This window comes from Cryptomeria japonica, chromosome 1, assembly GCF_030272615.1.
Source record: "Cryptomeria japonica chromosome 1, Sugi_1.0, whole genome shotgun sequence".
Taxonomy (NCBI): domain Eukaryota; kingdom Viridiplantae; phylum Streptophyta; class Pinopsida; order Cupressales; family Cupressaceae; genus Cryptomeria; species Cryptomeria japonica.
This window is the reverse complement of record NC_081405.1, coordinates 566976399-567120577: the sequence shown is the minus strand read 5'-3', so window position 1 is coordinate 567120577 and position 144179 is coordinate 566976399.

Genomic DNA, 144179 nt, shown 5'->3' with positions numbered 1-144179 from the left:
TCACATCAATCTCTCCCCCTTTGACATCAATGCCAGAAATCTAACAAAAATATCAAAACAATAATGTAAACCTCTAAATCACAAAGCCAACTACTCCCCGTGAGTAGTAGAACCACTCATCAGTGCTAGAATGAATAATATCTCTGATAATGCATGTCAGACTGATGTCAAACTGCATCAATCAAGTCTCTACTGGAGGGGTGGAAACCCCTAACGTGTCTCTCAAATACTCAAATGATTCCTTAGATAGCGGTTTAGTGAATATATCTGCAATCTGTTCTTTAGTGTTCACATAAACCAATTTGACTTCCTTTGCTTCTACATTTTCCTTAAGAAAGTTATACTTTATTGATATATGATTAGTCTTAGAGTGAAATACCAAATTTTTAGACATGTCAATAGCTGCAGAGTTATCAAAGTAGATAACTACCGGTTCATTACAATTTACCCTGATATCCTTCAACATTTGCTTCATCCATAAGACTTGAGTGCAATTAGTTGTTGCTACAACATACTCAGCTTCTGAAGTAGATAAAGAGATGCATGACTATTTATTGTTGATTCATGAAACCAATTTCTTTTCAAGAAAGAAAGCTCCACCAGAAGTGTTCTTCCTGTCATCAGTATCACCTGCCCAATTTGAGTCAGTATATGCACATAAAGTGAAGTCATCATTTTTAGAATACCATAAGCCATATTATGTTGTTCCTTGCAAATACTGGAATATCCACTTTACTACACACTCATGATTTTCTTTAGGATTACTTTGATATCTTGAAACAATACTTACTTCATTCATAATATTTGGTCTAGTCTGAGTTAGATATAACAGACCACCAATCATAGACTTATACCTTGTTGGGTTTACCAGTGAAGAAGTATCCTTGATAGATAATTTCTCACTTGTCACCATAGGAGTACTTACCAGTTTGGAATTATCCATACCAAACTTCTTCAACAATTCCCTCAGATACTTAGTTTGACAGATAAAAATGCCTTTGTCAGTTTGAGTAATCTGCAAACCTAAGAAAAATTTCATCTCACCAATCATAGACATTTCAAATTCATTCTTCATATTGTTAGCAAATTTCATTCACAATTTATCTTCTCCTCCAAAAATGATATCATCAACAAATACTTCAATAATCAGAATATCATCATTAGTAATTTTGTAATACAAATTACTGTCAGCACTGCCTTTAGTAAAACCAAGCTTCAAAAGATATTTATCCAACCTTGCATACCAAGCTCTAGGAGCTTGTTTCAAACCATATAAAGCTTTCTTCAATCTGCAAACCATATATTTATCATCTGTCAGTGAAAATCCATCAGGTTGCTCAATGTATACATCTTCCTCAAGTTCACCATTTAAAAATGCACATTTAACATCCATTTGATAAACCTTATAGTTTTTATAAGCTACATAGGCAAGAAATAGTCTAACAGCTTCAATTCTAGCTACAAGTGCAAAAGTCTCACCATAATCAATTCCTTCCATTTGAGAATATTCTTTACAAACCAATCTAGCCTTGTTTCTTATAACTTGACCATCCTCATTCAATTTATTTCTAAAAACCCATTTAGTTCCAATAACATTCTTATTTTTAGGTCGGGGAACTAAAGTCCAAGTTTCATTTTTCTCTATTTGATCTAATTCATCTTCCATAGCCTTTAACCAATGTTTATCCTTATAAGCTTCAATAACAGTTGTCGATTCAACTTGAGAAATAAGACATACCTCTTCATTTGTTAGTCTCCTTCTAGTCATAACTCCCTTGTTCTTATCTCCAATGATTTGATCTTCAGAATGATTTAATCTTACATACCTTGGTGTCTTCTGAACTTCAGGTTCACTGCTCTGATCATCAATCATAGTTAAATTTTCTGATTGTGTTGGTGTAACTGTCTCAACTTCCTATACCAATTGAGGCATTACCGGTTCAATTATGATCATTTCCATTGCCAGTTCTTTGTCATATGATATAGAACTATTTCTGTACTACTCATCCACTTTCACATTAGCACTCTCCACAATTTTCTGCAATCTTTTATATAACATCTATATTCTTTGCTTTGAATTGAGTAACCAAGAAATATCCCTTCGTCGCATCTAGGATCAAACTTTTCAATTGAATCATCTCTTTTGATATAGCATTTACTTCCAAAATTTTTGAAATACTTTACAATAGGTGTATGTCCAAACCATAGTTCATAAGGGGTCTTACCGGTTTCACCTTTGATGTGAACTTTGTTGAATGTGTAGACTGTTGTACTCATTGCTTCTCTCCAGTAGATATGAGGCAATTTGGCTTCCATCATAATAGATCTTGTTGCATCCAAAATGGTTTTGTTCTTCCTTTCCACTACTCCATTTTGTTGAGGAGTCCTAAGTGCAGATAATTGTCTCCTGATTCCATTTGTGTCACAATAACTGTTAAATTAATGAGAAGTGAACTCACCTCCTTCATCCGATCTTAGACATTTGATTTTCAATCCAGTTTTAGTTTCAACCTTTTCTTTAAAGATATTGAATTTCTCAAAAGCTTCAGGCTTCTCCCTTAGAAAAGTCACCCACATCATTCTAGAATAGTCATCAATAATCAGCATGAAATACCTATCACCTTGAAAGCTTCTAGTCCTTATTGGACCACATAAGTCAGTGTGAATCAAATCGAGTACATCATTAGATTTATCATGTATGCTCTTAAAATAACTTCTAACTTGCTTTCCCAAATGACATTCCTTACATACCAGATTATGAGGCTTCATAATCTTAGGTATATCTCTAAGTGCCTTAGTTGAACGGATCTTAACAATACAATCAAAATTGACATGACACAACCTCTTATGCCATAACCAACTCTCATAAATATGAGCAATCAAACATTTCTTATTACCAGTGTTCAAGTGAAAGATATTACCTCCAGTCTGAGTACCGGTTGCAATCTCCAAACCAGTCTTGTTAATGATTTTGCATTTTCTATCTTTAAACTGAAGTTGAAAACCCTTGTCTACTAGTTGACCAACACTCAAAATATTATGCTTTAAACCTTCTACATAATAGACATTATCAGTGTTATGCTTGCCATCCAAAGAAATAATACCTATACCTTTGATCATACATGCTTTGTCATCTCCAAATCTGACTTGACCGCCATTGTATTCTTGCAAGGATAGAAATTTCCCTTTATCTCCAATCATATGATGTGAGCATCCACTATCAATTACCCATTCATCCTTATCTTCAAATTTTGTTGCCAGGTCCTTTTGTTCATTCTTGATAGCCAGTTCTGGTTCATCTTCCTTCAAAGCATAGAACACCCAATCCTTTCCATTTCTGAATCCACTAGCAGAGTCATCAATTACTCCTTCCTCGTCTGCTATGTAGCATTGTTTACTTTTCTTGAATCTATATATGTTATGGTTAGGCTTAAAAGATTTCTTAACTCTTTCCTCAAACCTTGCATTCCTTTCAGGACTCTAGATGCAAAATGACCAATCTTATTACATGCAAAACATTTAAAAGGTGATTCTCCTTCATACTTACTTCTTGTAGGTCCTTTAGGTACTCTTCTAACAAATAAGGCTTCAAGTTGCTCAAGTTCTTCATCTTGTTTCCTCATGTCTTCCAACTCTTTTGCATATAGGACTTTCCAATCACTTTTGTCGATAGATGATGATCATGATGATGCATGAAAAGCAAGTTCATACTTTACAACTCCAAAAGATCCAAATTCTTCAAGCTCAAAAGCAGATAACTTTCCAATCAAAATGTCTCTGTTGACTGAAGTGTTTGCCAGTGTTCTCAACTCATTAATTGTAGTTGCCTTCATCTTGTAAGCCGGTGGAAGGGCTCTCAAGAATTTGGAAACTATTTCATCTTCACTTAGAAATCCTCCACAACATTTAATTACCTTAACAATCTCATTTACTCTTTCCATAAACACATCGATTATTTCATTATCTTCCATTTTCAAGTTTTCATATCTTACCTGGTAACCATCAAGTTTAGCAATTTTGACAGTAGGATCACCTTCATTCAAAGTTTGCAATTTGTCTCACATAACCTTTGCCAATGATTTATCAGTCAATCCCATGATCTGTTGATCAGTAAGTGCACACAAGAGGGTGTCTCTAGCTCTGCAATCATTTTCAATATTCTTATCCAAGTCTGCAGGAGCAGGATTGCTAGATGTCGGATCATAAGGTGTGTATCCTTTCTCAGTGATCTCCCAAATATCCTTGCCAAGACATCTAAGATAATTATCCATTCGAATCTTCCATATCCCATAATTTGTTCCATCAAGCTTAGGGATTTCTCTTCTAAAAATAGTTGTAGGTGGATTAGAAGTGTTAGTTGCCATAGGATATACGTCAAGCGGTTAAGCTTCTGCAAGAGAGGACCAAAGCTCTGATACCAATTATTAGGATAACCAGTGAACAACTGAGAGAGGGGGGGTGAGTCAGTTGTTAACAGATTATAACATTTAATCCACAATCTAATCTTAAACTGAAGCACATAAATATTCAAATACCAGTAAAGCAGAAACAGATGCCAGTAGACACAAATACCAGTAAATAATGCAACTCAACAATTAAACAGATAATCAATGCAAAGTAACCATACAACATAACACCAAGATTTGTACGTGGAAAAATCGGAAAGGGAAAAACTACGGTGGGAAGCCTACCCACAGTCAGATGATACTTCTGCAGAAAGTATGTGATACAATGAGGGGCCTCTGCATGCAAGAAGGCACACTGCCTAGAGCGTACAACTCATTACAAAAGAGTCTCACTAACTACAGAGGTTAAAACCACCTCAAGATATTTGGACAACAATCCAGAATAATGAACTGCCAGAGATAACATCTACCATGCCTGACTATAGTCTCAGTTAAGCTCAATACCGGAGGCCTTTGACCTCTTCCTTAATCCCAATTCCATCCTCAATGATCGACCTAATCCTCTGCATGAATTATATTACAATATTCACACATTAAATTCCTTGATCTAATCTATAATGAGATCTTACATCATTTTATACCAACCCCAAGACCTAATTCAATTAGGTTGGCCACCTAAAAGACATTACAATAAGATCATTACATAAATCCATATTACAATGATATGCCATGTTGGCTTAAGACCAAAACAATAATATCAAATCCATAAGTCATCTTGAAACATCCTGGTAACGTGTAGAGTACACTTTAACATGATACCGATCCATAACCTAGATAGGCACCAGACCTATTCTGGGTCCACCACACCAAAGTAATTTCTTCAAGCAGTTGAAGCATGATCAAAGAACATCTTCAACATCTTGAAATTCATCTAGAAGTCGTACCAACATCACTTATGCATCCTGTCATGATTCCTCAGTGAAAGCTCTGCCGATAAAACCTTAAACCAATGCCGATAAGGGTTTACAAGAATGTATGATAGCATCTGATTACCAAGTCAATACCAACTGACCAAAACATGCTCCAAAAGTGCATACCACATGTAACCAAACATACTCCATAGATCCAAACATACCGGAAGTGTTCAACAGATAGTCTCTTCTATCGGTAACACTAGATCTTGTACCGGTAACCAAAACCTGTCTATCGGTAACCATCCATAACAGCTAGTGTTGACATCAATGACAAAACATCAATGCAACACCTAATCAATTCATCCATAATGCCAATAGTTTGGATGCTTTACTGATACCCTTCTAGTCTCGGTAGGTTGAGTGGTTTCTGGTTAACTTGGATTCGGCATGATCCGGCAGACTCCGGTATAGTCTGGTGATGGAATTGGCTTGTTCATGATACTTATACTCATACTTGGTCAGTTGGTTTTGGTCTGGAGATCATATGCTATCCTTCTTTCTTAGAAGATTGGTTTCTGGTTCCGATGAGGGTTTCACCGGCAGAGATTTTGATGGAGATCTTTGATGAATTGCATAAGTGATGTTGGTACAACTTCTGATGGAGTTTCAGGATGTTGTTGGTGATCATGTTTGAGACTTGGTTTTTGGAGATCATTGCTAAAGTGTGTGGACCTAAACTTGGTCCTGGTTGATCTAGGTTATAGATCGACTTTAATATAACGTGTGGATAGGACCTATTGATGTGTTTCTGGGATGTCTTATGTGTTGATATTACTTGTTTGGTCTAAGGCTGACATTGTTTGTAATTATGTAATTATTTTATTGTCTGGTGGTCGACCTGATTGTTTATGGTCAAGGGTTTGTATATATAGATGTAAGATCTCATTGTAGATCATCATGGTTAATATAAGAGGTCATGGTCAAGGAATGTAATGTGCGAATAATGTAATATCATTCAGGAAGAGGGGTTGGTCAATCATTGGAGATCTAATTGGGTTTATGTAAGAGGATTTAGTCCTCTGGTATTGAGCTTAACCAGAACTGTACTCCGGCACAGGAGATGCTATCTTTTGCAGTTCAACACTTCTTCGAATTGTAGTCTCGATTTATATGTAGTTAGTGAGGCTCCTTTTGTGATGAGTAGTATGGTCTAGGTTGTTGTCCTTCCTACAAGTGCAGGCCCCTTCATTGTAATTCACATACTTACTGCAAAAGTATTATCTGACTGTGGGTAGGATTCCCACAGTGGTTTTTACCTTTACCGGGTTTTACATGAACAAATCTTGGTGTTGTGTGTATGGCTTTTATTCTATGACTATTATTTATGCTTAATTGGATTAACTGCTATTCCGGTATTAATGTTTTGGGCTCCGGTATTAAAGTTTAATTGTTGATTGCTTCTGGTAATCTGTGACAACTAATTCACCCCCCACCCCCTTGTCAGTTGTCTTCTGGTTATCTGAACTGTCTAACAATTGGTATCAGAGTTTTGGTACTCTCTGCAGAAAGCTTAACCGCTTGAGGAAGATCCTATGGTGACTAACAGTTCAATTTCATCTAGTTCTTTTAGAGCTATCTTTCGAAGGGATATTCTAAGGCTTGATGGAACAAATTACACAATATGGAAGATTTGGATGGAGACTCATCTGAGATGTCTTGGCAAGGAGATTTGCGAGATCACACAGAATGGTGTCACACCTTATAATTTGGGATCTGGCAATCCTCCTCCAGCTAAACTGGACAAGGAGGAGACCCTTAATGAAGGTGACCCTACAGTGAAGATTGCTAAACTTGATGGTTACCGGGTGAGATATGAAAACCTGAAGATGGAATAACATGAAAGGATTACAGCATTCATGGAAAGAGTAAATGAAACTGTTATACGAATTCAATATTGTGGTGGAACTCTGAGCAAAGATGAAATTGTTTCTAAAGTCCCGAGATCCCTACCACTAGCTAACAAAATGAAGGCTATTGCTATTAATGAATTGAGAACAATGGCTAATACATCTGTCAACAAAGATACTTTGGTTGGGAAACTATCTTCTTTAGAGCTTGAGGAATTTACAACTTCTGGAGCTGCGAAGACTAAACCTGCTTTTCATGCATTTACATCTGCAACCGGTAAGCAATACTGGAAAGCTTTATATGCAAAGGAATTAGAAGATATGAAGAGAGAATAGGATGAGTTTGAGCAACTTGAAGTACTATTTGCTAGAAGAGTACCGAAAGGACCGGTAGGAAGTAAGTATGAAGGAAAAGCACCTTTTGAATGTTTTGCATGTAATAAGATTGGTCATTTTGCATCTAGATGTCCTGAAAGGAATTCAAGATTTGAAGAAAGAGTTAAAATATCATTTAAGCCTAACCCTGGATATCAGAATAAACATAAATACACAAAAAACAGAGACAAATCATGCTACATAGTGGATGAGGAAGGCATTACTAATTCAGATGATGAACGAACAAAAGACTCTACTAGTGGATCCGGCAATGGGAAATAATGGGTTATTTTTGCTATCAAGGAAGATGATCCAGCACTGGAAGAGAATGTACCTGAAGAGAAGGCACTTGCTGCTAAAATTGAGGACAAGGATAAATTGGTAATTGATAGTGGTTGTTCACATCATATGACTGGAGATAAAGGGAAGTTTCTATCTTTGCAAGAATTTGATGGTGGACTAGTTAGATTTGGAGATGACAAGGCATGTATTATCAAAGGAAAAGGAACTATATCATCGGATGGTAAGTACAATACTGAGAATGTTTATTATGTTGAAGGTTTGAAGCATAATCTTTTGAGTGTAGGACAATTGGTAGATAAGGGATTTCAATTACAGTTCAAGGATGGAAAATGCAAAATCATTAATAGATCTAGCTTGGAGATTGCAACCGATACACAGACAAAAGGTAATATATTTCATTTAAATTCCGATGAGAAGACATGTTTGATTACACAGATTGATGAGAGTTGGCTATGGAATAAAAGGTTGTGTTATGTGAATTTTCATTGCATTGTGAAGATTAGTTCAACTAAGGCAGTTAGGGATATACCTAAGATTATGAAATCCTATAATCCAATATGTAAAGAATGTAAAATGGGTAAATAGATCATAACCTCTTTTAGGAGTATACAAGATAAATCAAATGATGTTCTTTATCTTATTCATACTTATTTGTGTGGCCTTGCTAGAGTTAAAAGTTTTCATGGTGATAGATATTTCATGCTAATCATTGATAATTATTCTAGAATGATGTGGGTTACTTTTTTGAGAAAAAAATCTGAAGCATTTGAAAAGTTTAAAATCTTTAAGGCTAAAGTGGAAAATGAGACAGGATTGAAGATTAAAGATTTGAGATTAGATCATGGTGGGGAATTCACATCCGGTGAGTTTAATAACTTTTGTGACAAGCATGGTATAAGAAGACAATTTTCTGATCTCCGGACACCTCAGCAAAATGGAGTTGTGGAAAGGAAGAATAGAACTATCTTGGATGCTACTAGAACAATGATTATGGAAGCTAATCTACCTCATATCTATCGGAGAGAAGCAGTGAGTATAGCGGTTTATACATTCAACATATTACATATCAAAGGAGAAATCGGTAAGACACCTTATGAGTTATGGTTTGGCAATACACCTACAGTTAAGTATTTTAGAATTTTTGGTAGTAAATGTTATATCAGGAGAGATGATACTATTGGGAAATTTGATCCTAGAAGTGATGAAGGCATATTTCTTGGTTATTCTAATGAAAGCAAAACATATAGATGTTATAACAATAGATTGCGGAGAATTATGGAGAGTGCTAATGTCAAAGTAGATGAGTTGAACAGAAGTCAAATCAGAGTTTATGAGAAGGAACCGACAGTGAAAATGATTATATCTGAACCGATAGCACCTTTACCGGAACAAAGAGTTGAACCAGTTACTCTGGCAACATCAGAGAATTCTATAGTGACTGAAGAACAGGGAAAAGGAACAGAGAGTCAGAAGACTCCTAGGTATGTGAGATTGAATCATTCTGAAGATCAAATCATTGGGGATAAGAGCAATGGAGTGATGAAAAGAAGAAGACTAGCAACTAATGAGGTACTCTTAATTTCACAAGTTGAACCGCTATCAGTAATTGAGGCATGTAAAGATGAACATTGGTTAAAAGCTATGGAAGAAGAATTAGATTAGATTGAGAAAAATAACACATGGACTTTAGTTCCTCGACCTAAAAACTGGTATTTTTGATGAAGTAATAAAATGAAAATCATTTTTCCGGTTGCCTTATACATTCTATCCACATGTTGTATGAATTCATGTATTAATGATAATTGAATTTGTCTTCCTCTTGTAGGAATGTGTAGTTTGAATCTGGGTCTCTTTCAAAGAGAGAGTTAAAATCTATTTTTTGAACTACTACAATATGTGTTTGATTAGAAGTATTAGTCATTCTATTATGGTTTTTTGAATATATTATACAAGTTATAATGTGTTCAAATGTGCATGAAGTGTGTTTCATAGCAAGAACTGATATTCTGTAGAATTGACTTTGTTTACCCTAGGCAAGCACTGATCAAGTTAAGATCTCAGAACCATTCCTATTTCACCTTTTATACTTGCTATCTTTTGCATTCTTATTTCACCTTTTATATTTCTATAATAGGAGTAGTTTTAGTTTAGATAGCAAATCTCAATGCAAGCACATAAGGTATAAACCAAGGTTGTAGCCAAAGCTGAAGGTTTACTTTCTTTTCCTTGGTATATTTTCATTGAGACATCTTCTTTATATAACAGAGTCAACCCTTGAGTAGGTCTGAGAATCATTAGGCACTATTAAGGTCTACCTGCCTCGGTCTTGCAAAGCCAAAAGTGCAAAAGATTGCAGTCTTAGTGACTAAATCTTATTCGTTGGCCAAATCCAACCTTGAACTTGTTGATATGAAAGTGGCTAAATCCCTAGGGTTTGGGGATATGTTGATTTGGGAACCAACATGCCTATCCAAGAGTTACAGAACCAGGGTGATCTACCATCACAACCCCGACATTCAACCCGAACTTTCGATATCAGGTTTTGATCTTAATTTTCTACTTAGATTTCTACATGTGGCTCAAACTGGTGTTTGTAGCTCTCTATTACTTCTTATTTGTTTCATTGATCCATTGTTTCACCCTAAACCTTACAATTCACCTCCAATTTCAACTCAAAAAGGGGAGACAACCTATAGATAAATTTAATTGACATCTCAACCCTTTTCCCTAATTGAATTGTGGCTAGACCTAGTGACTTTCCTCCCCCTTTTTAATATAATTGTCTATTAGGTACGATTAGTGATTTTATTATCTTAATCGATGAAACCTTAATTTTACCATTACAGTTTTGTAATATCCTTTGATAGTTTCATGTATTTTATCTCCTTTGTATGAGGTGTGTGAGGTGAAGGTTGTGTGTAAGTGTCTTATAGATATTGAGTTACCTCTAACTCTCTGGTTGGTGACACTCCTATGAAAAGCTTTCTTTGCAAGTATATTGTAATCTATTATTGATTTTTAAATAATATATTAGGTAGATTTTGGAGTGTGGGATTTTTTTCTCGAAAGGGTTTTCCGTATGTAAATCATTATGTTGTGGTATGCATGCTATTTATGTTTATGTTTTTCAAGCTTTTGTAACTATTGTAAGGATATGTAAAAGTTTTTGCATTACTCTCCTCTCAATATTAGTGTAGGAAGTTGTTTCATTATCGAACTTCCTTACATTACTAAGTAGATTAAGCATTGGTAAGTGTATCAACAAGAATTTATCTAGAAACATATTGGTTAAATATACATCATAATCATAATCATGTTGTCCTTTTTTATCTCCTAAATTATTCTCAACACACATCATAAAATATTTCATTTTCATTAGATTATGTAGCTATATTAATTTTAAAATAAACACTCCACAAAAAGGATTAAGATCTTGAGTGGCTTGTGATCTAAATAAAATATTATGTCTAGAAGTTGAAGCAATGAATTAAGAAAATTAAAAACTCGCGTTTATAAAGTGATTATAAATGAAGTGGTAAATGTGAACCATAAAGGCTAAAGTAACTCTTAGATTTATAAAATTAGAAAAGCTAAAGATAAATAAATGTAAGCCAAAAATAACTCTTAGATTTATAAAATTTATGAAGTTATTAGATCTCAAAAAAAAGTTGGAAATGTGAATCCTAAAGGCTAAAGCAAAGGTGATTAGAGTGACAAACGATAAGATAAATCAATCGTGTAAGCCAAGCCCTTAGAAGTAGAGTAATAAATAAAATACAAAAGAAAAATCAAACCTTAAGAAAATTTGCAAGGAAAGATAATTAATTAACCAAAAAAAATCTAAAATCTTAATGAATAAAATACATTATTTAAATTAAAAACTAGGATAATTAAATGTGTGCATACAAATAAGTAGGGACGCATCTATTCTGGCTCCAAAACAGTAGTACAGATTGACTAACACACATGTTAGTCGCACGTTTTATACCGTTGATTTTGCAATAAATGGCTGCGATTGACTAACACATCACTATTTTGTTGTACGATAGGTCCGTTTTGGAGCCAGAATAGCCGCGGCCAATAAGTAGACATCAAGCTAGATACCAAAGCTAGGTCTAATGATTGTCATAATGTATATAAATGAATTTGTAGAAATTATTATTTATATAAGCAACTGATTATGGGAAATGATGTGCTAGATGTCAATAACTAATTCACCTAAATGCTAAATTTTGAAGATGCTTATGGTCAAGATTTCTAATTTTAAGAACTAATTGATTGTTGGCATGTATATCTCCATGATTGCAAATCTAAACTTTGTGAGTGTAGACTTGATCTTTGATATTTGAGATTATGTAAAAATAGATGGTGTTCATAAACATATTTGGGGAATTTGTCAAATTGGAAGGTTCATGTTCTCCTAGATCAAACCACTAGACTAACTAACTTCAAGGTTCTAAGCAAAAGAATTGAGGACAATATAAAACCATTAAATGGGCATAAGATGAAGTGATTGATGATTTAAATGCAACTAATTTGATTTATTCTCTCAATAGAAGTGCTCAATATTGAATGACCTAGATTATCCCTACCTTATTTTCAAATGACTGAATGAATATTCTTAGATACAATAACTAAACACATAAATAAATATAATTGATTATGTTGACCCATAATGACTAATGAAATGGTGGAAATTTAATAGTTTAAGGATCAGATTTGTGATTGCATAAGTGAGTTGAGACAAGTCCATGCTTGCAAATCTTATCAAGGGAAGTTTAAAATGTGATTATGAATCAAGAATGTCAATATGAAGATTAATGATGATGGGATTAGAGTATGGAATGCCATGAACCAATTTCATGTAGTTATACTACTCTAATAAAAACAAAGTAAAATACATATATGCAATTTTTACTTTTACCTTTTGTTTCTCTTCAAATTTTTAATTAAACATTATATTTATATATTTTGAATTAAAAAAAAAAGGATACAAAAACACAATCTTGAAAGAAAAAAACATTATTTTACAATCCATGATATCAAGCTATCTGTATAGGTCTACAAATGACTTATAGCAACATAAGACTACCACATACTCCTTGTAGGAGGCACCTAACTGTGCTACAAACAAGGCATACATACCTTACCCACTATGGGATTTAAACTTGTGACCTCTCTTTACCCCCTACGAAATTTGAATTTGTGACCTCTCTTTCAAGAGCAAAAATTCTCCACCACTAGGGGTAGTCATTATAGCTAACTTCACACACCCACAAAGCCTAAACGATACATTAGATTTCGACGATTTTTTTTGTTGTTGTCTTTGTATGCGACTTAATTGCTTATAGCTATTGTAGTGGCTTCTGGGGAGTAACGACACACAATGTGGGATCTGTTATGAAGGTAAAGGTTAAAAAGTACACATTTCAAAGTGTCACCCAATACCTACTTAAAGATGCCCCAATAATAGTGCACTTAAAATTGTCAATATTTATGCACAAATGACCCAGTAGTTGTACATAAATGCTCCATAGTCATGCACAAATGGTAAACCAATTATAGAATAAAAATCTAAAAAATGATTGGCTATTGATACAATATGAAATTTATTAATGAAATTTTAGTTAGGTATATATTTTTTAATTTCTTTAAAATTGTTAATTGAAAGGTGAATACACCCCCCCTCACCCCCCCCAACAAAAAAAAAGAAAGGTTAGCTATTGTTCTGGTTTGTGGGGAGTAACGACTCACACTATAGGATCCGTTATGAAGGTAAGGGAAAAAAAAGTACACATTTCAAAGTGTTGCCCAATACCTACTTAAAGATGCCCCAATAACACTGCACTTAAATTGTCAATATTTATGCACCAATGACTCAGTAGTTGTACATAAATGCTCCATAGTCATGCACAAATGGTAGACCAATTATAGAATAAAAAACTAAAAAATGATTGGCTGTTGATACAATTAATGAAATTTTAGTTATGTTTTTTTAAAATTTCTTTAAAATTGTTAATTGAAAGGTTGAATAAAAAAAACGAAAAAAGAAAAAAGAAAGAAAGAAAGTGCACAGTTGTTATAATGTGCACAGCTCGGTAGGTGCTCTTCCCTAGGCCAACTGGGACTATGACTTCTGTGTGAAGAGAGGAAACTTTAAAGTAACGACCAACTCCATCTAAACTAAACTCATCCTTAAAGCCGATTCGGTGAATGGTCAGAAGAATGACGCTTTGGCTTCAACTTCCGACAAATTCGGCATAAAAATCGGCAAACAAAACGGAAAGAAACACAATACAGAAAACGACAAAACAAGTGGATTTGGCACATTCCAAGAAAGATCCATTCAAAACTTATTGCAGGGATATGAATACTGACGTGGATTTACTTCCTACTCTTTCACTATTGATGTAGACATACCTTAGGCACCTATAAAAACCCACAGGATTTCAGAATCCACAAAACCACCATTATTCTTACCCATCTTTCTGACTTTGTCATAATCAGTCTGCCCAAATCTTTCAACGTGCACAAGAAAAAATAAAAGAAAAGAGCCACATTTGACTTTAATGGAAAAGGCCATTCATTTGAATATATGGGCCTAAACAAATGTGTGGTAGTAAAATAATAATATGTCGGAAAAAGCAGGCAAGTGAAGTGAAGTGGTCTTTGCACTTATTATTTGATTAAAATGGATGACAACCCACCCAGCAGCCCCGAAAAGAAGCGACTTATAGCCCACGCACATGACACCACCAGACCAGCCCGACTTTCTACTTCAATTAAAAACAAACTAGTAGCTTGTGGGTCATGTTCTTTTAATATACACATTGTGTATACTCGAACGCTTTCGGGTCAGATTCTTTGTTGATTAATATACACATTGTGTATACTTCAGCACTGCACTCCGACTCTGTCGTCGTTTGAACTTTCTGACTTGTGGCAGTGCATTGAACGAGTAGTATTTGTTGTATCTGGTGGGGGGACGGTAGATAAATAAAGAAAATAATGTAATTAGTTAGCTATCAACATATCATATCACATGACTCTGGATTTGCTCTGGATTTTGACGTCCCATCTTGCGCCTTACGGTGGTAGTAGAAAAATAATCTGCCGTTGAATTTATTTCTGAATATACAATTCACCCACTGTACTGTAAGGGCCCATGAAATATCGTAAGTAGGGCGATTATTCATGTGAATCTGACAGAGTCAAATAAAGAGCACAACTCGTGGGAAATCATTACTTCACTTGCACACTTTTCTTGGCCTGTCCACTCGACAGGGCAAAACTCTGTTGAAAAGATGGGAGGTACATTATTGCAGGTTGTCAGACTGGTAGAAATTTGTTTTGGTCCCAAATGCCAATTTCATTTTAGTTTTTTAATTAATTAATTTTAGAGGATTATTTATTTTCTTGAGCTAAGAGCCAGAGTCTGAAAGGTGTCCATTGGGGTACAGGCCTCATCTCTCAATCAGAAGACTTTATCCTTGGTAAACTCATTAAAAACATTTCAACTTTATTAGTGATCAACTACTGACATTTTCAAGAATGCAAAAACATCCCTCAATAAAAACTAGAAGCATTTGATTTGACTCTTTGTTTGATACAATTGACAAAATGTGTCAAATGTTAAAAATGTCAATTTTAATAACCCAATAATATTGAAAAGTGGTATATATTATTGTGTTGTCCACCAAGTAGAAATGATGATATTGCCTCAAATTGGTGACTTGTTACTCTTCCAACAGCTTCTTAGTAAATCCCCATTAAGGTTATACCTCAAAATATAATTCTTGCGACTTAAGACATTGTTTGCAATGGATAAACTAGTTTTCTTGGATAAGTTTTCATTGTGGGTAACCTCATTCTTTGAAGGGAGATTTACAAATGAGCTCAGTAAACTACATATGATGCCCTCGTGTGAAACTTTGACTTTGAAAAGCTTATGATCACATTAGATGGAATTATCATTATATTTTAGTTTCAAGTTGAAAATAACTTGTGATCATATAGAGGATTTTTTTGCTATTGATGTAATCAATCAATGGATTTTTATGGTTGTAGTGTCGTTACCCGACTGCACATGGATCCTCTTTCACGTAAGTTCAATTAGATATTGTGATTATTGTATCTAAAAAAAGATAAAACTTCACATTTTAAATCCTTCATTCAATAGCCACCTCCTCACCCTAGTCACAACATTTTTTCTTTTCTTTTTTATAAGACATAAAAATGTGGGTAGAATTATATCACACTTTAAAGTTTAGTTAATGCAAAGTCTTAAATGAAACTATCAATAAAAATAAGTGATTAAAATTGTTAAACAACAAGAGTTATAAATATAACTAGTGGTGCTAAATCATTGTCATTTAGTTTTCCCTAGTCATTGGGAAGGTATTGGTTGTAAGAAATTTGTTTCCAAACCATAATGACTCCTTCATTATCTTTCTCTCCATATAGCGACTAAGTTTCATTTCTAATAGGAAAAATGACCAATGCCAAGCAAGGAACTTTGCCACCATCTAGGTAGTTATAGGCACTTGTATCACAAGGTTTTTAGATAACAAAAGGTAACCAAGCTTCTTGAGGTAAACTATAAGCATTATAATCCCAATATTTTGTGTTGAGGTGGTGGAGAGCCATGGGAACCATGAGAATTGTGTCTAGGGCATTGCAACTATGTTTACATCAACACTCAAGAAAGAGACTGGCCCTTATGAGAGGGAATGGTCTATGAGACTTTGGCAGCTATACAAGGTGCATTAAATGATTGGTTAAGAAGCATGAGAAAATTTATTAGCTCACACTTATACCTGAATGATAACATTAGAGAAAATCATAGATTTGTATATACGAAGATTAACTTTCCACCAAAGTTTATTCAACCTAACCCCAATTTCATGAAGCATGTATTTGTAGGAATATAATGAACAACAATATGAAAGGGTACAAAATCTTGATTGAAGAGTTTAAGTTTCATTTTGATCTTAAGCCAAGACAACAAATTTTTGGTGATCTTTGAAAAAAAATTGAGTCTTAATGCCCTTGTAAAAACTTTAGGGCACAAACCCAAGAACTTTAGAGAGAAGTATATCTTAATCTTGGCAAGTGACCATAAGAACCCACCAAATGGATTGATGACCGATAGATACTTTATTGCAAAAATCTCATCATTTTCTATGTAAGACATGACTTATAATATCTTTCCGAGTCTTCTATATGATATTTTTTTAAATTTGCCCCAAATTTGAGCATGCTTCTTCATAAGAAGAATAAATTGAAAACTAAGACTTTTTCAAGCTTTATGACCATAATGAACATTAGAAGAAATATAATGATTCAACTGTATAGTTTTTTAGTCAAACTCATTGACCCATATTTCATCATTATATTTCTTGAAAGAAATGGATTGATGGGGAATTACCATAAAGAAAGGAAATCTTATGGGCTTCTTTGATAAAAAATTAGCAAAGATGGACAAGGAGATAAATGGAACCATTGAGTTGTGTCTTAGAGATTTCATTCTCTTGGATTTCAAAGAGGGGGCTACTACAGATAGCTAATGAAATAATAGGTGATATTTATCGAATGAAGAATCTTGTTAATAATTTGTATTAAAAAAGAGATCATTACTCTTTGAAAATGAAAGAGGGGGACTCTATTGTTAAAAGCTAGGTTTCATTGATGTTAAGCTAAATGAGGAGGATGCATGTATTTTACAACTTAGTTCTTTTCTCAAATCATATTTCTCTAACTAGTTCTATTTTTTGGATCAAAGAATGAGGTTGTCCAAAATGAGACCTCCTTCAAGAAAACTAGTTTATCCATCACAAACAATGTCCCAAGTCACATATATGATCTTCTGGTCTATAACCTTAATGAGAATTTTGTAAGAAGTTTTTGGAAGAGTAATAGGTCTTGAAATTTGAGATAATATCATCATTTCTATTTGGGTGACAACATAATAATGAATCAGTTTTCAATATTATTGGGCTAACTAAAATTGATATTTTTAGAGTAACACATTTTCTCAATTTCACCAAATAAATAGTCACAAATTCAAAGCTGAAGTAAACTAAAGATCTATGGCTAATTTGTAAGATCATGTGGCTTATTGAACTTTTTGCATTTTTGCAGCTCTTGGTTCTCATTAGATTACTTAAATATTTGGACAAAGAATGAGATCAATGAAAATCATAATAACTTTGTTCTCAAAAGAATTAGTTTGGTTGGTTATTACCAATTCATCATATAATAAGGTATTTTCTGTGTTTGTGTGCATAGATATTTTGTAGGCTACATTCTCATTAGTGTAAAATCATTGAGCTATGTGCGTGATCACAATGTCATTAAATGGTAGGTTATGAAATGTTATAGTAAGGTGGATGATCCAAAGATCCTCACACCTCTTGCGGTATCCTTTGTTTTGCATTAGGTTATGGTTACATTAGTTATCTTATGGGAACCAAGTGGTTATGTGCACATTGTTTTATGGTGCACATCCATATTGTGGTATGCAAAAAGTGTAGGTGGCATGACATTAGGCAAGGTGAAATTAAAAAAATGTTTAGATTGTTATCTTCTATGATCAATATTCTAATGTCGACGTTAGAATTATTCTACTTTTGTGATAAGCAATATAAACTAAGATCTATTTATTTATTTTTAAATCTTATAGTAATGCATTTTGTCACTTTCATATCCATTTCTACTATAAATCAACTCAAATACTATATGATATGAACTAAAAATACTAAAATTATAAATATTTTTAAAAATTAGATTGTATTTGTTACTATGAGCTATCCATTCACCTCATGTTTAAAAGTGAAATAAGTTAGAAATTGATACAATATGCTAATAAACCAAAGTATTTCTTCAAAATCACTCTCCTTTCTATTGTAGAATATAGATTGCATCACTTGGTTTCCAAAATGCTCTGCAATCAATTTCTTTATTATAGCTCTCATGAAAAAGGCTTTCTAAAATGCCCTACCCTATTCTTTATCTATTGTACTTTTCTTCTATCATGGCATTTGAAAACACTTTAAAGACAAACTTATGTGGCAAGAATTGGGTGCTCTTTTGAAACAAGGATTATTTTTGCAGAGCACTTCATGTGAAGGAGAAGAGACTAAAAGTAGGAACGTGCATCCAAATATTTTCTAATAGCTTTAACATGCAACTTTGTTTATTAGGTGCTTACAAGTTATTTCCCCCCCTTATAGTGACATATCTTCCATGTTTGGCATTATAAAGGATAGGAATCCTACTATAATAATTATATGGATTTCTCTTCACCTTTCATATATTTTATTTATGTAAATTGAGTCTTCATTAATTCTTAGAGGCAGGTTTCACATGGCCACTCAATCACAATTTAGATATTAATTAAAAGTTAGTGGTTTTATAATTTTTTTATTTGTTTATTGAAAGTAATTGTTAGATGAATGATAGATATGTATATTTATTTGTGTTAATAAAGAAAATTTAGAAATACAATTTAGAAGGAATAGAAAAGAAGGGAAAAAATGTGTGTAATCATATAACATATTTTTATTTTATAATAGTTGCATAATTTCAATCTTTCATTTTTTTAAACTTATTTTCAGTTGTAAATTATATTAATTTTATTTTTATTAAATAATTCAGATCATTATTTATGCTTAATTTATTACATAAAATCGTCTATTCTATTAAAAAAATTTAAATTTTTATATTCCATACAACCAATACTCATTTTCTTTAACTCTTAAAATAAATTTGTTTTTTAACAAAAACTACTAAGTACACACATTTTGTTTTTGTTTCTCACTCAATTTAGATATGGGGGAAGACTTTATCATGTTGGCTGTGGCTATTCTGGTTCTAAAACGGACCTTTTGTACAACGTGATAGCGACATGTTAGTCAATCACAGCCGTTTATTGCAAAATCGATGGTATAAAACGCGTGTTAGTCAATCCGTACTGTCATTTTGAAGCCAGAATAGACACGTCCTCTCATGTTTAAGCCATTCACATATTCAGCATATTCCAAATCACTTCAGCATGAATTCTCCAAATGTATAAACTAATAGCATTCGCATTAAAATATGAACCACAAAAACAAAAAATGATTAGTAATAAAAACATATATATATGTACATTAAAATAATTCACATGATGTCCACGAACAAATATCTCGAATGATATAAATGCCATGTCCTAAGATGCCCATTAATCTTGTGCTCCAAACTTTCTCATATTATTTAATTACTATTCAATATTATATATAACTATTATTATTACGATTTAGAAAACGAATTGAATTTGAATATGTCTTTATACTATTCTATTTTACTCGTTTTTGCTACAAAATCTATTTTTGATTATTATTATAATAAACTATAATTGTAGGATGTTCGTAATTCGTATAATGAGTAGTAAAGGATAAGGATAAAACTTTTCAAAGCCGCCCGCCAAAATAAACCTGGCCCGTCCGTTACTTATTCCGATCAACATTGCGGGTCCCCGGTTGCCGGTAGTAGCTACCGGCCCACCAGGTAGTAGGTACAATTCATTAGTTACACGTTCCCCATCAATTTGTGTCGTAAAACACACCAACAAAAAAGTACGGCTAATAATAAGATAGCGACACCACTCATTTTGGGCCGTCCGATCATTGGAAAAATCAATGCGCAAACTTATCCGACCGCCGAACAAATAGCGGGCTTAGCGGGAAAGTTGTTCCACCCGTGACGCCAGTAAAATAAATAAATAAAAATAAATATTATTATTATTATTACTATGAAAGGCATTGGGAATTATTGGCAAGTTGGTTGAAGAATTGTTGGCATCTTTTCTGTTGTCATGTGAGATGTCACATCACAGTCCAGCACTTGAACCTTTTTCACGCATTAGCTAATCATCAGTCCGTCAACTCAAAATCAATACTCACGCAAAATTCAGAATATTTGTCTGTCATTTCGCTGAAAATTCGGACCACACAAACCGTCCGCCAAATCAAACGAAAGAAAGACGGAGATACTTGATAACCTATACACATTCTGTATATATCCTTGTTGACATATACACATTTTGTATACACAAGTGGGTGGATTGTGTGGCTGGTGGATCATTCAAGTATACCCTGATGAAAGTGCTGAGCTGGCATCCTTTCATTTCTTTTGAACGCCGCCACTCAAATAGCCTAACATTGTAAGGTGTAGATTCATTCCTGAGAGCTTGGAGTGCATGTACACCGTCCCACTTCCAGGCTACCGACATAAAGTGAATATTTGAGTTGGTGAGTATTTATATATATATTTTTATTTTTACCACCTATTAATGTTGTACCGTGGATTCCACGCCACTCACTGTTGTTTGGTTATCACATGCTTCTTCTAGTCTTTTATGGCTTATCACATGTTTATTAATCTTGTATTGGTAGCTCTCTGTTTGTTTTTTTCCATGGCGCACACCCACATTTATTTATTTTTAATGAGACTTGTTTAATTGGTTACCTCTACCATGAGTTTGATTCTTTTAACTTACCACTTGCTCATTTATTGATAGGGTGTTTCTAAAGGAATAAATCATTTTTAAATCCATTTAGTTAGTTAAATATGAAACATTGTTAATAGGTTCTTGATCTATTGGTGAAGTTGAATGGTTTCAAATGAGCCCACCAAGGATCAAGTCTTGCTGAGTGCAAGGCTCCGACATCATAAAGGATGAGGTCGGGACCGTGCCCTAGACTTCGGTGGAATGGATACCCCTTAATCTTTGGCTCTTAGCCAAGAGGTTTTAACCTATTGGCTTCGGTTTTAACCTATTGGCTTCGACATCATAAGAGATGAGGTTGGGATTCAACTATGAGATATGAGATATGGAATAAAAATTAAATAAAAATTGGTATGGGTATAAATTTCATCATTATACATTACTTCCATTTCATTTTAAGGTGTATTTAAGTTTTAAAAAGCATATGTATTTTAAAGTATATAAGCACTCACAATTATGCATTAAAAGTGAATATTCAAGCATCAATGGATATGAGACCCATGTAAAGTATTTGACCCAACTTGATCTCTTTATGTGTTCCTCTTACTTGACATGCATATGTCATGGGAACATAAAAAAAGAGAAAATATGTGCAATGAGGATCTTTATCACGCAAGTGAAATCGTCACAAATTATGTGAACTTGCTTTAACCATCTAGGAAAGAGAGTAAGGTTAGATAGTTTTTGCCTGTATCCAAAGTGGTGTGCCAATACTTTGCCTAGTCTGGTAACAATAGAAGAGTGTGGAAATTTGAGCGTGAACATGTAATGTGCTTACAATCTATTTAGCCATAATGGCAAGCCATTGTGTAGGTTGAGACACTAGTTGAGATCTTAACATAGGAATGCTAGAGATGATATATGCCCCCTTTAATAAGTTTCATCCATTAGATACAAAAAATTGGAGAGGGGAAAATTGTACATGAAAATTAAATGTAATAATAAGTAATGATGTAAAACAAAAGTGCTATAAATACATCGCGTGACAATAAAGTGAGGCATGTTGAATGAAAACTATAAAATTCATATAAATTTGAGATAATTGTCAAGGAACATAAACTTGACCTTAGTATGGGAAAATGAGAAAAATGAGGGTGTTATAAAGGTTGAGATAAATGATGCACGTAAATATAACACTAATAAGGCATATGCCTCCAATGCGGCTCTAGGCACATGATAAGGCATTCAAGAAAAAGATCATGGGAAAACTAAAAAAAATAGGTGTATATAAATATATAGTCAGTGGATATTCTCATGAATCATTGAATGTGTCTAAGAGAATTATCATAATCTTCCATAATATCATATTTGTCCCAATATATGTCACCATATTCTCTTAATTGTTTATGTTGGGTCTTGTAAAATCATAAATTGTACACCTTTAATTAGGGTGTCCAATTTCACACTCTCCTAGCACTCATTTCAATACTTCCCATTAATCTATCCATTATAGGACTTTTATTGTACTAAATTAATATTTAATTCAATGTTATGAGTCCTATTCCATTTTGATAGATCAACGCTTATTATTCGGACCCTTATTTTTAGTGTGGCCTTTATCATATGTCATGTCATGCTTATATGGGTCTTAGGTCATTTCAAAGTTCAATGCACCTTTTCCCATATCTAAATATTATAGCCTTTTATATAAATTATATTTCTAGTATTGGGGCCCTATTATCTTGTGATCCTAAAAATTTGGGCCTAATTTGTCAAGACAATAGTGCCAAAGCACCATTGTCCGACATTTTTTTGAGAAAAGAATAGGAGGATAAAATATTGGTCTTGTCATTTCCAGAACCATCCCCGATGCAAAATATGATAATTCCAAGTCATCCAAAAGGTGATTTTACTACGAAATCCCTCCATAAGGCATCACTTCTAATCTATTTCAACATGTGGCATTTAGATCCCATCATTATCATCTTACTATTATCATTCCAATTCAACAACAAATCTGAGTCTAAGGAGCAACAAGTAACATCAAGGAATCTTCAATTATGTTTTCAATTATGATTTCATGATATATTTTATGATGATTTATCATGTTATTGTATTAACACATGGAGGACTTATCCTAAGAGAATTGCATCATCAATTGAAGGTATAACCATTTTAATCAAACATTTCTAATGAAGCATTTCAATTTTAGATTTAGTCTTTGTCCTATCGAGGCATGCTTTCCATTTAATTTCAATTCGTCATAGGGTTAATTTCAAACTTGAGGTTTGACCAAGGAAAAACCTATCAACCCAACAACACCATTTTCTCCTCTTGTGTGTAGATTCAAGTTCAGCTACAAGCTTCCGACAAGACCGAAGATGGGAAACTTCTTAGGACCTTAAGCTAGAGGACCTTTCCAAATTTCATCAAGAATCCTCTAAATAAGAACGTTTGGACGTCATTATCCTAGACAAGGGCATTTGGGCATCCTTGCCCTCCCAGTTCAAGTTCAGGTTTGGTAGGAAGCCAACACAGGGTTTCAGGGTTTTAGATCCAACTTAGTGCTAAAAAATTCACCAGTTGGACAAGGAGACCTAACCATCATTGTCCACTCAATTTTAACTCTAATTTCTGTGATAGGTTCCTCTTTGCATCCCCTTTCCATATCTAGGTTCATTTTGTGATTGTCAATTCTGCATTACTTGTTTATGTTGTGTATTATCAATTTTAGCCCTAATAACCACATTCAATTCACATCCTTTCAATTGCTCATTTTCAACTCAATTGAAAGGAGTATTGAAATCACCTTATGCTCAACCCTTTCCTAATAAGTTTGAGGTTGATCCTATTGAGTACATTCTCCTTCTAAATCTTATTATTGTGAAATGGGTTTAATTCCTAGTTTGCATGCATAAACTAGTGAACCCTATTTCCATCCATTACATTTTGGTGAACCTGACTCCTCTTACACTTGCATACCTTCTGATTTAAATCTAATTTTGTACAATTTCATTGCATACATTGGTTGAACATTACTTTAATTAAATCATTGTTTATTTATATGACTGTAATATCAAAAATCTTACCCCTTGCGATTAATGTGACAAATGGCGCCTTCCTCCATGTCATCGGAGGTCAGGCTTTGCCACCTTTGTCCTTTTGTCCCCTTGGGTTATACTTGTCAACTTCAGATGAAAGCATATCCTACTCTACCAATTTGTCCCATGAATCTGACAATCCATAGGTGACCGTTTGGGCGTTACGCCTGCACCTAGAAGGAATCATAACGCCTCTACATGCACCCACCGATGTCCAGTTTCCTTCCAAGGCCTTTATTTTCCATTTCCAAAGGCATTTTGGGGGATTCTTTTTGGCAAGTTGATGATCTTTTGCAGGGGGAAGCTCTTGGAGATTTCTTGGGCAACATTTACAACTTCTCGTGCGAACATCACCATTGTTGCAGCTTTCTAAATAGCTCGTGCCATCATCTCAACAAACATTGTGAAAGGGGAGTTTCGCTTACTCGCTTCTTCCTTTCATTTACCAAATTATCATATACCATTTTACATTGTTTCCAATTTCCTCTTTATTATATTATTATTTTTGTGTCTTTCTTGGGTTGTTCGTGGAGGTGGAAACAACAAAACAAGGGTCTAACTTAGGTAGAATCCAAAACACAACCCCAAAATTTTCCCTTCTTGCTTGTGTGTAGGTTGACATTGGTGAGAGAATTATCATTTAGCCAGAGGCTACAACTGTGGACCACTTGTGAGTGCATTCATCCTTCTCTCTTTGGTTTGCTTTATTTTAGTTATTTCGCATTTTATATCTCTCATTTTGTATCTTTAGTTTAGTTCGTTTGTTTTTTTCACTTCATTGCATTATCCATGCATTCAGAGATTATTGTACGCGCTCTGTACTTCATTCGTACAGGACGACATCGCACTGCACTGGTATCCCAGCTCTGCGCACTCGTCCTCAGGACAGATTCTCGACAGAGCCATTTGTGAATTTTGAGTTGTAGGTAGTTTCTCTAGTTTATTATTTTTATCCCCTGGCTCATCTTAGTGCCAGTTCGAGGAGGTATCAGAGGGATAGTTTGTTCTCAAGGATCCATCATCCTTGAGGTAGCAAATTTCCTCTGTTACATTTTGGTGAACTTGATGTGAAAGCAACTTTCTTTTTATATTTCAGCATTTGTCATTTAGATCATTGCATTCATTTAGTTAAAAACCAAACCTAATTAAAAAAAAAAAAGCAATAAAAAATCTTTGTGTTTAGCATTTGCATATAGTCTAGCTCATTTGCATTTATCCTAGATTCATCTTTTGATAAACTTTTCCCGAAGTCACAACATCTCGTATCCCTGCAGTGTGGTCTTAGCGTCAGGAAGATGGTCTATGAGCTTTACGACCCAAACTACCACAAGATCCATAGTTAGGAGGTCGTCTAGGAAGAATTTCCCTCCAGATCATTATAGTCCTCCTCTACCCGACATGATGAACAAGGATCCTTCTTCTAACCCAAATGAGTTTCTCACTTCCCATGCTCTTAGGATCCCTTTCATGGGTGGTTCTTCTGCTGCTAGTTCTCAGAACAATTACCCAATGAACTCTTTGTCGCCTTCTCGTCCCACTGTTGACTACGATTTCGCTCTCACTATCAACTTTGACTGGATCCAATATTTAGAGGAGAACTTGAGAGACTTCGAAGGGTTCCTTAATCGGGAGAATGTAGTTGATACCTTGAGGGATATGCTCATCTCAGATAAGAGAGGTCTAGATATTGTAATAGCATTGCCCATGATTGTGAAGAGTCATGTACCCTTAGTAGATACTGTTAGGATAACCGGTGGACAACTGAGAGGGGGGGGAGGTGAATCAGTTGTCAATTGATTATAAAACTTTAAGCTCACAAAACCTTCTACTGGAATGCATAAACCAAATTGAAATAGCAGATGTAACAAATAAGCATAAACATAAATTATAGAACAGTTAACCAACCATCCATAACACATAACACCAAGATTTGTACGTGGAAAACCCGATAAAGGGAAAAACTACGGTGGGAAGCCTACCCACAATCAGATACTACTTCTGCAACAAGTATGTGATTACAATAAGAGGGGCCTACACATGCAGGAAGACACCCTGCTCATCACAAAAGGAGCCTCACTGACTACAAAGAAATCCAGACTACAATCCGAAAAGATGAGTCAACTCCAAGAATAGCATCTCCTATGCTTGAGTATAGTTCCGGTTAAGCTCAATACCAGAGGTCTTAAACCTCTTTAAAAAACCCAATCCGATCACCTATGATCGACCAAAACCTCTACATATGATTACAACATTATTCACACACAGATAATCCTATATCTCATAAACCCATGATCTATAAAGAGATCTTACATCATATTTATACCAACTCGGGACCTAAACAATTAGCTTGGCCACCTAAAAGATAATATAATAATTTCTTTACATAATATCGCAAACCAATGATGAACCAAGTCGGCCTAAGACCGAAACAATATAATCCAAACAATAAATCCAACCAGTGACGCATTGGGAGCATCAACCAACACGTTACACAGACCGGTCTATAACCTAAGAGAATAAGACTGGACCTAAAATAGGTCACCATAAGACAAATGAAATACCATGAACAACTGGAACATGAACATGATAACCATCAGCATCCTAATAACCTTCTAGAAGCCGCACCAACACCACTTATCAGATTCATCAAAAGATCTTCATCAAAGCACTGTCGGTAAAACCCTTACCAGTGACCAAAAGGCTTACTAGAACAAATGATAGCGTCCAAAACATCAAATCCTGAACTAACTGAATGTGATACGCATCAAGAACACATGAATAACCAATCCAAGCCAATGCCACTGCCAGACCAAATCAAAGAATACCAGAGATGGTCTTCAGATTAATATCATAGTCCAACCACTCTACCGAAAGTCGGTAGACAACAAAACAACTAGTGTTGACATCAATGACAAAACATCCATGCAACACATAATCAATTCCTCCAAGTTTCCAACAAATGCCTCTCCTCAAGATGGCCAATCCGATGTTTGTGGCTCTCAATTGAGTGTTGACATACCTGGTTTGATAGTGCATATGGTCGACCCTGGGCCCACTATTCATGGTATCAATGCCTCTGCTACTCCACTAGGTTATACGGGTATGTCTAGTGGCTCAACCTTTTCTTTTGCTATAGCTCATATATCTATGGTTAGTGCTAGCACTACATGTGTCGGTGGTATTGGTCCTTCTAGAGGTTCATGTGGAGGTGGTGGCAGATTTGGCCCACCTCCACCTCCTCTGCCTTTTAATCATGTCCTGAATACAATCTTGTAGAACATGGGGTAGTTGCAGTTGCAGTTGTAGTTGACGAACTTAGCCTCTTCTTCTGGTCAATCATTTGTGCATGCGTATTACAGGAAGAGTCCCCTTGATATTACCATCCTGAACACTATCCTTCCCACCGCAACTGAATCGCTAGTCCTCTCTACAGAAGCTTAACCACTGGAGGAAGATCCTATGGCATCTAATAGTTCAAGTTCATCTAGTTCATTTACAACTATCCTCTGGAGAGAAATTCCTAGGCTGGATAGAACAAATTACAGAGTATGGAAGATTCAGATGGAGACTCATATGAGATGTCTTGGTAAGGAAATCTGGGAGATCACTGAGAATGGTGTAACCCCTTTTAATTTGGCATCTGGAAATCCTCCTCTAACAAACTTGGATAAGGAGCTTGAGAATGATTATAGAGCTAGAGTATCCCTCTTGTGTGCACTTTATGATCAGCAAATAATGGGATTGACTGACAAATCAACAACAAAAGCTATATGGGACAAGTTGGAGACTCTGAATGAAGGTGACCCTACTATTAAGATTGCTAAACTTCATGGTTATCGGGTGAGATATGAAAATTTTAAGATGGAAGAAGATGAAAGGTTTACTGCATTTATGGAAAGGGTAAATGAAATTGTCATGGGAATTCAATGTTGTGGTGGATCTTTGAGTGAAGATGAAATAGCTTCTAAAGTTATGAGAGTTTTACCACTGACTTATAAGATGAAGGCTACTGCAATTAATGAATTGAGAACAAAGGCAAATACTTCTGTTAACAGGGATACCTTGGTTGGGAAATTATCTGCTTTTGATCTTGAAGAATTTGGACCTTTTAGAGCTGTGAAGTCTGAACCTTCTTTTCATGTATTTACATCATCAACTGACAAGCAAGATTGGAAAGCTTTGTATGCAAAGGAATTTGAAGATATGAAGAGGGAAGATGAAGAATTTGAGCAACTTGAAGCCCTTGCTAGAAGAGTACCTAAAGGACCAGTAGGAAGTAAGTATGAAGAAAAATCACCCTTTAAATGTTTTGCATGTAATAAGATAGGTCATTTTGCATCTATATGTCTTGAAAGGAATTCAAGATTTGAAGAAAGAGCTAGAAGATATTTTAATCCTAACCCTAAATATCAGAACAAGCATAAGTGCAGGAGAAACATAGACAAATCATGTTACTTTGCTAATGAGGAAGGTGTGATTGATTCTGATGATGAACCGGCACAAGACTCTGCTAGTGGTTCTGACAATGGAAAGGAATGGGTGTTCCTGGCTATCAAGGAAGATGATCCGGTACTGGAAGAGAATCTACCTAAAGAAAAGGCCCTTGCTGCTAAAATTAAAGATAAGAATGAATGGGTAATAGATAGTGGATGTTCACATCATATGACTAGTGGATGTTTGCAAGAATTTGATGGTGGTCTAGTTAGATTTGGAGATGACAAAGCATGCATGATCAAAAGGAGAGGAACCATATCATTAGATGGTAAGCACACCACTAATAATGTTTATTATGTTGAAGGTTTAAGGCATAATCTTTTGAGTGTAGGACATTTGGTGGATAAGGGATTTCAATTACAATTCAAGGATGAAAAATACAAGATCATTAATAGATCTGGATTGGAGATTTCTATTGGTAGTCAGACAAATGGTAATATATTTCATTTGAATTCTAGTGAGAAGGCATGTTTGATTGCATAAACTGATTAGAGTTGGCTTTGGCATAAAAGGCTGTGTCATGTGAATTTTGATTTCATGGTAAAGATAAGTTCAACTAAGGCGGCTAGAGATATACCTAAGATTGTGAAGCCCTATAATCTGGTATGTAAAGAATGTCAAATGGGAAAACAAGTCAAAACCTCTTTTAAGAGTACACAAGACAAATCTAATGATGTTCTTGATCTTATTCATATTGATTTGTGTGGTCCTACTAGAATTAAAAGTTTTCAAGGTGATAGATATTTTATGCTAATCATTGATGATTATTCTAGAATGATGTGGGTTACTTTTCTAAGGGAGAAATCTGAGGCTTTTGAAAATTTTAAAATCTTTAAAGCTAAGGTTGAAACTGAGATAGGATTGAAGATTAAGTGCTTAAGGTCAGATCATGGTGGAGAATTCACATCTGGTGAGTTTAATAACTTTTGTGAGATGCATGGCACAAGGAGACAATTTTCTTCTCCCCAGACACCTCAACAAAATGGAGTTGTGGAAAGAAAGAACATAACTATCTTGGATGCTTCTAGAACCATGATGATGGAAGCTAATCTAGCTCATATCCACTGGAGAGAAGTAGTGATCACAACAGTTTATACATTCAACATAGTTCATATCAAAGGAGAAACCAGTAAGACACCTTATGAGTTATGGTTTGGTAATACACCTACAATTAAGTACTTCATAATCTTTGGCAGTAAATGTTATATCAAGAGAGATGATTTCATTGGCAAGTTTGATCCTAGATGTGATGAAGGAATATTTCTTGGTTATTCTAATGAAAGCAAAGCATATAGATGATATAACAAAAGATTGTAGAGAATTGTGGAGAGCACTAATGTCAAGGTGGATGAGCAGAATAGAAATCAAATAAGAACTTATGAGAAAAAACCAAAAGTGGAAATGATCATAATTGAACCGATAACACGTTTATCGAAACAAAATGCTGAGCTAGTTACTCCGACAGTATCAAAAAATTCAACAATATTTCAAGATCAGGGAAGAGGAATAGAGAATCAGAAGACTCCTAGGTATGTAAGGTTCAATCATTCAGAAGATCAAATCATTGGGGATAAGAACAAAGAAGTGATGATAAGAAGAAGATTGGCAGTTGATGATGTATGCTTAATCTCTCAAGTTGAATCAATATTAGTAACTAAAGCATGTAAAGATGGATGTTGGATAAAATCTATGGAAGAAGAATTAGATCAGATAGAAAAAACAACACATGGATTTTAGTTCCTCGGCCTAAAAATAAGAATGTTATTGGAACTAAATGGGCTTTTAGGAATAAATTAAACAAAGTTGGACAAGTTGTGAGGAATAAAGCTAGATTGGTTTGTAAAGGATATTCTCAGAAGGAAGGAATTGATTATGATAAAACCTTTGCACCAGTAGCTAGGATTGAAGCTGTAAGATTATTTTTTGCCTTTGCTGCACATAAAAACTATAATGTTTATCATATGGATGTTAAGTGTGCTTTTCTGAATGGGGATCTTGATGAGGAAGTTTATATTGAGCAACCTGATGGCTTTTCACTTTTAGATGATAAAAACATGGTTTGCAGGTTAAAGAAAGCCTTATATGGATTGAAACAGGCACCTAGAGCTTGGTATGCAAGGTTGGACAAATATCTATTAAGACTTGGTTTCACTAAAGGTAATGCTGATAGTAATCTATATTATAAAGTCACTGATGATGATATACTGATTATTGAGGTCTTTGTTGATGACATCATTTTTGGAGGTGAGGATAAGTTGTGCATGGAATTTTCTAACAATATGAAGAATGAATTTGAGATGTCTATGATTAAATTTCTTAGGTTTGCAGATTACTCGGACTGATAAAGGTATTTTCATTTGTCAAACTAAGTATGCTAGGGAGTTGTTGAAGAAATTTGGTCTTGAAAATTCTAAACCGGTTGGTACTCCTATGGTTACAAGTGAGAAATTGACAAAGAAAGATGAATCAACACTGGTAAATCCTACAATATACAAGTCTATGATTGGAGGTCTGCTATATTTGACTCAAACTAGACCAGATATAATGAATGCAGTTTGCATTGCATCAAGATATCAAAGTGATCCTAGAGAAAATCATGAGAGTGCAGTGAAAAGGATTTTTAGGTACTTACAAGGAACATCTAAATATGGTTTGTGGTATCCTAAAGATGATGGCTTTACTTTATGTGCATAAACAAGTGCAGATTGGGTAGGTGATGTTGATGATCGGAAGAGAACTTCCAATGGAGCTTTCTTTCTTGGAAAGAAACTTATTTCATGGATCAACAAGAAACAATCATATACTTCCTTATCTATTGTTGAAGCTGAGTATGTTGCTACTTCTACTAACTGTACACAAGTTTTATGGATGAAGCAAATGTTAAAGGACATAAAAGTTCGTTGCAATGAAACAGGCTTTATTCACTGTGATAACTACTGCTATAGACATATCAAAGAATCCGATATTCCACTCTAAGACAAAGCGCATATCTATCAAATACAACTTCTTGAAAGAAAAGGTGAGATAAAATGAGGTTATATTGGTTTATGTGAACACTAAAGAGCAGATTGCAGACATCTTCACAAAACCTTTGTGTGTGGGGGAAAAAGTGACACTAAGCAAACATGCCCTAATCTCACTTTCAATCACACACTTGTGGAATACGAAAGAGCCTAGAGGTATCACACAATTGGCTACTTCTTTCTGTGGAAGGGAGAGCCACGGGCTGCCTATTAGGATTTCTATTCCTTTGTTGTAATTGAAAGATAAAATGATGCAAGTTCAATCCCAAACCCCAAAGTGCAAGTATGAACTAATAACAAGATTTTGCAGAATTGAACTTAAATAATGGAAAGCTGTAAACACAAGGATAAGACAAGAATGTAAATGCATACCTGGTGTTAAAATCTGAGTGAAAATGTTCGGGACGGGGGCGCGGGCGCCACTGTCCTGATTCTGCCCCTGAAACTGCTGTTTTGCAACCTGAAAAGCTGTCAAAAATGCTGAAAATTGCTGTCTGACAGAAGGACCAGGGCGCCCAGCGCCCCTGTCCTGGCAGGACCAGGGCGCCCCATGCCCCTGTCCTGGCAGGACCAGGGTGCCCCACGCCCCTGTCCTGGTCTTTTGCACTGAAATTTGGTGTGAAGTTCAGTCTCCATCTGCTTCCATCGGATTTGCAACTTGCGGCGTCGTCTGAATCCCAAAACCTGCACTTATATCTAAAAAGGTATGGTGGGCGGCTATATAGGGTTTTGCCTTAGTCAAACCCCCGCTTTGGTGATTTCCACCTCCACGAATAGCCAAGTTGTATTGTAAAAGTAATGTGTGTGCAGACCTTGTGTGTGTGCAAGATCCTAAAATGCAAGTAAGCAAACTAGAGCAACCTAGAGAGTAAACCCTAATTGCTTGTAAATGATAATGTAAATGCTCCAAATCAAGATGCAAAGAGATCTAAAGCATGAATACAAGTGATATAATGAGGCTTATGCAAAGACATGAAAACAACATGAAATCATACCCAACCCCAAGGGAGGGGTACAAGCCAATCTTCAGTCGGTAATCCCCTATTGCTCTTCAATGCCTTCAAAGCCCTAAATGAATGAATGAAATTGATGGATGCTTGATGGATAGATGTTGAATGTTGTTGAAGTCTTCAAAGATCTGCTCTTTCGCTGCCTAGAAGGTCCTTGAAACCAAAATTCGAATCCTTTCAAATGAAGAAAGAGAGCTCTTATATATGAAACCCTAGGTCTTAATTTCAACTTTTGGCTGACCTAGAGATTGAATCTCCCGCCAATTTCTTGGGGTTAAGCTTTATTTTATGATTGGATCATGCTCCTAAAATTTTGAGAAAAATGTCCGGGACCATGTGCACGCCGGGCGCCATGGTCTCGACAACTTTTCACCAAATTTTCAGGGCTGTTGGATATGATGATTTTAGAGAGAATCTCAAAGTTACAGCTGATTTCGAGATGTTTTGACCCCTGAAATCAAGCCCCCAAGTTCAAAATAGGACCTAATTAGGGTTTTTGATTAAATGATGTATTGGAGGAATAAATTGAAAGGGGCACACTTTAATGAAAGGGCCCAACTTTATGATATGGGAGATGATAAAATAGAACCTTAGACCTAATTAATTTAATTAATTAAGTGCTAAAGGGGAAATGCAATGCAAAATGCAAAATGCGCCAAGGCGGGTGCTAAACTAGGTGTGAAATTGTACCACCCTAGCAAGTGCGTACAATTTACGACGCTACACTTTGCCTAAAGAATCATTTGAGTACCTCAGAGACAGATTAGGGGTTTTTTCCCCTCCGGTAGAAACCTGATTGATGCTATTTGGCATCAATCTGGTATGCATTATCAGAGCTATTATTGATTCCGGATTGATGTGGCGATGCTACTACTTAGGGGGAGTAGTTAGTCTTGTGATTCAGTGGTTTATGATTTAGCTTTGATATTTATGTCAGATCTTTGCAATTGATGTCAAAGGGGGAGAGATATTCATGTGAAAAACTTAAGGAGTTATATATATTAGGGGGAGAAATTCGCAGAACTTAACTATGATATCATCTACAGGGAGAGTATGAATCATAACTTCATTTCTATATTCTTGTGTGGGAGATTTGTTTGGCATTTCTTGGCACTTGGATGTTTTTCACATCTAGTGTTGCCATCAATGCCAAAGGGGGAGATTGTTGGCAATTTGATGGAATTGATTATGATGTTTTGTCATTGATGTCAACACTAGCTGCTTTGGCTATTTACCAGTATCCGGTTGGTCCTGGTAGGATGATTGGTTTCTGGTTGGTAAGATCATGTTGATCCAGTATACTCTAGTATGCTTTGGCTTATGGAATTGGCTTAGATATGCTATTCATGCTATTTAGATATATGTTCAATCAGTTGGTATCGATTTGGTGATCAGATGCTATCTTATATGCTGGTAAGCCTGGTTTATTGATCCAGTGAGGGTTTCACCGGCAAAGCTTTGTTGAAGATATTTTGATATTATGCATAAGTGGTGTTGGTGTGGCTTTTGGAAGGGATTCAGGATGTTGTTGGTGATCATGTTCAAGCCTTGACTGATTGGGATCATTTATTTAGCGTGTGTTGACCTAAATTGGGTCCGATACTATCTAGGTTATGGACCGACTTAATGTAACATGTTGTTGGAACTTCTCGATGTGTTTCCGGGATGACTTATGGGTTGGATGATATTTGTTTGGCCTTAGGCCAACATGTTTTATAATTATGTAATAGGTTTTATTGTCTGGGTGGCCGACCTAATTGTTTAAGGTATAGGGTTTGTATATATATATATATATATATATATATATATATATATATGTGCATGATCTCATTCTAGATTATGGTATGAAAGTGAATAATATAATAATCATTCATGCAGAGGATTTCGTCGATCATAGGTGATCGAGTTGGGTTTATGCAAGAGGTTTAACACCCTTGGTATTGAGCTTAACCAGAACTGTATTCAAGCATAGGAGACGCTATTATTGTAGTTCATTCTTCCTTCCGGGTTGTAGTCTGGATTTCTTATTGTTGGAAATTGACACTCAATTGGTTGGTTTAAATATGTTGTCATTGATGGCAACATGGAAACTTGTTTTGTAGGTACTTGCTTGAATATTGCATTGATGAACTATTGTGTTGTCATTGATGTCAATTGTAACCGGTAATGATGTTGTTTTGCAACTAGTAGGTGAGCTATTGAAGGAAACTAGTATTACTTTAGAAGCAGTAAGATCAACCAATAACCCTACCTATTGATGTCCCAAACCCTAACCAATGGAGCTTGGTGAATCAGACGTATTGATTTATGATCAAATGGTGAACAAAAATGATTATGCCACGTATGCATGTTGTATGTGATAAGTTTCAAATGGTTTTTGGCATGTAGAGATAACGATTTTATCTTGGGAACGAGCGAGTACATTGCATGAAGTGAAAACCACTTGATGAGTAACAAGATTCGAAGAAGTGGTGATCAAGGAGCGGTCAAGGTTGTCTTGAACAGTGTGCAATGATTGCTATGTAATCCAATGGTCATACTTGAATCGATTTCTTTGTAATCTCTATGAGATCTCAGGTTTGTGATGTGTTATCGACCTATTGTTTTTCTTATAAGGTCGATGAGTTGTTTTGTTGTAGTGTTGGCAATTTTGGTTAAGTGTCAGTGTGATTGATTGTCAAACCAGAAGGAGTATCTATAGTATGTGTGAAGGTAGATAGGAGCATGAAAAGGATTTGATCAAGTAGACAAGTTCTATTTACCATATCGGAAAACCCCTGCTCTTCTCTAACAATTACAATAGTTAAATCCCTTAACCGGGTAAGCTTTAACAATCTTAGTGCTTTCTAAATCCTCTAACTAGGTGATCCATTAGCTTGGATTTCAAATCCTCTATTGAGGTTACTCATAATAGGGTATTACTTCTAATAAGGCATTATAGTCAATCCCTTGACCGGGTGGTCCCTAACAAGATTTGTTTCTAATAGGACTTTTTGTAAAGCTTTAACAGGCTTGGCTCCTAACAGGGAGAACTTCAAAAGAGTTCAAAATACTTGTGGGTATTCATCCCCATCGTGTTTTTTCCCATTTGGGTTTCCATGTCAAAAATCATTGTATCAAGTGGTAAATGATTTTTGTGGTTATGTTTTCTATGGTTAATTTGCTTAACTATTAAATCCACTTATTAGTTATGATAAGATGACCGACAGTTATTTGAAATGTGCCTTTACTATTGTTAGTAAAGTGTTTTGATGTTTTGGTTAAATGGTTTGAGAGTTTCAGATTTGTTATATTGTTATTTTGATATGCTAGTCAAATCGGTAAACTGTTAGTACTATTGCAGTTTGTAGTTTAGTGTTTGAACCAGTTAGTTCAATAATTGACTTGTGAGATTGTTTTGGAGTTTGGTGAAAGTTTAGTCAGTTTTCTATCCACTAATTCACCCCCTCCTCTCAGTAATTGTTTGGATCCTTATTGATTCATCATATCATCAATTGGTATAAGAGCATTTCAGGTCCTCTAGTGTCTAAGCCTAACAAATTGAGGTAAAGATCTAGAATAACATGATGAAGAAAGAAGGTCTAAAGTTTAATAGGGAAAACTACATAATATAGAGTGATAGGATGAAAATCTATATCAAGAGTCTAGGAAGTCAATACTGGGAACACGTTGTTACACAATATACTACACCTAGTGGGACTATGTTTGATGATCAAAAGAAAGAGCAACAAGAAAATAATCAAGCATTGGAGGCCATTATTATTTCTTTGATGACATGCAGGTGCCTGAAGGTGAGAATATTCAATAGTATAGTCAAAGGATCAAGGAGATAGTCAGTGAGATCAAGAGTGTTGGTGGTAAAGTGGAGGATGCCACAGTGGTTAGTAAGGTGTTGAGAACCCTTCTACCGGTCTACGCAATCCGAGTTGCAACCATTCAAGAGCTAAAATCTATTGATAAAACAAAGGTAACTCTTGACTCCATCATTGGTAAACTTACTGCATTTGAATTAAATGGTTATGATGTTAGTGCTCAAAAATTTGAATCTGCATTTAGAGCTTCAGTTTCTAACCCACCTGCAAGGAAAAGTAGAGATGTTGGTCACAATTATGAGTCTAGATCTAGTAGAGAAGTTGATGATGAAGACAGTCTGATCGAGCTTGAAGCATTATTGGCTAAGAAGTTACCCAGAGGTACCGATAAGTACAGAGGTAAATTACCTTTGAAGTGTTTTGCATGTAACAAGACTGAACATATTGTAGCTAATTGTCTTAATGGTGACAATAAGCATAAGTGTGAGAAGTACAAGAAGTACAAAGGAAAAGCCAAAAGAGATTGCCTCATTGCAATTGATGGGGGAATCACTGATGAGGAATCTGAGGGAGATGCTAATGAATGCATTGTCTTTCTTGCCATTAAAGAGGATACATATGATCAGAAGGCATTAGTTTCTCGCATGGATAGTTCTGACGATTGGATCAGAGATAGTGGTTGTTCACACTACATGACCGATGACCAGAGTAATTTTCTTACTTTGAAGGAATTTGATGGAGGAGTTGTGAGATTTGGAAATGACTCACCCTGCATGGTAAAAGGAAAGGGAACCATTTCTCTTAATGGAAAAAGCAGTGCAAATGATGTCTACTGGGTTGAAGGAATAAAACACAATTTTTTGAGTGTAGCTCAACTCAATGACAAAGGTTATCCATTGGAATTTAAGAATGGAATGTGCAAAATCCATGGGAGGAAAGGTGAACTGATTGCAACTGGAAAGAAGACAAAAGGTAACCCGTTTCACCTGAATCCTAAAGCCCACAACTATTTAATTGCTAAAGTAGATGATAGTTGGCTTTGGCATCAGAGATTTGTCATATAAATTTTGATAACATTGTCAAAGTCAGTAAGAGGTTCGCCTCAGTTGGACAAACCAAATAATGCTCTTTGTAAGGAATGTTAATTAGGGAAGATGACATCCTCAACTTTTAAGAGCAAATCTTTCTCAGCAGAACATTTGTTAGATTTGGTTCATATAGACCTCTGTGGACTAATAAGGACTAAAAGTACTCAAGGTGATAGATATATTATGATCTTCACTGATGATTGCTCAAGAATGATGTGGGTCACATTATTGAAGGACAAAACAAAACCCTTTAGTAAGTTTAAGGCATTCAAGGCCTTAGCTAAAAAGGAAAGTTGTAAGAAGATAAAGTGTCTGAGAACAAATCAAGGAGGTGAATTTACTTCAGAGGAATTCACTAGATATTGTGAAGACAATGGAATTAAGAGGCAACTTTCTACACCTAGGACACCATAGCAGAATGGTATTGCAGAGAGGAACAACCGGTTAGTTGTTGAAGCTGCTAGAATGATGCTAATATAAGGAGGTGTAGAAATTATTTTTTGGAGAGAAGCTATCAGCACAACTGTCTACACTATGAACCGGATATTGGTAAAGAGAGGTAAGGATAAAACTCCTTATGAATACTGGTATGGTAGATCACCTAATGTCAGTTATTTTAAAATCTTTGGCAGTAAATATTTTATCAAGAGAGGTGACTATGTTGGTAATTTTGATGCTAAAAGTGATGAAGGCATATTTCTTGGTTACTCCACCAAGAGTAAGGCCTACAAATGTTACAACAATCGGACAAAGAGAATCATTGAAAGTGTTGATGTCCAAGTGGATGAGTGTCCTGAAGTTTCAAGAGAAACCTGTGAGGAGAAGAAGGAAGATCAACCTTACATTCTGATTTTGGAACCAGAACTGATGAAGCCAAAAGTTGGTCAAGTGAATGTTGTACTACCAGTGCAACCAGAACAGAAAGATTCTGCAAAAGAAGATGATGATAGTGAGGAAGAAGAACCTGAAGATAATGATCATGCCATTCCAAGGTATGTGAGACTCAATCATAATCCTGACTAGATTATTGGAGATAAAGATGCTAGAGTATTAACCAGAAGAAGAATTAGAGAGAATTTTTGCATGATCTCCACTATTGAGCCTAGAACTACTAAGGAAGCCTTTGGAGATGATTATTGGATCAAAGCCATGGAAGAGGAGCTTGACCAGATTGAGAAGAACAATACATGGACCCTAGTACCTAGACCGGTGAATAAAAATGTGATAGGTACTAAATGGGTATTCAGGAATAAACTGAATGAAGATGGAGTAGTAGTCAGAAACAAAACTAGATTGGTATGGAAAGATTATGCATAAGAAAAAGGAGAAGACTATGGCGAGACATTTGCACCGGTTGCTAGATTGGAAGGTGTTAGGACTCTACTTGAGTTTGTAGCATATGGGGGATTGAAAGTATATAAGATGGATGTGATGTCAACATTTCTATAAATGGAATAGTGGAAGATAAAGTATACATTGAATAGCCAGATGGTTATGCTTTGACTGATGGAAATGATATGGTGTGTAAACTACACAAGGCATTATATGGTTTGAAGCAAGCACCGAGAGCATGGTATGAAAGACTACATTCACACCTGATGAAGATAGGTTTCTAGAGAACCAGTGAAGACAACAATATATACCTCAAGACTGAAGAAGATAAGATATTGGTTAGTGAAGTGTTTGTGGATGATATCATTTTTGGAGACAATGATGACATGAGTGATGAATTTGCAAATGATATGAAAAGTGAATTTGAGATGTCTCTGGTAGGAGAGATACAATTCTTCATAGGTTTGCAAATTTAATAGATGAAGAGTGGTATTTGTATCACACAATCCAAATATGTGAAAGAGGTATTGAAGATGTAGTCACACAAATTTGTCCATTTTAATTAAATGAATATTTCGTATTTATTTGATTAAAAATCCACTAGCCATCAGTTAATTAAATAAATATTTAATTAATTCATCCCCAAACATTCTTCTATTAATTAAATAAATTATTCAATTTATTTTAATTAATTCATTAAATCAAATTCACAATCAATTAAATAAATAAAATCTATTTATTTAATTAGAATCCCCTTTTCCTCTTTTAAATAAATTAAATAAAATATTTATTTAAATCATTATCCCCACCCCACTTGCATTTTCCTACAAATGCAACTTGCACACATTTATTGGAATAAATGAATTTTTATTTTAATAAAATCCTATTTTCCCTCACCCACCAAATCCACTTGCAAAATCTAATCCCCTTCTAGATTCTTCTAACCCCTTCCTAATTAGCCTAATCCATCCTCTAAACTTTGTCACATCCCTAAGCAAAGGGAAGTCACTTCTCAAAACCTCAAAGTCTTTGATAACCATTAAAGGCTTCAAGTCTTCAACCACTAAATGGCTCAAAGTCTTTGATAACCTTTAAAGGCTTTCAACCTTCAACCACTTAATCCCCAAAGTCTCCAATAACCATTAATGGTTAATTCAAACCTTCTCACATGGTTAAAACATTTGTTTTGACTCAACCTCTATCCAACCCAAAGGTCTCATCAGGCCATTAATGCTTTGACCATGATTATCTCTTAAACATTTGCACAAAGGTTTATCCTTGGATTAACTCTTAATCCAGTGGGTAAGCTTAATTTAGACTTGACCCTTAGCCTTTAGATAACCATGAGGTCTTCTCAGGCCTTTAATGCCTCCAACCTCTTCTCTCAACCCAATCTTATGTTGACATTTGTCACCATTTCATTGGTGTCAATTGTGCACATGGATCCCCAACTTTCAAACTCAACCCTTGATTGAACCCTTCAATCCTGGCCATCCATTGCTCCATTTTTCCTATAAATAGAGCCCATTCTTTCATAATCCAGATCCTGAAAACTTGTATGCATCTAAGCTATAGATATTTTAGAGAGCATTCTTAGCACAATCATCTAATATCCTGTTATTTTGGTTAAAATATACCAGTTTAGCATCAATAGCATAGCATTAGCTTTTCATTTCACATTTAGAGCTATACTACAATCTCAATCCTCCATAAGCATCCATAGTGCAAAAAGCTGCTGAGAGCTACACTATTTTGGAACTTGGAGAGGAGAGGAACAAGGGAGAAGGAGCTAAGGCCATGCTAAGAGGCAGTTGGAGATGCCTCATAATCTTTGTTTTGTTTATTAGATACATTAGCATGCTTTTAGTGTCTCTCTTGGTATGCCTTTTTAGATTAGTTTTTGATTGACTAACACTAACGGTTTTTGTGTCTTTGGTGTTGTTTATCATTTGCTAACCTTGTGCCATTTTGCAGGGCATCAGAAGACGTTTGGAATGAGTGACTATAAACCTGTTGGGACACCAATGGTTACAGGTTATAAACTATATAAGGAGGATGATGCCACATCTGTTGATGAAAAGGAGTACAGTTCAATGATAGGGAAACTACATTATGTTGTTCACAACAGACGGGATATTGCATATGTAGTTGGATTAGTTGCCAGATTTTAGAAGAACCCTAAGGAGACACACATGATTGCAACTAAAAGGATATTCAAATATTTGAAAGGTAATATTATGGATTATGGCATCCATATGTAGGTAACTTTGATTTGAAGGTTTATAAAGATACATACTGGGAAGTAAATGTTGATGTCAGGAAGAGCACAACCGATGGTGCATTCTTTCTTGGAGGAATACTTGTATTTTGGAGCAGCAAGAAGCAGAGTTGTATATCACAGTCCAATGTTGAAGCTGAATATGTTGCAGCGTATATGAGTTGTACCCAGACAATCTGGATGAAACACATTCTGGAAGGTTTGAAGTTGAAGATCATAGAATTGGTAAAGATTCTATGTGATAACACTGGTGCAATAAAATATCTCAAAGAACTCGGTGTTGCATGCTAGAACCAAGCATATTGAGCTGAAATATCATTTCTTGAGGGAGAAAGTGCAGAGTAAAGATGTGTTACTGGAGCATCTATCTACTAAGGAGAAGCTAGCAGATATCTTAACTAAACTTCTGCCTAAGACTAATTTTGAGTATCTTAGAGGTCAGCTAGGGGTTGTGCCCCTACATGAAGTCAATTGAGAAAATGTGGAAGACATCAGTCTCGGAGCTAATTGAAGAATCTTGAAGCAAGATTGGTGTAGAGTGGAGTTACTCCACAGGGGGAGCATCAAGTTGCAGATTGTTGATGCAAAACAGTGAAGTATGACACTGCATGTTTTATTTTCACTTTGGCATTGTTGTCAAAGGGGGAGAAGAACTATTTGATTATGGGGAGAAGAATTGTATGATTGATAGAGAGAAGAACTGTAGCCAGTTACCAGCTGAAGACATGGAGACTTAGTTGAAGGAAAGTACATGGTAAAATGTAAACCATGATTCCTATATCTCTCAATCATAACAACTTGTTCCCTTTTGATATTTGTATTGCCATCAATGCAAAAGGGGGAGATTGATGAACTATTGTGTTGTCGTTGATGTCAATTGTAACCGGTAATGATGTTGTTTTGCAACCGGTAGGTGAGCTAGTGAAGGATATAGGTATTACTCTAGAAGCAGTGAGATCAATCGATAACCCTACCTATTGATGTTCCAAACCCTAATCGATGGAGCTTGGTGAATTGATTGTATTAATTTATGATCAAATAGTGAATAGTAATGATTATGCAACATATGCATGTTATATGTGATAAGTTTCAAATGATTTTTGGTGTGCAGAGATAACGGTTTTATCTTGGGAATGAGCGAGTACATTGGATGAAGTGGAAATCGCATGATGAGTTACATGATTCAATGAAGCGGTGATCAGGGAGTGGTCGAGGTTGTCTTGAACAATGTGCAATGATTTCTATGTAATTCAACGGTCATACTTGAACCTATTTATTTGTAATCTATATGAGATCTTAGGTTTGTGATGTGTTACCGACCTATTGTTTTACTTATAAGGTCGATGAGTTGTTTTGTTGTAGTGTTGGAAATTTTGGTTAAGTGTCAATGTGATTGATTGCCGAACCAGAAGAAGTATTTGAAATATGTGTGAAGGCAGATAGGAGCATGGAATGGATCTGATCAAGCAGAGCAATTCTATTTACCAGATCAACAAACCCCTGTTGTTCTCTAATAATTACAACAGTTAAATCCCTTAACCGGGTAAGCTTTAACAGGCTTAGTGCTTTCTAAATACTCTAACCAGGTGATCTATTAGCTTGGATTTCAAATCCTCTATCGAGGTTACTCCTAACAAGATATTTCTTCTAACAAGGCATTATAGTCAATCCTTTAACCTGGTGGTCCCTAACAAGACTTTTTGTAAAGCTTTAACAGGCTTGGCTCCTAACAGAGCAAACTTCAGAAGAGTTTAGAATACTTTTGGGTATTCATCCCCACTGTGGTTTTTCCCATTTGGGTTTCCACGTCAAAAATCATTGTGTCAAGTGGTGAATGGTTTTTGTGGTTATGTTTTCTATGGTTAATTTGCTTAACTGTTAAATCCACTTAGTTATTATAAGATGACCGACAATTATCTGAAATGTGCTTTTACTATTGTTAGTAAAGTATTTTGATGTTTTGGTTAAATGGTTTGGGAGTTTCATATCTGTTATACTATTATTTTTATATGCTAGTCAAACCGGTAAACTGTCAGTACTATTGTAGTTTGTAGCTCAATGTTTGAACCAGTTAGTTCAGTGATTGACTTGTGAGATTGTTTTGGAGTTTGGTGAAAGTTTAGTCAGTTTTCTATCTATAGATTTGATAACTCAATGATGAACCACGAGTACCAAACCGGTACTGAGAGGGGGGGGGGTGAATCAGTACAAACACAAATACAGTCCAAAACTGGTTCGACAACAAATACCCCAAATGACTGACAAACAGGGATACCAGTAAAACAGAGTGCAATCGGTAACATCTAGTACAGCTCAATCAGTCATCAACCGGTCACTCAATAAGCTTTCCTCTTAGCTCAATACTACAGTATCATTATACTCTCATGCATAAACAGGTAAACTTAATCATCAGATCTTCACAACAGTGAGTTCAATATGTTTTATAGACAGGCATAAAACATAGAACCTTCATATGTTTAATAGGTAAAACAAAGCATCACAAGATAAAAGCATCACACATACCACACATATTTTTCACGTGGAAACCCAACTGGGAAAAACCACGGTGGGGATGAATACCCACAAGCTATTTTTTGAACTCTTTAGAAGTCTGCTCTATTAGGAGCCTTGTCCGGTTAAAGACATTACAATAGGTTCTATTAGGAACCAATCCTGTTAGGGATCACCCAGTTAAGGGATACCCAGTTAAGGGTTAAATCCAGTAGGGTCACCTTGTTAGAGGATTTCAAGAACTCAATAGCTTAAAGGATCTCCTAAGCTCTATAGCTTCTCAGAACTCATTAGCCTCAAGTTACCCGGTTAAGGGATTTGAATCAAGCTTGTTAGGACCACCTAGTTTAAGGGATTTTGAATCAAGCCAGTTAAGGCTACCCTGTTAGGGGATTTTACAACTGTTGAAGTGGTTAGAGATCAACAGGAATTACAATGATCTGTTAATAGCACTCAATGCTAATGCAGATCCATTTAGGCTCCTCTTTACCTTCTGTACATTCACTTTGCTGGTATCTCTTCTCTCCCTTGGTCTAGCAAGAATCATGTATCACTTCCCTTGGATACACACTCACAACTTTTTCCAACCACCTTAGAAAGAAGCACAACATCGACCTTATAGGAAACATATAGGTCGGTAGCAAAAACCCTAAACCCTAAACCTGTTAGGTTAAGCAATTCAAACGGTTCGATCCTGACCGTTGAATCATACTGCATTAAATGCAACAATCTTGAATCGATCTCAAGACATAATACATCATCCATTATCCACCGATTTCATGGCGGCTGATAACCCATCACGTGTTATCATCGTTTGATAGACTTCGCACATTCCTGAGGTAGACAGGAATAGTCTTCTTCATGCAAGATCCTTCACGCGCACAAAGCTTACATGGCAACACGATCTGTCCTCCATCATACTGCTAACTCATCACACAAAGATCACTGGTTGAGTCACACAGACTTGAGGTACTCCAATCGGAAATCCTTAAGTGGAAGCTACCTACCAACTGGTAGTCATACAATGCTTCCATGTGCCGGTTCCCATAACTACATGCCAGTTCACCTTGAACAAATATGCCGCTTCACTTTGGCATATAAACCGGTTCATACATATGCCTATTCCTCTCTCTCTTCTCCTCTCACATGTGTCGGTTCACACCATGTCTCATATTGACATCAATGACAATCATATAATATCATTATGTCTTCATGCCGGTTCACATAATGCCAACAATCTCCCCCTTTGGCATTGATGGCAATATAAAAAGATATCTTCTCCGCTTCACACCTTCTCCCCCTTTGACAATAATGCCAAAGTGGAGGTACAAGAATCTATGTTCCATCATGCTGCTCCCCCCGAGGAGTAGCATCCTTCAACACACCAATCAACCAAAAATTTGTCTTTCCAGTACCTGACTGATGTGGAACAATTACTTTTAGTTCACCTCTTGAAGGGGAAATACCCCTAATTCACCTCTCAAATGCACAAATGTTGTCTTTGGGAGAGGCTTGGTGAATATGTCTGCTAATTGCTCCTTACTGGACACATGCTCCAGTGCAATCTCTTTATTCTGAACCTTTTCCCTCAAGAAATGATACTTAAGCTCAAAATCCTTGGTTCTAGAATGTAAAACCGGATTGTTTGATATATTGATAGCACTTGTGTTATCACAGAATATACTTACCAGTTTAGATACAGGGATCTTGAAGCCTTCCAGTACATGCTTCATCCAAATTGTCTGAGTGCAGTTCATGAAAGCTGCAACATACTCCACTTCCGCTGTAGACTAAGAGATACAACTCTGCTTTTTACTCATCCATGAGACCAGTCTACCACCGAGAAAGAATGCACCACTGGTTGTGCTCTTTCAATCATCCACATTACCTACCTAATAAACATCTGTGAACACTTTCAGATTGAAATTATTGTTGTATGGGTACCACAATCCATAGTCAACTATTCCCTTCAGATACCTAAGAATCCGCTTGACTGCAATCAAGTGAGATTATCTTGGACTCTTTTGGAACCTTGCAGTAATGCCAGCTACATGTGCAATATCCGGTTTGCTATGCACTACATAATGCAACTTACCAATCGTTGATCGGTATTCCTTCTCATCTACCAGTGCGGAATCATCCTCTTTTGTCAATTTGCAACCGGTCACCATCGGTGTACCAACCGGTTTGCTATCTTCCATGCCAAAAGTCTTCAACACCTCTTTGACATATTTGGACTGAGTGATGAAGATTCCATGTTCCATCTGCTGGATTTGCAGTCCAATGAAGAACTTAATCTCCCCTATGAGTGACATATCAAACTCTTTCTTCATCTCATTAGCAAACTCATGACTCATCTTGTCATCTCCTCCAAAGATGATGTCATCAACAAAAACTTCACAGATCAGGATCTGATCTCCTTCAGACTTCAAGTAGATATTGCTATCTTCACTTCTTCTCTCAAATCCAATCTTCACAATATGGGAATGTCGGCGCTCATACCATGCCCTAGGTGCTTGCTTTAGACCATATAATACTTTATGTAGCCTACATACCATGTCACTGTCTTCAGATAGGGAAAACCCATCTGGTTGCTCAATATACACCTCCTCTTCAAGTACACCATTTAGGAATATAGATTTTACATCCATTTGATATACCTTGAACCTCTTAAAAGCTGCATATGCAAGAAGCATAAAAACTCCTTCCAATCTGGCTACAGGAGCAAAGGTTTCTCCATAGTCTTCTCCTTCTTCTTGAGCATATCCTTTACATACCAATCTAGCTTTATTCCTAATCATTGTGCCATCCTCATTCAACTTATTTCTGAACACCTATTTGGTGCCAATGACATTTTTATGCTTTGGTCTGGGTACCAACGACCATGTACCATTTTTTTCTATCTGATCAAGTTCTTCTTCCATTGCCTTGATCCAGTCTTCATCTTTCTGAGCCTCTTTGAATGATTTAGGCTCAAATTCAGAGATCATACATGAGTTCTCTCTGATCTTTCTTCTTGTAAGGACTCCTGCATCCTTATCACCTATGATCTGCTTAGGATCATGATTCAACTTGACATACCAAGGAATGGTCTTAACTGGTTCTTCTTGCTTTTCCTCTTCATCCTCATCTTCATCAGTATCAGCATTCACTGGTTCAGGAACACTGTTACTAGTACTCGGTTGACTGACAACCGGTTCCTAGAAGGTTGCAACCAGTTCATTTACAATTTGCTCACTGCCGGTTTCCTCAATCTTCTCAGAGGATTCATCAACTCTTACATTGATTCTTTCCATAATTCTCTGAGTCCTATTGTTGTAGCACTTGAAAGCTTTACTCTTGGTGGAATATCCTAGAAATATTTCCTCATCACATTTAGCTTCAAATTTGCCCTGATGTTCACTCCTCTTGATGTAACATTTGCTACCAAATACCTTAAAGTAGTTAACCATAGGTGTCTTACTGGTCCAATACTCATAAGGAGTTTTGTCCTTACCCTTTTTGATGAGTACCTGGTTCATAGTGTAGACTGTAGTGCTCACCGCTTCTCTCCAAAAGGTGTGAGCTACCTTTCCTTGAATCAACATGGTTCTAGCTGCTTCAACCAGAGTCCGGTTATTCCTCTCTGCTAGGCCATTTTGTTGTGGAGTCCAGGGGGCAGACAACTGTCTTTTGATGCCAAATTCTTCACAATACTTGTTGAATTCACTGGAAGTGAATTCCCCTCCTTTATCAGTTCTGAGACACTTGATCCTTTTACCGCTTTCCTTCTCCACTAATGCTCTGAAAGCTTTGAATTTCCCAAAAGCTTCAGACTTGTCTTTCAAGAATGTGACCCACATCATTCTTGAGTAGTCATCAGTGAGAATCATGAAGTACCTATCACCCTGCACACTTCTAGTTTTCATAGGACCACATAAATTAGTATGCACAAGATCAAGCAAGTTGTCAGTAGTGAAAGATTTACCTTTAAAAGTTGAGGAAGACATTTTCCCCAATTGACATTCTCTACATAAGGTATTATCCGGTTTGCTCAGCACCGGCAACCCTCTAACTGCCTTGATCTTACTAGCCTTCACAATGTTATCAAAGTTTACATGGCAGAGTCTCCTATGCCATATCCAGCTATCATTAAGCTTAGCCATAAGACATATACTTATATTTGCATTCAGATGAAATAGGTTACCTTTAGTCTGCATGCCGATGGCCACCAATTTACCATCTTTTCCTTTGATTCTGCAAACTCCATTCTTGAATTGCAGAGTGAGGCCACTATCATTTAGCTGGGCAACACTTAGAAGGTTGTGTCTGAGACTATCAACCCAGTACACATTGTCAGCACTACTCTTTCCATTCAAAGAGATGGACCCTCTGCCTTTGACCATGCATGGTGCATCATTGCCAAAGTGAACCACACCACCATCATACTCCTCTAAGGATAGAAACTTGCTCCGGTCACCAGTCATATGGTGAGAATAGCCACTGTCAATGATCCACTGATTGGAATCATCAAACCAGGAGACAAGAGCCTTCTTGTCTGCCACATCTTCCTTTATAGCAACAAACACAATGTCTTCATTCTCCTCATCTTCTGATTCCTCATCTTTGACACCTTCATCAACTGCCACAAAACAGTTTCTCTGGTTTCTTGCTTTGAATTTCTTGAACCTTTCCGGTTTATCCTTGTTGTGGCTATTAGGACAATTCATAGCAATATGTCCTATCCGGTTACAAGAGAAGCATTTCAAAGGTAGCTTACCTTTGTATTTACCAGTTCCTTTTGAGAATTTCTTGGCAAGAAGTGCTTCAAATTCCATCAGAAACTCTTCATCATTCATTTCTCTGCTCTGATTAGGTTCCCCACTAGTGCTAGCCTCTTTTCCTTTTCTGGAAGGTATAATAGAGGCTCTAAAAGATGATTCTATCTTTTGAACACTACCATCAAAATTATTCAGCTCATAGGCTGTCAACTTGGCTATGATGGAGTCCAAGGACACCTTAGACTTGTCTATTGATCTCAACTCCTGAATAGCAGCAACCCTTATTGCATAGACTGGCAACAGGGATCTTAGAACTTTGCTTACCACAGTGGAATCTTCTATTTTACCACCTGCACTCTTGATTTCTCGAACAACCATTTTGATTCTTATTCCATACTGCTGAATGGTCTCTCCTTCAACCATCCACATGTCTTCAAACTTCCCTCTCAGGCTTTCTTCCTTAGCCTATTTTACATGCTCATCACCACCATATATATTTTCAAGAGCATCCCATACCTCTTTGGGATTTTCCTTGTCTTGAACACCAATAAACTCAATGTTAGATAGACTACTGATGAGGGCTTCCATGACTTGCCCATTTTCTTGTATCTCTCTCTTTTGGTCATCGGTGAGAGTACTGGTAGGAACAACATATACATTTTCAACATAACTCCAGTGTTGAACTCCCATGCTTTTGATGAATATCTTCATCCTGTCTTTCCATATACCAAAATTTTAAACTTTGGACCTTCCCTCTTCATCATTTGACTAGGATCTTTTCCTCAAGCGGTTAAGCTTACAACACAGAGGACCTGGAGGTGCTCTGATACCAATTGATAAATCAATGATGAACCACGAGTACCAAACCAGTACTAAGAGGGGGGGGGGGGTGAATCAGTACAAACACAAATACAGTCCAAAACTGGTTCGACAACAAATACCCCAAATAACTGACAAACAGGGATACCGGTAAAACAGAGTGCAACTGGTAACATCCAGTACAACTCAATTAGTCATGAACCAGTCACTCAATAAGCTTCCCTCTTAGCTCAATACTACAGTATCATTGTACTCTCATGCATAAATAGGTATACTTAATCATTAGATCTTCACAACAGTGAGTTCAATATGTTTTATAGATAGACATAAAACATAGAACCTTCATATGCTTAACAGGTAAAACAAAGTATCACAAGATAAAAGCATCACACATAACACACATATTTTTCACGTGGAAACCCAACTAGGAAAAACCATGGTGGGGATGAATACCCACAAGCTTCTTTTTGAACTCTTTAGAAGTCCGCTCTATTAGGAGCCTTGTCCGGTTAAAGACATTACAATAGGTTCTGTTAGGAACCGATCCTGTTAGGGATCACCTGGTTAAGGGATACCCGGTTAAGGGTTAAACCTGGTAGGGTCACCTTTTTAGAGGATTTCAAGAACTCAATAGCTGAAAGGATCTCCTAAGCTCTATAGCTTCTCATAACTCATTAGCCTCGAGTTACCCGGTTAAAGGATTTGAATCAAGCTTGTTAGGACCACCCAGTTTAAGGGATTTTGAATCAAGCTAGTTAAGGCTACCCTGTTAGGGGATTTTACAACTGTTGAAGTGGTTAGAGATCAATAGGAATTACAATGATCTGTTAACAACACTCAATGCTAATGTAGATTTGTTTAGGCTCCTCTTTACCTTCTGCACATTCACTTTGTAGGTATCTCTTCTCTCCCTTGGCCTGACAAGAATCACGTATCACTTCCCTTGGATACACACTCACAACTTTTGCCAACCACCTTAGAAAGAAACACAACATTGACCTTATAGGAAACATATAGGTCGGTAGCAAAAACCCTAAACCCTAAACTTATTAGGTTAAGCAATTCAAACGGTTCGATCCTGACCGTTGAATCATACTGCATTAAATGCAACAATCTTGAATCAATCTCAAGACATTCTACATCGTCCATTATCCACCGATTTCATGGCGGCTGATAACCCATCACGTGTTATCACCATTTGACAAACTTCGCACATTCCCGAGGTAGACAGGAATAGTCTTCTTCATGCAAGATCCTTCACGCACACAGAGCTTACGTGGCAACATGATCTGTCCTCCATCATACTGCTAACTCATCACACAAAGATCACCAATTGAGTCACACAGACTTGAGGTACTCCAATCAGAAATCCTGAAGTGGAAGCTACCTACCAACCAGTAGTCATACAATGCTTCCATGTGCCAGTTCCCATAACTACATGTCGGTTCACCTTGAACAAATATGCCGCTTCACTTTGGCATATAAACTAGTTCATACATATGTCAGTTCCTCTCTCTCTTCTCCTCTCACATGTGCCGGTTCACACCATGTCTCATATTGACATCAATGACAATCATATAATATCATTATGTCTTCATGTTGGTTCACATAATGCCAACAAGATTCACCCCCCCTCTCAATAGTTGTTCGAATCCTAAATGATTCATCATATCATCAGTTTCAGCTTCATATTTTGGTTTAGTTTTGTACTGACATGCACTTTACAGACACTTTACCGACACCGGCACCGACAAGTTGGAAGGATTTCTTTGTTTACCAACAATGAAGGCCGACATGGTTTAGAATCAGGTTATCGGTATTGGAGGCCGACATCTTTTGGATCCATCAACAATTATTTTTTATATTCGTGTATTTATGTTATTGAGCTGACATGTATATTCATATTGTAATTATCTTTGTAAGCTGACATAAGGCATGTTGAATTGTGTAAGGTTATGGATCGACAGGAGAATATGATAATGTTATGTGATGCAAAACATATGAGAGAGATAATGTATGTGATGAAATTTATGTAAGGGATATTTCGATAAGGGTTTAGGGTTTCAGACCAGAAGAGACAGAGCTAAATTGGAACTGTATTCAGGCATAGAAGATGCTATCTTTGCAGTTCAATCATTTCTCTGGATTGTACTGTGGATTTGTATTAGTCGGTGAGGCTCCTTTTGTGATTGAGCACTGTGCTCTAGGCTGTAAGCCTTCCTGCAAGTGCAAACCCCTATATTTTGTAATATCTCATCATATGGCCAGTGGATTGATATTGTGGGTCACAAATCCCATCGTGGTTTTTCCTCTTTGAGGTTTTCCACGTATAATTTTGTGTGTTATGGTATTCATTTATGTGATTGGCTTATTGGTTGCTTTACTTATTTCAATTCTATATGTACCGGTATACCAGTTGGTTTATGCATATTTTAATAAGGTTAGAATTGATCATTTTGGTAGCACACTGATTCACCCCCCTCTCAGTGTTATTGGATTCTGACAATTGGTATCATAGCCTTGTGCCTCGGAGGAAGTTTAACAACTTGAGGAAGATCCTGAATCTTGAATCCATGGATATGAGTTTGGAAAAGCAACTTGAGGTGGCACTTGAAGATTATGATGCTGAAAGGATTGTTGGGACTCATAAAGTTTGAGGAATTTGAGAGGTCCATTTCAAAAATTTGCATTTGCACTTTCAAATGAATACTTAGTGAATCAACCTGAGAGGCCTATTTCAAAGAAGGGTAAAATGGAGCCAGTTGATTATCAAGGGGTAAGGCTTGGGAAATGTTTCCTACACCTTTCATTTAGCCTATGCAATGTTCTACAACTTTCAGATTTCAGTTTGGATTAGTTTATCAAGTACCCATTTCAAGGGGTGAGCTAAAAGTCGTTCATAAGTGCATATTCAGATTTTACCAAGTGGCATACTTTGAGGCTTTGCATTTTATGACCAGTTGATCGTCATGTTGAAATTCAAAGTGCATTGAATTGTGTGAATATAGGTGACTCCACATGCCAAGTTTAAAGTCTCTATGAATCCATTTGCTCAGTTTGGCAAGATCAATCCATTTGTAGTTTGTATTGTTTGCATAAGTCCCTGTTTCAATAGCTAGTCAGAGCACTACTTTGCACATGTGTAAAAGATGCCCTGGTGAATGTCATGTCAGAATTTTTATTCCAGGTTACTACTAGTATGAAAGACAATTTGTATTTCCAGTTTGAATCTCCTACCAATCCGTTTGATCAGTTTTCCAAGATGGTTTCTTGAGCCATTTTATTCAGTGTTCTGCACTTTCATTGTTGCCTCTGTTAAGTTGTCATTTTCATGAGCTCACCATTTGCACCCTATTAGCTTCCTGGTCAAACTGAGGATTCCATGGTCTTCCTTGTACTTCAAAGTACCTATGTCCCAGATTTGGGGATCCACGGAGACCATTTGATATTTTTAATGCGTGCACTTTGAGGTCCCTGCACATTGATTTTATCAGGTTCAAGTGCTGACAGAGCCATTTGGTCATCTTTGTGCATTAATATTTCTTCACCCGGGATTCGTCTTGAGAAATGGGTTGGCAGAGTGAATGCCAGTATATAAGACAATACGCCTATCAATTTGCGAAGTCCAGGAAGTTGTTTTGACCAATTTTTAAAATGCATCTTTGGGTTTAAATGCAAAAAATGTGACACAAGCGCCTGAAAGTTGCAAGTTGAGCTTTAATGATCAGAAAATTGTGCAAATCAACTCCAGAGGCATGTTCAAGGTGCTTGAGGCATTTCAAGGGTTAGTTGAATGAAAACGATTTTTTTTAGTTAGGCCCACTTTGGGGCCTGATTTGGCTCATGCCCTTGCAGTATTAATTTTATTGGCGACTTGGTTCACTGAGAGAATTTCAAAAATATTTAAATTTGGATTGTGATCACGAGACATGTGATAAGAGTGATGATGATGAAAGTCAATTTGAGCATGAAAGTACACATGGGCTACTTGGGAGGGACAAAGATTCACCACTTCTCCTATACACTTATCATATCATAGAAGCTAATTTGCAACAAGTAATACAGGTAATGGGGTTGGAGGATGCAATAAAAGTCACAAATGATATTGGAGCAGACATGAAATTTTCAACCAAATGCAATTTGCAGGCAGTAAACCTTCAAACAAATATTTTGGCAGCTCCATTTCCCTACGGTGGCATTTGGGGAGTGTATTGAAAACTCTCAAGCAAATGCAAGGGGTCACGTGGGCCATGAAACTATTAGCAAATCCAATCAATGGAAGAAACTCCAAGCAAAAGGCAATTGGTAGGTGTAGACCCAAAGTCCATGACCTCTGCCAACATCCTCCCTTGCCATGAGCTGTGGCTTTGGCGTGGTTTGAAAAAAGTTGAAACATTGAGCAAAATGCAATTGGTAGGTGTAGAGCCTGATGTCATGGAAATGGGGACAAGGCAACAACAAAGTTCAATGTTAATAAGTTAGTTTCAACCATAAAAACAAAACAAAGAACTAAAAACCATTCCAAACATATCAAAAGAGATTTCAAAAAGCACGAAAGAAGTTTAACAAAATAAAAGAAAGGAGAAGAGCTTCCCTAAGATGCTTCCATGATGCCTTTCGATGCTTCTCCCTTGTTTCTCCCCTCTCCAAGTCCCAAATGAGTGTAGCTTTCAGCTTTTAGCACTAGCCATGGATGTCATATGGAGATTCAAGATGGTTGAATATGATAAGCGAATGCTATGCAAGTGTAGACAGTGATGCTATGAAAAAGCTCTATGCTAATACCAGTATAACAACAATACTCTAATGCTTCCTTTTTGCTTGAGGAGAAGGGTTCTATTTATAGAAGAAATGGGGAAATGAAAGGTTAAGATTGAGTAATCTTAACAAGGGTTAGGATTGAAAGATATTCAATCCATGTGAGACTTTCAACCCAGTCCCATGTTGACAAGTGTCACCATGAGGAGGCTTGAGAGGAGAGATAAGGAGCATTAAATGCTTGAGGGGACATGATGGTTACCCTAGTCAAAGAAATAAATGCTTTTGAAGAGACACATGGGTTACATGAGGGTTAAGTTAGGGGTCAAAGTCCTTAACCATGAGTGCAAGTGGAATTAACCATTAATGGTCATGTAAGAGCCATAAGTGGTTTGGAAGACTGTAGAGGTTAATTTGTTGAACACACAAATCATTAATTGCTTTTCAAAGACTTTGGAGTCTTTGAGAAGTGACTCCAATTTGCTTAGGAATGTGACAATATTTAGGGGATGGATTAGGTTAATTAGAAAAGGTTTAGAAGAATCTAGAAGGGGTTTAGGAATGCAAGTGGATTTTGTAGGAAAATGCAAGTGGGAGGAATTTTGGTAATTTCAATTAAAATAAAATCATTTATTTCAATTAAATGGTGTAATTTGCATTTGGATAAATATTCAAATAAATATTAATTTATTTAAATGAGAAAAAGGAAGATAAAGCATTAAAATGCTTGAAGACTTTGAGGGAAACCATTAAAGGCTTGAAGACTTTAAGGGAAGCAATTAAAGTCTTAAGAAGACTTTAAGGGAAATCATTAAGTTTGAAGACTTTAAGGGAAACCATTAAAGGCTTAAGAAGACTATAGAAGGAAGCCATCAAGTTTGAAGACTTTAAAGCCATTAAGTTTTGAAGACTTTAAGGGAAACCATTAAAGGTTTGAGAAGACTCTAGAAGGAAGCCATTAAGTTTGAAGACTTTAAGGGAAACCATTAAAGGTTTCAAGTGGGTGAGGATAAATAGGATTTTAAATAAATAATTTATTTAAAATAGTTGTGCAACTTGCATTTGAAGGAAAATGCAAGTGGGTGGAGGATAAAGGTGATTTAAATAAATGATTTATTTAAAATAGTTGTGCAACTTGCATTTGTAGGAAAATGCAAGTGGGCAGAGGATAAAAGTGATTTAAATAAATGTTAATTTATTTAAATGTGAGAGGTGGGATTTTGGGGGAATTTAAATAAATATTAATTTATTTAAATGTGAGAGAAAATTTAATTAAATAAATATGATTTATTTATTTAATTAATGGTCTGAATTTGGTCAAGTGAATTAAATCAAATAAATTGAATAATTTATTTAATTAATAGGAGAAGAGGGTTAAGATGAATTAATTAAATATTAATTTAATTAATTATTAATTGATGGTTAAATAATCAAATAAATATTAAATATTCATTTAATTAAGTGGACATATTTATGTGATTACAAAGCCAATCTCCCCTCACATGGTATAATGGCGTTTGGAGCAGGAGTCATGAAATCTTCAGTGAATGCAATCTGCAGGTGTAAAAACCAGATTCCTAACCTTTGTCAGCTCCTCCTTGCATGTGTGTGGGTGTGGCGTGAAGGTTTGAGGAAATGTTTCAAACCAAATGCATTGGCAGGCGTTAAGCCTAAACCCTCCCCGTGTGGTGTTAAAACAAAAAACCTTTCACGCAAATGCTCAGAAGCTTCCAGGCGAATGCAGATGACAGGGATGTGTAAAACCATTTCCCACATTGGTAGTGGAGAGGATATTTTTTTTATTTAAAAGTAATGCCACACACATTCATAGTGTCAAAGCTTAAGGGATTTTGACAAGAGGCTACTTGGCAACCTAGTGGACCCCACGCACATGCACGCATCCCTTGGCACCCAAATTTAGCGACAGAAAGACAAGTTAATGAGCGAGAAAGTTGGAGATGATCGAATGACTGTCGCTATACCGCAATGCAAAGATGCTTGACAGTTAACCATCGTGACATGGCGACTGAATGGTGGGGCCCGCTAGAGAAGAGCAACTCAAGTATGTTAAAGGTCGAGCAGGTCTGAGGAAGATCAACGATGGTCGCTGATCTGCAAGATGAAGATGCACTCCATTTATCCATCGTGAATCAGCGACAAAGGAGAGTTCCAGTCCGGTGGTGGGTCCGATGATGGTGAGGTGGCGGTCCAATGGCAGGTGAGGCACTAATACATTTGGGGTTAAATTTCGACGGAGGTTTTCGACGGACAAGGAGCATTGTGTGAAAATTTGATTTTTTTTTTTTAAATGCCCATGGTCGTCGAAATTCCGACGACCTATGCCCGTGTTCGTTGGAATTCTGACGAACTCGGGAATTTTATTAAAAAAAAAAGCACAACTCATTTTCATTTTGAAAGCACAAGCGACGACCATCTTGCCTCCCTGCCACTCCCGCTGGAGCGATCTCTGCACAAGCAAGGTAAGGTTTTTTTTTAATTAATCCATTATGTGCATTCCTGCGATCTTGGTAATGTATTTTATCATAGGTTGAAAATGATAGGCTGGGGATTCTTTCAAAATCGTAATTCCCCTCCAATTTCTTGCTATATTTCGATTGGCCTGCAAAGGTGGAATTCAAATTGTTTGAGACCATGCCATTATTTACTTCTCCTCACCACAAATCGGCTGGGTAATACTTTTGGTATTCATTTGTTTGTTTTCATTTCATAGTTCCTGCAAATCGTGGCAGATATATATATACATATACATATATATATATACATATATATATATATATATATATACATATATATATATATATATACACATATATATATATATATACATATATATATATATGTAGCATCCTAAAATTGTGACACTTGCAATTTTGACTGCATTTGGGTCTTCACGATGGCGGCACAACGTTGAACCTGAATGGAGACCCCGAAACCTGTTTGCGACATCAAAAACTGCACCTTTTTGCACCTTGGCCTGATCCTCCTTGCACCCTGCTGTCCCAGGAGGTGGGACCATGGCGCCTAGCACTCTGGTCCCTCAGGACCATGGCGCCCAACGCCCTGGTCCCTGGCCCTATTTTGGGCCCGGTCTCTTGTTGGGCATCGGGTCTTCAAGTTTGCAATTTGGAAAATAATGTTCCTAGGTCGGCCTAAGGTCGAAAAAATCAGTCTCCTAACCCTAATTGACAAGTATATAAACTACATTTCCCCTCCCATTTGAGGGAGGGCAAAAAATATATGTGTGCAAGAGGCGGAAGCGATATTCAAACATTCAAACATTCAAGCATTCAAGCATTCCTTCAAGCAATTGAGCATTCTAAGTCTCCATTCAAGGCTAGGTGTTGCATTCAAGACAAGGATTCAACCATTGAAGAGGAGATCACATACAACATACAACATCATTACACCTTCGCAGGTAAGAATACAAACATTCTTACAACAAGGTGTCAATACTTGATTACATTACAAACACTTACATTTACAGCATTCTCATTTCTTGGTTAATTCCAAAACCGGGGTTTGACCTAAAGGCAAACCCCTAATCCCTAACCCCCCAATCATCCTCTCTTTTCTGTATGTAGGTTGCAGGTATGCAGCTGTAATTGAAGATCTGGAATCCTTGTGCAGAGACGAACATATCCCCCTTCGTTTCGCAGATTTTTCGGAGGACCGTGTGCACTCCGGGTGCCATCGTCCCGTCAACTTTCGCTCAAATTTGCAGGACAGCATCGTCTCAACATTTTACTGCTAATTTCAGGTCCGTAGCTTCATCCCATGTCCCTATCTCCATCTACAAGCGAATCTTTCTTACTTTACATGCACTCCTAGTTCAACCCTTCTATCTACATTCTTTACAAAAGAGGGTATCCTTGATGTCTCAACCCTTGAAACTCATTTAGAATTCAATCTTGCATTGTGTGGGATTGGATCTTGTGAGTTTCAACCCCTCTTTTGAATGTAAAGTCTTTCCTAAGTGAAAACCGTCAACCCTAGTGACCTCCTTTCTCTCTCCTTGGAGTGGGGGAACACCTAGGGTTCGATTTTCCGCTTTACATTTTGGTGAACCTGACGTGAACATCCTAATTCTGATTATTCATGATTAGATCTGAAAAATTTGCTTCCTTAATTACATTTCCATGTTTGATCTTTTGCAAATTTTAGAGGTTAATTGCATAAAAACCCTAAATTTTCTTTTTAGTAATTGAGCTTGTGAAATGTTTAATTGTTAATGCTTGTTTCAGATCTACCCTTCTATTGCAAATTGTCAATTCATATTTGTGCTCTAATTCTGAAAATTAAGTGGTTAAGTGTCAAAACCCTAATTTTTAAAACCCTCTTGATTCAACCTTTGACTGATGATTTCACTGATCAAAACACCTCCAAATCGGCTGTAACTTTGGATTCCGCAACAAAATCACAATATCTCTCATCCCTGAAAATTTTGAAAAAAGTTGCGAGGACCGTGTGCACCCCGAGTGCCATCGTCCCCGACATTTTTTTCGAAATTTCGGGAGCTAGATCTTATTGCATTTTTCTGCTAGAATCTAGAATCTTGGCTGATTTCATCAATTCTAACACTTTCAAAATTAAAGTCAAAATTGGTCTAGTGATTGCTTGGATTAAGGCTTATAATCATTCAAAAAATTGTTCAAATTGAAATTTTGTGTTAAAATTGTGTTTCTTACAGTCCTAAATCTGAAAAGTGTGTTGGCATTCATTCAAAATTTCAGTACTTTATTCAAATTCTTGCAGTTTGTGACTATTGAAATTAAGGGTTTAATTGCAACAACTTTGATTTCCGCTTTCAAATTTGAATTTTTGCATGAAATCGAGTCAACTTTTAAATTTCAAAGCTTGCATTGCTTTCAGTATTTCCTCTAAAATCATAAAATTCAAAATTTCAGTTTCCCTCTCTTTTTCAAAATTCAAATTTTGCATTTTTCAACAATCTTGGTAGGATTCAATTTTGAGATTGCAACTTTAATTTGGCCTATCTACAGATCGTAAAATCACTCAATTTTTTTAGATTAGCTTTAAAATCACCATAACTTGCATCCCTGAAAATTTCGAAAAAAGTTGCGAGGACCGTGTGCACTCCGTTCGCCACGGTCCCCGACATTTTTTTTGAAACTTCGAGAGATTGTCATGATTGCATTTAACAGCTTAAATCTAGGAGATTGGCTGATTTTATTAAAATTTGCTACCTCTAAATTCAAAAATAAATTCAAAATTCAAGATCTCAATTTTCAAGATAACAATTAAAATTAAGTGCTACCCCCTTGGCCCAAATTTTCAATTGTGCCTACCTTTCTTGGAAGTTGTGCATGAGTTTTACAACAATAATCCCTACTTACACTATTCTCATTAGACGAAGCCTTAGAATTAAGTTCTTCCAAGGTTTAATTACCCAGGAGATGGAACCTAATTTGAATGGCCTTTTTAACAAGGACACGGGTAATTCCTCTAATCCTCTTAATGATGAAGAAGCTCTCCATGAGGTTTCTGTAGAACAACTTTCGAAATTGGATAATCAATTTGATGATTTTCAGCAATGGATGTCTCAAGAATACCCCGATAGTGAATCTCTTTCATTAATTGAGGGTCTAAAACGTATGGTTCAAAGTGATAAGAATGGAATTGATATTTTGCGTAGTATTGCACACATTGTGGATTTGAATGTGATGCCTATGAAGAGTTGTGCCGAAACTTTAGGTTATACACAACCTCCTACTCAAGTCAATAATTCTACCCCTTTGACAACTTCTATTGCTAGTATACCTACTTTTACATCAAACATAATGACTACTTCAATACAAAACATTCCACCTATGATCACTAGTCATGGGGGAAATCCTACTTCTTCATTCATTCCTTCAATGAGTGTTCCTATTATATCCCCACAAATGAACATGACGCAAGGGGGCAATTAATTTAACCCTTCCATTCCTCCTTGTAGTGTTCCTTCTTTCCAGTCATCTCCTATGACTAACTATCATAGTGTCCCACCACCGTACTCTCAATCAATACATTCTTTCAATAACATAATACCTCCATCACAATCTAACATCTCTAATATGAACTCTTCGACTGAAGCGACCATTAACAATCTTGCACAAACTGTCTCTTCTTTAAAGCAACAAATTGCCTCTATGAATCAATCTAAGTTTAGTATGCCCACATTTGATGTTGCAAGCCCACTTTCTCTTGACATTGTTCGAGCTATCCCCCCTAAGCATGTTGAAATCCCGCAATTGGAGCTTTATAATGGTAAGGGTGATCCTCTAACACATGTTAAGACCTTTCAAACAATATGTACTGATTTTGCTCATGACCAAAGGTTGCTTGCAAAACTGTTTACTAGAACATTAAGAGATAAAGCTCTACAATGGTATTGCTCGTTGCCTTCCTATTCTATTACTTCTTTCCAACAACTTGCAAATTCTTTTATTCAACAATTTCAAAACAATATAAGTCCTAAAATTACTTTGATTGATTTAATGCATTGTAAACAAGGTGTTAAAGAAAAAGTGACTGATTTCATTGGTAGATATAAGAATTTGTATGCTCAAAGTTCTTTTCCAGTACCTGACAATGATATTCAAAGAATATTTATTTCTAATTTACAAAAAGATATTAAAGAAAAACTTCTATTTTCTGAGTTTACTTCTTTCCAACAGTTGTGCGCAACTCTTCACAATTATCAACTGACTATGAGTCAAATGGAACAAGCAAATCCTATAGCTCCGAGTGATAAGGGTGATAGTAGTCAACAACCATTTGGGAAGTTTAAACTGAATAGAGAGGTCATTAAGTTCAATGAAAACATCATCAACAACAATGTGAATGCAGCATCAGGTGTGCCTCCTATTTCTAAGTTTTTCAAGAAAGAAAGAAAGTTTACTCCTTTGAATGAATCATTGCATAGTATTATGAATAAGTTATTGGAACAAAATGTGCTTACTCTTCCTCCTATAAGGTAAATAGATCCTGCAAAGATTAATTCACCCTATTTTGATAACAAATCTTTTTCTCAATTTCATCGTCAACCTGGGCATGATACTGAAAAATGTTTTGCTTTAAAGGGTAAAATTCAAGATTTGATTGATAATAATACTATCTCTGTTTCAGGTGTGAATGATAAAGGCAACACATCTGTAGCTCCTCCTAACCAAAATCTTAAGATTTTTACTGATCCATTACCTTCTCATACCTCTAATGTGATTGAGACTAATGATTCCTCTTTCTCACCTGATAGTCTTGTGTCTATGACTCTGAATGTGATTAACTTTGTGGAGCAGCAGAAAATCCCTAAAGTGCCTTCCATCACATTTGATTCCAGTGAAACTATCAGGGCACCTGATGGTCCTTTATATATAGTGGCAAAAGTCAAGAATACACCTTGCCGTGGAGTGCTTATTGATCCTTCTTGTATGGTTAATGTCATTACTGAAGAATTTCTTTTTACTTTGCAATTGAATCAAGTAATCTATGACAAAACAAATGTGGTTGTGAAATTATTTGATGCATTTTCTTCTCCTGCAATTGGTTCTATTACATTACCTATTGAGGTCCATAACAAACCCATTGATGTGGACTTTGCTATTATTCCATCATCTGAACAATTTCGTGTGAAGCTAGGCTATCCTTGGTTATCTTCCATGAAAGCTATTGCTTCTCCTATTCACAAGTGTTTGAAATTTCCCCATAATGGTGAAATTGTTACTGTCAATCATAGTCTCTTTAAACCAGCTGAAAGAACTTCTAGCATTCCTATTGATTATTTTTGGCCTAAACAATTCCAATCTCTTCCACCGCGGAGTGATCATCTTTTCAAATCTTATCAAAAGTGGAAAAAAGATATGATCCTATCTCTAAGTGAACCTAGAACACCCAAACTTGATATTCCTATCATTCTTGAGAAGGCAGTCCTTCCTTTGAAAGATAAAACTAATGTCTTTCCTCAAGAAGATTCCCAACCCATCCCTAGGGATGTGACTGCGTCTATGTCTAATAAACTTTCTAAAGGTAGACCTATACCTCCTCGTCATGATGGACTTGGTCTCCTTCCTAAACCAAATATTCCTCCTTTATAAGGAGTAGTTCCTCCTCCTTCCTCTTATAGAGAGAAGAGACCTTCCTCTTCTCCTATTATTCAACCTAAGAGACCACAACCTAAACACCCAAGTGATAAGGATGAGAACATTCCTCCTCCTCAATCTTCTCAACTTCCTACTAAGACTAGATGAAATCATTCTGCACGTGAACGCCGATGAAAGCGTCGTCTTAGAGCTCAGGCAGCTGCTTCTCAAACTTTGCAATCCCCAAAAACACCTTCAGCTAGTATTATTCCATTTTCTCCTCAGCCGAAAATTGAGCCAAAATCTCCTAAACATAAGATGCATGATGGTCTTGATCCTGTGTGAGTTAAAGATCCTATTTTTATAAATCTTGATGATGATATAGATGAAAATGTTATTCATGATGAAAATGATACTCCTCTTTCTTCTGATAGTGAATATGAATATGTTGATGTTGATAACCATTTATCTAACGAATTTTCTAAAGCACTTATCCTAGCTCCTAGACAAGAACAACGTGGTGTGGAACATGAACATAGCCCTTGTTTGGATCTTGTGATAGCTCCATCTGTTGTGTTGAAGTTCCTCCTCTTGCGTGTTTCCTGCCTTCCCGAAATATTGATCAGCAAGATCGGGGGGTGGATGACGTGCTAGACTAGTTTCATTAGCATAGCAGACTCTCTCCTCCTCTCTTGATCTCTTTTGTTACTTCTTCTATGTGTTATTCTCATTCTTCTAATTGTTGTCCTTAGTGTTGTCTACTTGAGGATGATGCAAAGCATTGAGATCTCTTTTGGTCTCTCTCATGTTGACTCAAAAGACACATGTGTTCCCTTCTTCTAGGTGACTTTCCTTGATTGGGGAATGAAGAACAATTATGCATACATACATATGATATACATGAATTATCATACAGCATACTGACCCCAAGGAAAGTGAAGTCACCTTGTGCTTTGTGTTTTGTGTCTATTATCCTTGGGCTTATCTCACACTTAGGGGCTAAATCCTTTTGATAACACACTCCTTTCCCTTCTCATTTCTTATATGTATCACTACCTTAAAGCAATCACCCCTGATGAGGTGTGTGTGATCACTTTAACGTAGGGGGCATACACTCCGTGCATATCTCTTCAAGATACTTGAAAATTTCTTGGCGAATTTAGCTTTGCCTTGAAAATTTTTGGTATTTTTCTTGCATGACTCATAGTGAGGGAACCTTACTATTGATAGTCATGGTTCTCCCTCATGATCTTCCCTTTTACTTTGTCAATCGAAGTCGTAAGATCCTTAGTCCACTGGGGGCTTGGTGTATGTTGCCTCCTTGACATGGTGAAATTCTTTCAATGTTGTTTCCTTGTACTTTATTGGAAGTATGGGCGTACGCTTATACTCCCGCTAAAGTGGGGGCTAAATGTAGCATCCTAAAATTGTGACACTTGTAATTTCGACTGCATTTGGGTCTTCACGATGGCAGCGCAACATTGAACCTGAATGGAGACCCCGAAACCTGTTTGCGACATCAAAAACTGCACCTTTCTGCACCTTGGCCTGATCCTCCTTGCACCCTACTGTCCCGGGAGGTGGGACCATGGCGCCTAGTGCTCTGGTCCCTCAGGACCATGGCGCCCAATGCCCTGGTCCCTGGCCCTATTTTGGGCCCAGTCTCTTGTTGGGCATCGGGTCTTCAAGTTTGCAATTTGGAAAATAATGTTCCTAGGTCAGCCTAAGGTCAGAAAAATCAGTCTCCTAACCCTAATTGACAAGTATATAAACTACATTTCCCCCTCCCATTTGAGGGAGGGCGAAAAATATATGTGTGCAAGAGGTGGAAGCGATATTCAAACATTCAAACATTCAAGCATTCAAGCATTCCTTCAAGCAATTGAGCATTCTAAGTCTCCATTCAAGGCTAGGTGTTGCATTCAAGACAAGGATTCAACCATTGAAGAGGAGATCACATACAACATACAACATCATTACACCTTCGCATGTAAGAATACACACATTCTTACAACAAGGTATCAATACTTGATTACATTACAAACACTTACATTTACAGCATTCTCATTTCTTGGTTAATTCCAAAACCGGGGTTTGACCTAAAGGCAAACCCCTAATCCCTAACCCCCCAATTGTCCTCTCTTTTCTGTGTGTAGGTTGTAGGTACACGGCTATAATTGAAGATCTGGAATCTTTGTGCAGAGACGAACAAATCCCCCTTCGTTTCGCGGATTTTTCGGAGGACCGTGTGCACTCCGGGTGCCATCGTCCCGTCAACTTTCGCTCAAATTTGCAGGACAGCATCGTCTCAACATTTTACTGCTAATTTCAGGTCCGTAGCTTCATCCCATGTCCCTATCTCCATCTACAAGCGAATCTTTCTTACTTTACATGCACTCCTAGTTCAACCCTTCTATCTACATTCTTTACAAAAGAGGGTATCCTTGATGTCTCAACCCTTGAAACTCATTTAGAATTCAATCTTGCATTGTGTGGGATTGGATCTTGTGAGTTTCAACCCCTCTTTTGAATGTAAAGTCTCTCCTAAGTGAAAACCGTCAACCCTAGTGACCTCCTTTCTCTCTCCTTGGAGTGGGGGAACACCTAGGGTTCGATTTTCCGCTTTACAATATATATATATATATATATATATATATATATAGTATCGATATTTTATTGCTTAATTTCTCAATGTTGTCTCTACTCTAAATTAAACCCAGCCAAATATGCCTTGATTATTTTTGTTTAGCACCGATCTGGCGAAGTACATGGGTAGGGATCAATTTGGTTTGTTTGAAGGCTTAATCGGTAGCCATGAGGGTAAATTCGTACCCTCCATATCTCCCTTTTTGAAACCCTATGTCCTGAATCTTGTTGGACAAGAACCGACCTATATTCCAATGCTCTCTCGATTATGCTTTGATGGATGTCCATACCTTGTTCGAAAGCTCCTATTTTGGCACACGCAGGGAGGATGCTGGCAAACGTTTAATTATTTGCTATATGTCTATAAAAAAATTCTTTTGTTGTCAAGGTAAGGTTTATTTATCAACAATAAATATGAGAAAACATTAGTGTAATCTCTGAGACAATATCCAAAAGAGTAGGGTATAAATGAGGGAGAGATGAATGTCAAGACAAAACAAACACAAATAATGATGAATTCTTATTAAGACAAATCAAAAGCCATCATCAGAATTCTTGACCAAAGACAATATTTTTGGAATCTTAGAGGGGCTCGTGGAAGTTGCAACTCTGAAAGTTTGTAATAGAAGTTTGTAATGGAAACAAGTGCATGGACCATTAGCTACCAGCATGATAGTTTCTCACACCTATTAAGGAATAGTCTCCACTCTAGAACCAAAGGTTTCACATGGACAGACATCCTAACATGAGGAATTTGTACCATGAAGAGGGAAAATTAGTAGTCCATTGTAAAGAGCCATTACTACAAGTAAGAGTGCAAAAGTGACAATATGAGAATAAGGATAGTATGTCATATTGTCATGCATTTTTGTGACAGTATAGAGAAAAATCTAACAAGAGCAAAAGAAAAAGCAATTTCCTAGAAGCTTTCAATTAGTTGGCATATCAATAGTACGGTCCAAATCTTAATGAGCAAGGATCATGCTAGAGACAATCGTAGACTTTGAGGATGTTCCATAAATGGAGGTCAATAAGCTATAGAAAGACAATAATGATCATCCACAAACAAGGTTTATAGAGTCCATCAGATAGAGACAACCAAACAAAAACAATGACACAAGATTCAATTGAAATCGCCTTTTTTCATGCAATCACATGATACAGTGCAGCCATCTAAAAACAATGATTAATGATAGCCAAGTTGTTGTAGACAATGAAGATACCTAAAAGATTTTATATATTGAAGAAAACCTATAGAAAGGACTTACAAGATTAGTCCTATGACTATTGAGATAAGAGCACATCAAGTGACCAGAAGAAAAAAACATATTATTTTTTGAGTCCATTGGCTTTTAGGAAGGCACGAGTCATAACCATTCTCAAAACATCACTCATCATTTCAAAAAAAAATCTTTACATTTTCTATTGTAGGAGCAGCTATATGTAGTATTTTGCTTTCAGTTTTAACATCTTTTCACCTTGTGCCAACCAAATGATAGAGAATAAGGAGTGATTGAATCAACATTGACATAAAAAAACTGGTTAGGGTAATTTATGGATTTAATTATGGATCATGTTGTCTATTTCCATGCACTATTGAACTTATTTGGATGTATTGTGATTATTTTAATTTTGAAGTTATAAATAAATTATGTTTGTACCTTAGAAAGGGTAACTCCAATTGATGTTTGGGTAGTTTATTTGAAAACTTATGGTGATTATTGCCCTATGTTATGTAATGGAGTTATTTTTACACTAAGTAATTAACTAGAAAAATGAATTTGTATTGTTGTACAAGTATGATGAAACCATGCTTGTGTGTTTACATGTTTGTGCATCCTATTGAGAACCAACCTCACTATTGAGGAACTCAATAAATGTGGTGTTAAGTAGAAGAATGGAAAACTCAAGAAGCTATGGTGACATATTGTGGCATTAGTAGGGATTATCTCTAGTGACCACACCTTTCAAAGATAGTATCCCCTAGTTCTCCTCATAGAATGGACCATTGGATGGCTCATAGTGGTATCCTATCCTACATTTATCTTGATGGAATTGCCAATAGTTGGTATGTGGTTGTTGGTACGGGTTTCCTCTTACCCTATTATCTTATTTATATCTTTGTTCCAACATGTGGAGATTGATTTTTGTCATGCTATGATGATTTTCATGTTTGCATGTGTTTTGACATTATGCAAATAGATATGATGTCACACCATACTTATGTTTTGATATAGTGTAGGTGATGGTTACATGTTGTTGATGGTAGCGATTTGGGTTCAAAGACACAATTCCACACACACACAAATATTTGAAGATGCATTTTATATTATTCCTTCTTAGTGGCGATTAGTGTTGGAAGATTTGCACACATGTAGAGAGTAACTCATGTTAGATACAATAGGTTGTGTTTGATAACATATGAATGTGCCTCATGATGTATACATATAGCTTTGGTGTGTGACATGCATGCACATTTTTCCATAAGACACATTGCTATGTGGCATGTGCCCTATGCATGTCTTCTTTGTGAGGCACGTTGCTATGTGCAATGTGGCCTTAGGTGTGTCTTCTCTATGAGGTGTATTGCCATGATATGTTAGGATTTGTAGTGTGCAGGCCACAAATGCATGCATGAGGGACTATTATTATAGTCATGTTTTTTGGGCATGTAGCCTAGGCATGTCTTCTCCATTAGGTACATGGCCATGCCGTGTGGGAGTTTTTGTGTTCATGCCACAAATGCACACATGAGGGACTATTATTGGAGTCATGTTGAATCTTCACTCTATTTAGCCACAATTTCTAGTCGTATAGTTATGTAATGTGCACTTTTAAGGATTGTGAAGTTTCCTTCAATTATTGATGATCTCTCATCTTTGTTGCATGGGCCAACAATTTTATTTTATCTTGTTTGAATTAGTTTAATCACTATTGTGAGTTTTCTCTATTGTGTAGTTATTGTGGCTATGTTTGATTTGCTATTGGAATTGAACACATTTATTTGACTTATTATTGTTACTATTTTTTCTTTCTTTCAATATTTATGATCTTTGGTAGTTCAGTGAAACTCTTGCTATTTTTAAATGTTGCCTTCTTTGTTGTGATGTGATTCCTCACCAAGATAGACATAGATAACCTTGGATGAGTGTATATAAGGAATCAAACATTGGGAAAATTTGAGGATAGGGGTAAGTGTTTGTTGTATGGGTAGCTACGATCCACTTGTACATTCTTAGTGATTATTGACAACTATGTCTTGGAGCTGGCTAATCCCATTAAACAAACAAGGGGGAAGTCATACATAATCGTATGGATCCTCCCTAGTTGTGTGTGGATTCAAGACCATCATTTCATATGGTTCTTGGTTACTTTGTGAGACCATGGCATCCTCTTAGACCAATATGTGAGCCTTGTATTGTTATCCCTGCAATGTGGATGAATAAGTGTATGTTAAAATAAATGCTTTGCTTAGAATACTCAAAAATGTCTCTCAGAAAGTCTGCAACAGGCAAACTTTTAGTAAGAATTTGCAGACACAATGCTCAGAAATTCACACAATCAGCTACATTAAATATGTTCTCTATTAAGTTCAATGTTTTAAGATGAAAAAGAAGAGTTAAATGGTTTTGGTTCGATTTGAAATTTTTGTGAAGCTTTTGCACTGAAGTTTCCATAGCCTGATTTTTTTGCCTATGAAGAAAGACCATGTCAGATAATATCAGCGAAGAACAAAATAAGGAGACAATTGCTAGATTATGGTCTAACTTGAAAAGAAAAGGTGATGGGAAATGTTATTGTCCCTGCAAAATTTGTAAGGGCTTAAAGACTAGAAGACTTATAATCAAAACAGCTAAGAAACATTGTAGGCAACATGGTCACATTGAAGGGGGACATGATTATCATCCACTGGTAAGTTGTTCATTATATCATTTTAACAATTTATATACATAAGAAATCACTTGATAATGAGATCATGATCACGGTTTATTTATGTATATTAATTTTATATAGGTGGAGCACCCTAGAGCACATGGTATGGATCAACAAAACCCTGAGAATATGGTTTTCAAAGTGGAGGAACATGGAGGTGTGAATATCGAAGCTGAGGATAATGATCCCATGGAAGATGACGATCATGCACTAGAAAACACAATTGAAGATGATGGTACAAATACATTGATCCATGACACATTTAGTACTAGCACAGCTGATCATGATGATTAGGATGACCTTGATGTTCATGATTTGCCTCTTCTTGAGAAGGCATATGAACCCCTTTACAAAGGCTCCCAAACAACTCTTCTCTCTGTTGTATTGTTGTTGGTGAACTTGAAGGTTATGAATGGTTTATCCAACATAACAATCTCACGTATGTTAAGGTGTGTCATACATGTCATTACAGTTAATAAATGGTGAATCATGTACCATTAATATTCTTTATATTAACACCTCAAACTTTTTTTTTTGTTGTAGATTGATAGGTGAGTTTTTCTTACCACCATCAAATATTCTACCTCGCTCATACCGAGAATTATCTGCCATTATGAAAGATATTGGAATGGAGTATCAAACAATAGATGCTTGTCCCAATGATCATATTATATATCATAAACAACATGAATTTGGAACAGAATGCCCTGAATGTCATATCAGTAGATATCGAACAGATCAAATAACAAAAAAGGTGCCTCGCAAGGTTCTTCGTTATATTCCCATTATTCCACGTATGCAACAATTATTCAGGTGCACTAGCTTGGCACAATTTATGGATTACCATGCATGCAATAGAAGTCAAGATGACATTATTTGAATGCCTGCAGATGGTTCAGCATTTATGGACATAAAGGAAAAGTGGCCACACTTTAAAGAAGAACCTCGTAATCTCAGGCTTTCATTGGCAGCAGACAGTGTCAATCCATTTGGAGAGTTGAGATCTGTTTACTTGGTGTGGCCTATTTTTGTTATCAACAATAATATTCCTCCATGGATGTCAATAAAGAGGGAGCACATAATGTTGGCAATGATTGTTCCAAGTATTTTATCATTTAATAGTCATCTACATTTAATTATAAATATTGCAGTAAAATGGTCATAATAATTATGTAATGTTTTTGTTCATTCCACTAGGCAAGTACCAAGTTAAAGATATGAATGTATATATTGAGCCTCTTATCAACGAGTTGCTAGAGTTATGGAATGGTGTGACCATGTATGACATCTCTAGACCAATAGGACAAAGACAATTTCAATTCCATGTAATGCTTGTATGGACAATACATGATGCCCCAGGGCTAACACATTTTTGTGGTACGTTATAGTGTTCAAGTTGCGCATGATAATTATAATTATAAAAATTAACAGATTTAATAGAATTATACATTATCTTGTAGGTCTTCAAACAAAGGGAAAATTTGCATGTCCAGTTTGTGGTCCAAAGATGAAATCTCGTCATTCAAAAAGTTTAGGAAAGCAGGTGTTTGATGAGTATAGGCACTTCCTTCACAAAAATCATAAGTACCAGGATACTGAAAAACATCTTTTCAATGGGAAAGAAGAGACTACATCAAAGCCACGAAGAATGACTCCTCACTTATGGAAGTTGGAATATAATAGAATTAATCGTCAAGGTAATGTCATTCCATCTAATGGTTTATGTTTGGAATTTGAATTTTTCTATCGTGTTTTGTTTACTGATGATGTAATTGATGACACTGAAGGTCGTCAAGGCATGGATGGCCACCTTCCAAAGGGACTAAAAAGTTATCCAAGACAATTCAGTAGGTTGCCTTACTACGAGCAGCTACAAATTGTGCATTTGTTTGATACAATGCATATTGGAAAGAATATAACAGAGTCATTATGGAAAATATTGGATGGAAGGCATGACAAAGAAAAAATTGTCAAAATTTGTAGTGACATTGTGGAATCCAATCATGCAATGAAAAATGTCATTCAATCAAATAGCAATGGAGATAAAATTAATATAAGTGCCCTTCCTTGGTTATTAACGGAGTAGCAAAGCAATTCTATAAAAGAAGTCATACGAAAAATTCGATTTCCCACAGGATTTGCTGCGGACATAAACAATCTCATATCAAAGAAGAGTGAATTTGGGCGAGGGATGAAAACGCATGATTGGCATACCTTCATTAAGGTAATTTGCGTTCTTGTGTATTTACTATATATAGGTAATTTTCATTTTATTATGTTAGAAAACAATGAAAAGATCATTTTATAATTGTTGCAGTACATTCTACCTCTATCTCTCCTAGACCACTTCGACAATAATATCAAGCAAGTCATATATGATCTTGGAAAATACATGAGGTAAGTAGTGATGTTTGTTCAATTTGTTGTATAGATATTATATTTGCCATTTGTTTTACTTGTTATGCAATAAATTGTATATTATTTTGTAAAGTCTCGTTTATATATTTTTGTGTCTTCAATCTCTTTAATTAGGTGGTTGTCATCTAAAGAAATCTACAAGGAAGATATAAAATATTGGAAGAGAAAAATCCCTCATCTAATGTGTGAAATGCAAAAGTGTCTACCTTCAACTTTTTTCAATGCACAAGAACACTACCTCATACACCAAGTTGAGGAGATCGAATTGTGTGGACCTGTACACACTAGGTCAATGTGGATGGTTGAGAGGCACTTGAAATTTTTGAAGGCTTTGGTTCGACAAAGAGCACATCCTAAGGTTTCTATGGTGGAGGGATATATGGTATACCAAACTATGGTGTACATTACTGAATATCTTCCTAAGTTTGCAGCAAAAATCCACGTAGATCGCATTTGGGATCCCAAGCCCATTAATAAATTCGAAGGGGAGCACTTGCTGGGGAAAGGTAGATTGAAGAAAGTGAGAGGTAATTATAAGATGTTATTGTAGTAAATTAATTCTTCATCTTCTAAATAAATCAGTTGTAAGTGGTCTATTAATTATTTGTACAGTTGGTTGGGAGTGGGATGCGCTACATTTGTATATTGCAAACAATCTTGATTGGATGACGTTGTGGATTGAACGATGTCAACATTTTGGTCGCACATTAACATGGGATGGTGTCGCTTCATTGGTTAAAGAAGCTCATCATAATGGAGATTCCAATGTTACACAAAGGGAAATTGATTTAGCATATGGTTTAAGAGATCAACAGGTACGTATAATTTTATTAATCACCCGTATGTTTATCAACTCATGATGCAATAATTTTAATATGTTAGACATATTGCAAGTCAAACACCACAAGGCTATGTGCTGCAATGGTCATAAATTTTGCATCAAATAGTTGGATGACACGAAGAAAACTTGTGATTCTAGGATAACTGCAGTCTTTGAGGTGACCAATATTTCATCTAGAAATGACATACATCCTCAAGTGTCTCACAATCGATACTATGGCATTTTGGATGATATACTTGAGTGTGACTTTAATTCCTTCAAATTAGTTATGTTCGTCGTCAAATGGTATAGGCTACGACTGAATATAAATGATCCTGATAGAACTGTTATCGAACATGATAATGGATTTACAATGGTTAATACAAGGTTGTTTGAACGAGTTGGGGATGAGCCCTATGTTCTTCCAAGTCAATGTGAGTAGGTATTTTACTCGAAGGTTCCACATAAACTGGGTTGGTCATTTGTTGTTAGACATGATCCAAGAGGAAGGCCGATAATGTATAATGTGATGGAAGAAGAAGATATCGAAGAAGTAGAAGATGATATAGATGATCACGATCGATAGTTACTCGATGATGTTCCTGACGGAAATGTACACAAAGAAGAAGCTGATGATGATGGTGGTGGTGCTGCTGATGATGATGGTGATGGTGATGGTGATGGTGTCGGTGATGGTGATGATGATGACGATGACGATGACGAACACAATGATGATGACGACGACGACGACGACGATGACGATGAGGATGATGATGATGATGATGATGATGATGATGATGATGAGCTGGATGAAGAAGAAGATCAATGACATGAATGAAATGTATGAGATGCGATTATTATATTATCTATTTAATATTGATATCTTGATAGAAATTGATTTGACTTATATGGTTACATAAATAATTCATATGTTTTGAATTCTAATGTCATTACTTAATTAATTCATGATGCACCTCTAGCTATGTGATAGATGGTGATTTAAAATACATATGTGATGGATTACATGCTTATGATGATACATGTGACATTTTTTGAACTTTGTGTTTATTTATGGAATGTGGACTACTTATTAGCTATGTGATGGATGGTGATTTATGATACGTATGTGATGGATTACATGTTTATGATGATACATATGTGATTCTTATGATGCTTAATTACATATATGATGATACATATGTGATGCTTATGATGCTTATGATACTGCAGTATTTATTGTTTATCAAATTACAAATATAATGCTTATGATGCTCAATTGTTGGTGCAGGAACCTGAACCCCTTTGACAAGGATCTTGCACAGTCTCATGGATCGACAGGTATAAGTCAATACACCTTATAGAAATAATATATTTTTAAAAAATTACAAGAAAAACAAACTTCCTTAGTTTTTCAAACCTCAACATTAGCAGCAAATCTAATACAGTTATCAACACTTGAGGCCCTAGTTGGACTTACTCAAATTTTAATCTCAACATCAATTTTATGGCCGACTTCTTCATCAATATTACCCTCATTTGCAAAATATCTCTCTCATTACCAACTAACTCTCTCATTTGATGGTGCACAGGTATCACCAAATAGGTATTTGTCAGATGTGTCTTCCTTGAGTGAGGGAAATGCAGGAATAGAAGAGGAAAGTGAGACATGTAGTAGATCTCAAATAGGGAGATCAACTAGAGGTCAAAAGATTAGAAGAAAATTCAATAAACACATGGAATTTTTTCTTGCTCAAGGGGGGTCATGTTCTTATGATGATGAGACCAAAGGCGACATTGAGGTGCCCTTGAGGTGCCCTTGAGGTACAAACATCTACTGAAACAATGTGTACCCAAGGAACTTCCTCCAATAAACACTATTTTTTGTGTTAATGGGAGGATATATCGCATAGCACCTTTGTCGTTACATGGTTTGGGCCTATTTTCCATGGATAGCATAAAGGTCTGTTCCAAAAAAGTTGCTGAATTGATGGAGTTTGTTGGACCTTGTTACAATTATAATGATTGGATGCAGATTGTTCGATATAAAAAAAGTATGCGTAGGTATGCACTGTCAGCCAATTATATACAACAAAAAGATAATGATCAATGTAAACGAGTGGCTATATACATTGATGGAAGGCCAAAAGCAACAGGGAATATTGCAGGATTTATAAATAGTACACGACTTGGGTCAACTAATAAGCAACCCAATTGCATATTTGAGGCATGTGAGGGAAATTTTGTGTTTGTATGTGCGATAAAATCAATAAGTGCAGGGGAAGAGCTGCTAATCGATTACAATTTGAATCGTATAGATACAAACAAAGTTACTATCATGGGGGTGGTACGTACTATATATATGCCATTTAAGCCAACTTCCAATTAATGAATCCAATAAACCATTGTATTATTAAGTTTTTTTGCTAAGTCTATTGGTTTCATTTCGCTAACGTTTTTATATTTTTTCTTTGTCACAGGGCCACATGGATCCACCACATAACACAGATAGGGGTGTAGGTCCTGACACTTCTACGGAGCAGGTAAACCTCATTGTAATTGTACAAATTAGATAGAAGCAAACTGTTACATTATGATCTTTTCTTGAGTGTTTTGAAGTAATTTTGATAGTGCTAACTATATTCTTGTCACAGACGGATGTTCGGGATGAGGGAAAGGAACCTGCAGTACCTCAGCACCTCCATAGGGATGTGGGGTGCTCGACAGTGTTATGCGTGGATGACATCGCACTTAGCACAAACTCTATGCAATTTGTACAAAAGAATATTAGAAAAATTAGGCAAGAGATTGTTGATTTGGAAACCATAAGTCCTCAGACTGATGAGATAACAAAGAGGGTGCAACTATTGTTGACAACAATGGAAAACTTGCAAGTAAGCAGTAATGAAAGCTTTATTCATAACAAAAGTTCAATAATGGTTTATATTTTTATCTCTTTTATGTCATTAACTAAAATATGTATGTGTTGTTTTTACAGAAATTTATAGGGCCTCATCATCCTGGTGGCGATAATCAGGGTATTTCAAGTAGTTTAGGTGATGACCATGTTCTATATATTAAAACCACTCCTTTGGACTTGTGAACTTGCTTTTTTAATGTTTTACATATTTAATGTATTACTCTTCAGGTGCTGACATGGGTCCGAGGTCAAGCCCAACTATATTGCCGACTGTAATGTCAGCAACACATATCATGTAGACATCGTCTGTTGCACCGGCTTGTGTTGACCCGCCCACTGGTGGTAGATCCCTCTTTTTCTCTCTCTTTCGTTATGTGTTTATTACCCTTGAAGTGTTCTTTCTTGGAGGCATTTCATAGTGGATTCATTTACTGTGGTAGGAGATTCACATGAGGATGCGCTAGAGGCGAGTACTGCTGATAACATACCATCATTTCCTGGATCTTCCCGTATTGCTAGTATGGGAACGTTGCAGGCCACATTGGTGGTGAGCGATGAAGAATTGATTCCCTTGAAGATACAGAAGGTTCTAGGTACTTTAAAAATATTATTATATATAGTCTAATTGTAATTTACCTACTGATCACTCATTTTGGACTAATGATCCCATGTTTTTTTTGCAGGAAATGATATTTTTTATAAAAATCTTAATGACATTTCATTGCAGATATTTGGGCCCACCATACGTAAAAGGTGGAACATCATACGTGAACTAACCCTTATCCACTATTTTGATTTCATATCATTGCTAGAATAGTTTTCCTTTTATCCATTTCTTGAACTATATCAAAGGTAGCTTTAGTTTCTTTCTAAATCTAACAGGTTTGTTTTTGCTTTAAAGGTGGACTGACCAAGAAAAAAATTTAAAAGATGAACTCACAAACCGTATGGTAGGGTTGTTTGGAAATGACACATTCAACAAGACTAAGCTCCTGGAAAAAGCTGGCACATATCTAAAGTATGTGAGGGACCAATACAGGACACATTTAGAGAAGAACATAAAGTATGAGTGTCCCCCCATGATTCCAGAGAGGGAGTGGAAGGACCTGATTTTGGATGCAAAGGAGAGAATTGAAAGGAAAAAAGGAAATACACCACCAGATGCCAGAAGAAGGTATGTGATACTATTAAGAATGTGAATATGTACTAATTATTTATTATATTTATATAATCTAACATATTTCAAACTTTTCATAGATTGAGTGACACATCAAAGGCAACCAAGGCAAGACAAGAAAAGCATGGGCAACACAAACTCGGCTCTGGTGGTTATATGAAACTTGCCGCACGAATTGTAAGAATCAGTAAATTAAGTATCACATCAAAATATTTATAAATTGTAAACAATTTTTTTTTTATCAAACAATACAAGAAAAATTCACAATACTAAGCAAAAATGCAGGGCTTTGAATTCAATAGAGCACCCATGGAAGATGACAAGAGAATTGGCTACCAGCAAGGCTATATAGCCCTGGCTGAATAGCTACGAGAATTGAGTGGGCAAACACAAGATTATGATGCATCTGTCACAACGGTAATTAAGCTAAATGAAAATGATTTCAAATTGAATACTTAACCAATAATCTATTTGATGTTAAGTTTCAACATAAAGTGACTATATTTTTTTTAAATAAGCAAGCAATGATAACACTGTGCATGACATTGGAATGCAGCATGATAATCGTGGAATAGAACCTATACATGAAGGTCCGGATGTGCATCCTAATAGTGGAGGTATTCATTTGCTATTCAAATTTTTTTATGTAATTATTAATATAATTAAACATCTTAAATTGAAAATTAGTGTAGTAATTAATGTAACCTTTATTGTTAATATTTTAGAGTATGTAGTCGGTGGTGACCAGGTGGAGCATGATCCGGTTAGACAACATCAGGAACGTGATGTTCCCCAATCAGGTAAAGAGGACCATTGTTATTCCTTTAAACAAATTTAATTGCAACTGGTGTATTGATTAATGTAACGTTTCGTATTTCAACTCCAGAGGATCTAGAGGGTGCTCAACATGTCGAGGTTGAGGCTAGACAAAATGATGTGGAAGATGATGTGGCCCCATCAGGTAAAGAGTGTAACGGTTGTGTTCTTTAAATTAATGAAATACTTGTAACAATAATAAAAAAATGTTATGAATTTAACCCAATTCTTTGTTATTGCAGAGGACCCCCCTTTGGTTCAGCATCCTCGTCCTTTGTATAGGACTAGGCATACATCAAGAGCATGAGAAGAGGGCAGAACATCCGAAGATGGGGGAAATGATGAAGAAACCGATGTTCCACTTAGTCTTTTCATAGCTTCAAAGAAAAAACAAAGAAAGAAATGATTGTAATCTACCTTATTTGATAATGACTGATTTTTATGTGTAATGAATGTAATTATGTGCTAATGAATGTTCATGAATGATATGTGTTGATGATTATTGATGAATGTTGTGTTTTAATAAAAGTTAATGAATTTTATGTGTTAATGAACGTTATGTGATAATGAATGAATGTTATATTTTAATAATGGATGAAAGAATGAATGAAAGAATGAATGAATGTTAGATGTTAACGGGGAATTTAGAGTGATGTTAGGGGGGGGGGGGGGAGGGGCCAAATGAGCTTCCACCTTCACATGGTTGGCCCTGTTAAGTAGAGAATATTAAACTATTCTCGAAACAAAGCGAAGCTCAATAAGATGTGAAATGTTTAAGTAGGCCTCCCAATGAAGTGGATCTCATAGACACGAAGAATCCTATATAGAGAATCATTGAGAGCCCTTGAAGAAGCAAATTTGAACTTTGATGAAGCAATACATGATGGAGGAATATCTTGCAAGAGGAAATCAAAGTCATTATGGTGTCATCTAGATCTGAAATGTGGTCTACTTTTCAAAAAAGTAAAGATGCTTGATATGAATGTGTCCTAGTGGGGTGAATCTAGAAGACATATAATCCTATTGCAAAGAATCATGGAAAGTTCTAGAAGAAGCAACTTTTAATTTTGAAGTAGCAACGTGTACAAGAGATGTTTTCATTTGTAGATGGAGTATCAAGAGGAGGATCACTAGTCCATGGACCATGTCATTGTTGTTAAATACCTACGCTTTTGTTCATAGTCACTTGGTGTAGGAATGAATTCAACGAGATAGTGTAGGAGATCCTACATAATGTAATTGTGGTTTCCCCATCAACCTCTACCATTGTGATTAAAGGGGTCTCAATCATAGAAGGGTGGATAAGGTAGCATGGATAGGGAGGGCAGGTACACGTTTACCCACTAAGCACACCACCTCATATGGATGGCGGACTGCCACATGGAGCCAAGAGGGATGGTATATCCGCTCTTGGGCTTAGCATGTGGATAGCTTCGGGTGCCCTATCATGTTTCTCATCCAAGCCCTATTATGGTTTAACTCCAATTATGCATTATAGATATTGTGTAGTTCACATAAAATTGAAATAGTTATGAATATATGCTATCTAAACCTAGTTGAAATGGCTGCTCTATGAATTATACTTTCAATACTTGTCTAACATGATTGCAGGTTTTATCTAACATGATTGCAGGTTTCAAAATTTATTCTAATACCTTGATGGTATTGTTTCTTCATTGGGACTACTCACATGCATTCGAGGACTACTAAACTATCATATTCACATAATATTGTCTCAATAATAAAAAGAGAACCCTAGGTCATCTTTACCATTATATGCTTTTGATCTTGCAACTCTGCAACTGCAAATAAGATTTTAGTGGGATTCTAGGACTTCTCCTATGTTTTGATTTTTGCTTTCTCCATTGGGGCTATATTGTTCTAGGGTCTTAAACTAAGATAGTGATTGTCTCCTGTAGCTTCATCCCTAGTTGTCATTTGTATAATTTGATGCCAATAAGGACTAATATGCTGCTCCTTTCAGTGAAGTGTCATAGTTCTTTGGACTGCTCATACCATATTCTAAAATTTTATGAAAACCCTACAATGAATGACTCCTTGACTATCATCGTTGTTTGTATCTTATCATTGTGGATTTGAGTCTTGATTTGACTATAGGGCTTCTCTCAATAGAAAACTGTTTAAGGCATTTGTAACTTCTAATCCATGACTTCTCATCAAGCTTTGGCACATTGAGATTGGAACAGGGATCCTATACACCATCACTAGAGATTATCAACAAGAGAAGATTCACCTATTGATCCTTTGAACTGATAATTCTTGATTGCCTTTTTGACTCATCGTGCTTTGTAATGGTGATTATCTTATTTATGGCTTGATGGATATTGATCTCTCTCTCAAAAGTGTTTCAACTAATCTTTGATGAATACAAACCCTTCTCTTTTGTTGAGTGCAAATATCATGAATGCATTTATTTTTCTTAACTATCCATAATGACATTTTCAAATATCTGAGACTACACTTAGGCCTGTTGTCTCTTGATTCTTCATTGGATTGTGGTTTCTTTGATAGTTCTTTGTAGCTTTATCTTTGAATGGTCACTGTCTTATTTGTAGCTTTGTATTTCCTTTATGGTGGCAGACCTCATGCAATGTTTTCACCTTTAAAACCAACACTAAACCTTTCAACAACCATCTTCATAGACAGTTTGATATCAAATTGTGATACAACATTAATCATTGCACCACTGTTATCAATTATATTTTTGCATGCTCAGTGTCCATACCTTCATTATGCTTGAGTTGATGACTGCTGCAACTTTATTACTGTCAAATCTACTTCATGATGTCTTGTATGCATATGACATAATGCTAACCTATTTATCAATGCTATAGACTTTTCACTTTCTGTCATGGCATCCTTTTATCTTTCATCAAGATCTGGGGGTGAAGAAAATAATTATGACACTAAATACCTATGACCTTGCACTATGAACTACCCTTGCACATCTTCTAGAACTTCATGGGCTATGGAAATACTGTGATTTTGACCTTTCACAGCCTTTTGATTCTTTTTTGGGCTGCTAGATGGTTGTCTCTGATCTAACTGTAGACCTTGGTGCTTCATATTTATTGTTCTCTCTTGAAAAGACTCGGATTAGGACCTCTATTCATCCTTTGACAGTGATACTTGACATTGTCATCTCCATATCATGGCCACTGTCATTCATCAAATCTCATATATTGCTGCTCTCAATGTTATACCTATCAGTTATCCATGTTGAAGACTCTCTCACACCTTCTAACACTATCTTAGACTTGGCTTTTGCTATTTAATACAACATAAGACTATAATGAGGCTGCTATGTGTCATTGATTTGACAATTTCTAATGTTTGGTAGATGTCTTTGATGCTCTCAAATTGTTCTTGAAGCTTATATGGCTTGGTTCTGATCCTTATAAGCTTTTAGACTGATTTAGGCACTATGATCTCACTGCAAATTTATCATTTATTGGTTGTTCTTTTGTTGATAGTGACATTTATCACTACTTTCATCTGAGGCAATCACTTCTTGACAGTCAAAAGGTTGCCCATCAATTAGTTTTCATTGTCTTTAGCTTCTTGAGACCTCTTATTTATTGATAGAGAAACACAATATATTCTTCAATAATCAATCAAACCTACTCAAATAAAGAAGGAGCTTCTTCTAAAGTTGACAATGATCCCATACTCTAAGAAGAGGATTTCCATTTCTTATCCATGTTGATTGTTACAAGTCCTATGAGCTGTTCACGTGGCTATAACAGTGAATGTTACTACAAAAATTCTAAAATCCACCTTTCTATTTCAATGTAACCCTATAACTTGTAATTTTCTGTTGTGATTGTCTTTGTGTTTTGAACCGTAAAAAAACTCTTATCATTGTCTTTTTAATTCAAAATCCTTCTTCATTACAAGCTCTAAGTAATCTATTCCTTGCTATACTTATGATTATCTATTAATGCTATTCAAGAATTGGGGAAAACCTAGACACTATTATCAATGTCTAAACCTTCTAACAGACTACTCTAGTAGTCCTTACTATCAATGTTATTTTGGTGGAGGCTGGACTATACTTCATTTGAAACAAGCAAACCATCCATACAAATCATGCTTTCTCAAAAATGTGAAATCCTAGACTAGAGTAAAGAAGATAGCTAGCCCAGACATGAAATGCTTTGAATGTTCTAGACACGTAGCTACTCTTTGTTAGAATTTCCCTTCTAATTTTGCAACATGTCATGGTTCTCCTTCTACGTGGCTGTCATATTGGACCTTCAACTAGAGCTTACCAAACTGAATACTAGGGTTTTCTCCCATCAAAAGTGGAGTCCTCTACCAATGAACTTGAGATCCTCATCTTTACCACAGGTTTATCTTGAATTTTGATTGACCTTAGTTAGAATGGGCATTGAATAGTCTAAGAAAATTACCTACAAAATGTTAAACTCAAACTTCAACTCATGAATTATAAGGCCACGCAAGTTTTTATTTCTCTTTTGATGAAAGTTTAGCTCCCCACTTTAAAGATTTTGATAGTATTACCATAAAACAAATGTGACACCTTTGAATAAATTAAGGCTTTAAAAACCTTAATAAAACTTGGAATGAGCCTGAAGCATAGAATATGAAAAAGAACTCTAACAAAGAAGCCTATAGAAAATGTGTTCCACAACAGAAAGGCAGATTCAAATTCAATTTTGACATTGCTCCAAAGGACAACCCAGGTATTGTAGGAAGTGGAGGACTCATTATGGATAGTGAATGTAAAGCCCTTCGCATTATTAAGCTTTATCCCTCCACCTTGTCATTAGGGGACTAGAGATAGAAGAACTCTCACTCCTTGTGATCAAAGGAATGCAAAAGAAGGGAGTGACCAGTAGGAGGTTATATAATATTAGAACAATATCAGTGCTAAGCATAGGCATAACTTTTGCACATTGTTATGAATAGGCAAAGTTGGAAAACAAACCAGTGGAACTCCTCGTCTCCAGAGGAACCCTTCAAAGCAATCAAATAATTTACTAACGTCATTACAAAACTATCCAAAAGCAAACACTGGATTTCACTTATAAGATGAATAATTTCAATAATTTGAGCGAACAGTCGTCTATGAGTTCATCGCCTTCATTCTTCATCATTTTGATGTCTTTTGTACATTGGAAGCTAATTCTTGACCACCATACCTCAATCTTGACCTATGCTACCATAAAACCCTACAACCTAGTCATGTTTACAATTGAGATCTTGGTGACTTGATCACTTAATACAGCTTAATCATGCAAGTCTCATCTAACTCCGACTCCAACACTTAAGCAAATCAACCCTAGCAACCAAGTACTTTGGGAAATATCTTGCAACTTGACAACATGGGTAATGATGGAGGAATGGAAGGTGAGACCTATAGAGGTGAGAGAGAGAGAGGGTGAGAGGAAGAGATAATGACCTGGAGAGGGTATAGAAAGAGAAGTAGAGAGGGAGAGAAGAAGAGAGGGATGGAGAAAGAGACCTAGAGAGGGGAGAGAGAAGAGAGATAGTAGAGAGGGATGGAGAAGACAGATAGTAGAGAGGGATAGAGAAGAGAGATAGAAGAGAGATACCAATGTCAATCTTTTTCTATAATTTTTTTTTTTTTCTGAAAAATCGGCCTACCGTCGGAATTCATTCTTGTCCTAGAGGAGAGGCTTCCATATGTTTAGACTAGGAGGAAGGAAATTTTGCAGAATAAGGATAATGATGAAAAGGATGCACTTAATGAGAGATGTCTGAAATTGAGTCAAGAAAACATGGTTATGAGAAATGAAATGCAAGCTATAACTATGAGGATGTCTAAAGAGATTGAGGATTAGAAGAAAAAGGAAGAAAATCTTGTTGTATCTTTGAAGAACAAATTTGAAGAATGTTGTAGTTGGTTCAGGAAAATGATATGTTGAGAATTGATATAGTACAATCCCAGAGTAATGAACAAGATCTTGAGAGACAAATGATAATTTAGAGAGATGATCTGACTATTGCAAGAGAGTATAATGAAAAATTCAAGATTAGTTCAACATAGTTGGATGAGTTACTGAAAAGACAAAGGTAGAATGGAGATTCTAGTGGACTTGGATTTGAACAAGGACAGAGTTCTGGTACTGCAAATGAAGATCAAAGACATAAGGCACTGGTAAGGTAGTTTAATGCTTATAAATTTAATGGTAGATGCTTTGTTTGTAATAAATTTGGTCACATGGCTAGGCAATGTAGAAATAGAGCAAATCAGAACCCTGATTTTGTGCTCGATCAATGTTCTAAATATAATAAGTATGGTCATACGACAAAAGATTGCAGAATGAATGTTAAGTGTTATGCATGTGGAAAATTTGGACATGTGGCTAATTAGTGTAGGTCAAGAAATTACACCAATTTTAGCAAAGCAATTCAAAAGAAAAATGTTACATGTTATGCATGCAATGAGGTTGGACATATTGCTAAGCTCTATAGAAGCAGAAATCTACCAATTGGTAATGAAGGATTAAATGAGAAAGGAAAAGAGAAAGTTAATGAAATCCGGCAAGATCATACCCAGAGATGGGTCAGGATGACAGAAGAACAATCAATAGATGGTAATGCACTGATTACTCAACCGGTAGAGGAGGTTTCTCCTGCACCGACATGAAGCTCATTTGGTAAATAAGGCATATGCCTCAGGGGTAGGAAAATTCATGAAGATGCTGCATATGCCCTGGGAAGAGGTTCTGGAAGATGTTCCAGGCATTGGAGATGCTTATCCGGCATGGAGATGTTTGATCAAGATCCGATATCTTCCACTGGAAGTCATTGATGTCAATGAAGGATTAGGGTTTCTTGGAGGTTAAAAGGTCGAATTCACTTCATTTCCGATCACTTTGCATTTAGAGCAATTCAGAGCGATTGATATCATCTTGAGCGATTTCACCAGCGATTGGAAGAGGTCTTTAGGATTTTTCACCGACAACGATTCACAGGTATTTATCTTCAATCATGGAAGCAGGATCATCATATGTACCTATATTTGTTGCAAATCTGACTGTCGTTGAGGTCAAGGACCGTCCCAGGCCTATTTTCAAGCGATATCCGCATGTTGCTACCTTAGACGATTTCTCTCATGTCCTAGAAGGAGTCATGTATGTCAAAGTTGTAAGAGCTCACATTCACTGTCATATTGAGGATTTAGGAACGAGTGATATCAAGAGCATGTACATGAATGAGCTAATGGGAGATTATGGAAAGATTAAAGCCCGAATACCAGCATATTATGGATTTAGGGTTTACCGACATTCTGTAATTTGAAGATGAGATTGTTAGGCATGTTTTAAGAAGAGTGCATGAAGAGTTTATCTAGTTGGATAGACCGTATAAGATTACAAAGGAGGCCATCAAGGCAATCATCAGTTTATCACAGGTTGGACAACATCCAGAGAAGAAAGTTTCAAATGATCAAGTCAACAAGATTACCAGTGCAACATCAGACAAGCAATCAATGAGGATCTGTACTATCACTACCATAAATATCAAATTCAAAAGCATGGTCATCGGTTACAAGGTAACACAATCAAACCGAACGAATTTTGTTTCTAGGTCCTGCATTTATGCGGCTCATAAAATGATGAGGGAGAACGAGAAGTTAGATCTATGTGGTTGGATGTTGGATGAATTGTTGATTAATCTAGGAAAGAGTAAAGGAGAAAAGAAAGGAACATTCCGGTATGGTAACCTAATTGTCTGTTTAATACTATTTTTCATCAATGAGACTCCCGATTTTAGGAAGAGAAAATAGGCATTCGATATCCCAGTAGGGAGGCAACTAAAACAGTCAATTGCTACATTGGGTAGTCAGAGAGATGACAAAGTGTTGGGTTACTTTAAATCATTTCAAAGGGCTATAAATTCTAGGATGAGGGTTCCCAAGCACATTGTTGAAAAGTATTCAATTGAGATATGCTTCATGGTCAAGAAAGATGAAACTTTGATGGAATTGTAAAGCCTCAGAAGATTTGGATTAAGGAAATGGGTTATGAAGTTGATGCATAGATTATTGATGCTTATGCACAAATGCTAATTGATGCATTGGTAGATGAAACTGTAAAAACCTTTGGCATTGTTAAGCAAAAGAAGCAAGAGGTTGAAACTGAGTTCAACCAGAAGAAGAGAGATAAGCAAGAAGGTAAGGCAAGTAAATTTGTGGAAAAGGTTTCACAGGCCATCAAAGCATTGATTGATGTTGTCCCAGAGAAAGGAAGGAAGAGGAAAGAACCATAAATATTCATTGAGCCTATTGCAGCTGATTCTGCATCTGAGGATGACACACCCTTGACACTCAAAAGGGTATTGAGGAAGAAAAATAAAGAAAATAAGGTAGAAGCTAAGAAGCAACCAGTTAGGAAAGTCACTATCAGGGTACCGACACAGAGAAGAGCACCAAAAGAAACACCTTTAGCCCCATCCGGTACTGGAAGAAGAAAGAAGAAGGATGACATTGATATTGAATCTGGTAATGCAACTATCATTTGACCAAAGACTTGTACAGAGTTAGTTGATGAAATTACTAAAGATGGTATGTTAAAGAATGCACAGTTTTATTATGAACATTTAGATAATGATGAACAAAGAGAAGTAGAGGAATCAATTTTGTTGCATTTGGATATATATAAGAAATCCTTGTTAGAAATTCAAGACCAAATACCGACACAGTTGTATGACATGTTAGATGCTAGAAGACTATCATAAATGCAAGAGGACATGCATATAAAGATTCAAGGGTTGTTATATGTTTGTGTTTCTATTGTTCCAGAGGAGATGGACTAGACACTTGAGGTTTCATATAGGAAAATCTTTAACAAAAAACATAGAATAATTCGTCTTACATTAGGTAGGGTGAATTAGATAATCAAGGAGACACACAAGGCATGGGTTAAGTTCTTTGAAGAGAATCATGGTTTTTATACTTCACCAGAACCTAAGACAGATACTAGATATATCCTAGTTGAAGGGAAAGGTAAAGTTATTATGGGTACTTCACCCTCAATTTTGAAAAACATTAAGATAGTGGATATTGAGCCCTCGATAGATACAAATGTACAAGAAAATGTTTAGATACTGACAGATACAAAGAGTGTAAAGGTTGATAATGTACATGTTATTAATGTTGAGGACAATAGTCCCTCAGATACAAATGTATAGGATGAGGTTATAGTTCCTAGGGAGGAACCGATAGTTACTGAGACTGCACCAAGTGGCGAAGCCACAAGTGCAAGTGAGGAAGATATAAAGGTTAAAACATTAGAGGAGAAGAAAGGGGAATCCGATAGGGAACTGATATTAAGTCCATCAGTGTTGTCAATTGACACCTTACAGGTTGAAAAGAAAAACATAACCGAGATGAGTTCTATTGAACTTATGAGGATGGCTGCACATAAAATGATGAAAAAGGGATCTATGGATAAAGGTGTTATTGACTAGTCTATCACTTTTTTGCATAGACTAGTCTCAGAGTGCAAGTTTGACAGAGAAGCGAGCCCATCCTGAAAGCTTAAGACAATCACAGAGAACATTTCAAAGGATTTTTAATCCTTGCAGTAGATATCAAACTTACAAGCATTGGAGAGGTTCACACAGGCAAAGAGAGCTACATTTGATCAAGTAATTGAGTCTGAGAGGAATGAGATTAATGAAAAGTTGAAATTGATAGATAATGCATTGAGGCGGTGTACTAATATCTATAGAGTATACTGCAATACATGTTTACTCACAGCTGAGACATATAAAAAGATTAAGGATATTCAGGAGGAGATTGCAGGTATAGCCAATTCTTTTGACATATTGAATTCATTAACTACAACTAAAGATGGTCAAATTTTGGTTTTGAAAGCCCAAGTTTTTTCTCTTGAGAAAGGAAAAGATAAAAATATAAGGAGAGATAGAAGTCGTAGAGGATTGGTGAGTCCCCAGTTGGATTCATTTAGTGTACATAAGAAAGAGTCTATAGATCTGGTTGGTAAGCCCACACCGACAGAGCTTAATGAGAAAGAGTCATTTTCCCATATGCTAAATGGACTTGTATCTATTTACGACACTTTCAAATTTGGTTGGGATACCTATCTTGAGCTTTTGGATAGGGCCTATCTGGATATTTTCAAATACATCCAGCTCTGGTAAGGTATTTTGGGACATATTCAGTATACAGTCTTTCATTCTTCGTCCCAGTTTTTGGTATTTTTGATGTCATTGATGTCAAAGGGGGAGTGATATTGATGTGAAAAAGAAAAAGGGATTTGTATACATTAGGGGGAGTATAGGTGAAAAATATTTAGGATGTATGGAATATTTTGTATTGATGGATATTCAACTCAGTGGAAGAAGGTCCAGGATGAAATCGACAGATGGAAACCATGATCATTTTTCACATGAGTGTTGCCATCAATGCCAAAGGGGGAGATTGTTGGCAATTGACACTCAATTGGTTGGTTTCAATATGTTGTCATTGATGGAAACATGGCAACTTGTTTCTGCTTCATATTTTGGTTTAGTTGTGTACCGACAGACACTTCACCGGCATCGGCACTGACAGGTTGGAAGGATTTCTTTGGCTACCAACAATGCAGGCCGACATGGTTTAGAATCAGCTTATCGGTATTGGAGGCCGACATATTTTGGATCCAACATCAGAAATTGTTTTTGATATTCATGTATTTATGTTATTGAGCCAACATGTATATTCATATTGTAATTATCTATGTAAGCTGACATAAGACATGTTGAATTGTAAAGGGTATATAGGTCAGTTGATTAGATCATTTTGATATATCATATGAGAGTGTGTAAGGTTATGGATCAATAGGATAATATGATAATGTTATGTGTTGCGAAACATATGAGAGAGATCATGTGTGTGAGGATATTTATGTAAGGGATATTTCAGTAAGGGTTTAGGGTTTCAGATCGGAAGAGACAAAGCTAAACTGAAACTATATTCGGGCATAGAAGATGCTATCTTTGTAGTTCAATCATTTCTCTAGATTGTATTTTGGATTTGTATGTAGTCAGTGAGGCTCCTTTTGTGATTGAGCAGTGTTCTCTAGGCTATAAGCCTTCTTGCAAGTGCAGGCACCTATATTTTGTAACATCTCTTAATATGTCCAGTGGATTGATATTGTGGGTCACAAATCCCACCGTGGTTTTTCCTCTTTGAGATTTTCCACGTATAATTTTGTGTGTTATGGTATTCATTTACGTGATTGGCTTACTAGTTGCTTTACTTCTTTTCAATTCTATATGTACTGGTATATCGGTTGGTGTATGCATGTTTTAATAAGGTTAATTTTGATAATTCTGGCAGAACACTGATTCACCCCCCTGCCCCCTTTCAGTGTTCTTGGATTCCAACACTTATGTAGTCAGTGAGACTCCTTTTGTAATGAGCAATGTGCTCTAGGTTGTTGGCCTTCCTACAAGTGCAAGCTCCTCAATTTGTAATCACATACTTACTACAAAAGTATTATCTGACCGTGGGTAGGCTTCCCACCGTGTTTTTTCCCTTTACTGGGTTTTCCACGTACAAATCTTGGTGTCATGTGGATGGTAACTATTCTCTAATTGTTGCTTGTTCTTAATTGGTATATCTGTTATTCCGGCAATTAGTTTATGTATTCTAGTATTGATCTTATGTGTTTTGGTAATAAAGTTTTAAATGCTTAAGGTTCTAGTAATCTAGTGACAACTGATTCACCCCCCCTCTCAGTTGTCCTTCGGTTATTTGAACTATCTAACACACGTTACATAAACCAGTCCATAACCTAACAAAATAATACCAGATCCATAATAGGTCACTAATCAACTAGAACACGAACATGATAAACATCAGAATCCTGATAACCTTCTAGAAGCCGCACCAACACCACTTATCAGATTCATCAAAAGATCTTGAACAAAGCGTTGTCGGTAAAACCCTTACTAATAACTAAAAGGCTTACTAGAAAATATGATAGCATCTGGATCATGAAATCCCAAACCAACTAAATATGATACACATCAGGAAAACATGAATAACCAATCCAAACCAATTCCAGCATCCAGACCAAAGCCAGAGACAAATCTCCAGTTCAATATGATAATCCAGCCACTCTACCAGAAGTCGGTAGACAACAAAATAACTAGTGTTGACATCAATGCAACACATAATCTATTCTTCCAATTTCCAACAACTGTTCCTTTTCCTTTGATCCTACATGCCTTGTTGTCTCCAAATCTGACCAATCCACCATCAAATTCTTGCAGTAATAAGAACTTTCTTTTGTCGCTATTCATGTGATGTGAGAAACCAATGTCTATAACCCATTCATCCTTCTCTTCTATTTTTGCAGCTAAAGCCTTTTCCTCAGTATGTGTTTCTTCAATGACAGATTCCAGAGAATCATCCTTGATAGCATTAAAGACCCAGTCTTTACCGAATGAGGCACCATTACCGAATCCACTCACAGGTTCATCATCATCATCATCATCAGAAATACCATCATCATCACCAACATAATAACATGATTTATACTTATTCCTTCTGAATCTAGGTCTGCTCTGATATTCAGGATTAGTCTTATAGTTCCTCACAAATATTTCATGATTCCTAGCAACTCTTTCAGGACATCTTGATGCAAAATGACCAATCTTATTGCATGAAAAACATTTAAAAGGGACTTTCCCTTCACACTTACTTCCAGCTGGTCCTTTAGGAATTCTTCTAGCAATTAGGGCTTCCAGTTCTTCAATCTCTCTTTATTCTTTCTCATTTTTCTCCATATCCTTAGCATACATCTCTTTCCAATCTATCTTCTGCTTATCAGACGCAGATGGTCTAAATGCAGTCTTCATTTTAGCAACACTCTGATCTCCAAGTTCTTCAAGTTCAAAAGCAATCAATTTCCCAAGTAGTGTATCTCTGGTCACAAGGGTACTTGACATTTTCCGGAGTTCATTGATAGCAGCAGCCTTCATTTTGTAAGCGGGTGAACCCACAATAGTGGGTTACACTTTTTTGCCAACTTTGACACTGTAATATTCATTTTCAGAAAGAAAAAAAATTTAGATTCAAACACCTATTACTTCTAAACTGTAAGGAATTTGTAGATGATCTGAACTAGTGATTTGTGTCATTTTGTATGTAGATTCTAAAAATATTTTTTTGATAATTTTTGGAATCCATTTGCTTCCATTTTTCTATCTCCCTCGAAAACTAGTTTTTTTTTCCAAAAAACATTTTTAAAGAGTGACACTCACTTTGTATAGCATAGCTTTTTTTATATAATAGATATGAATGTGATTATTTTGAATTTGGTTTTGTAACATCCATATCTAGTGTTTTCAATAGGTTTGGTAACATTATCTTCAATATTTCATATTTTATTAAGATTTGAAGTTGAGTTAACTGTAATTTTGACATATGTCCATTTGATATTACATGACTTGTTGTATATGTAACAAAAATTAATTATTATTTTTTTGTTGGAAAGAGGACTTCAATACCTAGTGTGTAAATATTTTTTAGAATTTTTTGGGTGACGTTTACTATTTTTCCATAAGCATTGAACAAAGAAGTTCACGTTCGATGAAAACCCTACATTCATAAGAAATTAAAAAAAATATATTAATGAAATTAAATATATTAAAAATTATACTATTTGGAAAGCTTATAATAAGGGATAAATACTTAAAAAAGACAAAACTTCTAAATGAATTCATTTGACCCCCCAAAAGCTAATGTAAAATTGATTTTTATCAGCATTTGATAGATGCAAAGGAGACTCTATTGCAAGTATGATTTAGAAGTCGAGAGGTTCTATCCAAGAAATTTTGATCTAAGAGCCTTTGATATAACTCTCTTCAATTAATTACTTCAAATGGGACCTCTTAAATCTTAAATCATTATATTTTCTAAAAAATGTATCATTTCAGCAAAAATCAGGGTTTACAAAAAAGTGGGACCAACATTGTGAGTTCACCCAAGCCGGGGGTAGAACTCTTAGAACTTATGACACTATCTCATCTTCACTAATAGATCCACCACAACATTTGATACCCATGAAAATCTCATTGACTCTATCCATGAAATAACTTATCTTCTCATCTTCTTCCATCTTTAAAGTTTCATATCTTATCCAGAAACTTTCAAATTTAGCGATTTCCATAGCCTGGTCACCTTCATAAAGAGTTTCAAGCTTTGTCTAGATCATCTTAGCATTCTACGATTCTATGACATTCAATATCTTTTCATCATATAGTGCGCTTAACAATGCTTCTTTTTCTCTCACATAATTCTCAGCTCTCTTTTGTTCATCTGCAGGTGCTGGTGTTCCAGAATTAGGATCATGAGGTACATAACCTTTCTCCACTATCTCCCAAACTTCAGTTATAAGACATCTGAGATGAATATTCATTCGTTCCTTCCATATTTTGTAATTTGTGCCATGAAATCTGGTACTCTCCTTCCAGTAAGGATTAAATGTGGAGCTTGATACAGTTGCCATAAGATCTCCTCAGGCGGTTAAGCTTCCTCAGAGAGGACCTTGCTCTGATACCAATTGTTGGAATGCACTGATACCGACATTAAACTGAGAGGGGGGGGGGGGGAAGTGAATCAATTTACTAACAATAACAATAATTAATTTAATTATAAACCTTATACTGGAGCATGACACAATGAAATATATATCATGAAAGCACAACACACATAACACCAATATTTTGACATGGACAAATCAGAAAGGGAAAATCCATGGTGGGAAACCCTACCCACAATCAGATGAATACTCTATAGTAGTATTATGAATAATTACAATGGGGCCTGCACTTGCAGAAAGGCCAACAACCTAGAGCACACTTCTCATCACAAAGGGAAGTCTCATTGACTTACATAAACATTGGACTACAATTCAAAAAATAATGAACTTTGAAAGGAGCATCAACTAATGCCTGATACAGTTTCGATTAAGCAATGGTGTCTGCTCTGCAATAAAAAACCTTTCCAACCTTCTCTGAAATGATACGAATCTATTCACACATAATCCTTTCTTTGATAATGCAAACTTAACCAACCATAACCATCGATATAAAAATTACATGAATAAGTCACCTATATATAGGAGTTGAGAAAATACAACACCACAGGAGCCCAAATAATCTCTACAAGCTGAAAAACCTGTTACAAGGAGAAACAATGAAGCAAATCACAGAAGGAAAGAATACACAGGAAAAATATGCTCCAAAAGATGAGAGCTCAATAATCTCCAAAATGTATTGTCAATAATAATCCTTCTTCATACAATGAAAAGAAAGAACTCAACCTTTAATAGGTCAAGAAACCCTAAAAGGGAAAACCTAGGTTTGCACATAATAATTAATTATATGCACCTAAAGTTAGCTTAAGTGTAAAAGAGATAAAGGGAACTTAAATAATTAAACAAATAATGTTTAATTAATCAAGTAAATAACCGAATACTCTAACACCCCCCTTAAGCTAGACTTAGGGAGAAGCTAAAACCTAGAACAACTACTTAAAGCAATAAAGATGGGTCCCGACAACAAGGCCTGATCAGGTACCCAAATACAATGAAATCTCTCTGAACTGGTGAAATAGAGAAAACCACGTGGGAACAAAACTCTACTCCAAAAAGAGATGAAAAATAATATCACTGAAGCATGAAGAACCTGCAAACTCTGTCGAAGAATAACTACTGATCTGAAGAACATCCATTGAACTAGAACATGACCAGGTAGAGAAGACTGTAATCTGCATGAGTGCCCTCAAATGACACTACTCGAATCAGGAGGCAAACAAGGCAAAACAGCTGAAATCAAAGATACAGATGGCATGAGAAACCAAAGCCTGAAGAGCTGATCAATCGAACCGCGAAAGCAGTAGAACCAACAGGATAAAACTCCCCATAATGCGGAAGTGGGAGAGGGACAGGAACACTGAAAATGACAGCCAAAAAAATTTGCATGACGAAGAACCAAGAACATCAAAGGTGCTGAGACACATCATCATGAGGCGAATGTCATGGAAGGAACAATCACTTGACAAAGGAAGATGGCAAACAATAGGCAAACATCAACCCCCTCATGGCACTTGGTCAATAGTGCATGTACAACAAGACACAAGATATGCAAGATTCCAAGTAAACAATGCATGATGGCACTTTATCTCAGTGTCTTTGCATAAATACAAGATACAATGATAAGAAGATTGGAAAAAGAAAAATGAACCAAAATAGAGACATCCTACTCAGAGAAGAGATCCCAGGACCTGAAACAACCACGATATCCACCAGAGTGCTGAAAAGAAAAAAAATGAATAAAATATGCATGGAGTAGAATCTGGAAATAAAACTCATATTTCTGGAAAGTACACAGCACGAGCTTTCTGAAAATATAAAGTTTTCAAAAAATGGAGGTCGGATGCTCATTCTACGTCTCCCGGAGTGCAAAACCTAGACCTCACTTTGACTGGAAAAAAACACAGTCAAATAGAAAAATTAGAAAAATTAACCAACACCATGAGGTTGGCCTCGGAACTAGCTTTCCGACGCCTATTTGTTTTCAAAAAAATGACTCTGTATGTCCAAGATAGGGCCAAAAAACCAAACCCCCCCTGAAAAGTCCAAAAAAGGGGTCTGGTGGCTAGTGGGGTGGTATGGTGGCCAGGGAGTGGCGCTCCTGTGGCAGCCTGGTGGCTCGACGGCTGAGTACGGGTGACGAAAAAATGCTCCTAGAGGCTCAGGAACCAAAATAGGTCAAATTTTATATGACCATAGGGGTTTTCGGGCCTTCTGAGCATGATGGTTAGGTCCGTTTAGGCCCAAATTGCTCAGAAAAAAAGCTCAAACCTTAGGTACATAAAAATTCCTGAAACCCTAGATTTGCTTCCAAAGCCAAAAAACTCAAAACAAGAACAGGTAGCTGCAGATTTGAAGCTCTGATACTATATAGGAGTTGAGAAAATACAACACCACAGGAGCCCAAATAATCTCTGCAAGCTGAAAACCTGTTACAAGGAGAAGCAATGAAGCAAATCACAGAAGGAAAGAATACACAAGAAAAATATGCTCCAAAAGATGAGAGCTCAATAAACTCCAAAATGTATTGTCAATAATAATCCTTCTTCATACAATGAAAAGAAAGAACTCAACCTTTAATAGGTCAAGAAACCCTAAAAGGGAAAACCTAGGTTTGCACATAATAATTAATTAAAATAATTAATTATATGCACCTAAAGTTAGCTTAAGTGTAAAAGAGATAAAGGGAACTTAAATAATTAAACAAATAATGTTTAATTAATCAAGTAAATACCCAAATACTCTAACACTATAGATACAAATCATCAACCTTATTGACAAGGTTGACTAAACCCTAAACCCATAAACCCATAATTACAAAAATTACATCACATGATACCACCAGACCAATATTATGATTTACATTACATAGCATGAACCTAAATCAAGTAACCAAACAATTATATCCATTAGGGATTCCGCTAAGACCAAAATCCAACACGCTTCACTTGCTGGTAGAAACCCTCAGTGAAAGTTTAATCGGATCCAAATAGGACCACCATAATAGCATGCCATCCAATAGTCACCAAACACTCAGGATATGATAAAAAAGCACCAACATCATGATAGAAACCGATTCCATAAGCCAGACCCAAAATCCACTTACCCAATCACCAAAACAACATACCGGGAATGCTAGAAGTCGATAAAACCAAAAGCTAGCCAAGAAAACCAAGAACAAGCCAATAAAGACAAATACCAAAAGCGATAACCAAATCATGAAACTACCAGAATATAGAAAGCATATAAACATCATAATAAGCAACCAAAACCAATTCTAGAGATCTGATCATAACGAATCAGAATCACAGTTAAAACCAAGATGATCACCAAGACTAACCGGGATAGATCCAACTGGGATAGTCTCCAACCAGGAAAAAATGTAGACATCAATGACAATAATTAACCAAATCCAACATATTGCCAACAAAGATGTCCTTCAGTGATAATATTCACCATACATACTAGATCAATGAGCACTCCTTGTGTGATCTTTCCTTTAATCTTCTCGCTAATGTATAATGGTTCATCGAGTGCTCAATAGTCTCCCTAGAATCGAGGTAATGCATGGTTTCTGTTGTTTATTAAGGTTAAAAACATTGTTAGATTCTATGCCCACATCATTAGGAGTAAATGTAAGTGGTTTAGACTCAACAACATTAGTAGAATGAGAAGGCAAAGGATTAGTAAAGATTTGCAAATTCTTATTAGGAGATGCCACAGATTTGTTTCCTTTATCGTTCACACCTTCCACATATATGATATTGGAATCAATATGGTCTTGTATTTTATGCCTCGATTTGTAACATTTTTTAGTATCATGGCCAACTTGATGATGACATTTGCAAAAGGCTTTATGGTCAAATTAAGTTGGTAAAGGCTTAGAGGTGTCTATAGGTTTGATGGGAGGAAGTTGCAACACATTATCATTCATCAATATAAGTATTATTCTATGCAAAGATTCAGAAAGTGGAGTTAATGCTTTTCTAAAGTACGATGATAAAGGGGCCACACCTGGTGTTGTGGCTGTCACTAGTGTGTTTACATGATTGGAAGAGTTGTCATTGATCTTGATGAAGCCTTTTTTTTTATGAAACTTGTTGAATGATTGTTGAGAATTCTCATTCTTATCAACCTGAACCATTAAACTATATTTGTTTTGTTTTTTATGAGAGCTAGGATTAAGCCTTAACTTAGTCAACTTGTTGGTCACTTAGGAGAGTGTCTTGTTAATGGCTTCCAATTTGGAAGCCAAGTGTGGGCCTTGTTATTTGTTGTGATCAACTTACTACTCGAAGAATGTAATCTTAGGGGGCGTATGACCCAAATGTGTCATTACTCACTAATACATTTAGCCTAAAATTCCGACAGAGAAGGTATATTGTGATCAAACTTGATTTTTTTTTTAAAAAATGCCCAATTTCGTCGGAATTACGATGATAATGCAACATTTGGTTTCGACGGAGAAGGAATTGGCAATGAAATTAGGGTTTTTAAAGAAAAAGTGCCTGCGTTCATCGAAATTCTGACAACCGCGTGCATTACTTGAAAAAAAAGAAACGACCAAGTCATTTCATAAATCCTGCCTCTTTACAAAATCCCGCCTCTCATTCGTCCCGCCTCTGTAGCGAACCTATGGGTTTAATCATGGCACAGAAGATCATTGGTGTGACAAACACGGCCGCAGCGGGGAAGATCATTGGTGTGACAAACACGGCCGCAGCAAGGAAGATCATTGGTGTGACAAACACGACCGCAGCGGGGAAGATCATTGGTGTGACGAACACGGCTGCAACGGGGAATGGGGGAATGAAGTGCCATGGGCACAAAGTGCCAAGGGCTGGCACATAACCAGTGAGGACGACCACAAGGGAGCCCAAAATGGGCTGTGTAAATGGCGATGCCCGGGCCTCCATCAACAACAATAAGAGCTACAGACGGAGGAAGAAGTCATCTTGTCCTTCAATTTGTACATTTAGGTTCAAGGTGTGTAGGTTGCTTGATTTCTTAAATGGAACCAGTTATGAATATGGGAAATTGCTTCTTCATCTTTCGTTTCTTCAAAATTAAGAATGATGGTAGGATGGCTAGAAGAACACCCTTCTTCGAATCTTCCACAAAATTGTTCTTCAAAATCTTCTTCTTCACTTCTATATCCCATTTTCACAATTAAGATATTGGCCTTCTATATGAATCTCATGAAGGAGTTTTGGCTTCCTAGTTAACTTATTTATTAACTAGTCTTCATTAGTTTACTAATTTGAAAGAAATTAGGAAAGGTCTAGTACCTTGTAGAGTCACTATAAAAGTTTTAAAAGAAGATTGCGATTTACCTTCCTCTAAATGTGTTACTAGTATAGGGAGATCCTCTCTCCTCTACTTCCTTGATCTTCTTGAGACCTATTCATTCTTATAGTATGTAGTTCAGTTAATTCATATATCATACTAAAAACCCCATCTTCATTATTTTCATCATTGATCTTTGAGAACAGATTCAAAAAAGTCATATTGTTTATAGAGATATATGTCTTCTTCTACTACACCCCTCCATGATATTGCATTAGTCATGTAGACTAATTTAACAATTGTGTTCTTACAAGAGCAATTTGAAGTGATGTGGCAAAGCTTGTTGCAAATATAGTAGATTATAGTTTTGGATCGAGGCTTGGGATACTTGCACTTGCAAAGGTAAGTGTGTTCGGAGCATGAAAATGATGATGATTAAAGGATCACTTACAAAAAAATGAGTTTGTAGTTTTTGTGAGATTAATGCTTGTGAGTAAAGGGCTAGCAACCAAAGGGGCCAGTTTAAGGAAAGTAAGGATCACGAGACTTGTTTTATTGCTTAGTAAAATTTTGAATATATTTGTTCTAATTGATGAAATGAATTATTTAAATTTGAGCCATATCAATGAGATGAATCAAAGAACAAGTAGCAATAATTGTTAGTGTAATAGGGATATCACCTAGCTACTTCCACTATTAGGTCATTTTTATGCCTTATCATTTAAGTTTACTTAAGGTATACATAGGATACTTATCACTTTATGTCTCATATCATAAGATTAAGATACTTTCATAATCTTATGATATCCTACATGTCTCATCTTGACCTATATAATCAAGGGGTTGTATTTATAATCTCATTCATTCATATTGTAAACTTGCATTCATTGATAGGAATATAGTTTATTCGTGTCATATTGATCTTCTCATTTTGTTGTGCTTTCCATTAGACCTCTAGATCTTGGGTGGCTATCTCCATAGTCAAATCTTAAAATATTTACCTTTCTAGATTCTATAAAAGAAATACTTTTATCAAGAATATCATATGGAATAGCTTCTAAATATTTGCATTTGATAACAATATTGTTAGAGCATTTTGCTTTATAGGAAAATAATCTAAACTAGACTTTTTTTTTCAAGCTAAGACAAAACAAAGTAAGGTAGTGTAGCGTTGTAAATTGTATGCACTTGCTATGATGGTACAATTTCACACCTAGTTTAGCACCCGCCTTGGCGCATCTTGCACTTTGCATCACATTTTCCCTTTAGCACTTAATTAATCAAATTAATTAGGTCTAAGGTCCTATTTCATCATCTTCCACATCATAAAGTTGGGCCCTTTTCATTAAAGTGTGCCCCTTTCATTTTATTCCTCCAATACATCATTTAATCAAAAACCCTAATTAGGTCCTATTTTGAACTTGGGGGCTTGATTTCGGGGGTCAAAACATCTTGAAATCACCTGTAACTTCGAGATTCGCTCTAAAATTATCATATCCGACGGCCCTGAAAATTTGGTGAAAAGTTGTCGAAACCATGGCGCCCGGAGTGCACACGGTCCCGGACATTTTTCCCAAAATTTTAGGAGCACAATCCAATCATAAAATAAAGCTTAACCCCAAGAAATTGGCAGGAGATTCAATCTCTAGGTCGGCCAAAAGTTGAAATTAAGACCTAGGGTTTCATATATAAGAGCTCTGTTTCTTCATTTGAAAGGATCCGGATTTTGGCTTAAGGGGCCTTCTATGCAGCGAAAGAGCAGATCTTTGAAGATTTCAACAACATTCAACATCCATCCATCAAGCATTCATCAATTTCATTCATCCATTTAGGGCTTTGAAGACATTGAAGAGCAATAAGGGATCACCGACTGAAGATTAGCTTGTACCCCTCCCTTGGGGTTGGGTATGATTTCATGTTGTTTTCAAGTCTTTGCATAAGCTTCATTACATCATTTGTATTCATGCTTTAGATCACTTTGCATCTTGATTTGGAGCATTTACATTATCATTTACAAGCAATTAGGGTTTACTTTCTAGGTTGCTCTAGTTTGCTTACTTGCATTTTAGGATCTTGCACACACACAAGGTCTGCACACACACTACTTTTACAATACAACTTGGCTATTCGTGGAGGTGGAAATCACCGAAGCAGAGGTTTGACTAAGGCAAAACCCTATATAGCCGCCCAACATACCTTTTCAGATATAAGTGCAGATTTTGGGATTCAGACGATGCCGCAAATTGCAGATCCGACAAGAGCAGACAGAAACCGAGCTTCGCACCAAATTTTTGGGAAAAAGACCAGGACAGGGGCATGGGGCGCCCTGGTCCTACCAGGACAGGGGTGCTGGGTGCCCTGGTCCCTGGGACAGTGGCGCTGGGCACCCTGGTCCCTCTATCAGACAGCAGGTTCAACATTTTCCGACAGTTCTTCAGGTTGCAAAACAACAGTTTCAGGAGCAGAACCAAGACAGTGGCACCCGCACCCCCATCCTGAACATTTTCACTCAGATTTTAGCTCTGGGTACGCATCTGCATTCTTGTCTCGTCCTTGTGTTTACAGCTTTCCATTGTTCAATCTCAATTCTACAATCTTGTTATTAGTTCATACTTGCACCTTGGGTTAGGAATTGAACTTGCATCATTTTATCTTTCAATTACAACAAAGGAATAGAAACCCTAATATGTAGCCCGTGGCTCTCTCTTCCACAAAAAGAAGTAGCCAATTGTGTGATACCTCTAGGCTCTTTTGTATTCCACGATGTGTGTCAAAAGGTAGGATTAGGGCATGTTAGCCTAGTCTCGGTTTTTCCCCTACACATTTTGGTGAACCCGACGTGAACCTTATTATTTCTCTCTCTTGCATTGCATTTGTTAGATCTAGATCTAGACTTAGTGTGTTTCATTTAGGTTTCTTTTTCATTAAAAAAAAAAAAAAGGAAAAGAAAGAGTTGGTTTCTTTGCATTGTGTGTTTAAGTTTTATGCAATCTTTATTTCAAAATGTCAGATTTTTATTTGCAAGATGTTAATATTTATGATGATGTATGCAATTATGTTGATTATGAGTATAGCCAAGATGAATTAGATGAGTTTTTGAACCCTAAAGATACCAAACCTTCATTTTACCAAAAACTCATAAACCTTGTTACTATGCCATTTCGTTGTGATGAGAAAGATAAGTCGAATGACTCCTCTCAAGGGTACATTCCTATCAACTCTTCCACTAAATCTAGTAACATGGTTGTTTTCAATGATCCCCTCTATGAAGAGATGTCTCCTTTTGAATCAAAAGATAAACCTTTTAATCGATATGATCATGCTTTGTTGGATGATGCTTTTGATGACTTTGTGGCTTTATCGAAATCTTTAAACAAGAACAAAACTTCTAAATTAGTTAACATGATAAACCTAAAAGAGCATAATAAGCCTCTCTTTGAAGTCCAAGGTGCTTATCCTTCTCCCACCTTTCAAGTTCCTAAATCACCTCTCCTTACTGTCCAAGGAGGGTATGGTCATGATTCCTTTCTTACTCCGAATAAACCTATCATCACTATGCAAGGAAGAAAACCTATGAGTCCTTATAGTTACGCCAAGCAATTAACTAGAAAGAGTTATCATGCGGTTGCCCATACTTATCATACTAGAAATAATAGGCAGCCTAATCCTCCTCCTGTTACTCCAGTTTCTCTTCCTAATCCTCAACCAATTCTTCCGCAAGCTCCACGTATTTCAAAAGTTCTTGGTAAGGAATATGATCTCATAGAACAACTTAAAGCTACCCCTGCTAAGATATCCGTTTGGGATTTGATCCAAACTTCTTCTGCTCATCATGGAATGTTACAAGATGCCTTGAAAGATTTGAATGTTCCTCCACCTAATGCATCTAGTAATATAGTGTCTTTGGTTAACTCTGTGATGAATCCTAAAGCTCAAATTGTGTTTACTCAAGATGAATTGCCTACTAGTGAAATTCAACATCAATATGATCCCTTGATGATTGTGGTTATCATAAATGACACTGCTATAAGACGAACACTGGTAGATAATGGCTCTGGCCTTAATGTGTGTAGCATTAATCTATTGCATAAGATGAATGTGGATACATCCCTTATTGAGCCTGACTCTCATCCCATTCGAGGCTTCGATAATGTGGCTAAGTCTTCATTAGGTATTATCACCTTACCTCTCACAGTGGGACCTATTACTTTGCCTACTCCTATTCATGTTATGTCGGGAAATCTAACATACAACTTGTTATTAGGAAGACCTTGGATTCACAGTATGCAAGCTGTCCCCTCGACATTGCATAGACAAGTTAAATTTATTTATAACAATAAGACATATACCTTGATAGGTGATACTAATTTTCAAGCTTGTTTGCAAACATCTACTTCCAAAGGGGGTTCTTCTAAACCTTCCTCTTCTAGTGATGACTCTTTACCTATGGACGAATCATCACCCTCTGATAATCAAATTTCTTTGGATAAGCCTAAAGTTCCTGAAGAAGATTCTTCTAAACTTGAATCTACACATGAAAAGGCTTTTGATCCTGAAGAAGTTCTCGCAGAAGACGATTGGGGATCTCTTGATTTTATTCCCACCTTTGTAGGTGAGTATAGGGTTCCTCCTAGAGAGATTAAAGTTGAAAAGAAGGAAGAAATAAAAATCAATCAATCTTACCTGAAACTATGAACAATAATTTTGTGGCCGCTTCTCAAACTTCTTCTCCTCACACCTCTAATTTTGAAGGATTTGATTCTTTGTCTTATGAAAAACCACCTTCTCTTTCTGAAATGGCTGATCGTTATGGTCGTCGTTTTCATATTTTAGCTAAGCATGGGTATAATGGAAATGGTTGTGGTGCTCACGAACAAGGGACAAAGGTTCCTCTAGGGAATGATCTTTATGATGAGACCTTTGGACTTGGTTATAATCCCTACAAATGCACTAAAGCTTCTAAGAGACCATGTATTAGTGTTAATGTTATTTCTACATCTCTACCAATGAGACACCCTGTGTATATTGATGGGGATCCTTCGTGTGCCTATGCTTTGGATGTCTTTCCTACTGATGATGCTTTAGCTGAGTTTTTAGGAGCATATGATACTCTTCCTCGTTATCATCACAATAGGGGACTTCCTTATTGTTTGAACACTGAAGCCTATTTTGGAAAAGAGACTGATAATGATGAGATTGTGAAAGAATTCCCTCAGTTAAAGGATATTCCTCAACAAAGTAATCTTCTCATAAGTGACACCATTGATGTTAAGATGGATCCTTGCAACGAAGAAAAAGTTATTAAAATTGGAAAGTGTTTGGATGAAGAAGAACAAAAACAATATGCAGATTTATTGCATGAATTCCCTGAGATCTTTGCTTGGATATTTTCTGACATGCCTGGTATAGATCCTAAGATTGTTACTCATAATATTGTCTTAGTTCCCGATGCTAAGCTTGTGAAACAAAAGATTCAAAAAATGAATCCTAAGGTAGCTTTGCTTGTTAAGGCTGAGATTGAAAAATTATTGGAGGCTAGATTTATCCGCCCTATTGATTATTCCCCGTGGATTTCAAATATTGTCGTTGTGGCTAAATCAAATAATAAAATAAGAAAGTGTACCGACTTTCGAGATTTAAATAAGGCTTCTTTAAAAGATGATTTCCCTCTCCCAAACATTGACATGATAGTTGATTCTACTACAGGACATGCTTTGTTATCCTTCATGGATGGTTTTTCAGGATACAATCAAATTTTCATTAATCCTCAAGATCAATTCAAAATTGCTTTCACCACTCCTTGGGGTACGTTTTGTTGGGTGATGATGCCTTTTGGACTTAAAAATGCCGGCGCAACTTATCAACGAGCGATGACCCTTATCTTTCATGATTATATGCATAAGATTTTAGAAGATTATGTTGATGATATTTTAGCCAAAGCCATTCTCCGTATAGATCATATTAAGATCCTTCGTCAAATCTTTGAAAGAATTCATAAATATCACATGCGCTTGAATCCCTGAAAATGTGTTTTTGGTGTGGATAGTGGGAAATTATTAGGATTCATAGTTTCGCATTGTGGGATTGAGGTGGACACTAAGAAAATAGATGCTATTGTCAACATGCCACCTCCTAGAAATGTGTCTCAACTCAAAAGCTTACAAGGAAAGATTCAAGCTATTCGTAGGTTCGTATCTCAACTTGTGGATCATACTTTTCCTTTTACTCAACTTCTCAAAAAGAATATCACTTTTCAATGGAACGAGGATTGTCAGCAAGCATTTGAAGATTTAAAAGTATATTTGGCTAATCCTCCTATCCTTCAACCTGCCGAACCTTCTAAACCCTTTCTTCTTTATACAACTGCTTCCTCTCATGCTCTCGCAGCATTATTGGCACAACATGATAAAGATGGTAAGGAGTGTCTAGTTTATTATATAAGTCATACCCTACTCGATTATGAGACCCGATATTCTGCGATAGAAAGACAATGCTTGGCCTTGGTGTTTGCGACTCAGAAATTGAGACATTATCTTTTAAATTCAGAAGTCCACGTCATGGTAAAGTTTGATCCTTTGAAGCATCTTTTCTCTAAAACTGATTTATCAGGATGCCTAGCTAAGTGGGTTATGATGTTAATTGAATTTGACCTTAAATTTGTTTCACAAAGAGCAATTAAAGGGAAAGCATTGACCGATCACTTAGTTGAGGCCCCTTCACCTTTCTCCTTCCCTAACCCTGAGTCTTTTCCCGATGACTTCATTCTTTTTACAGAGAAAGATGAAACTTGGGAGTTGTACTTTGATGACTCTAAGTGTCATACGGGATCGGGGGCAGGTGTTGTTCTAATTTCTCCTACAAAGAAATCCATTCCCTTATCTTATCGTCTCAATTTCCTATGTACCAATAACATTGCTGAGTATGAGGCTCTTATAGCAGGAATAAAGGCAGCCTTGGCCTTGAATGTAAAGTACATACATATTTATGGAGATTCTCAATTGATTATAAGACAAGTAACAGGACTGTATCAAGCGAAACAAGACAAATTATCACAATATAAAGACCTTGCTATCTCTTTGTTGCAAAAATTTGATTCTTATACCATGGAACCTGTTCCTCAAAAAGATAATCAACATACGGACGCAATGGCATGTGTGGCTTCTCTTGTATCTTTAGAGGACCCTGTGGTTGATCTAAATTTTGTTATTCACAACCTTATTTCTCCAGCTATTGTAGATGATTCTAGCTTGGTGACTTGTTGTGACTTTATAAACTCGGATGAATGGTATTCGCATATCGTAAGATACTTGACCGATGGTACCTCTCCTGATTCCGCCAATAGGACCACTAGGGCTAGAATCCACAAGCTGTCCGCTAGATATATCATTCTTTCTAATGTTCTTTACCAAAGGGATTATAATGGTCTTCTCCTTCGCTGTCTTAACAAATCAAAAATCCCTATTGCTCTTGAAGAGGCACATTCAGGTGCCTGTGGGGGGCATTTTGGAGGAAAATCCTTGGTTCAAAGATTGCCTCGTATGGGATACTATTGGCAAACTATGCAAAAGGATTCTTTTTCATTTGTTAAGAAATGTCATCAATGTCAACAACACAATAATCTGATTCATGCTCCTGCCCAAGAACTTCGTTCCCATGTAGCTTCTTGGCCTTTCTCTGCATGGGGGTTGGATCTCATCGGTAAAATCTCTCCTCCTTCATCTCAAGGACACACTTTCATTATAACCGCAACATATTACTTTACAAAGTGGGTAGAAGCTGTTCCCCTTCGCTCTACTACTGCTGAAGTGATTTGTCGATTTCTTCTAGAAAACATTATTTCTCGATTCGGGATACCTTCCACTATAATCTTAGATAATGGGACATCATTTAAGAACAAGGACGTGAAGAAATTCCTCGAGAAATATCATATCAAACATCGATTTTCTACACCATACTATCCTCAATCAAATGGTCAAGCCGAATCATCCAATAAGATAATTGAACAAATTCTTCACAAAACCGTGAATAAGCATGGTAAGGATTGGAGTACTCAGCTAATCTATGCTCTTTGGGCCTACCGAATGAGTGTACGAATTGCTACAGGAACTACCCCTTATAATCTTGTATATGGTGCTGATGCTATTATGCCTTTAGAGTTAGAGATTCCATCACTTAGAGTTTCTCTCAAAGGTATAGTAGATGATGACTCTTATAGAGAACAAAGACTTCAACAGCTTGAGATGCTTGATGAACAACGTATAAATGCTCTTGAGCATATTCAAGTGTATCACAAAACTCTACAACGAAGCTATAATGATAAAGTTATTCAACGTTCCTTCTCAGTAGGTGACTTAGTTCTCTATGAGAATCAGCGCAATGTGAATGCCTTACCTAAAGAAAAGGGAAAATTTAGTCCTAATTGGCTTGGACCATATATTGTTATTGAAGATTATGGATCAGGTGCTTACAAAATAGCGGATGTAGATGGTATGCCTCTTAAAGAACCTATAAATGCTATGCACTTGCGTAGATATTATGCTTAGTTCCTCATTCCTTATCTTTCATTTCATCTATCTTCTTTTCACTTCTTCAAAATTGGATAATATGTTAGCATATCTTTGTTAGAGCAAATAGAATTAAATGATGTTTTGTTTAATCTATATTGCTTTGTTCCTGACAAGCTTGTTTCTTTACTCTATAGTTTGTCTTGAATTCATCTATGTAAATTGCAAAAGATTTACATTTCCATTATGCTGGCATATTATACAATATCTTTATGTGTTAAGTAGAATTGTATCATGTTGTGTTTAAGTTTAAATTAAATCACATTAGTTATATGATTCTTAGGCATAATACATATTAATTAAGTCACACATGTATCAATTTAATCATGGAGCATTGAAAAATCAATCACATGGAAATTAAATTCAGAACATACATGTACATCTACCAAATGTATTAACTTTAATCAAAATATACATTGTTTTAGGCATTAAAGATAACACGTTTGAGACAAAGAGAAGCATGTATATATATATATATATATATGTGGATTATGTTCATATACAAAAGTAGGTCACTATACATCCAAAATGTGACCTATCCTACATCATGAGATCATCTCCTAGGGCTAGTGGCTGGAGAGTGACGACTAGATGTTCCCTCTTGATCCGGCCATGAAGGTGGACCCATAGGTGTATAGCGTGATATAGACCGTGAATGACTCTGAGAGGAACTCCTACGATCCCTATCCATAAGGATCACGCGATATGAGGTAGCCTCGGCCTGAGCTACTGCTAGATCACGCTGTGCCCACTGAAGGTTCTTTGATAGAACTCTCTCTCTCTCCCTCCATATTTCCACCTGTACTCGAAATGGGGAAAACAAGTCCTCATGCCGACCCATGTTCTCCTGAGGCCTATAAGAAACCTATGAGGAACTAGGGATCTGTGCCATCATGTAAATATCTGTCACTGCTTGCTGGATCAAGGAGTGCCACTCCTGCACATTAGCTATAGCAGTAGAATAGATTTTGTATTAGTACCATTCTATATCATCAAAACATTAATCAATCAATATAAACCTACTATACCTGGATCTCCCTTGCACCAGTAGGGATCGTGATATGGTAGCATCTGTGACTGGGAACTACTAGGCTCCCCACTCTCAAATGATTTGTGCACGATGGGTACAGGTCTCCGTATTGCCTCGTGTTCCCCCTTTTGGGGAATAAGAGGAGGATCCAAGGCTATGGTATCATCTCCTGAATGGTGGGGAGCTGCATCTGACTCCTCCTCATCATTTCTATCCTCCTCCTCCTCATCATCCTCATCCTCATCTGCATCCTCACCCACATCCTCATTCTCCTCATCATCATCTCTATCTGTGTCATCCTCCTCTCCTTCCTCCTCCTCTTCGGCACTAGGCTGATCTCCTATGGGTGGATCAGGATCTCCTGCCTCCTCATGACCCTCTCCCTCCTCTAGCTCCTCTGATCTGGATCCCTGATCCTCATCTCGGTCTCCATGTCTCCATGGACCTGGATGGCCTGTCGGGTAATCTGGTGGAAAGATAGGCCCTGGGTATGTCCTCACAAATCATGAGAGATACCTGCGTTGTGCTTCAGGATCTGCAGAGTAATCAATAACCACATCCTGATCGGACCCCTCTATATCTGTAATCTTGATATCATCTGTCGTAGGTCTCGCTACTGCTCTAGGTCTGGGAAGGACTCGTGAGTGTCGAGTATAGATAGGTACATCGGCTGGAACACACTGCTCTAGCCCAAACTGCCTCTGTACTCGGTCAAAGTAGAATGGGACTATGATGTGTGAGTATCGTCCTCTCAGTAGGCGGTTCCTCTATAAGCATGCTAGCTGCCTCTCCATTCCATCCCATCTGTGTATCCGCAGATATGGTATCCATACTGTCACCTCAGCTATTAATCTATCGAATGTCACTGTCCAATATAATAGATCCCCAAATCTCCACTCGCTGGTAAGTGGATAGGCAAACACCCTAGGTCGCTCGCTAGCCGCACTCATCGGATAGCCGACAGGCCTGGTGCATGTGAAGTGCTCAAATATCCATACCTACAGAAGTGTGCATGTCATCAAGCTACAACACTGTCCAAACACATACTCCTCAAGGTCATGATAGAGATGTGCAAGCATACTCCAACCCCAAGCATATACTCTCCTATGTCTCTCGATAGCCCTGATGCACCATGTGAGACCCCCATGCATGTGCGTACCTCGCCCATTAGGGTAGACTGCTAGTGCAATGATGGCAATCATAAGATGTCTCACAAGGGGCACCTCTCCTGTAGGATGTAAGAGCCAACTGACCATGATGCGACCTCTCGTCTCACTCGGCATGACTCTCCCTATGTAGTATATCTGCTCCCTCTGATGGTCCTCCGCTGACCGATCAGTCGCGTATGTCACAGTAGCTCCTTTTATAGGTAGGCGAAGTATGCGGTACACATCCTAAAGTGTAACCGTCATCTCTCCGACTGGGAGATGGAATGTACATGTGTCAGGATCCCATCGCTCCATAAGTGCCATCAACATCGCAGGATGGAATTGAATGGCCGGCATGAGGATCGCATACCATAAACCCACAATCGACAATGTATCCCTCTCTGCTTGAGTCAGTCGAGGAATCTGATCTTGTAGACTGCGAAGAATTTGCCCCACAGTGTGCTCTCTCATGTATGGGAGACCCTGCGATACAAAAACATCAGTATAATCAATACTCAATCATCAAAATCATCTATGCAAAAAATGAAAACTGTCGAACATCGAAAGCTAACCCTGACACCCCTTGCCAAGCCCTGATTGGGACCATGGCAACTTGAGAGGACCATGGCGCCCTTTAGGGACCATGGTGCCCTGAGAGGACCATGGTGCCCTTCAGCGACCATGGCGCCCCATAGGGACCATGGCGCCCTGATAGGACCATGGCGCCCCAGAGGGACCATGGCGCCCTGATAGGACCATGGCGCCCCAGAGGGACCATGGCGCCCTGATTGGGACCATGGCGCCTTGAGAGGACCATGGCGCCCTTTAGGGACCATGGCGCCCTTCAGGGACCATGGCACCCTGATAGGACCGTGGCACCCCACAGGGACCATGGCGCCTTGATAGGACCATGGCGCCCTGGGTGGGACCCAAGGTCAGAGTCTAGGGCCTGCATTCGATGACAGAAACTCAAAGTCAATAGAAATGCAGAAAGTCAAAGTCAAAGTTTAGTCAACTCACCTCGTCCAGTGGCTCGTCATCGATCACGGCCTGTCGCATGATATCCATCCTCGTGGGACGCTCCGGTCGTCGTGAAGGCATGATGATGGCTATGTGGGCTCCGCTGCAATGAACAATACTCAGAAATCAACAAAGTGACAAATGCAATCTCACTTTCGAGGTATATATTTTCATTTTTTTACCTTTACTTTCAAAACCCTAATTTTCCTCTATCACTCATTTTATCATAACTTGGGTTTGGGAGATGTGATTTTTGAACCGTTTGTTTTGTCGGAATCGTATTTTCGTCCCCTTACTCCCTGGATGTTCCAAAATGAGCTCTGATGAAGCCTCTTTAGTGAACATCTCTCATCAATAATCTCTCATACAATTTGTCGTAAGTAAACATGCTATCCTGTTTCACCTCCCTAATAAGCAAGCCGAAACAGGGGGGCATATAGCTACTCGCAAATTTCATCACTTTCCTTAGTAAGCATTAGGTGATTTTGTGATCTAACGTGTGTTTTGTAGGGTGCGGTTCCTAACTGTGTACTGCAGATACCGCTGGGGGCTTCGTTCGACAGACTTATGGATATATCCTTTTTCAAATAATGTTTACTTTCCTGTACTTTAGCTTGCATATGCACGTAGTACTCATATGACCACCAAAGTGGGGGCTAAATGTAGTGTCGTAAATTGTATGCACTTGCTAGGATGGTACAATTTCACACCTAGTTTAGCACCCGCCTTGGCACATCTTGCACTTTGCATCGCATTTTCCCTTTAGCACTTAATTAATCAAATTAATTAGGTCTAAGGTCCTATTTCATCATCTTCCACATCATAAAGTTGGGCCCTTTTCATTAAAGTGTGCCCCTTTCATTTTATTCCTCCAATACATCATTTAATCAAAAACCCTAATTAGGTCCTATTTTGAACTTGGAGGCTTGATTTCGGGGGTCAAAACATCTCGAAATCACCTGTAACTTCGGGATTCGCTCTAAAATTATCATATCCGACGGCCCTGAAAATTTGGTGAAAAGTTGTCGGGACCATGGTGCCCGGAGTGCACACAGTCCCAGACATTTTTCCCAAAATTTTAGGAGCACAATCCAATCATAAAATAAAGCTTAACCCCAAGAAATTGGCGGGAGATTCAATCTCTAGGTTGGCCAAAAGTTGAAATTAAGACCTAGGGTTTCATATATAAGAGCTCTCTTTCTTCATTTGAAAGGATCCAGATTTTGGCTTAAGGGACCTTCTATGCAGCGAAAGAGCAGATCTTTGAAGACTTCAACAACATTCAACATCCATCCATCAAGCATTCATCAGTTTCATTCATCCATTTAGGGCTTTGAAGACATTGAAGAGCAATAAGGGATCACCGACTGAAGATTGGCTTGTACCCCTCCCTTGGGGTTGGGTATGATTTCATGTTGTTTTCAAGTCTTTGCATAAGCTTCATTACATCATTTGTATTCATGCTTTAGATCATTTTGCATCTTGATTTGGAGCATTTACATTATCATTTACAAGCAATTAGGGTTTACTTTCTAGGTTGCTCTAGTTTGCTTACTTGCATTTTAGGATCTTGCACACACACAAGGTCTGCACACACACTACTTTTACAATACAACTTGGCTATTCGTGGAGGTGGAAATCACCGAAGTGGGGGTTTGACTAAGGCAAAACCCTATATAGCCGCCCAACATACCTTTTCAGATATAAGTGCAGATTTCGGGATTCAGACGACGCCGCAAATTGCAGATCCGACAGGAGCAGACAGAAACTGAGCTTCGCACCAAAATTTCGGGCAAAAGACCAGGACAGGGGCGTGGGGTGCCCTGGTCCTGCCAAGACAGGGGCGTTGGGCACCCTGGTCCCTCTATTAGATAGCAGGTTCAGCATTTTCTGACAGTTCTTCAGGTTGCAAAACAGTAGTTTCAGGAGCAGAATCAGGACAGTGGCTCCCGCGCCCCCGTCCCAAACATTTTCACTTAGATTTTAGCTTCGGGTATGCATCTACATTCTTGTCTTGTCCTTGTGTTTACAGCTTTCCATTGTTCAATCTCAATTCTGCAATCTTGTTATTAGTTCATACTTGCACCTTGGGTTAGGAATTGAACTTGCATCATTTTATCTTTCAATTACAATAAAGGAATAGAAACCCTAATAGGTAGCCCGTGGCTCTCTCTTCCACAAAAAGAAGTAGCCAATTGTGTGATACCTATAGGCTCTTTCGTATTCCACGATGTGTGTCAAAAGGTAGGATTAGGGCATGTTAGCCTAGTCTTGCTTTTTCCCCTACACAGGTAGTACAATAATCACTTTCTCTAAATTGAGATTTTTTGGCAAAATTTTCCAAAAAAATCTCTAAATTAGTCACATAAACATACTTTCTCACTATCTTCTCCTCCATATAACCCCTTGGATCAAATAAGGGTATAATTCTGAATGCTCTCAAGTTATACATAGTAATATCTTTGTCACATTGTTTTAAGTTTCATACCTCATGGCAGTGGTTACTCTTGTCATATGATTGCTATTGTGTAGATGGGTCCTTGAGCCCTGGTTTAATCCCATTTTTTTAATCTACATCAAAGATATTCTTGGCATCCTCACTCAATGACAATCAAGCTCTCCCTACCCAGATTAACCTATCTTTAAATTTGGAAAATGGGTGCAGAAGTTTGAGTATGAGTACTCTTCGGTTATTTGTCATGCTTGTAAGGAGAAAAATAAGGATGAAACTTTCCCTATTTCCTAGGAGATTCAAAATATTGATTCTAATCAAGGGAGTTCCCCTTTGGATTGTTCAAGGATATATAATGCTTTGGGTTCTAATGATGGATGTGCCAATGATATTATGTCCCTTCATTGTCTCAAGAAAATAGGATTTGGAGAGAAGGGTCCTTCCTTTGTGCTCAATCAAAGAGCTTTGGATCAATTTTTTAAACCACCCTGATTTTAGGATGGTTCATTTTTTCTTTAGTTATTCCGCCTTTTTTTGTTTTGTTGTTTTGTTGGGATTAATGCTTCATCTTTCTCTTTGCACAAGGGATCAGGGCCCTTTCAAAATCCCTTCTTATCTAATTAAAAACACTCAATGATGATGGATCATTATAGTCCCCCCTCTATGCTTGGATTTAAAAATAGAATGAACTCTAACTACATGTTTAATTCTAATAGAATATGACATTAGGGTACCTAGGTAGCATAAGAGGTTGTTCACTAAATTCTTCCACCTTAATGATAGTTAATGTTAAGGATTGAATGAAACAAACTCTTGTTCATGGATCACCTTCTTAGCCTCCTATGGAAGTCATTCTTTGTGTGGTCTACCATGACCATAATCAGGGTCTTAATAAATGTATTAGATACTCTCTATTATCAATAAGAGAGTTATCATAATATAGTTGTGGTGGGTGGTTACAAATAAGATTAGTGGGTCCATAGTTCCCACTTGGTTTGTATTTAGAAACATTATCATTTCTTAGTTGCATGGAAACTACAAATTCATGCATCTAGGCAACAATACACACTAGCTATTATATGATTCCACTAATGAGAAAAGCCTAGTCAATCTTATAGTTTGTGGAATTAGTCATGTCCCTCATATAGAATATCTATATATGGAGTATTCTTGCCTATAGATTACCTATTATTTTGCTTAATAATGTGATTATTTCACATACATCATAAAAGTGCCCTTCTAATATGTTTGTGCATCAATCTTGAAACCATATTTTTATTAACCAACCAATGATAAGAATTATCTTAAACACACCTCTATATTTGAATCCCACTAGCTTTGATAATCAACCATAATAACCTTAACAATGCATCGACGACAACAATGCCTAATAAATCATCAATTGTCTTAGGTGAATCTAGCCAAAGCCAACTCATCAAATCCAATAATCTCCCTTGCATCCCAATCATAAAATTTTATGGTTGTTGGAACAAGCTTGGGAGATTGAAGAGATATAAGGAACATTTCAACTTCCAAAATACCGAAGGAACAAAAATAATTAGCTAACACATCTTCTTTTGGGAATTTTTGTATTTAGTTCTTCCTTTGAAAATCAACATACCCTATTTTGGTTTCCCAAATATTTACTAAATAACTTTGAAGATAAATTGGGAAGAGAATCCATCATATAGATATTTCTTTTCAACAGCCTTAGAGGACATTGTTTTGTCTATCATTTATTATAATAGCTAATACCCAATTTTTTTATAAGATAACAAGCAAAACCTCCTCTTCACAAACTATGTTTTCCTTAATATTCCAAGAATGAAAAAAGGAACCCACATAAAAATTACTTACTCCCTACCATGAAGGCAAAAGAACATCCAATTTAAAGATAGATGTACCAAAAGGAAAGAAATATCACCTCAAAATCTGTCTTGAACTTATACATTGAATCTATACACACTAGAATCCCCTTAATAACTCTCTCACAACTTTCAATGCTAGAAGAATGAGTGTTTTCACAAGACTTTCATACTATGATATTTATATCAAGATTCACTTGCATAGTTTTAGAGTCAAGTTGACCCATTCTCATGAGTAGTTTACATGAACCCTGCATAAGAATGGATCACTTAGTACTCATTTCATCAAAGTGATGCTCATAGCGGTGAAGGATTAGGGATTCCTAGGAGGTCACCCATACTAATACTACTCTAAATCAAGCACGTTTAACCATGTAGATTGTCCCAAGATCAAACCCATTCAACTTGCCACCCCATTTGCAAAACCTTCATCAAGTGGTGTGCCTTATAAACTATTCATTATAGAGCAACTTTAGCTTATCCATTGACAAGTGGGAGGTGTTGATGTGTTTTTTATGCACATGCAAACATAGAATAAAATACCCAAAAGTATCTTATCCTCTCTTGAACAAAGTTACTCAAATGCTGGAGATTTACTTAAGGATCACTTGAGACAACTCCAAGGTTCTGGTATGTCGGGTCATGACGTGTGGATAAACATAGTTGGTTGATGTGATTGCTGGTATCACAAGGGGACTTACATTGAATTGTTGAATGCTTGAATAGCTATAACTTGATCGTCTGATATTTCAATCTCGCGATGCTTTTTTTCCTAAACTAACTTGAATTGAAAAAAGGGAAAAAGGTGAAGTGTTAATAAAATCTATTCTAAGGCCTAGATTGTAAGAAAATGGATGAATGATTAGATGGAATCCTACTGAGCAAGGTCTCAACATAGGGTTATATGAGATAGGAGTAAGTTCAATAGTGATTTCTCCTCTACAACCTTTGCCAGTCTGTGTGAAAATGAGAGCTTGACAACATTCTTTCGCTTTTAGCTAGCTAAATTTTTCAAGAATTTTATCTCTAGATTTAATATTTCTTTTCTTGCATGAATCTATTAATTTTGAGATAACAGATCTTGCCTTCATGAATTGATCCTAGTTTATCCCTTTAACCCTGATTAATTTATTTAGAGTGTTTACTTCCATTTTAATCCTTTCTTTTACAATTAAATATTCTTAAAAAATTGTATTATTGTTCCAAATTTTGTGGATATTTAGGAGACACAAATAAAATATAAATGTAATCATTCCATATTTTTGTAGGAGATATTGGAATGAGACTAATAGGAAGAGTAGTAAACATGAGTCACAATGAGCACTTTAGAATAAATCTAAACATTATAAGGAAGAGTAGCTTGGAAAAATAGAAGCGTAATTTATTTTCCAATATGCAAGATTATTACTTGGGAAAGAATATTGAAAGAGGATTGAAAAGATTCCTTGAGCTAACATTGTCTCACTTATCCAAAATTATGAGGAAGAATTCATTAATGAAATGGTCATTAACAAGATGGAGAGAATAATAATTAGGAAGAGATAGTTTTCACATGCTACTAGGTGACTAGATTGGAGAGAAACTAGAGGCAAATCATTTAGCTTGGCCATGACACAAAGTCTTAGCATAGATGCTAACCTTGGTGAATGGAATGAAAATCCCAAACAATTAATGAGTGGTGAGACAAGTAGAGGCATCTATATATTTTGTTCTGAATAAAATAAAGAAAAAATGGGACTAAAACCAAGGGAAATGCACATGGAAAGGATATGATGAAAATCAAAATAAATAGTTTGAAGATAATATTAGTTACCTAAAGGATATTACACTTGATTATTTGGTATATCATAACTATTTTGACAAATTTTGAAACCATTAGAGGTACCTCTTGCTTCTGTAGATGAGGCATTCATTCATGTTGAAGTTGTGATAGCTTATTTGCCTTTTTATAGACAACAAATTATCCATATGAATTATCATATATACTTGTAACCTCCATCCCAAACCACCTATTTCACTCTTCTTCCTTTGTGTACCTCTTTTATTCTTCCATTACCTCTTCTCTTACCTAAATTCAATCCAAAACATAGTTTATATAGCATCAAAAAAATTCCATATTTGATTAATATTATCCACAACATATCAAAAAGACAAATACCACACTTACTGTGTCATCAACCAAAAATAATTTACTTACATATTCAAAGAGTTCAATAATGGAGAAACATCCATGCGGTGCTCTACACATGTCCTTGAAGGTTCAAGAAATACTTATCCTCTATTGGTCCAAACTTTAAATCACTTTCCATGCATGAAAATAATTGCCACCATACACAATTTCCCACCTAATAGATTCTCTCCAACTAGTTTACTATCTTAACATAGGGTCAAGGAAAGCGGGCCAAAATAGGAATCCAAGTGTCTTAAAAGCCTTCAAGACCATAGTGGTGAGGATTGAATTTCTTTCTTTAGTGGTATCTTTCTCTAGATTAATTAGTTGGGGATTCTATTAGGGCCTTTTCCTAATTAAAAAAAATATATAAAGATTACATCCCTAAATATTGCATTCATAATAGAATAAATTTCTGCAATATTGAGACTAAATTCATAATAGATTTATAGTGATGAATAAATAAATATTTAAGATTATCAAAAAATTGATTTTTTCTTTCTCCCAACCGTCATTAGATATTGGGTGATCTTTGAGGCATTATGTCAAATAGTTCATGTGCCTTATCTAAGCTTACATATTTTGCATGTATGTGTACCTGGGCAGTTGCACTACAACATCTATACTCACTAATCACATTTGGTTGGAAGTTTCTAAATCCATTTCAAACACATCTTGTGCATATCCTACAATCATAGCATTCCATTAGATCGCATTTCTTTGATGCATCTCACTAAACAGTTCATGCGCTTTCATGTCTATACTTCCACATTTTCCAAACATGTCAAACAGAGCATTTCCAACCGTAAGCATATGATATTAATTGCCCTTACCTTTTGCTTTGATGGAAGCCCATACTCTATTCCAAAGCTCCCATTTTGGCACAGGTAGAGAGTACGTTGGCAAATAAAACTGATCGAAATGGAAATCTATTTGTTGCATTGACTGCATTGTGAGGACGCTTATGTATTTCATCGACAACATAAAGAAGGAAAGGACATGAGAATATCTCCTTGGGGAGGTATTCTATGATAGTTGCGAGGTAGATGAGAGTTTCTTATGCCATTTGCTTTGTTCTATACAGTCAAATGTGAGAACACTGTTTGAATTCAAATGCTAATGATGATTGTCTTTTTAATGGAAACAGACGGGAAGGGACGTCAAGGGAAGGAATGGGCCCACAAAACACCTAAGCAGTTAAAGCTTAGTGTGTGTTGTTTAAGGCTGCCCCCTTAAGACATCATAATTGATTGGCTCTTCACTCCTAAGACCTTCAAAAGTCTTTAATGGCTTCATTGAGTCCTTTTGTCTTCCAAATTCACCTGCACCAACTTGAATTCTCCTTCAATGCTTGATTGCCCGTTCACTTGGAATTGAATTGATTTTATAACTAAGAGATCACTTGAATTGTAGGTAGACCCCTTCAAATGATAGGGTAGGCTTCCTTTTATACCTTATATATGTCTTGAAAGCATTTTATCTTGATGGCTTTAAATTAAAGTACTTTCTCTTCTATCTGGTATTGGTGGAGCAGATCCTTTTATGATATGTAAGTTGAGAATATTTTATGAAAGGTCCCTAAATGAATACACTTTAAATTGATTTTAATATACCTTGAAGTGTGCAATATGGAAGGTTTGTATTCTTAATCTCCTGCCCATTTCTTAATTTAAAAGATGATATCTTTATTAACTTGATTTCTCCTTCAATTCTTGATGAATGCTTGATTGCATGTTCACTTGGAATTGAATTGATTTTATAATTAAGAGATCATTTGAATTGTAGGTAAACCCCTTCAAATGACAGGGTAGGCTTCCTTTTATACCTAATACATGTCTTGAAAGCATTTTATCATGATGGCTTTAAATTAAAGTACTTTCTCTTCTATCTGGTATTGGTGGAGCAGAGGTTGCATTGCATCATCCTAGGATACATATTTCTGTAGATGCAACACAAGTTAAATGTATCCTAGGTCGATGCAAAGCAACCTCTGCTCCAGAGATCACCAAAAAATAGAGAAAGAACTTTAATTTAATGCGACCAGGATAAAAGTCTTTAATCAAGACAGATAAAATTTGAGTTTGATTGTCATCATTTACTTTGCCAAATTCTTCACATGTAACTCCTGAATCAATTTCCTACTCACAAGAATTTTATTATGTCTCAAATATAGGGAAACATAAGGCTTCAAATAGAAAACTTGAACATGCAACTAAATCCATTGACTAACCAGAAGAACAAAATTAGGAAATGGTTTGATCATCTGAGAAATGTTGTAGACTTGCAACTCGCCAGCTAAGTTTTTGTGGGTAAGAATTTTTTTTGTTTTGGTTATGGTTGTGGTGTTTATAGGGAGACATTTACAAATTTATATCTATTTTCACTATTTAATGGTTTATGGGTTTGTAATGGTAATTTAATGTTCTTTCATATTTTTGTATATATTCTTTATAATAGCCTATTATATTGATTTGTTTTATTATGCATAATGGTGTGGGTCAAACGACTTTGCCGACGGTGCATGAAAGCATTGAACGAGTTCTACTTTTAAAAATTACATGAAACATTTTTAATTTATTTGATTCAGTGTTATTTGCAATAAATGATTATCAATGATGTTTCCTTTCTCCAAGAATTGTCTAGGATCTTTCCATCAGATAATATGTAACATCGAATGACTAAATCTTTTCTTTACAAATGCTTATTTTATTTAATTATTATCTGAGCATGAATTAAAATTTATATCTGTACGGAAGCAGAACATACAAGTTGAAGAGTCATGTGCAAGCAAATTTCCTAAAAGAAAGCAAGCAGGCATTATCTTGAATGACATGGAAACAAGCTCATCAGCTGCTTAGAAGAGAGCAATTGGAGAATGGCTGAGGAAAGTATTTAAGGGTGATAAATAGATAGATAGTATGCAATACAAACAAACAATGTCTGGAGTGTCTGATGTGACGTCTCTAATTTATGTCTGGAGGGACTAACTGGTTTTGGAGTTCCTGCGAAACCTATTGGGCCACGCTTGGAGGAAATCAATGTGTTCATGCAAGGAGCACCTTTTTTCTATTATGAGAATGATACTTTTGCACTGAGGGATATTTGGAAGTCAAATTTCCACACTATAGAAATTTTTGGATATTGACTTCCAAATATCCCTCGGTGCAAAAGTATCATTCTCATAATAGAAAAAAGGTGCTCCTTGCATGAACACATTGATTTCCTCCAAGTGTGGCCCAATAGGTTTCACAGGAACTCCAAAACTAGTTAGTCCCTCCGGACATAAATTAGAGACATCACATCAGACACTCTAGACATTGTTTGTTTGTATTGCATACTATCTATCTATTTATCACCCTTAAACACTTTCCTTTGCCATTCTCCAATTGCTCTATTCTAGGCAACCGATGAACTTGTTTCCATGTCATTCAAGACAATGCCTGCTTGCTTTCTTTTAGGAAATTTGCTTGCACATGACTCTTCAACTTGTATGTTCTACTTCCATACAGATATAAATTAGATTAAATAAGCATTTGTAAAGAAAAAATTTAGTCATTCGATGTTACATATTATCTGACGGAAAGATCCTAGACAATTCTTGGAGAAAGGAAACATCATTGATAATCATTTATTGCAAATAACACTGAATCAAATAAATTAAAATGTTTAATGCAATTTTTAAAAATAGAACTCGTTCAATGCTTTCATTCACCGACAGCAAAGCCGTTTGACCCACATCATCTCTCGCCGTCAGAATTCCGACGACAACTAATGAAATGCCCAACAAGGATGTTGTGCATCCGACAGTACTCCTCTATCAGAATTTTATCCTTTGGAGTCGGAATTCCGATGATAGCCCGAGATCATGATAGTATTCTTTCAGGGTATGAGCATCCATGGTGGCTATCAGAAAGGTTGGAGGTGGTGTCGGAATTGCGACAATGACAAGGATAGTTGGAACTTCTGACACAATGTTTTCGACAACTTTTTTTGTCAGTAGTGCGATGAAAGTTGGTCAGAATTCTGATGATTTGCCATTGAAATCTTGACTCGAATGTACTAGTGACTAGAGGGGGTGCTACTTGAGCAATGGGTATTGGATTCAAGAGGATATTAATTCTTATCATTGCGTTGTTTATGGATACCACTTGATTATTCATTCCTTGTAAGCCTAAAGATGGTATTAACATAAAATTTCCTCCTCCTTGAGGATACATCTATTGTGCAATCATTACTACTTGAACATACACTTTTTGTAAAGTATTTATTTGGTCATTGAGTAGCATCTACATAAAAAGGGATGTGAGTGGGTCTAAGGCTCAAAAGTATACTTGGATAGTATCAACTTTAGGCAATGATGTATGGTGTAACCAATTATTGGTATATCCTATTTAAATGATGATTGAAGATAGTAATGAGCTTGTTGGACTATTTCTTTCTTGTGACAAATTGGTGGTATAGTATAGCCAAATCAATGTAGACCTTGAATTGTCCTAGGAATTTTTCTTTTGATTCTCACCAAGTAGCAATCGAATTATGAGGCAAATTAAGATACCAACTATAAGAAAACTCACCTAGAGAATATGATAACATCCTACAAACATTATCTTGGCGTGAAAGCTCTTTTCAATTACAAATCTCTTTGAACATCTTGAGGTGTTCTTGTGTTGTTGGGACTCCCCATTTATAAATTTGAGGTAGAATTTCTCTAGGTTCTTTGGAAACTCATGTAGTGGTTGAGCTAGTTTGACAGGTGAACTCCCACTATTGGTAAAGAAATCCATAGGTATGTTATGTCGGGAAATGTTCAATGTTGCTTGAGGTGGAGGTGTTGGGACAATTAGACTTTTATGATTTGACAAGGATATCAGTGTAGACAAATCTCCCACCTTGATTTTACTTTATCTAGTTCTTGGTTTTCAATTTTGAGAAATCTTTAGAAGTTCTCCCTTTTTAGGTTTTGGATTAGAGGATCCTCTCGTATACCATAGGTGATAAGGACACAATATTTTATAGCTTTCTATGCTTTAGGCCCTCCTTCTAGTGTCAGTTATGTTGACTGTGTTGTTAGCATGGACAACGAGAGGAAGTCTAGGAAGGATCTCCTTTTCTGAAAAGTGGCATTTCTCACTTCAAGTTTATTCAAGGCTAGGTCTTGGATGCACAGGATAGATCAATGGGATTGTTGTGAATGTTTTGAAGGGGGGCATTGATATTTTGACACTCAAGCCTAGATAGAATTTTAGAATCCCCTCACAATAGGATGGTCTTATTTTTGGTATATTTGGAATAAACTTGCATGAATCGTACATAGAATAATACTCCTATAATTTAACCACATATATTATAAATAATTAATCTGCCAATGATTATGAAATAAATAACCAAATATAAGGTGGTATGAGAGATAAAGTAAAAAAAACCTCAAAAAAACTAATCAAACAATGATAATCACAAATAATTTTCTACATACGATGATTAGATTATATTGAGAGAAACCACACAAACATAAACTAGAATGTCACAATTCATGTTAGTGTGATGCAATCATCAAAGGAAATTGAGCAAAAATAGCATATTTTTAGAGTTCATCGAATCACACAGCCATTACCCATGCACACATATGAGACAAATTCATCTTTGATAACTAAAAAATGCAATCATACAAAATTATCTTTGCAACTAAATCATTATGCAACCATCAACACCATTTGAAGACTTGTTTAAAAAAACAACACAAACAACAAATAACGAAATCTGAATTTATTTCATTCAAACTCAACAAATTCAACAGGAAACCACACTGAAAATGTACAAATAATTTTCTATAATGTATACATAAAAGAACCAACCCTTTTTATGTCAAAATGAAGCTTAGTTTATATAGAGTTTACAATGCTCAGTTTACAAACCCAAAACAAGGGTTTTTGGGTGTTATTGAGGGTCAAAATTTAATCAAAACTCAACAAAACTCATCTAAAACTAAATATAACTACATGTAAAATTTGTGCAGGAGGTAGAAGGCTGATTTGGGACATCGAAACTATAAAAATATGCCCTTATTTTAGTGTAGTTAACTGGGAACATGTTGTTGTTTCCTTCTCACATTATTTCAACTATAATTCATGGGTTTTAATACTTAATCCTTGGCATGGGTAACTTAAATGAACACACAATAATTGTGGCATGGTCATCAAGGAGAAATTGACCCCTTTCCTGGTCTTGATAGCATGAAATTGGAGTTTACCTCTTGTGTACAAAACATGTTTTTTGACATGAGGTAGTTTCCACTGAAGTTTGATCTTCTATTCCTTGTTGTCTTGCAATAGCTACAAAATGCTCTAGTGAATATTAAAAAAAATGAGGACATTATTTGTGCAGGTGAGAAAATACTTCAAGAAATACCTAGTTGAAAGAATTCACCACTTCATTAAGCACCTCTATATCATTTGTCTATGTATATTTTAGTCTGACCACCAATTTCTCGCCAAAGACTTTTAATCTCCCTTTCTTCTCCTCAAACTGAGGAATCTCTGCTCTCACAATTTTAATTTGGTTTTTCATTTCCACCATTTTATCAATTGTTTGTGTAGTGTATTCCTTGTGAAGTTTTCCTTTGAGTTCTTGTACTATATCTTCAACATCATTTATAGAAAGTCATTTATTTATTAGTGTAGAGGGAAGAGACTATATAAATTCTTCCGCTCCAATGAGAAATATATTTGTATCATTCATTCATTCAATGATATTATTATTTTCCTTTTTATATTCTCTTATAGCCATTTTAATGGCCCTTATCTAGTTTATCAACATCTTCTTGGTAGAGTCTTTAAGGACTCCTTTTTTCAACAATGTATCTTCACCTGTTGATTTAATGATACAAAGAATAGGTAGATAATCATCCCATATGAGGATAGTATCATAAATACTTATTCCTTCCTTAACTTCTCCAATCATCATTCTATGTAGAATTATCAACTTATATTTTAGAGCATGCTATATACTCATGACTTTATTAATTTTTTGGACTCACCTTACTATTCAATCTCTCGTTGTCCTCCCAATGTGGCTAGAATAAATGAATCATTTCTTTGGAAAATTGCACCTTGAAACAATGTAGCTTGTAGACTTGACAAAGGTGAATTGGAATCTATTGGTCCCAAGAAGTGATTAATTTATTTATTTAGTTCCTTGATACATGCTCTCAATTAATCCTTAGAATATTCTTCTTTATCAAGCCTTCTAAATATTGTGTCCATGACTTGTAAAAGAGAGTGTTTCTCTCCTTCTTTGGTTTACAATATGAGGTCTACTTCTTGTACCTAATAGCCTTTTGTTTCCATTTGACTCTGAGGCTTATCTACTAAAGAAAGTATGATATGAGGCCTTTGCTAACCAACAAGATCCATGGTGGAATCAAGGAACACTGAGAGGGGGGGGGTGTGAATTAGTGTTCTACACTTTTTAACATTATTAATATGATATTGTAACCAATTAATGCAAATGAACACAAGAAAGATGAAAACACATAAATCAAATATCCACAACACCATAACACCAAGATTTTACGTGGAAAGCTAGTTAAGGGAAAAACCACGGTAGGATTGAGACCCACAATATTAATATACTTTGTTAGAAGTATAGAAATATTACATAAGGGGAATACAGATGCATTCAGGCACACTCCCTAGAGCGCACTTCTCAAATTACAATAAGGGCTACAACCCCAGAAGGCTCATTGCCTTATAAAATGATTACAAAAGATAACTGGAATGTCTGAACTGATAAACAACATGTAGAAATGTCAAATTATAGTTTCGGTTGAGTATAATATACTCTGCTCTGCTACACTACTCTATTCAGTTATATTCTAGAGCACAAATCCTTTACTTGCACACATGAAATTGCACACAATCGCTCATAAATACTTTCAACCAAAATACTATACACTCTGCCAGATGTCTTGTTCTATTTCATCAAGCCTCAGGAAAACTCAAGCTTACTTCAAGTATGAACAAATTAAGAACTACGGATGGGATATCTGACATCAGTTGCCATCAATGAAAACATCTGATCATCTATGTGGTGTCTCTTTCCAAAAATATCCCCCTTTGGCATTGATTGCAACACTTACCTGAAAAATGACTAAGTGTCAGAACCAAAACCAAAATACTATACACTATAATACTCCAAAAATCTAACAGCCTGACTCCAAAAGACTCTCCCTAAGCTTTTTATAGCATTTTTCACTCGCCGACTCCAATAGACTCTCCCTAAGCTTGTTACAACATTTGCACAAAATCTATATATAGAGAATATATAAATACAATCCTTACAAATGATAGAAAATATCAGCAAAAATGTTTTTTCGACGACTCCAAATAGCTATCCCAACCCTTCTTGAGGCATTCTAAAATTGTTATAAGAGCATTGGAAAAATATTCTTGTGCCCCTCCTGACTTAAGATCTGTCAATTCACTGGGAGCCATGGCATTCTAAGCATCTTGCAACCAACTAAGCAATGTATCTAACTTAGAAGTGATGAGACTTTGAAGCTCTCCAACCTTGCCAATGATCGTCTCCTTTTCATGGCTCAAGATTCTCATCTTATCAAGTAGAGATATTACTTGATCTTCCTTTCTTCTTATGGAGATTGACAAAGGATCAAGTAACTGTGATATACCTGCCAGTTACCCTTTGTGCTCCTTATACTTCTTCTCAACCTCTCTAGTGAAATTGGATAATGATAGGCATGATTTGTAAATGTTGCCTCATTCATATAGTGCATCTTGAATGCTCTTAATGCAAGTATCCAATGAGACTTTATTGCTAGCAATAATCCTCTTTAATGTCCTCATCCTTTTAGCATTAAACTCATTGCATACCTTCGCCTCTGCAGACTTCTCAAGAGACTCAAATTGAGTATCCATTGATTTGATCAAACCCCTTAGCTATCCGGAAGGAGTATCTGATGTGTCCCTCTGAAATGATGGCATTATCTTCTCAAGGATATCGGAAGCCTGAGTGAGCATCTCACTATCCTCTAAGTGGGATTTTAACAAGTCCTCACTAGCCTTGGCCTGAGAAAATGTAGCTAATTGGATCTTTTGGATGGGGGACATAGAGGCTAGGTTGATAGGGCCTTGGATGAATTCTGTATCATTCACAATATGATTTCCCTTTACTAACTCTTCAATGTCTCTTTCCACCATAATAGCTTCAACCTTTACCTCAACTTTCTCCTTCTCAGCTTCCTTCTTATCATCAGCCTTAGGCAGTTCTTCAATGGTGAGTGTTAGAAGACTCTGAGAATCATCTACTTTTTTTGCATCACCTTCACCCTTATCTATTGCATCCTCATTTCCAGTATTTTCTAGAACATTTACCTCTATATGATCATCTGCCTGCACATCCAAAATAGAAGGAGTATCATTCTTTGACTTCTCTTCTAGATCATGTTGAGTTTTCTCAGGGACAACCTCATATAAATTCTATGGAATTTTTTTTCTCAAAATTGCCTCAATGTCCTTTACAACTTCTTATGTCTTTCCAATCATTATCTTATTTTCCCTTGTCTTACTTTGGAACTCATTCTTAGCCAACTTAAGAATTCTAGCTATCTCCTCCTTAGAGATCAATGAGCATAAATTAACTTATACGTATTCTCTTAGTCTCTCATCTTCCTTATTTGCCATTACTCTCCTTGCATCCAAAATTTCATACAAACTCTTGGGTATCTTTGACATTATCTCAATTAGAGACTTATTATATACATTCAAGTATTCTACAGTAGCTTCCTCTAATGATATTTTACCATTTGCATTAAAATTGTCATACCACTCTATCAGAGGCTTTAGATTACCATTTTTTACTACCTCATTAACAATTTTATTCAAGGACATAAGAGTTTAACTTCAAGTTTTTCTTTCTTTAATACCTCATCAATTCTCGATGGTTTAGATTTCTTACTAGATGCTTTAGAAACTATAGAGACCTTAGTTACTTTGGATTTTACTTCCTTCCCCACTTCATCTGAATCGGTTTCTTCATTATCCGTAGTAACAAATCTTACTATCTTTCTCTTTTCTCCCTTGCCGGATGACTTGGATTTAGATCTAATAGGCTTCTGAGCACTGGAGGAGGGTGAAAAGCTCCTTGATTGCCTTGACTTATGAGAAGGGGCTTCTAGTTTAGCTTTCTTTGGCTTTACAGTGTCTTCTTCACTTAGTATATTCTATTCCCTAGCTCTCCAGACTGCCTCCTTGGTAATCCCAAGGTTCTCCGCCAACTACTCTACCTCCTTCCTCACCATTTTCTACATCTTTGGCTTCTTGAACTTAGCATGTAAGTCCAAGCTCATTTATGCATAGGTTCCAAACCTTTCTTCTATTGCATCCACCAGTTTTCTCAATAGATGCTATGCATATAACTCAAGGATCTGTTCATCCACCTCATACCCCATGGGCATGATCCATGAAGTTATGGGTTCCACTACCTCCATCAAACATTGGTCTATATCAACCATGAAGCAGATGGTATCCTAATACTTCTCCACCACTAATTTAGGGATTCTCTCCCTACTCTACATCATGGTCTGAAAAGTCTTGAAATACACCCAGAATGTGGTATTCTGAACCTTAGAATCCCCAAGGCCATAAAGTGTTTCTTTGATTTGGATTGCCACAGGCTTGTCATAAGCCCATTGCACTTCGGCAACTCCCAAAATCTCATTCATGAAATAGAAGTATAGGCATGGAATCAAGGTCCCATACTTGAAGATATGCATCTTATCCTATTTAATTTTGGCCAAATTCTTCATAAGCTCACTACGGAGCAACTCACACAAATCATACTTCTTGTCTTCCTTCATCATCTTATAAGCTTCATAAATGTTTGTTTTGAATACCGAGTTATCTTGACTAGAATGGTAGACCTTGCAACCTATCACCATAGAGGAAAACTTGAAATCGTACTCCAAGATGTCATTAATTGCTATCGCTCTCCTGTCAAACTTGGAACCAGTAGCATCTGTGACCATCTAATTCTTTACTGCCTTCAGCGCAGGCAAGTCACCGATCGAGCACAAACTAGTAACAACTCAAATGACATTCTTTTTTATTTTGTGTGACTTATCCAACCACATGAATTCATCATGCATCCTACTAAGAATGTACTAGACCCATTCTGATTCATCGAACATTGGAAAATTGATGAACAGTGCAAAACCCTTTTTTCTATCGACTTGAATTTAGATTTCAAGCTACATATCTCATCAATCATGTGTTGGGTGTATAAATTCAGCATCTGAGTGCTTCCAAGTTCCTCAATGTTGCAATGATGATAAACTCTAATGTCTTCTATGTACAGGACTCTGTATGGGACTGATGATAATGCACCTTGTGAATCATCCTCCATTGATATGTAAGGGTGTTTCTTGAAATTGAGTCTTGCCCTTTCAGTGACATAAACGACCATTGGGATTGTCGTACCACAAGATGCCATTTTTGAAAGTTTTAAGCTTCAAATTTAAAGAGTTCACTAAAAAATACCTTGACAACCAGATGCAAAAAATCTCATGTCAAATCTTCTCCTCACTTTGGTTCTCTGAAACTCCTGATTGTAGAGTGCTCTTCTCTTCTCTCACTTCGAATGCAGGATGAAAAGTGAATGGTTAAATCACTTTTTATCCTCTTCATACATAACTTTTCATTTTATTAATAAAATCACTTTTCCCTAGTACTTTTAGATACTGTATCTTCAAGAATTCCTTTTTGGATCTTCAAAACTGCTCAAACTCTTCCATAAATCCTTCAGATAGATTAGTCATCATTAATTTTGACTTCTGCAACCTGCCAGGATTAGGAACATATACCAAACAAGGGGTTTGTAAGATCTTCATAAGAGCTCCCCCAAGTCTGGATGCCTTAGCTTAGTTACCAGATGTAGTTCCAACATCGAAATTAGGTGTAGACCCACTTCTTGCATCATTATCGCTCTTTTTTACCCATGTCTTCTTCAATGATCTCTGATCTCTTCAACTTTTGCTTTTCCCTTTTCATCTTCCTTCATATTCATTTTCTTGTCTTCCGACCCTCTTCTATTCATATTTTTTGCTTCTACAGTATTTAGGAATGTGACCGGATTTTTTGCAAGAATAGAAAACAACATTTCCTTGCATGGGCCTATAGTTCATCTGATTTCCTCTTGTTCTCCATTTATTAGCAATATGTCCAAACCTACCACATGCATAACATCTTACATTTCTCCTATTTTGAAAGTTGTTCATCACACTTATGCATTCATTTTCCTTACGACCATACTTGTTGCACTTATAACATTGACTGGAGAAAGATGGACCAATATTATTCATCCTATTTCTGCATTGACTAGCCATATGACCAAATTTATTGTAAACAAAATAGATACCATTGAACTTATGAGCATTAGGTTGCCTTACTGGAGGCCTTCTATAATTATTCTTCTGATGTGCCGATTTGGTATTGCCTTGACCAGATCCGGAGCTTTCACCTCTCTCAAATCCAAGTCCTCGCTTGTCATCTCCACTCTTCTGGCTTGCAAGCATTTATTCAAGCTTAGCTGAGATAATCTTGAATTTCTCCTTATATTCATTTGCATTAGCAAGTTCATCTCTAAGCATGATAATCTATCTCTCAAGATCTTGCTCATTGTTCTTGGATTGTAGTAGTTCAAGCTTTTGCTGATCATTTTCATAGTTGAGTCTACAACATTCACCAGATCTTTCTTTCAGGGACTGATTAAGGATCTCTTCATTCTTCTTTCTTGTTTCAATCTCCTTTGTCAACCTCATCACAATGGCTTCCATCTCATTCTTTTGAACTGCATTCTCTCTAGCAAGTTTCTCACATTCCTTTGTCTTATCCTTCTGTAGCGTCCTAAAATTGCGACACTTGCAATTTCGACCGCATTTGGGTCTTCACAATGGCGATGCAACATGGAACCTCAATGGAGACCTCGAAACTTGTTCATGACATCAAAAACTGCATTTTTCAGCACCCTGGCCTGATCCTCCTTGCACCCTGCTGTCCCGGGAGGTGGGACCATGGCGCCCAGCGCCCTGGTCCTTCAGGACTAGGGTGCCCAGTGCCCTGGTCCCCCAGGACCATGGCGCCTAGCGCCCTGGTCCCTGGCCCTGTTTTGGGCCCGGTCTCTTTTGGGCATCGGGTCTTTAAGTTTGCAATTCGGGAAATAATGTTTCCTGGTCGGCCTAAGGTCGGAAAAATCAGTCTATCAACCCTAATTGACAAGTATATAAACTACTGTGTGGGGGAAAAAGCGAGACTAGGTTAACATGCCCTAATCCTACCTTTTGACACACATTACGGAATACAAAAGAGCCTAGAGATATTGCACAATTGGCTACTTCTTTTTGTGAAAGAGAGAGCCACGGGATATCTATTAGGATTTCTATTCCTTTGTTGAAATTGGAAGATCAAATGATGCAAGTTCAATCCCTAACCTCAAAATGCAAGTAGGAACTAATGACAAGATTGCAGAATTGAACTTAAATGATGGAAAGCTGTAAACACAAGGATAAGACAAGAATGAAAATGTGTACCCGGAGTTAAAATCTGACTGAAAATGTTCGGGACGGGGGCGCGGGTGCCACTGTCCTGATTCTACCCCTGAAACTACTCCGGAAACTGCTGTTTTTGCACTTTGGAAAAAGCTGTCAAAAATGCTGAAAATGCTGTCGGACCAGGGCGCCCAGCGCCCCTGTCCCAGGGACCAGGGCACCCAGTAGGGACCAGGGCGCCCAGAAGGGACCAGGGCACCCAGCGCCCCTGTCCTGGCAGGACCAGGGCGCCCCACGCCCCTGTCCTGGTCTTTTTCTCTGAAATTTGGTGGGAAGGTCGGTCTCAGTCTGCTTCTCCCGGATCTGCAACCTGCGCCGTCGTCCGAGTCCTGAAACCTGCACTTATATCTGAAAAGGTGTTTGGGCAGCTATATAGGGTTTTGCCTTAGTCAAACCCCCGCTTCGGTGATTTCCACCTCCACGAATAGCCAAGTTGTATTGTAAAATGTATTGTGTGTGCAGACCTAGTGTGTGTGCAAGGTCCAAAATGCAAGAAAGCAAACTAGAGCAACCTAGAAAGTAAACCCTAATTGCTTGTAAATGATGATGCAAATGCTCTAAATCAAGATGCAATGTGATCTAAAGCATGAATAAATGATGTATCAAAGCTTATGTAAGGACATGAAAACAATATGAAATCATACCCAACCCTCAAGGGAGGAGTACAAGCCAATCTTCAGTCGGTAATCTCCTATTGTTCTTCAATGTCTTCCAAGCCCTAAATGGATGAATGAATGAATTTGATAGATGCTTGATAGAGTGATGTTGAATGTTGTTGAAGTCTTCAAAGATCTGCTCTTTCGCTGCATAGAAGGTCCTTGAAAGCCAAAAATCGGATCCCTTCAAATGAGGAAAGAGAGCTTTTATGTATGAAACCCTAGGTCATAAATTCGTATTTTGGCCGACCTAGAGATTGAATATCCCGCCAATTTCTTGGGGTTAAGCTTTATTTTATGATTGGATCGTGCTCCCAAAATTTCGGGAAAAATGTCCGGGACCATGTTGCATGGGCGCCATGGTCCCGACAACTTTTCACCAAATTTTCAGGGCCGTCGGATATGATGATTTTAGAGAGAATCCCGAAGTTACAGGTGATTTCGAGATGTTTAGACCCCGAAACCAAGCCCCCAAGTTCGAAATAGGACTTAATTAGGGTTTTTGATTAAGTGATGTATTGGAGGAATAAAATGAAAGGGGCACACTTTAATGAAAGGGCCCAACTTTATGATATGGGAGATGATAAAATAGGACATTAGAACTAATTAATTTAACTAATTAAGTGCTAAAGGGGAAATGCAATGCAAAATGCAAAATGCGCCAAGGCGGGTGCTAAACTAGGTGTGAAATTGTACCACCCTAGCAAGTGCGTACAATTTACGACGCTACAACTACTTTTCCTCTCCTAGAAAGGGAGGAAGAAAATAAGCAAGAGCAAGACGTGGAAGCAACATTCAAACAGTCAAACATTCAAACATTCAAGCATTCAAGCATTCCTTCAAGCAATTGAGCATTCTAAGTCTCCATTCAAGGCTAAGTGTTGCATTCAAGACAAGGATTCAACCATTGAAGAGGAGATCACTTACAACACATAACATACAACATACATTACACCTTAGCATGTAAGAATACAAACATTCTTACAACAAGGTATCAGTACTTGTTTACATTACAAACATTTACATTTACAACATTCTCATTTCTTGGTTAATTCCAAAACCAAGGTTTGACCTAAAGGCAAACCCCTAATCCCTAACCCCCCTATCGTCCTCTCTTTTCTGTGTGTAGGTTGCAGGTATGCGGCTGTAATTGAAGATCTGGAATCCTTGTGCAGAGACGAACAAATCCACCTTCGTTTCGCGGATTTTTTGGAGGACCGTGTGCACGTCGGGCGCCATCGTCCTGTCAACTTTCACTCAAATTTGCAGAATAGCACCGTCTCAACATTTTACTGCTAATTCCAGGTCCGCAGCTTCATCCCATATCCCTATCTCTGTTTATAAGTGAATCTTTCTTGCTTCTACATGCATTCCTAGTTCAATCTTTCTATCCACATTCTTTACAAAAGAGGGTATCCTTGCTATCACAACCCTTGAAACTCATTTAGAATCCAATCTTGCATTGTGTGGGATTGGATCTTGTGGGTTTCAACCCCTCTTTTGAATGTAAAGTCTCTCCTAAGTGAAAACCATCAACCCTAGTGATCTCCCTTCTCTCTCCTTGGAGTTGGGGAGGGGAGGACAACTAGGGTTCGATTTTTCTGCTTTACATTTTGGTGAACCCGACGTGAACATCCTCATTCTGATTATTCATGGTTAGATCTGAAAAATTTGCTTCTTTAATTACATTTCCATGTTTGATCTTTTGCAAATTTTAGAGGTTAATTGCATAAAAACCCTAAAATTTTCTTTTTAGTAATTAAACTTGTGGAATGTTTAATTGTTAATGCTTGTTTCAGATTTACCCTTCTATTGCAAATTATCAATTCATATTTGTGCTTTAATTCTGAAAATTAAGTGGTTAAATGTCAAAACCCTAATTTTTAAAACCTTCTTGATTCAACCTTTGACTGATAATTTCACTGATCAAAACACCTCCAAATCGGCTGTAATTTTGGATTCCGCACCAAAATCACAATATCTTTCATCCCTGAAAATTTGGAAAAAAGTTGTGAGGACCGTGTGCACCCCGAGCGCCATCGTCCTCGACATTTTTTTCAAAATTTTGGGAGCTAGATCTTACTGTATTTTTCTGCTAAAATCCAGAATTTTGGCTGATTTTATCAATTTTAACACTTTCAAAATTAAAGTCAAAGTTGGTCTAGTGATTGCTTGGATTGAGGTTTCTAATCATTCAAAAATTGTTGAAATTGAAATTTGTATTAAAATTGTGTTTCTTACAGTCCTAAATTTGAAAAGTGTGTTGGCATTCATTCGAAATTTCAGTGCTTTATTCAAATTTTTGCAGTTTGTGACTTTTGAAATTAAGTGTTTAATTGCAACAACTTTGATTTCCACTTTCAAATTCGAATTTTGCATGAAATCGAGTCAACTTTTAAATTTCGAAACTTGCATTGCTTTCAGTATTCCTTCTAAAATCATAAAATTCAAAATTTCAGTTTCCCCCTCTTTTTCAAAATTCAAATTTTACATTTTTCAACAATCTTGGTAGGATTCAATTTTGAGATTGCAACTTTAATTTGGCCTATCTACAAATCGTAAAATCACTCAATTTTTTCAGATTAGCTTTAAAATCATCATAACTTTCATCCCTGAAAATTTCGAAAAAAGTTGCAAGGACCGTGCGCACTCCGTTCGCCATGGTCCCGGACATTTTTTCCGAAATTTCGGGAGATTGGTTGATTTTATTGAAATTTGCTACCTCTAAAATTCAAAATCTTCTATCTCTCTTTAGTGCATGAGTTTTACAACAATAAGCCCTACTTACACTATTCCTATTAGACGAAGCCTTAGAATTAAGTCCTTCCAAGGTTTAATTACTGAGGAGATGGAACCTAATTTGAATGGCCTATTTAACGAGGACATGGGTAATTCCTCTAATCCTCTTAATGATGAAGAAGCTCTCCATGAGGTTTCTGTAGAACAACTTTCAAAATTGGATAACCAATTTGATGATTTTCGACAATGGATGTCTCAAGAATACCCCGATAGTCAAGCTCTTTCTTTAATTGAGGGTCTAAAACGTATGTTTCAAAGTGATAAGAATGGAATTGATATTTTGCGTGGTATTGCACACATTGTGGATTCGAATGTGATGCCGATGAAGAGTTGTGCCGAAACCTTAGGTTATACACAACCTCCTACTCAAGTTAATCATTCTATTTCTTTGACAACTCCTATTGCTAGTATACCTACTCTCACATCAAACATAATGACTACTTCAGTACAAGACATTCCTCCTATGATCACTAGTCATGGGGGCAATCCTTCTTCTTCAATCAACCCTCTTCCTTCATTCAATCCGACTTCTTCATTCATTCCTTCAATGAGTGTCCCTATTATATTTCCACAAATAAACATGACGCAAGGGGGCAATTCATTTAACCCTTCCATTCCTCCTTGTAGTGTTCCTCCTTTCCAATCATCTCCTATGACTAGCTATCATAATGTCCCACCACCTTACTCTCTACCTTCTTTCAATAACATAACACCTCCATCACAATCTAACACGTCTAATATGAACTCTTCGACTGAAGCGATCATTAACAATCTTGCACAAACTGTCTCCTCTTTACAGCAACAAGTTGCCTCTATGAATCAATCTAAGTTTAGTGTGCCCACATTTGATGTTGTGAGCCCACTTTCTCTTGACATTGTTCGAGCTATCCCCCCTAAACATGTTGAAATTCCGCATTTGGAGCTTTATAATGGTAAGGGTGATCCTCTAACACATGTTAAGACCTTACAAACAATATGTATTGATTTTGCTTATGACCAAAGGTTGCTTGCAAAATTGTTTACTAGAACATTAAGAGACAAAGCCCTACAATGGCATTGCTCATTGCCTTCCTATTCTATTACTTCTTTCGAACAACTTGCAAATGCTTTTATTCAACAATTTCAAAACAATATAAGTCCTAAAGTTACTTTGATTGATTTAATGCATTGTAAACAAGGTGTTAAAGAAAAAGTGACTGATTTCATCGGTAGATATAAGCATTTGTATGCTCAAATTTGTTTTCCAGTACCTGACAATGATATTCAAAGAATCTTTATTTCTAATTTACAAAAAGATATTAGAGAAAAACTTTTGTTTTCTGAGTTTACTTCTTTCCAACAGTTGTGTGCAACTCTTCACAATTATCAACTGACTGTGAGTCAAATGGAACAAGCAAATCCTATGGCTGCGAGTGATAAGGGTGATAGTAGTCAACAACCATTTGGGAAGTTTAAACCAAACAGAGAGTCCATTAAATTCAATGAAAACATCATCAACAACAATGTGAATGCGGCATCAGGTGTGCCTCTTATTTCTAAGTTTTTCAAGAAAGAAAGAAAGTTTACTCCTTTGAATGAATCATTGCATAGTATTATGAATAAGTTATTGGAACAAAATGTGCTTACTCTTCCTCCTATAAGGCAAATAGACCCTGCAAAGATTAACTCACCCTATTTTGATAAAAAATCTTTTTGTCAATTTCATCGTCATCCTGGGCATGATACTGAAAAATGTTTTGCTTTAAAGGGGAAAATTCAAGATTTGATTGATAATAATACTATCTCTATTTCTGGTGTGAATGATAAAGGCAACACATCTATAGCTCCTCCTAACCAAAATCTTTAGATTTTTACTGATCCATTGCCTTCTCATACCTCTAATGTGATTGATACTAATGACTCCTCTGTCTCACCTGATGATCTTGTGTCTATGGCTCCGAATGTGATTAACTTTGTAGAGCAGCAGAAAATCCCTAAAGAACTTTCCATCACATTTGATTCTAGTGAAACTATCAGGGCACCTGATGGTCCTTTATATATAGTTGCAAAAGTCAAGAATACACCTTGCCGTGGAGTGCTTATTGATCCTTCTTGTATGGTTAATATCATTACTGAAGAATTTCTTTTTACTTTGCAATTGAATCAAGTGATCTATGACGAAACAAATGTGGTTGTGAAACTATTTGATGCATTTTCTTCTCCTACAATTGGTTCTATTACATTACCTATTGAGGTCCATAACAAATCCCTTGATGTGGACTTTGCTATTATTCCATCGTCCGAACAATTTCGTGTGAAGCTAGGCTATCCTTGGCTGTCTTCCATGAAAGCTATTGCTTCTCCTATTCACAAGTGTTTGAAATTTCCCCATAAAGGTGAAGTTGTTACTGTCAATCATAGTCTCTTTAAACCAGCTGAAAGAACTTCTAGCATTCCTATTGATTACTTTTGGCCTAAACAATTCCAATCTCTTCCTCCGTGAAGTGATCATCTTTTTAAATCTTATCAAAAGTGGAAAAAAGATATGATCTTATCTCTAAGTGAACCTAGAACACCCAAACTTGACATTCCTATCATTCTTGAGAAGGAAGTTCTTCCTTTGAAAGATAAAACTAATGTCTTTCCTCAAGAAGATTCCCAACCCATTCCTATGAATGTGACTATGCCTATATCTAATAAACTTCCTAAAAGTAGACCTATACCTCCTCGTCATGATGGACTTTGCAATCCCCAAAAACACCTTCAACTAGTATTATTCCATTTTCTCCTCAGCTGACGATTGAGCCGAAATCTCCTAAACATAAGATGCATGATGGCCTTGATCCTGTGAGAGTTAAAGATCCTATTTTTATAAATCTTGATGATGATATAGATGAAAATGTTATGCATGATGAAAATGTTACTCCTTTTCATTCTGATAATGTTGATGTTGATAACCATTTATCTAACGAATTTTCTAAAGCACTTATCCTAGCTCCTAGACAAGAACAACGTGGCTCGGAACATGAACATAGCCCTTGTTTGGATCTTGTGATAGCTCCATTTGCTGTGTTGGATGTTCCTCCTCTAGCATGTTTCCTACCTTCCCGAAATATTGATCAGCAAGATCGGGGGGTAGATGACGTGCTAGACTAGTAACATTAGCATAGCAGACTCTCTCCTCCTCTCTTGATCTCTTTTGTTACCTCTTCTATGTGTTATTCTCATTCTTCTATTTGTTGTCCTTAGTGTTGTCTACTTGAGGACGATGCAAAACATTGAGATCTCTTTTGGTCTCTCTCATGTTGACTCAAAAGACACATGTGTTCCCTTCTTCTAGGTGACCTTCCTTGATTGGGGAATGAAGAACAATTATGCATACATACATATGATGTACATGAATTATCATACAACATACTGACCCCGAGGAAAGCGAAGTCACCTTGTGCTTTGTGTTTTGTGTCTATTATCCTTGGGCTTATCTCACACTTGGGGGCTAAATACTTGTGATAACGTGCTCCTTTCTCATTTCTTATATGTATCACTACCTTAAAGCAATCACCCCCGGTGAGGCGTGTGCGATCGCTTTAACGTAGGGGGGCATACATCCCATTCATATCTTTTCAAGATACTTGAAAATTTCTTGACAAATTTAGCTTTGCCTTGAAAATTTTTGATATCTTTCTTGAATGACTCATAGTGAGGTAACCTTACTACTGACAATCATGGTTCTCCCTCGTGATCTTCCCTTTTACTTTGTCAATCGAAGTCGTAAGATCCTTAGTCCACTGGGGGCTTGGTGTATCTTGCCTCCTTGACGTGGTGAAAGTTTTTCAATGTTGTTTCCTTGTACTTTACCGGAAGTATGAGCGTACGCTTATACTCCCGCTAAAGTGGGGGCTAAATGTAGCATCCTAAAATTGCGACACTTGCAATTTCAACCACATTTGGGTCTTCACGATGGCGATGCAACACGGAACCTGAATGGAGACCCTAAAACTTGTTCATGACATCAAAAACTGCATTTTTCAGCACCCTGGCCTGATCCTCCTTGCACCCTGCTATCCCGGGAGGTGGGACCATGGCGCCCAGCACCCTGGTCCTTCAGGAATAGGGCACCCAGCGCCCTGGTCCCCTAGGACCATGGCGCCCAGCGCCCTGGTCCCTGGCCCTATTTTGGGCCCGGTCTCTTTTGGGCATCGGGTCTTTAAGTTTGCAATTCGGGAAATAATGTTTCCTGGTCGGCCTAAGGTCGGAAAAATCAGTCTATCAACCCTAATTGACAAGTATATAAACTACTTTTCCTCTCCTAGAAAGGGAGCAAGAAAATAAGCAAGAGCAAGACGCGGAAGCAACATTCAAACATTCAAATATTCAAGCATTCAAGCATTCCTTCAAGCAATTGAGCATTCTAAGTCTCCATTCAAGGCTAAGTGTTGCATTCAAGACAAGGATTCAACCATTGAAGAGGAGATCACTTACAACACATAACATACAACATACATTACACCTTAGCATGTAAGAATACAAACATTCTTACAACAAGGTATCAGTACTTGTTTACATTACAAACATTTACATTTACAGCATTCTCATTTCTTGGTTAATTCCAAAACCAAGGTTTGACCTAAAGGCAAACCCCTAATCCCTAACCCCCCTATCTTCCTCTCTTTTCTATGTGTAGGTTGCAGGTACGCAGCTGTAATTGAAGATCTGGAATCCTTGTGCAGAGACGAACAGATCCACCTTCGTTTCGCAGATTTTTCGGAGGACCGTGTGCACGCCGGGCGCCATCGATCCGTCAACTTTCGCTCAAATTTGCAGAACAGCACCGTCTCAACATTTTACTACTAATTCCAGGTCCGCAGCTTCATCCCATATCCCTATCTCTGTTTATAAGTGAATCTTTCTTGCTTCTACATGCATTCCTAGTTCAATCTTTCTATCCACATTCTTTACAAAAGAGGGTATCCTTGCTATCACAACCCTTGAAACTCATTTAGAATCCAATCTTGCATTGTGTGGGATTGGATCTTGTGGGTTTCAACCCCTCTTTTGAATGTAAAGTCTCTCCTAAGTGAAAACCATCAACCCTAGTGATCTCCCTTCTCTCTCCTTGGAGTTGGGGAGGGGAGGACAACTAGGGTTCGATTTTTCTGCTTTACACCTTCAAGGCTTGATCATCAATGCTTTGGCTCTCTTTCTCTTTTAGCTTATCAACAAGTTCCTTTCTCTTTTCTCTTGACTTGTTCAACTTATCTTTCAATATCTAAGATTTGCTTTTACCTGTCAGACCTCAGCTTGGGCTTGATCAAGATCCTCAAGTGCCACAATAATTTGTTGTTGAATACTACTGGAATCCATTTGTTCACTTTCCCAGATCCTCCTCAAGCTGTTAGGCTTCTTCTGAGGAACTAGGCTCTAATACTAATTGTTGGAATCAAGGAACACTGAGAGGGGGGGGGGGGGGGGCGTGAGTCAGTGTTCTACACTTTTTAATATTATTAATCTAATTCTATAATCACTTAATGCAAATGAACACAAGCAAAAACCATGATGGGATTGAGACCCACAATATTAATATGCTTTGTTATAAGTATAAAAATATTACATAAGGGGAATGCACATGCATTCAGGCACACTACCTAGAGCTCACTACTCAAATTACAATAAGGGATACAATCCTGGAAGGCTCATTGCCTTACAAAATGATTACAAAAGATAATTGGAATGTCTAAACTGATAAACAACATCTGAAAATGCCAAATTATAGTTCCAGTTAAGCATAATGTACTCTTCTTTGCTACACTTCTCTGTTTTTTTGTCTTGTTATATTCTAGAGCACAAATCCTTTACTTGGACACGTGAAACTGTGCTCAATCGCTCATAAAAATTTTCCACACAATCATCGATCTCAAAATTGATCATATCAATCATTCTTTTATATTTGCAGCATCAAATTAGGTCATCTTCATGTCAGCCCAAAAATGCATAACACACAAATGAAATGTGTATACCAAGTTGGCCCAATCCCAAATGTATATAAGGACAATTATATATTCTTTTATTTATTTCTCAAATGTATATGTAGACCAAAACAAATTGTCCACACGCTTCCCACATGTTGGCTAAACATCCTTAAACACACAAATGATCACCAAAATTACTCTGCATGATCCGTATAACAATTATCCACACGTTGTTGCTGATGAACATTGTTCTAACCAAAAACTTGTATACCAGACTGTCTAAATTACTCAATATTCAACACCCGAGGCCACAAACCTGGAATAAGGTAGATTACGCATCCAAAATGCTTCTCTGAGCTCCTCAACACAAAATATTCAAACAAAATGAAATACCAACATGGCTAGTTGAAGATGGCTGAGGAGGAGAGTTTATTGATTCCCTTTTGGTTGAAGGAGAATCTTCTTTATGTGACCAGAGGGCTTCCAACATTGTCTTCTTCCTATGGTGTTATTGTTGTTCTGCTTCAACTTCTTCCTCCAAAAAATCAATAATTATTCTTGTAGGACCTTTTCTTAACCTTAAGTATCAATAGTGGATTAACCTTTTACCTAAGATAGATAATTTAATATTAAGGTGTTAAATTCACTATTTATTATTAAGTGTTTACACAATGTTTTAATTAAGTAAAAACACATTTTTGAAAGGAACCCGAACCTTTTACATATCAAGAAAAAGAGAGAGCATTAGAGCTTAAAAGAACCATGCCTGATCACACCAACAACAAAAACTGATCCCACCCGAAAAAAAGGGATCTCAACACACATAACATAAAGATCCACAAAAAGATAGCAAAAGGAAAGAAAAAGGACAACACACAGACAAAGACAAAGACCGAGATTGAGACAGCTAGATATTTTTCATAAAATCTTCAGTGTGGACCACCATCTGCTTCATGTTATTCATAGAGGTCTTCAAATCTTCCAACTCTCATCCCTTGATGTCGCCCTGATTCCTGGTGTTGGCTCTAGTTCTCTTCTCATGACCTTTTTTATCCAACTGATCCTTGTCACCCTCTTTATCTTTGATGTTATCAAATCTGTTAATCAGAATGTTCATATTATCCATCAAGGCTTTGAGAATCTGGAAGTTTTGTTTGGCTATCTTCTTCACTGTAAGTTCCATTTTGCCGACTCTATTGCCTAGATTATTCATAGCAATTTCCAACCCTTTCACATCTTTATTTCCTTCCATCTTCTTAACCTTCTTTTCAGTTTCAATAATTTTAATCACCATGTTTTTAATGGCTTCATTATTGTTGATTTCCACCGCCAATTCTTTGACATTTTCAGACAGAGGTTTGTCGCCTATCATGGCTTTTTTGATAAAATTCATATCCTTCTTCAGGCTACCTATGTCTTTCACCATTATACTGACAATATCACAAAATCCCTTAATACTTTCATTATTCCCAACACATTCACTAGATTTTCCCCTTTTGTCCTCTTGGTCCTCTTTCTGCAGACCTTGAGTATTCAAATCCTCAATACTACCCACAACTGGGATATCATCCCCCTCCTTACCCTGCCCATTATCATTTTTATCCTCCTCTGCCTCCTCATCAGAATCAATCAAAATTTGATTAATATCTTTGTTACATCCCCTACTGATGTTCTTCTTCCTCTAGGTTTGTTTTCCGGCCCCTTTACCTTTCTTGCTTTTGATGAATTTTCCTTCGAAGGACTCATCCTCAGACTCCCTGATATCATAATCAACCACTATCCTCTTTCTCTTCCCCTTGTTCCTCCGACTCACCTTCAGTTTTTGAGTCAAAGTTAAAACCACTATTCTCACTCTTTGTTTCCTCATCCCTTGCATTTTTACCCCTAATAGGTTTATCAATGCATTTCCCTTTCAACAATTTATACACAAGAGCCATAAGACCCCATTGAAGAGCATGGTCACCCTTAGGGTCTTTCTATATTTCTTTAATTGTATGGTACATGGAACATGCAAGATAATATGGCAGGCTTACCTTTTCACCATGGCGGAAATGGTTGAGCAACACAAAATGGTGCCCGTAAGCTCTCATAAATCTCCCATCTAGCGTTATGTAGGTAATTGTAGCAAACAAAATAAACCTCCTTGGCCTACAGATACGTTTTGGGGAATGATAGGAGTTGTCGACCTTCACCATTTTCTTCTTCTCGCCATCCATGATAGGAAATTTGTCTATTGCATTATCATAGATACTATGATCTCTATAGAATTTCATGCCCCCTTGTCACCATCCTCGTGGTTTCTGCAATAATCTCCTCATCCACTGTCATCATCTGGGTACCCACCAAAACTTTTCCATTCTTCTAATTCTTAATAAAGTGCTTAGTGACCGTTGGGTCTTTACCACTAAGCCTCTCCATAAACACACTTAAACCACCCTCCTATAGAATATCCCAAACCTCTCTATTCTTCTTCCAATCCGAACATGAGGTTGGTTCACACCTTTTTTTGTTCCCTCCCATTTTTCCTTCACAATCACTGAATTTCCTACTCTCTACTCTGATTCTTCTTCTCTGGTTTCTATTATTGCCCTAAAAAATAGCCCTGAATCCATGCCCAATTAATATGATAAGACACTTAAATAAATGCTCATCACCATCGTTGTAAACCTTCATCAAAATAAGTCGAAGAAGCATTTAGGAATTATGATTGATGATGCCACGTTGCCTCATCTGGATATGGTCCAGATCGAACAAGGATTTCACCTCACACGCAAGTTCGCTCTCACCATTAATAGTAATGATTTCCTCAGTTCGGCAGGCCAAGTTGGCAGCCTAGTCAGCACACAAGTTAGCTTCCCTGTACACGTGTGTGAAAACACACATGTCAAATGTGTCACTTATTTTCTTCGCTGCTTTAATTGCATTGTTTATTGACCAAGAAGGCAGGAACAACTTATTCAAACAATTTATGATATTCAAAGAGTCTCCTTCACACTAGACTCTGGTGCAATTGGCTTCCTTTGCTAGAACCATCCCATGATAAGCCGCCATAGCCTCAACAACATGATTAGTTTGATTTCCTATAGGTATGTATTTAATGATTTTGCATTTTCCCCATTCATCCCTTAAGACCACACCACATCCTGCATTACCAAGGTTACCCTTTGAAGTGCCATCAAAGTTGATTTTCATCCAACCATTGGGAGGACATTCCCATTTCATACCTTCTCTAGGATTAGTCTAAAAGAAATCTTCTCCCTTTAATCTCCAATTCATGAAGATAATTTGATCATCCTTGTCTTGAGGGTTAGCAATACCACCTATGATATTAATATTTTCCACTATGTTTCATTTTATTTTCTCAAACACAATTTGAGCCTTAGACACCTTCTCTCTGAACACTCTTTCATTTCTCTCTTTCCATATTCCCTAACATATATGGGGTAAGGCCAATTTTCATAACAAAATTGTAGACTTATTCCTTGAGGGGTGCTGCCAAGAATTAAAAACCTCTTAAACTAATTCTGGGAAACTCCAACTTATATTGAAGTGATCCAGACATCTTCCCTTGATATCAATAGAGAAGGGACAAGGAAAGAATAGGTGGTTAATGGTCTCCTCATTCTGCATACAAAGAAAACAAACACTAGGCATACAAATACATCTTTTTCTAAGGTTATCAATAGTTAGAATTTTATCTTGAAGGGCAGTCCAGAAGACAATATTAATTTTAGGAATTAGGCCATTCACCCAAGCCTTAGCCCAACAAGGACTATCCACTTTAGAAAACTACTTATAATAAAGAGAGGCCACAGTAAATTTACCATTTGCTGTGAGTTTCCAGATTAGTTGATCTTCATCATCCACCACCACCATGGAGTTCATAATTTTGTTCAGATTACCCAAAGAGGGATCAACTTGGGACAATTCCTTCCATTGTCCATCATTCCAGTAGTCACCCATCATAGAGCCATATTTTTCATTGCACTGATTCTGAAATTTACCCCAGTCAGGACTTTCACTCAATGGGGAGTCAAGCAAAAAGGAGTCCTCCCAGAATTTAATGAGGTTTCCTTTCCCCATCTTCCATTTCACACCTTTGGCAATTAGATATCTTGTTCTTGAAACATTTTTCCAGATATTAGATCTAATTGGGATATCTTCTGCATTGAGGAAGCTTAGAAGAGTAGGATATTGTCTTTTATACTTCTTGTCCCATATCAGTTTCCATTCTCCCTGGTTGTTATAACCTCTCCAAATTTGCTTGGCCATAAGAAACTCATTCATGTCTCTTATTCTTCTAAGACCCAGACCTCCCTTTCTTATTGGTTTACAAACCTTATCCATGCAATAAAATTCATTCTCTTCTTCTCCTTGACCCCTGTCCACAAAAAAGTTCTTTGGATCTTTTCAATAGCCTTTGCATACGTGGCAAGAATTCTGAAAAGGCTCATGGCATAAAGAGGGATACTTTGAAGTGTTGATTTCAACAATTGAACCTTACTAGCTTGGCTTAGAAGAGAACCTTTCCAACCTGCTAACTTCTGATGGAATTTGTCCACAAGAGCTCCCCAGAAAGTATCAGGAGGATCTTGGCATAAAGGGAGCCCCAAATAGGAATCGGGAAGACTCCCCAATTAACACCCCAAAATGTTGCTTATTTTTATCTGTCTTCTTTCCGGAGTGTTGATTAAATAAACAAATCTTTTAGACCAATTAATAAGTTGCCCAGTAGCAGACCTATAAGTATCCAATGCTTTCTTTAAACTCCTAGAATCTTGCACTGAAGCCTTCCCCATAACTATAGAACCATCCACAAACTACAAATGGGAGAAAACTTGATCCGTTGAAGATGGTTTCAACCCACAAAACTCTCCCTTCTCGACTAGCTTTCCAATGCATCTCCCTAGACATTCCGCCATGATAATAAAAATAACCGGGGAAAGAGGATCTCCCTGTCTAAGTCCCCTTGAGGACTTGAAAAAGGGGGAAGGAGACCCATTGATTAAAATAGAAAAAGAAGCAGAAGAGACTAATTGCATAATAAGACTGATACTTCTAGAACAAAAACCGAAAGCCGAAAGAACTTTCATCATAAAATCCTAGTCCACTCTATCATAGGCTTTGGATAAGTCAAGCTTCAAAAGAAAGCCTTCTTTTTAAGCACTGGACAGAGAGTGAATGTTTTCATGGACCAAAATTATCGAATCCAAGATTTGTCTTCCAAGGACAAAGCCACTTTGCTGGGGAGAAATGATAGATGGAAGCAGCTTCAGGAATCTAGAAGTCAGAACCTTAGAGATGATCTTGTACAAAGAATTGCAAAGGCTTATAGGCCTGAATAGATCCATGCAATCGGCTCCCATCTTTTTGGGAATAATTGCAATAAAAGTGCCATTTAGCTCTTTCAAAATTCTTTTAGCACCAAAAAACTCTTTCACAGCTCTGGAAACATCATCTCCAACAATATGTCATTACATTTGAAAAAAGAACATGGGAAAACCATTTGGGCCCGAAGCCTTGTTACCTTCAAAGGGGTTGACAGCTTTCAAAATCTCATCATTGGATGGGATAGCGGTTAGATATGAGTTCTAATCTGCATCCAAGATAGATGGGATGCAATCCATTAGGTTCTTTTGAGCTTGCAGTTCCAAATTCTGATCTTTAGCAAGGAGGTTGGAGAAAAACTCCATGGCAACCTTCCTCATTGATTCTTCATCTTAAATAGTTCTACCATTAACTTTAATCTGTGATATCCTATTGATGGCCTTATGTTTTAAAGTGGACATATGAAAAAATTTA